The sequence below is a fragment of the Cyanistes caeruleus genome, chromosome 14 (genome assembly GCF_971803275.1).
Source record: "Cyanistes caeruleus chromosome 14, bCyaCae1.hap1.1, whole genome shotgun sequence".
Lineage (NCBI taxonomy): Eukaryota > Metazoa > Chordata > Aves > Passeriformes > Paridae > Cyanistes > Cyanistes caeruleus.
This window is the reverse complement of record NC_141714.1, coordinates 303,542-445,823: the sequence shown is the minus strand read 5'-3', so window position 1 is coordinate 445,823 and position 142,282 is coordinate 303,542. Positions and strand designations below refer to the sequence as shown.

General features: G+C 50.4%; 4 long non-coding RNA genes across 4 annotated transcripts; all 4 read left to right on the top strand.

Annotated features, from left to right (window-relative positions):
• The first annotated feature begins 35,507 nt into the window (after nt 1-35,507).
• Nucleotides 35,508-42,055, top strand: LOC147650474 (uncharacterized). The gene is made up of 5 exons (XR_015276231.1): nt 35,508-38,038; nt 38,133-38,366; nt 38,658-41,177; nt 41,272-41,505; nt 41,797-42,055. It is a non-coding gene; the product is annotated as an uncharacterized LOC147650474 (long non-coding RNA).
• Nucleotides 42,056-70,231: 28,176 nt separating this feature from the next.
• LOC147650473 (uncharacterized) lies at nt 70,232-76,612 on the top strand. Its single transcript, XR_015276236.1, has 5 exons — nt 70,232-72,597; nt 72,687-72,920; nt 73,212-75,737; nt 75,832-76,065; nt 76,357-76,612. It is a non-coding gene; the product is annotated as an uncharacterized LOC147650473 (long non-coding RNA).
• Nucleotides 76,613-96,916: 20,304 nt separating this feature from the next.
• LOC147650472 (uncharacterized) lies at nt 96,917-101,702 on the top strand. Its single transcript, XR_015276235.1, has 5 exons — nt 96,917-97,689; nt 97,784-98,017; nt 98,309-100,825; nt 100,920-101,153; nt 101,445-101,702. It is a non-coding gene; the product is annotated as an uncharacterized LOC147650472 (long non-coding RNA).
• Nucleotides 101,703-113,988: 12,286 nt separating this feature from the next.
• On the top strand, nt 113,989-129,044 carry LOC147650471 (uncharacterized). The gene is made up of 7 exons (XR_015276232.1): nt 113,989-116,510; nt 116,600-116,833; nt 117,125-119,641; nt 119,736-119,969; nt 120,261-122,777; nt 122,872-123,105; nt 123,397-129,044. It is a non-coding gene; the product is annotated as an uncharacterized LOC147650471 (long non-coding RNA).
• Nucleotides 129,045-142,282: the final 13,238 nt, after the last annotated feature.

The following is a 142,282-nucleotide window of genomic DNA, read 5'->3' as shown; positions in this document are numbered from 1 at the left end:
CGGGGCTCTGAGCAACCTATTCTGGGCGAAGATTGCTCCGCTTGGAACAAGATGGTCTTTAGGGTCCCTTCCAAGCCCAAGCACCCAGGGATTCCGTCATTCATTCTACGGTCTCCGTTGTCCACTTCAGCCTGGGCCTGAACTCCTGGCGGTGATGTCACAGTGCACGCTCCAGCTAGAACTTCCAGCATCCAGCAACGGCCACAACACAACCCTTGGCTCCTTGTGCCAGCACGCTCTTCATTCACCCTGCTCCAAGCCTACCCCTGTCACCTTGTTGCCACCTGCTCCCTGATTCCCCCAGCAGTCCCCAAAGCTCCCCATCGCTTGGATTTTGCTCTCCATCCCTGCAGGATGTCTGCATTTGTTCCAAAAGAGCTATGGTACTATTCCACGGAGGCGGACACCCCGCAGCTGCCTGGCTGGGCTGGAGCTCTGTGGGACAGGGTGGGAAATTTTGCTACCTCTGCAGGCTGGCACAGACCGAGAGGAGGAGACGGACGTCGATACACAGACTGATAGAGAAGAAGCCATGGAAGTGGACGGAGAGGATACCGGAGAGGAAGAGATGGATGTGGATATGTACGAGACAGAGGAAGAGATGGAGGTGGAAACGAAAGATTATATTGAAGAGATGGATATTGATCTAAAAGACAAGGAGGAAGACATGGTCTTGGGATGAAGACCGATGCCAGCAGCAGAACAGGCAGGTGCTCCCCACAGGCAGAGTGGGGCCCCTGCTGCCAGCCTGGGGCCGGGCTGGGCACTTCCTGCTCAGGGACACGCTAGCCCATGCACTGGATTCTGCTGGCCATCCCTGGCCTGGCCTGGGCTTGCTGTGGGCCACACAAGCCCTGTTCCAGTGCCTGGGCCACAGCCCCCAGCCAGGCTCCCTTCTGGCAGCAGAGTCCCACTGGGCCAGTGTCCCAGCCCGGCAGCACATGGAACACCCTTCCGTGCCTGACTGCACTGACCGTGCTACTTGTTTTTCTTCCAGGACTTAGGGACATCACAGACACAGATGCCACCCTGCTGTACATACGTTTTACAGTTGTTGTGTTCAGGATAGAAGTTTTAGAGTTTGTTTAAGTTGCCTGTAAATACGTTTCATAGAGCTTTGTTAGAGCTGTTCTCAGGTAAATAGGTTCTATAGTTTGTTGTTGTTGTTGTTACCAATATTCTTACAGTGTAAATATGTGGTGTAGTTCATTCTTGTTCCTTTTCTTCTACAGATAAACAGTCTTTGATTTTCACACCCCAGTTCTCTTTGCATTTTCTTCGGGCACATTTGCAAAGCTGTGGGTTGTTTCTGGAACAACGTTTGCAGGACTCTAAAAAGAGTATCAATACCGCTCTGCCACACTCTCAGCTGCTGCTGCTGCCCCAAAAAGCACTGGCTGGCTTTGCTCACACAATCACAGTTGTGGTGGCATTTCTACCACACCACAGGACAGCGATGTTTTCCCTCTTCTCCTGGAAATACCTACAGCACTTGTGGGTAGCAAGGCAAACATGAGCCTCTTTTAGTGGCCCTTGAAATTGGACATGTGAAATGAGGCACACAAAGCCACAGGCCAGCTGAACCTGGCATCTCTGAATGGGTCTTTACATTCTTCCCAGGAAGATGAATGGCAATCACTATTTTGGCAGGGAGGAAAGTGCATCAGCTAGCAATTTGCTGTAGAAAATGTGCTTTCTGCTCCTCTCACAGCCAAAACTCCTACCCATTTCTTGGAAGTCCTTCTTAGATAAGGACCGTGTTCAACTGAGTGACAGTGAAGCCAAATGGCAATGCCACAATCAATTGTCCTGTACACAATCTCCTTCATCCACGTGGAAGGTTACTCACGGGCACACAAGAGGACGGAAGAAACCCAAATGCATCGTTGGACATAATAAAGTCAGACGTGTTGAGGGATGAAGAAATCTTGCAGAGATATGGAAAGCTGCCCTGAAAACCCAGTTCGGGGAGAGCCTGAGCTCTTTTGTGCTTCTAGGCCTGAAGATGCTCAGCACCTTTCCCAGATGCTCAGCAGGCAGTAGGATTGTGCCTGAATCTGGCTCTGGAAATGCCAGTGCCTCAACTGAGAGCTGTGGCAATGATTTCCATTGCATGGAGAGGGGCCACAGTCCTGCAAGAGTCTTTCAGCAGAGCAAACAGCAGCCTGGAGGGTGGGCAATGCTGCATCTGGACCACTGCATGCTCATCCTTCACCACAATGCAGAGCTGCCATGGATCACTTTTTCCATTTCTCCTGTTGGATATGTTTTGGAGAAGTTGTTCTAGGTGGCTTTGGATGGTGATCCAAGTAGGAAGCAGCCATTCGCCTGCTGTGATATCCTTACAACTAGTCCTAACTTCTCATTGCCTTTGGTTTGATTGGGGGTGTTTTATCTGTTTGTTTGATTGGTTTCTTTGGGTTGGTTTCTTTGTGTTTTTCTCTCTTTTGCTTGGAGTTTCTTTTCCTTTTTTAGAAATGACTGGTGAAGTTGGCACAACCAAACTCCAGAAAACGTAAAGCAGGCTTGACTTTCCAGAAATTGCTTTTGGCTGGCTTTAGCTGCATTCCCCAGGATCACGATCAGCAGTAGATATTTGCAGGTTTTGCTCTGCATCCTCAGCCTGCCCAGGTGTTGTTCAGTATTTCAGCAGTGGAGAAGACGATGGATATTTTGCTAAACCTCCTTTCAAACAACAAAACTTGGGTTAGCATGACAGAAAAGAAGAAAAGAAAATCTTCGCCAGTTAGAACAGAGCCAGAGTCCCACCATTTCCCCCTCCACTTCTCTTTCTTTTCTACATTTAGAGGTAAAGCTTCCATCTCCAAAAGCTTCCATCTCTCACTTCCTGATGTAGCCATTTGCTACCCTTTAGCCTTGACTGCCACGCATCGGACTGCTGTCCGTGTGGGGCTGGGGATGCTCAGCCTGGAAAGAGAAGGGGGCTGTCGAGGCCTCCCTGCAGCTCTAGGAAAGATGGGCACAGAGAGGAGAAGCCTTTCAACTGCAGGAGTGAGCTTGAAGTTGGATCTAATGAAGCTGCTCTTTTCCACTCCGGCTGCTGGGGCACTGGCCCGGGCTGTGCACAGAGGCTGGGGATGCTCCATCCTTGGCAACATCCAAGGCCAGCTGGGAGCGGGGCTCTGAGCAACCTATTCTGGGCGAAGATCGCTCCGCTTGGAACAAGATGGTCTTTAGGGTCCCTTCCAAGCCCAAGCACCCAGGGATTCCGTCATTCATTCTACGGTCTCCGTTGTCCACTTCAGCCTGGGCCTGAACTCCTGGCGGTGATGTCACAGTGCACGCTCCAGCTAGAACTTCCAGCATCCAGCAACGGCCACAACACAACCCTTGGCTCCTTGTGCCAGCACGCTCTTCATTCACCCTGCTCCAAGCCTACCCCTGTCACCTTGTTGCCACCTGCTCCCTGATTCCCCCAGCAGTCCCCAAAGCTCCCCATCGCTTGGATTTTGCTCTCCATCCCTGCAGGATGTCTGCATTTGTTCCAAAAGAGGTATGGGACTATTCCACGGAGGCGGACACCCCGCAGCTGCCTGGCTGGGCTGGAGCTCTGTGGGACAGGCTGGGAAATTTTGCTACCTCTGCAGGCTGGCACAGACCGAGAGGAGGAGACGGACGTCGATACACAGACTGATAGAGAAGAAGCCATGGAAGTGGACGGAGAGGATACCGGAGAGGAAGAGATGGATGTGGATATGTACGAGACAGAGGAAGAGATGGAGGTGGAAACGAAAGATTATATTGAAGAGATGGATATTGATCTAAAAGACAAGGAGGAAGACATGGTCTTGGGATGAAGACCGATGCCAGCAGCAGAACAGGCAGGTGCTCCCCACAGGCAGAGTGGGGCCCCTGCTGCCAGCCTGGGGCCGGGCTGGGCACTTCCTGCTCAGGGACACGCTAGCCCATGCACTGGATTCTGCTGGCCATCCCTGGCCTGGCCTGGGCTTGCTGTGGGCCACACAAGCCCTGTTCCAGTGCCTGGGCCACAGCCCCCAGCCAGGCTCCCTTCTGGCAGCAGAGTCCCACTGGGCCAGTGTCCCAGCCCGGCAGCACATGGAACACCCTTCCGTGCCTGACTGCACTGACCGTGCTACTTGTTTTTCTTCCAGGACTTAGGGACATCACAGACACAGATGCCACCCTGCTGTACATACGTTTTACAGTTGTTGTGTTCAGGATAGAAGTTTTAGAGTTTGTTTAAGTTGCCTGTAAATACGTTTCATAGAGCTTTGTTAGAGCTGTTCTCAGGTAAATAGGTTCTATAGTTTGTTGTTGTTGTTGTTACCAATATTCTTACAGTGTAAATATGTGGTGTAGTTCATTCTTGTTCCTTTTCTTCTACAGATAAACAGTCTTTGATTTTCACACCCCAGTTCTCTTTGCATTTTCTTCGGGCACATTTGCAAAGCTGTGGGTTGTTTCTGGAACAACGTTTGCAGGACTCTAAAAAGAGTATCAATACCGCTCTGCCACACTCTCAGCTGCTGCTGCTGCCCCAAAAAGCACTGGCTGGCTTTGCTCACACAATCACAGTTGTGGTGGCATTTCTACCACACCACAGGACAGCGATGTTTTCCCTCTTCTCCTGGAAATACCTACAGCACTTGTGGGTAGCAAGGCAAACATGAGCCTCTTTTAGTGGCCCTTGAAATTGGACATGTGAAATGAGGCACACAAAGCCACAGGCCAGCTGAACCTGGCATCTCTGAATGGGTCTTTACATTCTTCCCAGGAAGATGAATGGCAATCACTATTTTGGCAGGGAGGAAAGTGCATCAGCTAGCAATTTGCTGTAGAAAATGTGCTTTCTGCTCCTCTCACAGCCAAAACTCCTACCCATTTCTTGGAAGTCCTTCTTAGATAAGGACCGTGTTCAACTGAGTGACAGTGAAGCCAAATGGCAATGCCACAATCAATTGTCCTGTACACAATCTCCTTCATCCACGTGGAAGGTTACTCACGGGCACACAAGAGGACGGAAGAAACCCAAATGCATCGTTGGACATAATAAAGTCAGACGTGTTGAGGGATGAAGAAATCTTGCAGAGATATGGAAAGCTGCCCTGAAAACCCAGTTCGGGGAGAGCCTGAGCTCTTTTGTGCTTCTAGGCCTGAAGATGCTCAGCACCTTTCCCAGATGCTCAGCAGGCAGTAGGATTGTGCCTGAATCTGGCTCTGGAAATGCCAGTGCCTCAACTGAGAGCTGTGGCAATGATTTCCATTGCATGGAGAGGGGCCACAGTCCTGCAAGAGTCTTTCAGCAGAGCAAACAGCAGCCTGGAGGGTGGGCAATCTGGACCACTGCATGCTCATCCTTCACCACAATGCAGAGCTGCCATGGATCACTTTTTCCATTTCTGCTGTTGGATATGTTTTGGAGAAGTTGTTCTAGGTGGCTTTGGATGGTGATCCAAGTAGGAAGCAGCCATTCGCCTGCTGTGATATCCTTACAACTAGTCCTAACTTCTCATTGCCTTTGGTTTGATTGGGGGTGTTTTATCTGTTTGTTTGATTGGTTTCTTTGGGTTGGTTTCTTTGTGTTTTTCTCTCTTTTGCTTGGAGTTTCTTTTCCTTTTTTAGAAATGACTGGTGAAGTTGGCACAACCAAACTCCAGAAAACGTAAAGCAGGCTTGACTTTCCAGAAATTGCTTTTGGCTGGCTTTAGCTGCATTCCCCAGGATCACGATCAGCAGTAGATATTTGCAGGTTTTGCTCTGCATCCTCAGCCTGCCCAGGTGTTGTTCAGTGTTTCAGCAGTGGAGAAGACGATGGATATTTTGCTAAACCTCCTTTCAAACAACAAAACTTGGGTTAGCACGACAGAAAAGAAGAAAAGAAAATCCTCGCCAGTTAGAACAGATCCAGAGTCCCACCATTTCCCCCTCCACTTTTCTTTCTTTTCTACATTTAGAGGTAAAGCTTCCATCTCCAAAAGCTTCCATCTCTCACTTCCTGATGTAGCCATTTGCTACCCTTTAGCCTTGACTGCCACGCATCGGACTGCTGTCCGTGTGGGGCTGGGGATGCTCAGCCTGGAAAGAGAAGGGGGCTGGCGAGGCCTCCCTGCAGCTCTAGGAAAGATGGGCACAGAGAGGAGAAGCCTTTCAACTGCATGAGTGAGCTTGAAGTTGGATCTAATGAAGCTGCTCTTTTCCACTCCGGCTGCTGGGGCACTGGCCCGGGCTGTGCACAGAGGCTGGGGATGCTCCATCCTTGGCAACATCCAAGGCCAGCTGGGAGCGGGGCTCTGAGCAACCTATTCTAGGGGAAGATCGCTCCGCTTGGAACAAGATGGTCTTTAGGGTCCCTTCCAAGCCCAAGCACCCAGGGATTCCATCATTCATTCTACGGTCTCCGTTGTCCACTTCAGCCTGGGCCTTAACTCCTGGCGGTGATGTCACAGTGCACGCTCCAGCTAGAACTTCCAGCATCCAGCAACGGCCACAACACAACCCTTGGCTCCTTGTGCCAGCACGCTCTTCATTCACCCTGCTCCAAGCCTACCCCTGTCACCTTCTTGCCACCTGCTCCCTGATTCCCCCAGCAGTCCCCAAAGCTCCCCATCGCTTGGATTTTGCTCTCCATCCCTGCAGGATGTCTGCATTTGTTCCAAAAGAGGTATGGTACTATTCCACGGAGGCGGACACCCCGCAGCTGCCTGGCTGGGCTGGAGCTCTGTGGGACAGGCTGGGAAATTTTGCTACCTCTGCAGGCTGGCACAGACCGAGAGGAGGAGACGGACGTCGATACACAGACTGATAGAGAAGAAGCCATGGAAGTGGACGGAGAGGATACCGGAGAGGAAGAGATGGATGTGGATATGTACGAGACAGAGGAAGAGATGGAGGTGGAAACGAAAGATTATATTGAAGAGATGGATATTGATCTAAAAGACAAGGAGGAAGACATGGTCTTGGGATGAAGACCGATGCCAGCAGCAGAACAGGCAGGTGCTCCCCACAGGCAGAGTGGGGCCCCTGCTGCCAGCCTGGGGCCGGGCTGGGCACTTCCTGCTCAGGGACACGCTAGCCCATGCACTGGATTCTGCTGGCCATCCCTGGCCTGGCCTGGGCTTGCTGTGGGCCACACAAGCCCTGTTCCAGTGCCTGGGCCACAGCCCCCAGCCAGGCTCCCTTCTGGCAGCAGAGTCCCACTGGGCCAGTGTCCCAGCCCGGCAGCACATGGAACACCCTTCCGTGCCTGACTGCACTGACCGTGCTACTTGTTTTTCTTCCAGGACTTAGGGACATCACAGACACAGATGCCACCCTGCTGTACATACGTTTTACAGTTGTTGTGTTCAGGATAGAAGTTTTAGAGTTTGTTTAAGTTGCCTGTAAATACGTTTCATAGAGCTTTGTTAGAGCTGTTCTCAGGTAAATAGGTTCTATAGTTTGTTGTTGTTGTTGTTACCAATATTCTTACAGTGTAAATATGTGGTGTAGTTCATTCTTGTTCCTTTTCTTCTACAGATAAACAGTCTTTGATTTTCACACCCCAGTTCTCTTTGCATTTTCTTCGGGCACATTTGCAAAGCTGTGGGTTGTTTCTGGAACAACGTTTGCAGGACTCTAAAAAGAGTATCAATACCGCTCTGCCACACTCTCAGCTGCTGCTGCTGCCCCAAAAAGCACTGGCTGGCTTTGCTCACACAATCACAGTTGTGGTGGCATTTCTACCGCACCACAGGACAGCGATGTTTTCCCTCTTCTCCTGGAAATACCTACAGCACTTGTGGGTAGCAAGGCAAACATGAGCCTCTTTTAGTGGCCCTTGAAATTGGACATGTGAAATGAGGCACACAAAGCCACAGGCCAGCTGAACCTGGCATCTCTGAATGGGTCTTTACATTCTTCCCAGAAAGATGAATGGCAATCACTATTTTGGCAGGGAGGAAAGTGCATCAGCTAGCAATTTGCTGTAGAAAATGTGCTTTCTGCTCCTCTCACAGCCAAAACTCCTACCCATTTCTTGGAAGTCCTTCTTAGATAAGGACCGTGTTCAACTGAGTGACAGTGAAGCCAAATGGCAATGCCGCAATCAATTGTCCTGTACACAATCTCCTTCATCCACGTGGAAGGTTACTCACGGGCACACAAGAGGAAGGAAGAAACCCAAATGCATCGTTGGACATAATAAAGTCAGACGTGTTGAGGGATGAAGAAATCTTGCAGAGATATGGAAAGCTGCCCTGAAAACCCAGTTCGGGGAGAGCCTGAGCTCTTTTGTGCTTCTAGGCCTGAAGATGCTCAGCAGCTTTCCCAGATGCTCAGCAGGCAGTAGGATTGTGCCTGAATCTGGCTCTGGAAATGCCAGTGCCTCAACTGAGAGCTGTGGCAATGATTTCCATTGCATGGAGAGGGGCCACAGTCCTGCAAGAGTCTTTCAGCAGAGCAAACAGCAGCCTGGAGGGTGGGCAATGCTGCATCTGGACCACTGCATGCTCATCCTTCACCACAATGCAGAGCTGCCATGGATCACTTTTTCCATTTCTCCTGTTGGATATGTTTTGGAGAAGTTGTTCTAGGTGGCTTTGGATGGTGATCCAAGTAGGAAGCAGCCATTCGCCTGCTGTGATATCCTTACAACTAGTCCTAACTTCTCATTGCCTTTGGTTTGATTGGGGGTGTTTTATCTGTTTGTTTGATTGGTTTCTTTGGGTTGGTTTCTTTGTGTTTTTCTCTCTTTTGCTTGGAGTTTCTTTTCCTTTTTTAGAAATGACTGGTGAAGTTGGCACAACCAAACTCCAGAAAACGTAAAGCAGGCTTGACTTTCCAGAAATTGCTTTTGGCTGGCTTTAGCTGCATTCCCCAGGATCACGATCAGCAGTAGATATTTGCAGGTTTTGCTCTGCATCCTCAGCCTGCCCAGGTGTTGTTCAGTATTTCAGCAGTGGAGAAGACGATGGATATTTTGCTAAACCTCCTTTCAAACAACAAAACTTGGGTTAGCATGACAGAAAAGAAGAAAAGAAAATCTTCGCCAGTTAGAACAGAGCCAGAGTCCCACCATTTCCCCCTCCACTTCTCTTTCTTTTCTACATTTAGAGGTAAAGCTTCCATCTCCAAAAGCTTCCATCTCTCACTTCCTGATGTAGCCATTTGCTACCCTTTAGCCTTGACTGCCACGCATCGGACTGCTGTCCGTGTGGGGCTGGGGATGCTCAGCCTGGAAAGAGAAGGGGGCTGTCGAGGCCTCCCTGCAGCTCTAGGAAAGATGGGCACAGAGAGGAGAAGCCTTTCAGCTGCAGGAGTGAGCTTGAAGTTGGATCTAATGAAGCTGCTCTTTTCCACTCCGGCTGCTGGGGCACTGGCCCGGGCTGTGCACAGAGGCTGGGGATGCTCCATCCTTGGCAACATCCAAGGCCAGCTGGGAGCGGGGCTCTGAGCAACCTATTCTGGGCGAAGATTGCTCCGCTTGGAACAAGATGGTCTTTAGGGTCCCTTCCAAGCCCAAGCACCCAGGGATTCCGTCATTCATTCTACGGTCTCCGTTGTCCACTTCAGCCTGGGCCTGAACTCCTGGCGGTGATGTCACAGTGCACGCTCCAGCTAGAACTTCCAGCATCCAGCAACGGCCACAACACAACCCTTGGCTCCTTGTGCCAGCACGCTCTTCATTCACCCTGCTCCAAGCCTACCCCTGTCACCTTGTTGCCACCTGCTCCCTGATTCCCCCAGCAGTCCCCAAAGCTCCCCATCGCTTGGATTTTGCTCTCCATCCCTGCAGGATGTCTGCATTTGTTCCAAAAGAGGTATGGTACTATTCCACGGAGGCGGACACCCCGCAGCTGCCTGGCTGGGCTGGAGCTCTGTGGGACAGGCTGGGAAATTTTGCTACCTCTGCAGGCTGGCACAGACCGAGAGGAGGAGACGGACGTCGATACACAGACTGATAGAGAAGAAGCCATGGAAGTGGACGGAGAGGATACCGGAGAGGAAGAGATGGATGTGGATATGTACGAGACAGAGGAAGAGATGGAGGTGGAAACGAAAGATTATATTGAAGAGATGGATATTGATCTAAAAGACAAGGAGGAAGACATGGTCTTGGGATGAAGACCGATGCCAGCAGCAGAACAGGCAGGTGCTCCCCACAGGCAGAGTGGGGCCCCTGCTGCCAGCCTGGGGCCGGGCTGGGCACTTCCTGCTCAGGGACACGCTAGCCCATGCACTGGATTCTGCTGGCCATCCCTGGCCTGGCCTGGGCTTGCTGTGGGCCACACAAGTCCTGTTCCAGTGCCTGGGCCACAGCCCCCAGCCAGGCTCCCTTCTGGCAGCAGAGTCCCACTGGGCCAGTGTCCCAGCCCGGCAGCACATGGAACAACCCTTCCGTGCCTGACTGCACTGACCGTGCTACTTGTTTTTCTTCCAGGACTTAGGGACATCACAGACACAGATGCCACCCTGCTGTACATACGTTTTACAGTTGTTGTGTTCAGGATAGAGGTTTTAGAGTTTGTTTAAGTTGTCTGTAAATACGTTTCATAGAGTTTTGTTAGAGCTGTTCTCAGGTAAATAGGTTCTATAGTTTGTTGTTGTTGTTGTTACCAATATTCTTACAGTGTAAATATGTGGTGTAGTTCATTCTTGTTCCTTTTCTTCTACAGATAAACAGTCTTTGATTTTCACACCCCAGTTCTCTTTGCATTTTCTTCGGGCACATTTGCAAAGCTGTAGGTTGTTTCGGGAACAATGTTTGCAGGACTCTAAAAAGAGTATCAAAACCGCTCTGCCACACTCTCAGCTGCTGCTGCTGCCCCAAAAAGCACTGGCTGGCTTTGCTCACACAATCACAGTTGTGGTGGCATTTCTACCACACCACAGGACAGCGATGTTTTCCCTCTTCTCCTGGAAATACCTACAGCACTTGTGGGTAGCAAGGCAAACATGAGCCTCTTTTAGTGGCCCTTGAAATTGGACATGTGAAATGAGGTACACAAAGCCACAGGCCAGCTGAACCTGGCATCTCTGAATGGGTCTTTACATTCTTCCCAGGAAGATGAATGGCAATCACTATTTTGGCAGGGAGGAAAGTGCATCAGCTAGCAATTTGCTGTAGAAAATGTGCTTTCTGCTCCTCTCACAGCCAAAACTCCTACCCATTTCTTGGAAGTCCTTCTTAGATAAGGACCGTGTTCAACTGAGTGACAGTGAAGCCAAATGGCAATGCCGCAATCAATTGTCCTGTACACAATCTCCTTCATCCACGTGGAAGGTTACCCATGGGCACACAAGAGGACGGAAGAAACCCAAATGCATCGTTGGACATAATAAAGTCAGACGTGTTGAGGGATGAAGAAATCTTGCAGAGATATGGAAAGCTGCCCTGAAAACCCAGTTCGGGGAGAGCCTGAGCTCTTTTGTGCTTCTAGGCCTGAAGATGCTCAGCAGCTTTCCCAGATGCTCAGCAGGCAGTAGGATTGTGCCTGAATCTGGCTCTGGAAATGCCAGTGCCTCAACTGAGAGCTGTGGCAATGATTTCCATTGCATGGAGAGGGGCCACAGTCCTGCAAGAGTCTTTCAGCAGAGCAAACAGCAGCCTGGAGGGTGGGCAATCTGTACCACTGCATGCTCATCCTTCACCACAATGCAGAGCTGCCATGGATCACTTTTTCCATTTCTGCTGTTGGATATGTTTTGGAGAAGTTGTTCTAGGTGGCTTTGGATGGTGATCCAAGTAGGAAGCAGCCATTCGCCTGCTGTGATATCCTTACAACTAGTCCTAACTTCTCATTGCCTTTGGTTTGATTGGGGGTGTTTTATCTGTTTGTTTGATTGGTTTCTTTGGGTTGGTTTCTTTGTGTTTTTCTCTCTTTTGCTTGGAGTTTCTTTTCCTTTTTTAGAAATGACTGGTGAAGTTGGCACAACCAAACTCCAGAAAACGTAAAGCAGGCTTGACTTTCCAGAAATTGCTTTTGGCTGGCTTTAGCTGCATTCCCCAGGATCACGATCAGCAGTAGATATTTGCAGGTTTTGCTCTGCATCCTCAGCCTGCCCAGGTGTTGTTCAGTGTTTCAGCAGTGGAGAAGACGATGGATATTTTGCTAAACCTCCTTTCAAACAACAAAACTTGGGTTAGCACGACAGAAAAGAAGAAAAGAAAATCTTCGCCAGTTAGAACAGAGCCAGAGTCCCACCATTTCCCCCTCCACTTTTCTTTCTTTTCTACATTTAGAGGTAAAGCTTCCATCTCCAAAAGCTTCCATCTCTCACTTCCTGATGTAGCCATTTGCTACCCTTTAGCCTTGACTGCCACGCATCGGACTGCTGTCCGTGTGGGGCTGGGGATGCTCAGCCTGGAAAGAGAAGGGGGCTGGCGAGGCCTCCCTGCAGCTCTAGGAAAGATGGGCACAGAGAGGAGAAGCCTTTCAACTGCAGGAGTGAGCTTGAAGTTGGATCTAATGAAGCTGCTCTTTTCCACTCCGGCTGCTGGGCCACTGGCCCAGGCTGTGCACAGAGGCTGGGGATGCTCCATCCTTGGCAACATCCAAGGCCAGCTGGGAGCGGGGCTCTGACCAACCTATTCTAGGGGAAGATCGCTCCGCTTGGAACAAGATGGTCTTTAGGGTCCCTTCCAAGCCCAAGCACCCAGGGATTCCATCATTCATTCTACGGTCTCCGTTGTCCACTTCAGCCTGGGCCTGAACTCCTGGCGGTGATGTCACAGTGCACGCTCCAGCTAGAACTTCCAGCATCCAGCAACGGCCACAGCACAACCCTTGGCTCCTTGTGCCAGCACGCTCTTCATTCACCCTGCTCCAAGCCTACCCCTGTCACCTTGTTGCCACCTGCTCCCTGATTCCCCCAGCAGTCCCCAAAGCTCCCCATCACTTGGATTTTGCTCTCCATCCCTGCAGGATGTCTGCATTTGTTCCAAAAGAGGTATGGGACTATTCCACGGAGGCGGACACCCCGCAGCTGCCTGGCTGGGCTGGAGCTCTGTGGGACAGGGTGGGAAATTTTGCTACCTCTGCAGGCTGGCACAGACGGAGAGGAGGAGACGGACGTCGATACACAGACTGATAGAGAAGAAGCCATGGAAGTGGACGGAGAGGATACTGGAGAGGAAGAGATTGATGTGGATATGTACGAGACAGAGGAAGAGATGGAGGTGGAAACGAAAGATTATATTGAAGAGATGGATATTGATCTAAAAGACAAGGAGGAAGACATGGTCTTGGGATGAAGACCGATGCCAGCAGCAGAACAGGCAGGTGCTCCCCACAGGCAGAGTGGGGCCCCTGCTGCCAGCCTGGGGCCGGGCTGGGCACTTCTTGCTCAGGGACACGCTAGCCCATGCACTGGATTCTGCTGGCCATCCCTGGCCTGGCCTGGGCTTGCTGTGGGCCACACAAGTCCTGTTCCAGTGCCTGGGCCACAGCCCCCAGCCAGGCTCCCTTCTGGCAGCAGAGTCCCACTGGGCCAGTGTCCCAGCCCGGCAGCACATGGAACAACCCTTCCGTGCCTGACTGCACTGACCGTGCTACTTGTTTTTCTTCCAGGACTTAGGGACATCACAGACACAGATGCCACCCTGCTGTACATACGTTTTACAGTTGTTGTGTTCAGGATAGAGGTTTTAGAGTTTGTTTAAGTTGTCTGTAAATACGTTTCATAGAGTTTTGTTAGAGCTGTTCTCAGGTAAATAGGTTCTATAGTTTGTTGTTGTTGTTGTTGTTGTTGTTGTTGTTACCAATATTCTTACAGTGTAAATATGTGGTGTAGTTCATTCTTGTTCCTTTTCTTCTACAGATAAACAGTCTTTGATTTTCACACCCCAGTTCTCTTTGCATTTTCTTCGGGCACATTTGCAAAGCTGTAGGTTGTTTCGGGAACAATGTTTGCAGGACTCTAAAAAGAGTATCAAAACCGCTCTGCCACACTCTCAGCTGCTGCTGCTGCCCCAAAAAGCACTGGCTGGCTTTGCTCACACAATCACAGTTGTGGTGGCATTTCTACCACACCACAGGACAGCGATGTTTTCCCTCTTCTCCTGGAAATACCTACAGCACTTGTGGGTAGCAAGGCAAACATGAGCCTCTTTTAGTGGCCCTTGAAACTGGACATGTGAAATGAGGTACACAAAGCCACAGGCCAGCTGAACCTGGCATCTCTGAATGGGTCTTTACATTCTTCCCAGGAAGATGAATGGCAATCACTATTTTGGCAGGGAGGAAAGTGCATCAGCTAGCAATTTGCTGTAGAAAATGTGCTTTCTGCTCCTCTCACAGCCAAAACTCCTACCCATTTCTTGGAAGTCCTTCTTAGATAAGGACCGTGTTCAACTGAGTGACAGTGAAGCCAAATGGCAATGCCGCAATCAATTGTCCTGTACACAATCTCCTTCATCCACGTGGAAGGTTACCCACGGGCACACAAGAGGATGGAAGAAACCCAAATGCATCGTTGGACATAATAAAGTCAGACGTGTTGAGGGATGAAGAAATCTTGCAGAGATATGGAAAGCTGCCCTGAAAACCCAGTTTGGGGAGAGCCTGAGCTCTTTTGTGCTTCTAGGCCTGAAGATGCTCAGCAGCTTTCCCAGATGCTCAGCAGGCAGTAGGATTGTGCCTGAATCTGGCTCTGGAAATGCCAGTGCCTCAACTGAGAGCTGTGGCAATGATTTCCATTGCATGGAGAGGGGCCACAGTCCTGCAAGAGTCTTTCAGCAGAGCAAACAGCAGCCTGGAGGGTGGGCAGTGCTGCATCTGGACCACTGCATGCTCATCCTTCACCACAATGCAGAGCTGCCATGGATCACTTTTTCCATTTCTCCTGTTGGATATGTTTTGGAGAAGTTGTTCTAGGTGGCTTTGGATGGTGATCCAAGTAGGAAGCAGCCATTCGCCTGCTGTGATATCCTTACAACTAGTCCTAACTTCTCATTGCCTTTGGTTTGATTGGGGGTGTTTTATCTGTTTGTTTGATTGGTTTCTTTGGGTTGGTTTCTTTGTGTTTTTCTCTGTTTTGCTTGGAGTTTCTTTTCCTTTTTTAGAAATGACTGGTGAAGTTGGCACAACCAAACTCCAGAAAACGTAGAGCAGGCTTGACTTTCCAGAAATTGCTTTTGGCTGGCTTTAGCTGCATTCCCCAGGATCACGATCAGCAGTAGATATTTGCAGGTTTTGCTCTGCATCCTCAGCCTGCCCAGGTGTTGTTCAGTGTTTCAGCAATGGAGAAGACGATGGATATTTTGCTAAACCTCCTTTCAAACAACAAAACTTGGGTTAGCACGACAGAAAAGAAGAAAAGAAAATCCTCGCCAGTTAGAACAGATCCAGAGTCCCACATTTCCCCCTCCACTTTTCTTTCTTTTCTACATTTAGAGGTAAAGCTTCCATCTCCAAAAGCTTCCATCTCTCACTTCCTGATGTAGCCATTTGCTACCCTTTAGCCTTGACTGCCACGCATCGGACTGCTGTCCGTGTGGGGCTGGGGATGCTCAGCCTGGAAAGAGAAGGGGGCTGGCGAGGCCTCCCTGCAGCTCTAGGAAAGATGGGCACAGAGAGGAGAAGCCTTTCAACTGCAGGAGTGAGCTTGAAGTTGGATCTAATGAAGCTGCTCTTTTCCACTCCGGCTGCTGGGCCACTGGCCCAGGCTGTGCACAGAGGCTGGGGATGCTCCATCCTTGGCAACATCCAAGGCCAGCTGGGAGCGGGGCTCTGAGCAACCTATTCTAGGGGAAGATCGCTCCGCTTGGAACAAGATGGTCTTTAGGGTCCCTTCCAAGCCCAAGCACCCAGGGATTCCATCATTCATTCTACGGTCTCCGTTGTCCACTTCAGCCTGGGCCTGAACTCCTGGCGGTGATGTCACAGTGCACGCTCCAGCTAGAACTTCCAGCATCCAGCAACGGCCACAACACAACCCTTGGCTCCTTGTGCCAGCACGCTCTTCATTCACCCTGCTCCAAGCCTACCCCTGTCACCTTGTTGCCACCTGCTCCCTGATTCCCCCAGCAGTCCCCAAAGCTCCCCATCGCTTGGATTTTGCTCTCCATCCCTGCAGGATGTCTGCATTTGTTCCAAAAGAGGTATGCTACTATTCCACGGAGGCGGACACCCCGCAGCTGCCTGGCTGGGCTGGAGCTCTGTGGGACAGGCTGGGAAATTTTGCTACCTCTGCAGGCTGGCACAGACGGAGAGGAGGAGACGGACGTCGATACACAGACTGATAGAGAAGAAGCCATGGAAGTGGACGGAGAGGATACTGGAGAGGAAGAGATGGATGTGGATATGTACGAGACAGAGGAAGAGATGGAGGTGGAAACGAAAGATTATATTGAAGAGATGGATATTGATCTAAAAGACAAGGAGGAAGACATGGTCTTGGGATGAAGACCGATGCCAGCAGCAGAACAGGCAGGTGCTCCCCACAGGCAGAGTGGGGCCCCTGCTGCCAGCCTGGGGCCGGGCTGGGCACTTCTTGCTCAGGGACACGCTAGCCCATGCACTGGATTCTGCTGGCCATCCCTGGCCTGGCCTGGGCTTGCTGTGGGCCACACAAGTCCTGTTCCAGTGCCTGGGCCACAGCCCCCAGCCAGGCTCCCTTCTGGCAGCAGAGTCCCACTGGGCCAGTGTCCCAGCCCGGCAGCACATGGAACACCCTTCCGTGCCTGACTGCACTGACCGTGCTACTTGTTTTTCTTCCAGGACTTAGGGACATCACAGACACAGATGCCACCCTGCTGTACATACGTCTTACAGTTGTTGTGTTCATGATAGAGGTTTTAGAGTTTGTTTAAGTTGCCTGTAAATACGTTTCATAGAGTTTTGTTAGAGCTGTTCTCAGGTAAATAGGTTCTATAGTTTGTTGTTGTTGTTGTTGTTGTTGTTACCAATATTCTTACAGTGTAAATATGTGGTGTAGTTCATTCTTGTTCCTTTTCTTCTACAGATAAACAGTCTTTGATTTTCACACCCCAGTTCTCTTTGCATTTTCTTCGGGCACATTTGCAAAGCTGTAGGTTGTTTCGGGAACAATGTTTGCAGGACTCTAAAAAGAGTATCAAAACCGCTCTGCCACACTCTCAGCTGCTGCTGCTGCCCCAAAAAGCACTGTCTGGCTTTGCTCACACAATCACAGTTGTGGTGGCATTTCTACCACACCACAGGACAGCGATGTTTTCCCTCTTCTCCTGGAAATACCTACAGCACTTGTGGGTAGCAAGGCAAACATGAGCCTCTTTTAGTGGCCCTTGAAACTGGACATGTGAAATGAGGTACACAAAGCCACAGGCCAGCTGAACCTGGCATCTCTGAATGGGTCTTTACATTCTTCCCAGGAAGATGAATGGCAATCACTATTTTGGCAGGGAGGAAAGTGCATCAGCTAGCAATTTGCTGTAGAAAATGTGCTTTCTGCTCCTCTCACAGCCAAAACTCCTACCCATTTCTTGGAAGTCCTTCTTAGATAAGGACCGTGTTCAACTGAGTGACAGTGAAGCCAAATGGCAATGCCGCAATCAATTGTCCTGTACACAATCTCCTTCATCCACGTGGAAGGTTACCCACGGGCACACAAGAGGATGGAAGAAACCCAAATGCATCGTTGGACATAATAAAGTCAGACGTGTTGAGGGATGAAGAAATCTTGCAGAGATATGGAAAGCTGCCCTGAAAACCCAGTTTGGGGAGAGCCTGAGCTCTTTTGTGCTTCTAGGCCTGAAGATGCTCAGCAGCTTTCCCAGATGCTCAGCAGGCAGTAGGATTGTGCCTGAATCTGGCTCTGGAAATGCCAGTGCCTCAACTGAGAGCTGTGGCAATGATTTCCATTGCATGGAGAGGGGCCACAGTCCTGCAAGAGTCTTTCAGCAGAGCAAACAGCAGCCTGGAGGGTGGGCAGTGCTGCATCTGGACCACTGCATGCTCATCCTTCACCACAATGCAGAGCTGCCATGGATCACTTTTTCCATTTCTCCTGTTGGATATGTTTTGGAGAAGTTGTTCTAGGTGGCTTTGGATGGTGATCCAAGTAGGAAGCAGCCATTCGCCTGCTGTGATATCCTTACAACTAGTCCTAACTTCTCATTGCCTTTGGTTTGATTGGGGGTGTTTTATCTGTTTGTTTGATTGGTTTCTTTGGGTTGGTTTCTTTGTGTTTTTCTCTGTTTTGCTTGGAGTTTCTTTTCCTTTTTTAGAAATGACTGGTGAAGTTGGCACAACCAAACTCCAGAAAACGTAGAGCAGGCTTGACTTTCCAGAAATTGCTTTTGGCTGGCTTTAGCTGCATTCCCCAGGATCACGATCAGCAGTAGATATTTGCAGGTTTTGCTCTGCATCCTCAGCCTGCCCAGGTGTTGTTCAGTGTTTCAGCAATGGAGAAGACGATGGATATTTTGCTAAACCTCCTTTCAAACAACAAAACTTGGGTTAGCACGACAGAAAAGAAGAAAAGAAAATCCTCGCCAGTTAGAACAGATCCAGAGTCCCACATTTCCCCCTCCACTTTTCTTTCTTTTCTACATTTAGAGGTAAAGCTTCCATCTCCAAAAGCTTCCATCTCTCACTTCCTGATGTAGCCATTTGCTACCCTTTAGCCTTGACTGCCACGCATCGGACTGCTGTCCGTGTGGGGCTGGGGATGCTCAGCCTGGAAAGAGAAGGGGGCTGGCGAGGCCTCCCTGCAGCTCTAGGAAAGATGGGCACAGAGAGGAGAAGCCTTTCAACTGCAGGAGTGAGCTTGAAGTTGGATCTAATGAAGCTGCTCTTTTCCACTCCGGCTGCTGGGCCACTGGCCCAGGCTGTGCACAGAGGCTGGGGATGCTCCATCCTTGGCAACATCCAAGGCCAGCTGGGAGCGGGGCTCTGAGCAACCTATTCTAGGGGAAGATCGCTCCGCTTGGAACAAGATGGTCTTTAGGGTCCCTTCCAAGCCCAAGCACCCAGGGATTCCATCATTCATTCTACGGTCTCCGTTGTCCACTTCAGCCTGGGCCTGAACTCCTGGCGGTGATGTCACAGTGCACGCTCCAGCTAGAACTTCCAGCATCCAGCAACGGCCACAACACAACCCTTGGCTCCTTGTGCCAGCACGCTCTTCATTCACCCTGCTCCAAGCCTACCCCTGTCACCTTGTTGCCACCTGCTCCCTGATTCCCCCAGCAGTCCCCAAAGCTCCCCATCGCTTGGATTTTGCTCTCCATCCCTGCAGGATGTCTGCATTTGTTCCAAAAGAGGTATGGTACTATTCCACGGAGGCGGACACCCCGCAGCTGCCTGGCTGGGCTGGAGCTCTGTGGGACAGGCTGGGAAATTTTGCTACCTCTGCAGGCTGGCACAGACCGAGAGGAGGAGACGGACGTCGATACACAGACTGATAGAGAAGAAGCCATGGAAGTGGACGGAGAGGATACTGGAGAGGAAGAGATGGATGTGGATATGTACGAGACAGAGGAAGAGATGGAGGTGGAAACGAAAGATTATATTGAAGAGATGGATATTGATCTAAAAGACAAGGAGGAAGACATGGTCTTGGGATGAAGACCGATGCCAGCAGCAGAACAGGCAGGTGCTCCCCACAGGCAGAGTGGGGCCCCTGCTGCCAGCCTGGGGCCGGGCTGGGCACTTCTTGCTCAGGGACACGCTAGCCCATGCACTGGATTCTGCTGGCCATCCCTGGCCTGGCCTGGGCTTGCTGTGGGCCACACAAGTCCTGTTCCAGTGCCTGGGCCACAGCCCCCAGCCAGGCTCCCTTCTGGCAGCAGAGTCCCACTGGGCCAGTGTCCCAGCCCGGCAGCACATGGAACACCCTTCCGTGCCTGACTGCACTGACCGTGCTACTTGTTTTTCTTCCAGGACTTAGGGACATCACAGACACAGATGCCACCCTGCTGTACATACGTCTTACAGTTGTTGTGTTCATGATAGAGGTTTTAGAGTTTGTTTAAGTTGCCTGTAAATACGTTTCATAGAGTTTTGTTAGAGCTGTTCTCAGGTAAATAGGTTCTATAGTTTGTTGTTGTTGTTGTTGTTGTTGTTACCAATATTCTTACAGTGTAAATATGTGGTGTAGTTCATTCTTGTTCCTTTTCTTCTACAGATAAACAGTCTTTGATTTTCACACCCCAGTTCTCTTTGCATTTTCTTCGGGCACATTTGCAAAGCTGTAGGTTGTTTCGGGAACAATGTTTGCAGGACTCTAAAAAGAGTATCAAAACCGCTCTGCCACACTCTCAGCTGCTGCTGCTGCCCCAAAAAGCACTGTCTGGCTTTGCTCACACAATCACAGTTGTGGTGGCATTTCTACCACACCACAGGACAGCGATGTTTTCCCTCTTCTCCTGGAAATACCTACAGCACTTGTGGGTAGCAAGGCAAACATGAGCCTCTTTTAGTGGCCCTTGAAACTGGACATGTGAAATGAGGTACACAAAGCCACAGGCCAGCTGAACCTGGCATCTCTGAATGGGTCTTTACATTCTTCCCAGGAAGATGAATGGCAATCACTATTTTGGCAGGGAGGAAAGTGCATCAGCTAGCAATTTGCTGTAGAAAATGTGCTTTCTGCTCCTCTCACAGCCAAAACTCCTACCCATTTCTTGGAAGTCCTTCTTAGATAAGGACCGTGTTCAACTGAGTGACAGTGAAGCCAAATGGCAATGCCGCAATCAATTGTCCTGTACACAATCTCCTTCATCCACGTGGAAGGTTACCCACGGGCACACAAGAGGATGGAAGAAACCCAAATGCATCGTTGGACATAATAAAGTCAGACGTGTTGAGGGATGAAGAAATCTTGCAGAGATATGGAAAGCTGCCCTGAAAACCCAGTTCGGGGAGAGCCTGAGCTCTTTTGTGCTTCTAGGCCTGAAGATGCTCAGCAGCTTTCCCAGATGCTCAGCAGGCAGTAGGATTGTGCCTGAATCTGGCTCTGGAAATGCCAGTGCCTCAACTGAGAGCTGTGGCAATGATTTCCATTGCATGGAGAGGGGCCACAGTCCTGCAAGAGTCTTTCAGCAGAGCAAACAGCAGCCTGGAGGGTGGGCAGTGCTGCATCTGGACCACTGCATGCTCATCCTTCACCACAATGCAGAGCTGCCATGGATCACTTTTTCCATTTCTCCTGTTGGATATGTTTTGGAGAAGTTGTTCTAGGTGGCTTTGGATGGTGATCCAAGTAGGAAGCAGCCATTCGCCTGCTGTGATATCCTTACAACTAGTCCTAACTTCTCATTGCCTTTGGTTTGATTGGGGGTGTTTTATCTGTTTGTTTGATTGGTTTCTTTGGGTTGGTTTCTTTGTGTTTTTCTCTGTTTTGCTTGGAGTTTCTTTTCCTTTTTTAGAAATGACTGGTGAAGTTGGCACAACCAAACTCCAGAAAACGTAGAGCAGGCTTGACTTTCCAGAAATTGCTTTTGGCTGGCTTTAGCTGCATTCCCCAGGATCACGATCAGCAGTAGATATTTGCAGGTTTTGCTCTGCATCCTCAGCCTGCCCAGGTGTTGTTCAGTGTTTCAGCAATGGAGAAGACGATGGATATTTTGCTAAACCTCCTTTCAAACAACAAAACTTGGGTTAGCACGACAGAAAAGAAGAAAAGAAAATCCTCGCCAGTTAGAACAGATCCAGAGTCCCACATTTCCCCCTCCACTTTTCTTTCTTTTCTACATTTAGAGGTAAAGCTTCCATCTCCAAAAGCTTCCATCTCTCACTTCCTGATGTAGCCATTTGCTACCCTTTAGCCTTGACTGCCACGCATCGGACTGCTGTCCGTGTGGGGCTGGGGATGCTCAGCCTGGAAAGAGAAGGGGGCTGGCGAGGCCTCCCTGCAGCTCTAGGAAAGATGGGCACAGAGAGGAGAAGCCTTTCAACTGCAGGAGTGAGCTTGAAGTTGGATCTAATGAAGCTGCTCTTTTCCACTCCGGCTGCTGGGGCACTGGCCCAGGCTGTGCACAGAGGCTGGGGATGCTCCATCCTTGGCAACATCCAAGGCCAGCTGGGAGCGGGGCTCTGAGCAACCTATTCTAGGGGAAGATCGCTCCGCTTGGAACAAGATGGTCTTTAGGGTCCCTTCCAAGCCCAAGCACCCAGGGATTCCATCATTCATTCTACGGTCTCCGTTGTCCACTTCAGCCTGGGCCTGAACTCCTGGCGGTGATGTCACAGTGCACGCTCCAGCTAGAACTTCCAGCATCCAGCAACGGCCACAACACAACCCTTGGCTCCTTGTGCCAGCACGCTCTTCATTCACCCTGCTCCAAGCCTACCCCTGTCACCTTGTTGCCACCTGCTCCCTGATTCCCCCAGCAGTCCCCAAAGCTCCCCATCGCTTGGATTTTGCTCTCCATCCCTGCAGGATGTCTGCATTTGTTCCAAAAGAGGTATGCTACTATTCCACGGAGGCGGACACCCCGCAGCTGCCTGGCTGGGCTGGAGCTCTGTGGGACAGGCTGGGAAATTTTGCTACCTCTGCAGGCTGGCACAGACGGAGAGGAGGAGACGGACGTCGATACACAGACTGATAGAGAAGAAGCCATGGAAGTGGACGGAGAGGATACTGGAGAGGAAGAGATGGATGTGGATATGTACGAGACAGAGGAAGAGATGGAGGTGGAAACGAAAGATTATATTGAAGAGATGGATATTGATCTAAAAGACAAGGAGGAAGACATGGTCTTGGGATGAAGACCGATGCCAGCAGCAGAACAGGCAGGTGCTCCCCACAGGCAGAGTGGGGCCCCTGCTGCCAGCCTGGGGCCGGGCTGGGCACTTCTTGCTCAGGGACACGCTAGCCCATGCACTGGATTCTGCTGGCCATCCCTGGCCTGGCCTGGGCTTGCTGTGGGCCACACAAGTCCTGTTCCAGTGCCTGGGCCACAGCCCCCAGCCAGGCTCCCTTCTGGCAGCAGAGTCCCACTGGGCCAGTGTCCCAGCCCGGCAGCACATGGAACACCCTTCCGTGCCTGACTGCACTGACCGTGCTACTTGTTTTTCTTCCAGGACTTAGGGACATCACAGACACAGATGCCACCCTGCTGTACATACGTCTTACAGTTGTTGTGTTCATGATAGAGGTTTTAGAGTTTGTTAAAGTTGCCTGTAAATACGTTTCATAGAGTTTTGTTAGAGCTGTTCTCAGGTAAATAGGTTCTATAGTTTGTTGTTGTTGTTGTTGTTGTTGTTACCAATATTCTTACAGTGTAAATATGTGGTGTAGTTCATTCTTGTTCCTTTTCTTCTACAGATAAACAGTCTTTGATTTTCACACCCCAGTTCTCTTTGCATTTTCTTCGGGCACATTTGCAAAGCTGTAGGTTGTTTCGGGAACAATGTTTGCAGGACTCTAAAAAGAGTATCAAAACCGCTCTGCCACACTCTCAGCTGCTGCTGCTGCCCCAAAAAGCACTGGCTGGCTTTGCTCACACAATCACAGTTGTGGTGGCATTTCTACCACACCACAGGACAGCGATGTTTTCCCTCTTCTCCTGGAAATACCTACAGCACTTGTGGGTAGCAAGGCAAACATGAGCCTCTTTTAGTGGCCCTTGAAACTGGACATGTGAAATGAGGTACACAAAGCCACAGGCCAGCTGAACCTGGCATCTCTGAATGGGTCTTTACATTCTTCCCAGGAAGATGAATGGCAATCACTATTTTGGCAGGGAGGAAAGTGCATCAGCTAGCAATTTGCTGTAGAAAATGTACTTTCTGCTCCTCTCACAGCCAAAACTCCTACCCATTTCTTGGAAGTCCTTCTTAGATAAGGACCGTGTTCAACTGAGTGACAGTGAAGCCAAATGGCAATGCCGCAATCAATTGTCCTGTACACAATCTCCTTCATCCACGTGGAAGGTTACCCACGGGCACACAAGAGGATGGAAGAAACCCAAATGCATCGTTGGACATAATAAAGTCAGACGTGTTGAGGGATGAAGAAATCTTGCAGAGATATGGAAAGCTGCCCTGAAAACCCAGTTCGGGGAGAGCCTGAGCTCTTTTGTGCTTCTAGGCCTGAAGATGCTCAGCAGCTTTCCCAGATGCTCAGCAGGCAGTAGGATTGTGCCTGAATCTGGCTCTGGAAATGCCAGTGCCTCAACTGAGAGCTGTGGCAATGATTTCCATTGCATGGAGAGGGGCCACAGTCCTGCAAGAGTCTTTCAGCAGAGCAAACAGCAGCCTGGAGGGTGGGCAGTGCTGCATCTGGACCACTGCATGCTCATCCTTCACCACAATGCAGAGCTGCCATGGATCACTTTTTCCATTTCTGCTGTTGGATATGTTTTGGAGAAGTTGTTCTAGGTGGCTTTGGATGGTGATCCAAGTAGGAAGCAGCCATTCGCCTGCTGTGATATCCTTACAACTAGTCCTAACTTCTCATTGCCTTTGGTTTGATTGGGGGTGTTTTATCTGTTTGTTTGATTGGTTTCTTTGGGTTGGTTTCTTTGTGTTTTTCTCTCTTTTGCTTGGAGTTTCTTTTCCTTTTTTAGAAATGACTGGTGAAGTTGGCACAACCAAACTCCAGAAAACGTAAAGCAGGCTTGACTTTCCAGAAATTGCTTTTGGCTGGCTTTAGCTGCATTCCCCAGGATCACGATCAGCAGTAGATATTTGCAGGTTTTGCTCTGCATCCTCAGCCTGCCCAGGTGTTGTTCAGTGTTTCAGCAGTGGAGAAGACGATGGATATTTTGCTAAACCTCCTTTCAAACAACAAAACTTGGGTTAGCACGACAGAAAAGAAGAAAAGAAAATCTTCGCCAGTTAGAACAGAGCCAGAGTCCCACCATTTCCCCCTCCACTTTTCTTTCTTTTCTACATTTAGAGGTAAAGCTTCCATCTCCAAAAGCTTCCATCTCTCACTTCCTGATGTAGCCATTTGCTACCCTTTAGCCTTGACTGCCACGCATCGGACTGCTGTCCGTGTGGGGCTGGGGATGCTCAGCCTGGAAAGAGAAGGGGGCTGGCGAGGCCTCCCTGCAGCTCTAGGAAAGATGGGCACAGAGAGGAGAAGCCTTTCAACTGCAGGAGTGAGCTTGAAGTTGGATCTAATGAAGCTGCTCTTTTCCACTCCGGCTGCTGGGGCACTGGCCCGGGCTGTGCACAGAGGCTGGGGATGCTCCATCCTTGGCAACATCCAAGGCCAGCTGGGAGCGGGGCTCTGAGCAACCTATTCTGGGTGAAGATCGCTCCGCTTGGAACAAGATGGTCTTTAGGGTCCCTTCCAAGCCCAAGCACCCAGGGATTCCGTCATTCATTCTACGGTCTCCGTTGTCCACTTCAGCCTGGGCCTGAACTCCTGGCGGTGATGTCACAGTGCACGCTCCAGCTAGAACTTCCAGCATCCAGCAACGGCCACAACACAACCCTTGGCTCCTTGTGCCAGCACGCTCTTCATTCACCCTGCTCCAAGCCTACCCCTGTCACCTTGTTGCCACCTGCTCCCTGATTCCCCCAGCAGTCCCCAAAGCTCCCCATCGCTTGGATTTTGCTCTCCATCCCTGCAGGATGTCTGCATTTGTTCCAAAAGAGCTATGGTACTATTCCACGGAGGCGGACACCCCGCAGCTGCCTGGCTGGGCTGGAGCTCTGTGGGACAGGCTGGGAAATTTTGCTACCTCTGCAGGCTGGCACAGACCGAGAGGAGGAGACGGACGTCGATACACAGACTGATAGAGAAGAAGCCATGGAAGTGGACGGAGAGGATACCGGAGAGGAAGAGATGGATGTGGATATGTACGAGACAGAGGAAGAGATGGAGGTGGAAACGAAAGATTATATTGAAGAGATGGATATTGATCTAAAAGACAAGGAGGAAGACATGGTCTTGGGATGAAGACCGATGCCAGCAGCAGAACAGGCAGGTGCTCCCCACAGGCAGAGTGGGGCCCCTGCTGCCAGCCTGGGGCCGGGCTGGGCACTCCCTGCTCAGGGACACGCTAGCCCATGCACTGGATTCTGCTGGCCATCCCTGGCCTGGCCTGGGCTTGCTGTGGGCCACACAAGCCCTGTTCCAGTGCCTGGGCCACAGCCCCCAGCCAGGCTCCCTTCTGGCAGCAGAGTCCCACTGGGCCAGTGTCCCAGCCCGGCAGCACATGGAACACCCTTCCGTGCCTGACTGCACTGACCGTGCTACTTGTTTTTCTTCCAGGACTTAGGGACATCACAGACACAGATGCCACCCTGCTGTACATACGTTTTACAGTTGTTGTGTTCAGGATAGAAGTTTTAGAGTTTGTTTAAGTTGCCTGTAAATACGTTTCATAGAGCTTTGTTAGAGCTGTTCTCAGGTAAATAGGTTCTATAGTTTGTTGTTGTTGTTGTTACCAATATTCTTACAGTGTAAATATGTGGTGTAGTTCATTCTTGTTCCTTTTCTTCTACAGATAAACAGTCTTTGATTTTCACACCCCAGTTCTCTTTGCATTTTCTTCGGGCACATTTGCAAAGCTGTGGGTTGTTTCGGGAACAATGTTTGCAGGACTCTAAAAAGAGTATCAAAACCGCTCTGCCACACTCTCAGCTGCTGCTGCTGCCCCAAAAAGCACTGGCTGGCTTTGCTCACACAATCACAGTTGTGGTGGCATTTCTACCGCACCACAGGACAGCGATGTTTTCCCTCTTCTCCTGGAAATACCTACAGCACTTGTGGGTAGCAAGGCAAACATGAGCCTCTTTTAGTGGCCCTTGAAATTGGACATGTGAAATGAGGCACACAAAGCCACAGGCCAGCTGAACCTGGCATCTCTGAATGGGTCTTTACATTCTTCCCAGGAAGATGAATGGCAATCACTATTTTGGCAGGGAGGAAAGTGCATCAGCTAGCAATTTGCTGTAGAAAATGTGCTTTCTGCTCCTCTCACAGCCAAAACTCCTACCCATTTCTTGGAAGTCCTTCTTAGATAAGGACCGTGTTCAACTGAGTGACAGTGAAGCCAAATGGCAATGCCGCAATCAATTGTCCTGTACACAATCTCCTTCATCCACGTGGAAGGTTACTCACGGGCACACAAGAGGAAGGAAGAAACCCAAATGCATCGTTGGACATAATAAAGTCAGACGTGTTAAGGGATGAAGAAATCTTGCAGAGATATGGAAAGCTGCCCTGAAAACCCAGTTCGGGGAGAGCCTGAGCTCTTTTGTGCTTCTAGGCCTGAAGATGCTCAGCAGCTTTCCCAGATGCTCAGCAGGCAGTAGGATTGTGCCTGAATCTGGCTCTGGAAATGCCAGTGCCTCAACTGAGAGCTGTGGCAATGATTTCCATTGCATGGAGAGGGGCCACAGTCCTGCAAGAGTCTTTCAGCAGAGCAAACAGCAGCCTGGAGGGTGGGCAATCTGTACCACTGCATGCTCATCCTTCACCACAATGCAGAGCTGCCATGGATCACTTTTTCCATTTCTGCTGTTGGATATGTTTTGGAGAAGTTGTTCTAGGTGGCTTTGGATGGTGATCCAAGTAGGAAGCAGCCATTCGCCTGCTGTGATATCCTTACAACTAGTCCTAACTTCTCATTGCCTTTGGTTTGATTGGGGGTGTTTTATCTGTTTGTTTGATTGGTTTCTTTGGGTTGGTTTCTTTGTGTTTTTCTCTCTTTTGCTTGGAGTTTCTTTTCCTTTTTTAGAAATGACTGGTGAAGTTGGCACAACCAAACTCCAGAAAACGTAAAGCAGGCTTGACTTTCCAGAAATTGCTTTTGGCTGGCTTTAGCTGCATTCCCCAGGATCACGATCAGCAGTAGATATTTGCAGGTTTTGCTCTGCATCCTCAGCCTGCCCAGGTGTTGTTCAGTGTTTCAGCAGTGGAGAAGACGATGGATATTTTGCTAAACCTCCTTTCAAACAACAAAACTTGGGTTAGCACGACAGAAAAGAAGAAAAGAAAATCTTCGCCAGTTAGAACAGAGCCAGAGTCCCACCATTTCCCCCTCCACTTTTCTTTCTTTTCTACATTTAGAGGTAAAGCTTCCATCTCCAAAAGCTTCCATCTCTCACTTCCTGATGTAGCCATTTGCTACCCTTTAGCCTTGACTGCCACGCATCGGACTGCTGTCCGTGTGGGGCTGGGGATGCTCAGCCTGGAAAGAGAAGGGGGCTGGCGAGGCCTCCCTGCAGCTCTAGGAAAGATGGGCACAGAGAGGAGAAGCCTTTCAACTGCAGGAGTGAGCTTGAAGTTGGATCTAATGAAGCTGCTCTTTTCCACTCCGGCTGCTGGGGCACTGGCCCGGGCTGTGCACAGAGGCTGGGGATGCTCCATCCTTGGCAACATCCAAGGCCAGCTGGGAGCGGGGCTCTGAGCAACCTATTCTAGGGGAAGATCGCTCCGCTTGGAACAAGATGGTCTTTAGGGTCCCTTCCAAGCCCAAGCACCCAGGGATTCCATCATTCATTCTACGGTCTCCGTTGTCCACTTCAGCCTGGGCCTTAACTCCTGGCGGTGATGTCACAGTGCACGCTCCAGCTAGAACTTCCAGCATCCAGCAACGGCCACAACACAACCCTTGGCTCCTTGTGCCAGCACGCTCTTCATTCACCCTGCTCCAAGCCTACCCCTGTCACCTTGTTGCCACCTGCTCCCTGATTCCCCCAGCAGTCCCCAAAGCTCCCCATCGCTTGGATTTTGCTCTCCATCCCTGCAGGATGTCTGCATTTGTTCCAAAAGAGGTATGGTACTATTCCACGGAGGCGGACACCCCGCAGCTGCCTGGCTGGGCTGGAGCTCTGTGGGACAGGCTGGGAAATTTTGCTACCTCTGCAGGCTGGCACAGACCGAGAGGAGGAGACGGACGTCGATACACAGACTGATAGAGAAGAAGCCATGGAAGTGGACGGAGAGGATACCGGAGAGGAAGAGATGGATGTGGATATGTACGAGACAGAGGAAGAGATGGAGGTGGAAACGAAAGATTATATTGAAGAGATGGATATTGATCTAAAAGACAAGGAGGAAGACATGGTCTTGGGATGAAGACCGATGCCAGCAGCAGAACAGGCAGGTGCTCCCCACAGGCAGAGTGGGGCCCCTGCTGCCAGCCTGGGGCCGGGCTGGGCACTCCCTGCTCAGGGACACGCTAGCCCATGCACTGGATTCTGCTGGCCATCCCTGGCCTGGCCTGGGCTTGCTGTGGGCCACAAAAGCCCTGTTCCAGTGCCTGGGCCACAGCCCCCAGCCAGGCTCCCTTCTGGCAGCAGAGTCCCACTGGGCCAGTGTCCCAGCCCGGCAGCACATGGAACACCCTTCCGTGCCTGACTGCACTGACCGTGCTACTTGTTTTTCTTCCAGGACTTAGGGACATCACAGACACAGATGCCACCCTGCTGTACATACGTTTTACAGTTGTTGTGTTCAGGATAGAAGTTTTAGAGTTTGTTTAAGTTGCCTGTAAATACGTTTCATAGAGTTTTGTTAGAGCTGTTCTCAGGTAAATAGGTTCTATAGTTTGTTGTTGTTGTTGTTACCAATATTCTTACAGTGTAAATATGTGGTGTAGTTCATTCTTGTTCCTTTTCTTCTACAGATAAACAGTCTTTGATTTTCACACCCCAGTTCTCTTTGCATTTTCTTCGGGCACATTTGCAAAGCTGTGGGTTGTTTCTGGAACAACGTTTGCAGGACTCTAAAAAGAGTATCAATACCGCTCTGCCACACTCTCAGCTGCTGCTGCTGCCCCAAAAAGCACTGGCTGGCTTTGCTCACACAATCACAGTTGTGGTGGCATTTCTACCGCACCACAGGACAGCGATGTTTTCCCTCTTCTCCTGGAAATACCTACAGCACTTGTGGGTAGCAAGGCAAACATGAGCCTCTTTTAGTGGCCCTTGAAATTGGACATGTGAAATGAGGCACACAAAGCCACAGGCCAGCTGAACCTGGCATCTCTGAATGGGTCTTTACATTCTTCCCAGAAAGATGAATGGCAATCACTATTTTGGCAGGGAGGAAAGTGCATCAGCTAGCAATTTGCTGTAGAAAATGTGCTTTCTGCTCCTCTCACAGCCAAAACTCCTACCCATTTCTTGGAAGTCCTTCTTAGATAAGGACCGTGTTCAACTGAGTGACAGTGAAGCCAAATGGCAATGCCGCAATCAGTTGTCCTGTACACAATCTCCTTCATCCACGTGGAAGGTTACTCACGGGCACACAAGAGGAAGGAAGAAACCCAAATGCATCGTTGGACATAATAAAGTCAGACGTGTTGAGGGATGAAGAAATCTTGCAGAGATATGGAAAGCTGCCCTGAAAACCCAGTTCGGGGAGAGCCTGAGCTCTTTTGTGCTTCTAGGCCTGAAGATGCTCAGCAGCTTTCCCAGATGCTCAGCAGGCAGTAGGATTGTGCCTGAATCTGGCTCTGGAAATGCCAGTGCCTCAACTGAGAGCTGTGGCAATGATTTCCATTGCATGGAGAGGGGCCACAGTCCTGCAAGAGTCTTTCAGCAGAGCAAACAGCAGCCTGGAGGGTGGGCAGTGCTGCATCTGGACCACTGCATGCTCATCCTTCACCACAATGCAGAGCTGCCATGGATCACTTTTTCCATTTCTCCTGTTGGATATGTTTTGGAGAAGTTGTTCTAGGTGGCTTTGGATGGTGATCCAAGTAGGAAGCAGCCATTCGCCTGCTGTGATATCCTTACAACTAGTCCTAACTTCTCATTGCCTTTGGTTTGATTGGGGGTGTTTTATCTGTTTGTTTGATTGGTTTCTTTGGGTTGGTTTCTTTGTGTTTTTCTCTCTTTTGCTTGGAGTTTCTTTTCCTTTTTTAGAAATGACTGGTGAAGTTGGCACAACCAAACTCCAGAAAACGTAAAGCAGGCTTGACTTTCCAGAAATTGCTTTTGGCTGGCTTTAGCTGCATTCCCCAGGATCACGATCAGCAGTAGATATTTGCAGGTTTTGCTCTGCATCCTCAGCCTGCCCAGGTGTTGTTCAGTATTTCAGCAGTGGAGAAGACGATGGATATTTTGCTAAACCTCCTTTCAAACAACAAAACTTGGGTTAGCATGACAGAAAAGAAGAAAAGAAAATCTTCGCCAGTTAGAACAGAGCCAGAGTCCCACCATTTCCCCCTCCACTTCTCTTTCTTTTCTACATTTAGAGGTAAAGCTTCCATCTCCAAAAGCTTCCATCTCTCACTTCCTGATGTAGCCATTTGCTACCCTTTAGCCTTGACTGCCACGCATCGGACTGCTGTCCGTGTGGGGCTGGGGATGCTCAGCCTGGAAAGAGAAGGGGGCTGTCGAGGCCTCCCTGCAGCTCTAGGAAAGATGGGCACAGAGAGGAGAAGCCTTTCAGCTGCAGGAGTGAGCTTGAAGTTGGATCTAATGAAGCTGCTCTTTTCCACTCCGGCTGCTGGGGCACTGGCCCGGGCTGTGCACAGAGGCTGGGGATGCTCCATCCTTGGCAACATCCAAGGCCAGCTGGGAGCGGGGCTCTGAGCAACCTATTCTGGGCGAAGATTGCTCCGCTTGGAACAAGATGGTCTTTAGGGTCCCTTCCAAGCCCAAGCACCCAGGGATTCCGTCATTCATTCTACGGTCTCCGTTGTCCACTTCAGCCTGGGCCTGAACTCCTGGCGGTGATGTCACAGTGCACGCTCCAGCTAGAACTTCCAGCATCCAGCAACGGCCACAACACAACCCTTGGCTCCTTGTGCCAGCACGCTCTTCATTCACCCTGCTCCAAGCCTACCCCTGTCACCTTGTTGCCACCTGCTCCCTGATTCCCCCAGCAGTCCCCAAAGCTCCCCATCGCTTGGATTTTGCTCTCCATCCCTGCAGGATGTCTGCATTTGTTCCAAAAGAGGTATGGTACTATTCCACGGAGGCGGACACCCCGCAGCTGCCTGGCTGGGCTGGAGCTCTGTGGGACAGGGTGGGAAATTTTGCTACCTCTGCAGGCTGGCACAGACCGAGAGGAGGAGACGGACGTCGATACACAGACTGATAGAGAAGAAGCCATGGAAGTGGACGGAGAGGATACCGGAGAGGAAGAGATGGATGTGGATATGTACGAGACAGAGGAAGAGATGGAGGTGGAAACGAAAGATTATATTGAAGAGATGGATATTGATCTAAAAGACAAGGAGGAAGACATGGTCTTGGGATGAAGACCGATGCCAGCAGCAGAACAGGCAGGTGCTCCCCACAGGCAGAGTGGGGCCCCTGCTGCCAGCCTGGGGCCGGGCTGGGCACTTCCTGCTCAGGGACACGCTAGCCCATGCACTGGATTCTGCTGGCCATCCCTGGCCTGGCCTGGGCTTGCTGTGGGCCACACAAGTCCTGTTCCAGTGCCTGGGCCACAGCCCCCAGCCAGGCTCCCTTCTGGCAGCAGAGTCCCACTGGGCCAGTGTCCCAGCCCGGCAGCACATGGAACAACCCTTCCGTGCCTGACTGCACTGACCGTGCTACTTGTTTTTCTTCCAGGACTTAGGGACATCACAGACACAGATGCCACCCTGCTGTACATACGTTTTACAGTTGTTGTGTTCAGGATAGAGGTTTTAGAGTTTGTTTAAGTTGTCTGTAAATACGTTTCATAGAGTTTTGTTAGAGCTGTTCTCAGGTAAATAGGTTCTATAGTTTGTTGTTGTTGTTGTTACCAATATTCTTACAGTGTAAATATGTGGTGTAGTTCATTCTTGTTCCTTTTCTTCTACAGATAAACAGTCTTTGATTTTCACACCCCAGTTCTCTTTGCATTTTCTTCGGGCACATTTGCAAAGCTGTAGGTTGTTTCGGGAACAATGTTTGCAGGACTCTAAAAAGAGTATCAAAACCGCTCTGCCACACTCTCAGCTGCTGCTGCTGCCCCAAAAAGCACTGGCTGGCTTTGCTCACACAATCACAGTTGTGGTGGCATTTCTACCACACCACAGGACAGCGATGTTTTCCCTCTTCTCCTGGAAATACCTACAGCACTTGTGGGTAGCAAGGCAAACATGAGCCTCTTTTAGTGGCCCTTGAAATTGGACATGTGAAATGAGGTACACAAAGCCACAGGCCAGCTGAACCTGGCATCTCTGAATGGGTCTTTACATTCTTCCCAGGAAGATGAATGGCAATCACTATTTTGGCAGGGAGGAAAGTGCATCAGCTAGCAATTTGCTGTAGAAAATGTGCTTTCTGCTCCTCTCACAGCCAAAACTCCTACCCATTTCTTGGAAGTCCTTCTTAGATAAGGACCGTGTTCAACTGAGTGACAGTGAAGCCAAATGGCAATGCCGCAATCAATTGTCCTGTACACAATCTCCTTCATCCACGTGGAAGGTTACCCATGGGCACACAAGAGGACGGAAGAAACCCAAATGCATCGTTGGACATAATAAAGTCAGACGTGTTGAGGGATGAAGAAATCTTGCAGAGATATGGAAAGCTGCCCTGAAAACCCAGTTCGGGGAGAGCCTGAGCTCTTTTGTGCTTCTAGGCCTGAAGATGCTCAGCAGCTTTCCCAGATGCTCAGCAGGCAGTAGGATTGTGCCTGAATCTGGCTCTGGAAATGCCAGTGCCTCAACTGAGAGCTGTGGCAATGATTTCCATTGCATGGAGAGGGGCCACAGTCCTGCAAGAGTCTTTCAGCAGAGCAAACAGCAGCCTGGAGGGTGGGCAATCTGTACCACTGCATGCTCATCCTTCACCACAATGCAGAGCTGCCATGGATCACTTTTTCCATTTCTGCTGTTGGATATGTTTTGGAGAAGTTGTTCTAGGTGGCTTTGGATGGTGATCCAAGTAGGAAGCAGCCATTCGCCTGCTGTGATATCCTTACAACTAGTCCTAACTTCTCATTGCCTTTGGTTTGATTGGGGGTGTTTTATCTGTTTGTTTGATTGGTTTCTTTGGGTTGGTTTCTTTGTGTTTTTCTCTCTTTTGCTTGGAGTTTCTTTTCCTTTTTTAGAAATGACTGGTGAAGTTGGCACAACCAAACTCCAGAAAACGTAAAGCAGGCTTGACTTTCCAGAAATTGCTTTTGGCTGGCTTTAGCTGCATTCCCCAGGATCACGATCAGCAGTAGATATTTGCAGGTTTTGCTCTGCATCCTCAGCCTGCCCAGGTGTTGTTCAGTGTTTCAGCAGTGGAGAAGACGATGGATATTTTGCTAAACCTCCTTTCAAACAACAAAACTTGGGTTAGCACGACAGAAAAGAAGAAAAGAAAATCTTCGCCAGTTAGAACAGAGCCAGAGTCCCACCATTTCCCCCTCCACTTTTCTTTCTTTTCTACATTTAGAGGTAAAGCTTCCATCTCCAAAAGCTTCCATCTCTCACTTCCTGATGTAGCCATTTGCTACCCTTTAGCCTTGACTGCCACGCATCGGACTGCTGTCCGTGTGGGGCTGGGGATGCTCAGCCTGGAAAGAGAAGGGGGCTGGCGAGGCCTCCCTGCAGCTCTAGGAAAGATGGGCACAGAGAGGAGAAGCCTTTCAACTGCAGGAGTGAGCTTGAAGTTGGATCTAATGAAGCTGCTCTTTTCCACTCCGGCTGCTGGGCCACTGGCCCAGGCTGTGCACAGAGGCTGGGGATGCTCCATCCTTGGCAACATCCAAGGCCAGCTGGGAGCGGGGCTCTGACCAACCTATTCTAGGGGAAGATCGCTCCGCTTGGAACAAGATGGTCTTTAGGGTCCCTTCCAAGCCCAAGCACCCAGGGATTCCATCATTCATTCTACGGTCTCCGTTGTCCACTTCAGCCTGGGCCTGAACTCCTGGCGGTGATGTCACAGTGCACGCTCCAGCTAGAACTTCCAGCATCCAGCAATGGCCACAGCACAACCCTTGGCTCCTTGTGCCAGCACGCTCTTCATTCACCCTGCTCCAAGCCTACCCCTGTCACCTTGTTGCCACCTGCTCCCTGATTCCCCCAGCAGTCCCCAAAGCTCCCCATCACTTGGATTTTGCTCTCCATCCCTGCAGGATGTCTGCATTTGTTCCAAAAGAGGTATGGGACTATTCCACGGAGGCGGACACCCCGCAGCTGCCTGGCTGGGCTGGAGCTCTGTGGGACAGGGTGGGAAATTTTGCTACCTCTGCAGGCTGGCACAGACGGAGAGGAGGAGACGGACGTCGATACACAGACTGATAGAGAAGAAGCCATGGAAGTGGACGGAGAGGATACTGGAGAGGAAGAGATTGATGTGGATATGTACGAGACAGAGGAAGAGATGGAGGTGGAAACGAAAGATTATATTGAAGAGATGGATATTGATCTAAAAGACAAGGAGGAAGACATGGTCTTGGGATGAAGACCGATGCCAGCAGCAGAACAGGCAGGTGCTCCCCACAGGCAGAGTGGGGCCCCTGCTGCCAGCCTGGGGCCGGGCTGGGCACTTCTTGCTCAGGGACACGCTAGCCCATGCACTGGATTCTGCTGGCCATCCCTGGCCTGGCCTGGGCTTGCTGTGGGCCACACAAGTCCTGTTCCAGTGCCTGGGCCACAGCCCCCAGCCAGGCTCCCTTCTGGCAGCAGAGTCCCACTGGGCCAGTGTCCCAGCCCGGCAGCACATGGAACACCCTTCCGTGCCTGACTGCACTGACCGTGCTACTTGTTTTTCTTCCAGGACTTAGGGACATCACAGACACAGATGCCACCCTGCTGTACATACGTTTTACAGTTGTTGTGTTCAGGATAGAGGTTTTAGAGTTTGTTTAAGTTGTCTGTAAATACGTTTCATAGAGTTTTGTTAGAGCTGTTCTCAGGTAAATAGGTTCTATAGTTTGTTGTTGTTGTTGTTGTTGTTGTTGTTGTTACCAATATTCTTACAGTGTAAATATGTGGTGTAGTTCATTCTTGTTCCTTTTCTTCTACAGATAAACAGTCTTTGATTTTCACACCCCAGTTCTCTTTGCATTTTCTTCGGGCACATTTGCAAAGCTGTAGGTTGTTTCGGGAACAATGTTTGCAGGACTCTAAAAAGAGTATCAAAACCGCTCTGCCACACTCTCAGCTGCTGCTGCTGCCCCAAAAAGCACTGGCTGGCTTTGCTCACACAATCACAGTTGTGGTGGCATTTCTACCACACCACAGGACAGCGATGTTTTCCCTCTTCTCCTGGAAATACCTACAGCACTTGTGGGTAGCAAGGCAAACATGAGCCTCTTTTAGTGGCCCTTGAAACTGGACATGTGAAATGAGGTACACAAAGCCACAGGCCAGCTGAACCTGGCATCTCTGAATGGGTCTTTACATTCTTCCCAGGAAGATGAATGGCAATCACTATTTTGGCAGGGAGGAAAGTGCATCAGCTAGCAATTTGCTGTAGAAAATGTGCTTTCTGCTCCTCTCACAGCCAAAACTCCTACCCATTTCTTGGAAGTCCTTCTTAGATAAGGACCGTGTTCAACTGAGTGACAGTGAAGCCAAATGGCAATGCCGCAATCAATTGTCCTGTACACAATCTCCTTCATCCACGTGGAAGGTTACCCACGGGCACACAAGAGGACGGAAGAAACCCAAATGCATCGTTGGACATAATAAAGTCAGACGTGTTGAGGGATGAAGAAATCTTGCAGAGATATGGAAAGCTGCCCTGAAAACCCAGTTCGGGGAGAGCCTGAGCTCTTTTGTGCTTCTAGGCCTGAAGATGCTCAGCAGCTTTCCCAGATGCTCAGCAGGCAGTAGGATTGTGCCTGAATCTGGCTCTGGAAATGCCAGTGCCTCAACTGAGAGCTGTGGCAATGATTTCCATTGCATGGAGAGGGGCCACAGTCCTGCAAGAGTCTTTCAGCAGAGCAAACAGCAGCCTGGAGGGTGGGCAGTGCTGCATCTGGACCACTGCATGCTCATCCTTCACCACAATGCAGAGCTGCCATGGATCACTTTTTCCATTTCTCCTGTTGGATATGTTTTGGAGAAGTTGTTCTAGGTGGCTTTGGATGGTGATCCAAGTAGGAAGCAGCCATTCGCCTGCTGTGATATCCTTACAACTAGTCCTAACTTCTCATTGCCTTTGGTTTGATTGGGGGTGTTTTATCTGTTTGTTTGATTGGTTTCTTTGGGTTGGTTTCTTTGTGTTTTTCTCTGTTTTGCTTGGAGTTTCTTTTCCTTTTTTAGAAATGACTGGTGAAGTTGGCACAACCAAACTCCAGAAAACGTAGAGCAGGCTTGACTTTCCAGAAATTGCTTTTGGCTGGCTTTAGCTGCATTCCCCAGGATCACGATCAGCAGTAGATATTTGCAGGTTTTGCTCTGCATCCTCAGCCTGCCCAGGTGTTGTTCAGTGTTTCAGCAATGGAGAAGACGATGGATATTTTGCTAAACCTCCTTTCAAACAACAAAACTTGGGTTAGCACGACAGAAAAGAAGAAAAGAAAATCCTCGCCAGTTAGAACAGATCCAGAGTCCCACATTTCCCCCTCCACTTTTCTTTCTTTTCTACATTTAGAGGTAAAGCTTCCATCTCCAAAAGCTTCCATCTCTCACTTCCTGATGTAGCCATTTGCTACCCTTTAGCCTTGACTGCCACGCATCGGACTGCTGTCCGTGTGGGGCTGGGGATGCTCAGCCTGGAAAGAGAAGGGGGCTGGCGAGGCCTCCCTGCAGCTCTAGGAAAGATGGGCACAGAGAGGAGAAGCCTTTCAACTGCAGGAGTGAGCTTGAAGTTGGATCTAATGAAGCTGCTCTTTTCCACTCCGGCTGCTGGGGCACTGGCCCAGGCTGTGCACAGAGGCTGGGGATGCTCCATCCTTGGCAACATCCAAGGCCAGCTGGGAGCGGGGCTCTGAGCAACCTATTCTAGGGGAAGATCGCTCCGCTTGGAACAAGATGGTCTTTAGGGTCCCTTCCAAGCCCAAGCACCCAGGGATTCCATCATTCATTCTACGGTCTCCGTTGTCCACTTCAGCCTGGGCCTGAACTCCTGGCGGTGATGTCACAGTGCACGCTCCAGCTAGAACTTCCAGCATCCAGCAACGGCCACAACACAACCCTTGGCTCCTTGTGCCAGCACGCTCTTCATTCACCCTGCTCCAAGCCTACCCCTGTCACCTTGTTGCCACCTGCTCCCTGATTCCCCCAGCAGTCCCCAAAGCTCCCCATCGCTTGGATTTTGCTCTCCATCCCTGCAGGATGTCTGCATTTGTTCCAAAAGAGGTATGGTACTATTCCACGGAGGCGGACACCCCGCAGCTGCCTGGCTGGGCTGGAGCTCTGTGGGACAGGCTGGGAAATTTTGCTACCTCTGCAGGCTGGCACAGACGGAGAGGAGGAGACGGACGTCGATACACAGACTGATAGAGAAGAAGCCATGGAAGTGGACGGAGAGGATACTGGAGAGGAAGAGATGGATGTGGATATGTACGAGACAGAGGAAGAGATGGAGGTGGAAACGAAAGATTATATTGAAGAGATGGATATTGATCTAAAAGACAAGGAGGAAGACATGGTCTTGGGATGAAGACCGATGCCAGCAGCAGAACAGGCAGGTGCTCCCCACAGGCAGAGTGGGGCCCCTGCTGCCAGCCTGGGGCCGGGCTGGGCACTTCTTGCTCAGGGACACGCTAGCCCATGCACTGGATTCTGCTGGCCATCCCTGGCCTGGCCTGGGCTTGCTGTGGGCCACACAAGTCCTGTTCCAGTGCCTCGGCCACAGCCCCCAGCCAGGCTCCCTTCTGGCAGCAGAGTCCCACTGGGCCAGTGTCCCAGCCCGGCAGCACATGGAACACCCTTCCGTGCCTGACTGCACTGACCGTGCTACTTGTTTTTCTTCCAGGACTTAGGGACATCACAGACACAGATGCCACCCTGCTGTACATACGTTTTACAGTTGTTGTGTTCAGGATAGAGGTTTTAGAGTTTGTTTAAGTTGCCTGTAAATACGTTTCATAGAGTTTTGTTAGAGCTGTTCTCAGGTAAATAGGTTCTATAGTTTGTTGTTGTTGTTGTTGTTACCAATATTCTTACAGTGTAAATATGTGGTGTAGTTCATTCTTGTTCCTTTTCTTCTACAGATAAACAGTCTTTGATTTTCACACCCCAGTTCTCTTTGCATTTTCTTCAGGCACATTTGCAAAGCTGTGGGTTGTTTCGGGAACAACGTTTGCAGGATTCTAAAAAGAGTATCAAAACCGCTCTGCCACACTCTCAGCTGCTGCTGCTGCCCCAAAAAGCACTGGCTGGCTTTGCTCACACAATCACAGTTGTGGTGGCATTTCTACCACACCACAGGACAGCGATGTTTTCCCTCTTCTCCTGGAAATACCTACAGCACTTGTGGGTTGCAAGGCAAACATGAGCCTCTTTTAGTGGCCCTTGAAATTGGACATGTGAAATGAGGCACACAAAGCCACAGGCCAGCTGAACCTGGCATCTCTGAATGGGTCTTTACATTCTTCCCAGGAAGATGAATGGCAATCACTATTTTGGCAGGGAGGAAAGTGCATCAGCTAGCAATTTGCTGTAGAAAATGTGCTTTCTGCTCCTCTCACAGCCAAAACTCCTACCCATTTCTTGGAAGTCCTTCTTAGATAAGGACCGTGTTCAACTGAGTGACAGTGAAGCCAAATGGCAATGCCGCAATCAATTGTCCTGTACACAATCTCCTTCATCCACGTGGAAGGTTACTCACGGGCACACAAGAGGACGGAAGAAACCCAAATGCATCGTTGGACATAATAAAGTCAGACGTGTTGAGGGATGAAGAAATCTTGCAGAGATATGGAAAGCTGCCCTGAAAACCCAGTTCGGGGAGAGCCTGAGCTCTTTTGTGCTTCTAGGCCTGAAGATGCTCAGCACCTTTCCCAGAGGCTCAGCAGGCAGTAGGATTGTGCCTGAATCTGGCTCTGGAAATGCCAGTGCCTCAACTGAGAGCTGTGGCAATGATTTCCATTGCATGGAGAGGGGCCACAGTCCTGCAAGAGTCTTTCAGCAGAGCAAACAGCAGCCTGGAGGGTGGGCAGTGCTGCATCTGGACCACTGCATGCTCATCCTTCACCACAATGCAGAGCTGCCATGGATCACTTTTTCCATTTCTCCTGTTGGATACGTTTTGGAGAAGTTGTTCTAGGTGGCTTTGGATGGTGATCCAAGTAGGAAGCAGCCATTCGCCTGCTGTGATATCCTTACAACTAGTCCTAACTTCTCATTGCCTTTGGTTTGATTGGGGGTGTTTTATCTGTTTGTTTGATTGGTTTCTTTGGGTTGGTTTCTTTGTGTTTTTCTCTGTTTTGCTTGGAGTTTCTTTTCCTTTTTTAGAAATGACTGGTGAAGTTTGCACAACCAATCTCCAGAAAACGTAAAGCAGGCTTGACTTTCCAGAAATTGCTTTTGGCTGGCTTTAGCTGCATTCCCCAGGATCACGATCAGCAGTAGATATTTGCAGGTTTTGCTCTGCATCCTCAGCCTGCCCAGGTGTTGTTCAGTGTTTCAGCAGTGGAGAAGACGATGGATATTTTGCTAAACCTCCTTTCAAACAACAAAACTTGGGTTAGCACGACAGAAAAGAAGAAAAGAAAATCTTCGCCAGTTAGAACAGAGCCAGAGTCCCACCATTTCCCCCTCCACTTTTCTTTCTTTTCTACATTTAGAGGTAAAGCTTCCATCTCCAAAAGCTTCCATCTCTCACTTCCTGATGTAGCCATTTGCTACCCTTTAGCCTTGACTGCCACGCATCGGACTGCTGTCCGTGTGGGGCTGGGGATGCTCAGCCTGGAAAGAGAAGGGGGCTGGCGAGGCCTCCCTGCAGCTCTAGGAAAGATGGGCACAGAGAGGAGAAGCCTTTCAACTGCAGGAGTGAGCTTGAAGTTGGATCTAATGAAGCTGCTCTTTTCCACTCCGGCTGCTGGGCCACTGGCCCGGGCTGTGCACAGAGGCTGGGGATGCTCCATCCTTGGCAACATCCAAGGCCAGCTGGGAGCGGGGCTCTGAGCAACCTATTCTGGGCGAAGATCGCTCCGCTTGGAACAAGATGGTCTTTAGGGTCCCTTCCAAGCCCAAGCACCCAGGGATTCCGTCATTCATTCTACGGTCTCCGTTGTCCACTTCAGCCTGGGCCTGAACTCCTGGCGGTGATGTCACAGTGCACGCTCCAGCTAGAACTTCCAGCATCCAGCAACGGCCACAACACAACCCTTGGCTCCTTGTGCCAGCACGCTCTTCATTCACCCTGCTCCAAGCCTACCCCTGTCACCTTGTTGCCACCTGCTCCCTGATTCCCCCAGCAGTCCCCAAAGCTCCCCATCGCTTGGATTTTGCTCTCCATCCCTGCAGGATGTCTGCATTTGTTCCAAAAGAGGTATGGTACTATTCCACGGAGGCGGACACCCCGCAGCTGCCTGGCTGGGCTGGAGCTCTGTGGGACAGGCTGGGAAATTTTGCTACCTCTGCAGGCTGGCACAGACGGAGAGGAGGAGACGGACGTCGATACACAGACTGATAGAGAAGAAGCCATGGAAGTGGACGGAGAGGATACTGGAGAGGAAGAGATGGATGTGGATATGTACGAGACAGAGGAAGAGATGGAGGTGGAAACGAAAGATTATATTGAAGAGATGGATATTGATCTAAAAGACAAGGAGGAAGACATGGTCTTGGGATGAAGACCGATGCCAGCAGCAGAACAGGCAGGTGCTCCCCACAGGCAGAGTGGGGCCCCTGCTGCCAGCCTGGGGCCGGGCTGGGCACTTCCTGCTCAGGGACACGCTAGCCCATGCACTGCATTCTGCTGGCCATCCCTGGCCTGGCCTGGGCTTGCTGTGGGCCACACAAGCCCTGTTCCAGTGCCTGGGCCACAGCCCCCAGCCAGGCTCCCTTCTGGCAGCAGAGTCCCACTGGGCCAGTGTCCCAGCCCGGCAGCACATGGAACACCCTTCCGTGCCTGACTGCACTGACCGTGCAACTTGTTTTTCTTCCAGGACTTAGGGACATCACAGACACAGATGCCACCCTGCTGTACATACGTTTTACAGTTGTTGTGTTCAGGATAGAAGTTTTAGAGTTTGTTTAAGTTGCCTGTAAATACGTTTCATAGAGCTTTGTTAGAGCTGTTCTCAGGTAAATAGGTTCTATAGTTTGTTGTTGTTGTTGTTGTTACCAATATTCTTACAGTGTAAATATGTGGTGTAGTTCATTCTTGTTCCTTTTCTTCTACAGATAAAGAGTCTTTGATTTTCACACCCCAGTTCTCTTTGCATTTTCTTCGGGCACATTTGCAACGCTGTGGGTTGTTTCGGGAACAACGTTTGCAGGATTCTAAAAAGAGTATCAAACCCGCTCTGCCACACTCTCAGCTGCTGCTGCTGCCCCAAAAAGCACTGGCTGGCTTTGCTCACACAATCACAGTTGTGGTGGCATTTCTACCACACCACAGGACAGCGATGTTTTCCCTCTTCTCCTGGAAATACCTACAGCACTTGTGGGTTGCAAGGCAAACATGAGCCTCTTTTAGTGGCCCTTGAAACTGGACATGTGAAATGAGGCACACTAAGCCACAGGCCAGCTGAACCTGGCATCTCTGAATGGGTCTTTACATTCTTCCCAGGAAGATGAATGGCAATCACTATTTTGGCAGGGAGGAAAGTGCATCAGCTAGCAATTTGCTGTAGAAAATGTGCTTTCTGCTCCTCTCACAGCCAAAACTCCTACCCATTTCTTGGAAGTCCTTCTTAGATAAGGACCGTGTTCAACTGAGTGACAGTGAAGCCAAATGGCAATGCCGCAATCAATTGTCCTGTACACAATCTCCTTCATCCACGTGGAAGGTTACCCACGGGCACACAAGAGGATGGAAGAAACCCAAATGCATCGTTGGACATAATAAAGTCAGACGTGTTGAGGGATGAAGAAATCTTGCAGAGATATGGAAAGCTGCCCTGAAAACCCAGTTCGGGGAGAGCCTGAGCTCTTTTGTGCTTCTAGGCCTGAAGATGCTCAGCACCTTTCCCAGAGGCTCAGCAGGCAGTAGGATTGTGCCTGAATCTGGCTCTGGAAATGCCAGTGCCTCAACTGAGAGCTGTGGCAATGATTTCCATTGCATGGAGAGGGGCCACAGTCCTGCAAGAGTCTTTCAGCAGAGCAAACAGCAGCCTGGAGGGTGGGCAGTGCTGCATCTGGACCACTGCATGCTCATCCTTCACCACAATGCAGAGCTGCCATGGATCACTTTTTCCATTTGTCCTGTTGGATATGTTTTGGAGAAGTTGTTCTAGGTGGCTTTGGATGGTGATCCAAGTAGGAAGCAGCCATTCGCCTGCTGTGATATCCTTACAACTAGTCCTAACTTCTCATTGCCTTTGGTTTGATTGGGGGTGTTTTATCTGTTTGTTTGATTGGTTTCTTTGGGTTGGTTTCTTTGTGGTTTTCTCTGTTTTGCTTGGAGTTTCTTTTCCTTTTTTAGAAATGACTGGTGAAGTTGGCACAAGCAAACTCCAGAAAACGTAAAGCAGGCTTGACTTTCCAGAAATTGCTTTTGGCTGGCTTTAGCTGCATTCCCCAGGATCACGATCAGCAGTAGATATTTGCAGGTTTTGCTCTGCATCCTCAGCCTGCCCAGATGTTGTTCAGTGTTTCAGCAGTGGAGAAGACGATGGATATTTTGCTAAACCTCCTTTCAAACAACAAAACTTGGGTTAGCACGACAGAAAAGAAGAAAAGAAAATCCTCGCCAGTTAGAACAGATCCAGAGTCCCACCATTTCCCCCTCCACTTCTCTTTCTTTTCTACATTTAGAGGTAAAGCTTCCATCTCCAAAAGCTTCCATCTCTCACTTCCTGATGTAGCCATTTGCTACCCTTTAGCCTTGACTGCCACGCATCGGACTGCTGTCCGTGTGGGGCTGGGGATGCTCAGCCTGGAAAGAGAAGGGGGCTGGCGAGGCCTCCCTGCAGCTCTAGGAAAGATGGGCACAGAGAGGAGAAGCCTTTCAACTGCAGGAGTGAGCTTGAAGTTGGATCTAATGAAGCTGCTCTTTTCCACTCCGGCTGCTGGGGCACTGGCCCAGGCTGTGCACAGAGGCTGGGGATGCTCCATCCTTGGCAACATCCAAGGCCAGCTGGGAGCGGGGCTCTGAGCAACCTATTCTAGGGGAAGATCGCTCCGCTTGGAACAAGATGGTCTTTAGGGTCCCTTCCAAGCCCAAGCACCCAGGGATTCCATCATTCATTCTACGGTCTCCGTTGTCCACTTCAGCCTGGGCCTGAACTCCTGGCGGTGATGTCACAGTGCACGCTCCAGCTAGAACTTCCAGCATCCAGCAACGGCCACAACACAACCCTTGGCTCCTTGTGCCAGCACGCTCTTCATTCACCCTGCTCCAAGCCTACCCCTGTCACCTTGTTGCCACCTGCTCCCTGATTCCCCCAGCAGTCCCCAAAGCTCCCCATCGCTTGGATTTTGCTCTCCATCCCTGCAGGATGTCTGCATTTGTTCCAAAAGAGGTATGCTACTATTCCACGGAGGCGGACACCCCGCAGCTGCCTGGCTGGGCTGGAGCTCTGTGGGACAGGGTGGGAAATTTTGCTACCTCTGCAGGCTGGCACAGACGGAGAGGAGGAGACGGACGTCGATACACAGACTGATAGAGAAGAAGCCATGGAAGTGGACGGAGAGGATACTGGAGAGGAAGAGATGGATGTGGATATGTACGAGACAGAGGAAGAGATGGAGGTGGAAACGAAAGATTATATTGAAGAGATGGATATTGATCTAAAAGACAAGGAGGAAGACATGGTCTTGGGATGAAGACCGATGCCAGCAGCAGAACAGGCAGGTGCTCCCCACAGGCAGAGTGGGGCCCCTGCTGCCAGCCTGGGGCCGGGCTGGGCACTTCTTGCTCAGGGACACGCTAGCCCATGCACTGGATTCTGCTGGCCATCCCTGGCCTGGCCTGGGCTTGCTGTGGGCCACACAAGTCCTGTTCCAGTGCCTGGGCCACAGCCCCCAGCCAGGCTCCCTTCTGGCAGCAGAGTCCCACTGGGCCAGTGTCCCAGCCCGGCAGCACATGGAACACCCTTCCGTGCCTGACTGCACTGACCGTGCTACTTGTTTTTCTTCCAGGACTTAGGGACATCACAGACACAGATGCCACCCTGCTGTACATACGTCTTACAGTTGTTGTGTTCATGATAGAGGTTTTAGAGTTTGTTTAAGTTGCCTGTAAATACGTTTCATAGAGTTTTGTTAGAGCTGTTCTCAGGTAAATAGGTTCTATAGTTTGTTGTTGTTGTTGTTGTTGTTGTTACCAATATTCTTACAGTGTAAATATGTGGTGTAGTTCATTCTTGTTCCTTTTCTTCTACAGATAAACAGTCTTTGATTTTCACACCCCAGTTCTCTTTGCATTTTCTTCGGGCACATTTGCAAAGCTGTAGGTTGTTTCGGGAACAATGTTTGCAGGACTCTAAAAAGAGTATCAAAACCGCTCTGCCACACTCTCAGCTGCTGCTGCTGCCCCAAAAAGCACTGGCTGGCTTTGCTCACACAATCACAGTTGTGGTGGCATTTCTACCACACCACAGGACAGCGATGTTTTCCCTCTTCTCCTGGAAATACCTACAGCACTTGTGGGTAGCAAGGCAAACATGAGCCTCTTTTAGTGGCCCTTGAAACTGGACATGTGAAATGAGGTACACAAAGCCACAGGCCAGCTGAACCTGGCATCTCTGAATGGGTCTTTACATTCTTCCCAGGAAGATGAATGGCAATCACTATTTTGGCAGGGAGGAAAGTGCATCAGCTAGCAATTTGCTGTAGAAAATGTGCTTTCTGCTCCTCTCACAGCCAAAACTCCTACCCATTTCTTGGAAGTCCTTCTTAGATAAGGACCGTGTTCAACTGAGTGACAGTGAAGCCAAATGGCAATGCCGCAATCAATTGTCCTGTACACAATCTCCTTCATCCACGTGGAAGGTTACCCACGGGCACACAAGAGGATGGAAGAAACCCAAATGCATCGTTGGACATAATAAAGTCAGACGTGTTGAGGGATGAAGAAATCTTGCAGAGATATGGAAAGCTGCCCTGAAAACCCAGTTTGGGGAGAGCCTGAGCTCTTTTGTGCTTCTAGGCCTGAAGATGCTCAGCAGCTTTCCCAGATGCTCAGCAGGCAGTAGGATTGTGCCTGAATCTGGCTCTGGAAATGCCAGTGCCTCAACTGAGAGCTGTGGCAATGATTTCCATTGCATGGAGAGGGGCCACAGTCCTGCAAGAGTCTTTCAGCAGAGCAAACAGCAGCCTGGAGGGTGGGCAGTGCTGCATCTGGACCACTGCATGCTCATCCTTCACCACAATGCAGAGCTGCCATGGATCACTTTTTCCATTTCTGCTGTTGGATATGTTTTGGAGAAGTTGTTCTAGGTGGCTTTGGATGGTGATCCAAGTAGGAAGCAGCCATTCGCCTGCTGTGATATCCTTACAACTAGTCCTAACTTCTCATTGCCTTTGGTTTGATTGGGGGTGTTTTATCTGTTTGTTTGATTGGTTTCTTTGGGTTGGTTTCTTTGTGTTTTTCTCTCTTTTGCTTGGAGTTTCTTTTCCTTTTTTAGAAATGACTGGTGAAGTTGGCACAACCAAACTCCAGAAAACGTAGAGCAGGCTTGACTTTCCAGAAATTGCTTTTGGCTGGCTTTAGCTGCATTCCCCAGGATCACGATCAGCAGTAGATATTTGCAGGTTTTGCTCTGCATCCTCAGCCTGCCCAGGTGTTGTTCAGTGTTTCAGCAATGGAGAAGACGATGGATATTTTGCTAAACCTCCTTTCAAACAACAAAACTTGGGTTAGCACGACAGAAAAGAAGAAAAGAAAATCCTCGCCAGTTAGAACAGATCCAGAGTCCCACATTTCCCCCTCCACTTCTCTTTCTTTTCTACATTTAGAGGTAAAGCTTCCATCTCCAAAAGCTTCCATCTCTCACTTCCTGATGTAGCCATTTGCTACCCTTTAGCCTTGACTGCCACGCATCGGACTGCTGTCCGTGTGGGGCTGGGGATGCTCAGCCTGGAAAGAGAAGGGGGCTGGCGAGGCCTCCCTGCAGCTCTAGGAAAGATGGGCACAGAGAGGAGAAGCCTTTCAACTGCAGGAGTGAGCTTGAAGTTGGATCTAATGAAGCTGCTCTTTTCCACTCCGGCTGCTGGGCCACTGGCCCAGGCTGTGCACAGAGGCTGGGGATGCTCCATCCTTGGCAACATCCAAGGCCAGCTGGGAGCGGGGCTCTGAGCAACCTATTCTAGGGGAAGATCGCTCCGCTTGGAACAAGATGGTCTTTAGGGTCCCTTCCAAGCCCAAGCACCCAGGGATTCCATCATTCATTCTACGGTCTCCGTTGTCCACTTCAGCCTGGGCCTGAACTCCTGGCGGTGATGTCACAGTGCACGCTCCAGCTAGAACTTCCAGCATCCAGCAACGGCCACAACACAACCCTTGGCTCCTTGTGCCAGCACGCTCTTCATTCACCCTGCTCCAAGCCTACCCCTGTCACCTTGTTGCCACCTGCTCCCTGATTCCCCCAGCAGTCCCCAAAGCTCCCCATCGCTTGGATTTTGCTCTCCATCCCTGCAGGATGTCTGCATTTGTTCCAAAAGAGGTATGCTACTATTCCACGGAGGCGGACACCCCGCAGCTGCCTGGCTGGGCTGGAGCTCTGTGGGACAGGCTGGGAAATTTTGCTACCTCTGCAGGCTGGCACAGACGGAGAGGAGGAGACGGACGTCGATACACAGACTGATAGAGAAGAAGCCATGGAAGTGGACGGAGAGGATACTGGAGAGGAAGAGATGGATGTGGATATGTACGAGACAGAGGAAGAGATGGAGGTGGAAACGAAAGATTATATTGAAGAGATGGATATTGATCTAAAAGACAAGGAGGAAGACATGGTCTTGGGATGAAGACCGATGCCAGCAGCAGAACAGGCAGGTGCTCCCCACAGGCAGAGTGGGGCCCCTGCTGCCAGCCTGGGGCCGGGCTGGGCACTTCTTGCTCAGGGACACGCTAGCCCATGCACTGGATTCTGCTGGCCATCCCTGGCCTGGCCTGGGCTTGCTGTGGGCCACACAAGTCCTGTTCCAGTGCCTGGGCCACAGCCCCCAGCCAGGCTCCCTTCTGGCAGCAGAGTCCCACTGGGCCAGTGTCCCAGCCCGGCAGCACATGGAACACCCTTCCGTGCCTGACTGCACTGACCGTGCTACTTGTTTTTCTTCCAGGACTTAGGGACATCACAGACACAGATGCCACCCTGCTGTACATACGTCTTACAGTTGTTGTGTTCATGATAGAGGTTTTAGAGTTTGTTTAAGTTGCCTGTAAATACGTTTCATAGAGTTTTGTTAGAGCTGTTCTCAGGTAAATAGGTTCTATAGTTTGTTGTTGTTGTTGTTGTTGTTGTTACCAATATTCTTACAGTGTAAATATGTGGTGTAGTTCATTCTTGTTCCTTTTCTTCTACAGATAAACAGTCTTTGATTTTCACACCCCAGTTCTCTTTGCATTTTCTTCGGGCACATTTGCAAAGCTGTAGGTTGTTTCGGGAACAATGTTTGCAGGACTCTAAAAAGAGTATCAAAACCGCTCTGCCACACTCTCAGCTGCTGCTGCTGCCCCAAAAAGCACTGTCTGGCTTTGCTCACACAATCACAGTTGTGGTGGCATTTCTACCACACCACAGGACAGCGATGTTTTCCCTCTTCTCCTGGAAATACCTACAGCACTTGTGGGTAGCAAGGCAAACATGAGCCTCTTTTAGTGGCCCTTGAAACTGGACATGTGAAATGAGGTACACAAAGCCACAGGCCAGCTGAACCTGGCATCTCTGAATGGGTCTTTACATTCTTCCCAGGAAGATGAATGGCAATCACTATTTTGGCAGGGAGGAAAGTGCATCAGCTAGCAATTTGCTGTAGAAAATGTGCTTTCTGCTCCTCTCACAGCCAAAACTCCTACCCATTTCTTGGAAGTCCTTCTTAGATAAGGACCGTGTTCAACTGAGTGACAGTGAAGCCAAATGGCAATGCCGCAATCAATTGTCCTGTACACAATCTCCTTCATCCACGTGGAAGGTTACCCACGGGCACACAAGAGGACGGAAGAAACCCAAATGCATCGTTGGACATAATAAAGTCAGACGTGTTGAGGGATGAAGAAATCTTGCAGAGATATGGAAAGCTGCCCTGAAAACCCAGTTCGGGGAGAGCCTGAGCTCTTTTGTGCTTCTAGGCCTGAAGATGCTCAGCAGCTTTCCCAGATGCTCAGCAGGCAGTAGGATTGTGCCTGAATCTGGCTCTGGAAATGCCAGTGCCTCAACTGAGAGCTGTGGCAATGATTTCCATTGCATGGAGAGGGGCCACAGTCCTGCAAGAGTCTTTCAGCAGAGCAAACAGCAGCCTGGAGGGTGGGCAGTGCTGCATCTGGACCACTGCATGCTCATCCTTCACCACAATGCAGAGCTGCCATGGATCACTTTTTCCATTTCTCCTGTTGGATATGTTTTGGAGAAGTTGTTCTAGGTGGCTTTGGATGGTGATCCAAGTAGGAAGCAGCCATTCGCCTGCTGTGATATCCTTACAACTAGTCCTAACTTCTCATTGCCTTTGGTTTGATTGGGGGTGTTTTATCTGTTTGTTTGATTGGTTTCTTTGGGTTGGTTTCTTTGTGTTTTTCTCTGTTTTGCTTGGAGTTTCTTTTCCTTTTTTAGAAATGACTGGTGAAGTTGGCACAACCAAACTCCAGAAAACGTAGAGCAGGCTTGACTTTCCAGAAATTGCTTTTGGCTGGCTTTAGCTGCATTCCCCAGGATCACGATCAGCAGTAGATATTTGCAGGTTTTGCTCTGCATCCTCAGCCTGCCCAGGTGTTGTTCAGTGTTTCAGCAATGGAGAAGACGATGGATATTTTGCTAAACCTCCTTTCAAACAACAAAACTTGGGTTAGCACGACAGAAAAGAAGAAAAGAAAATCCTCGCCAGTTAGAACAGATCCAGAGTCCCACATTTCCCCCTCCACTTTTCTTTCTTTTCTACATTTAGAGGTAAAGCTTCCATCTCCAAAAGCTTCCATCTCTCACTTCCTGATGTAGCCATTTGCTACCCTTTAGCCTTGACTGCCACGCATCGGACTGCTGTCCGTGTGGGGCTGGGGATGCTCAGCCTGGAAAGAGAAGGGGGCTGGCGAGGCCTCCCTGCAGCTCTAGGAAAGATGGGCACAGAGAGGAGAAGCCTTTCAACTGCAGGAGTGAGCTTGAAGTTGGATCTAATGAAGCTGCTCTTTTCCACTCCGGCTGCTGGGGCACTGGCCCAGGCTGTGCACAGAGGCTGGGGATGCTCCATCCTTGGCAACATCCAAGGCCAGCTGGGAGCGGGGCTCTGAGCAACCTATTCTAGGGGAAGATCGCTCCGCTTGGAACAAGATGGTCTTTAGGGTCCCTTCCAAGCCCAAGCACCCAGGGATTCCATCATTCATTCTACGGTCTCCGTTGTCCACTTCAGCCTGGGCCTGAACTCCTGGCGGTGATGTCACAGTGCACGCTCCAGCTAGAACTTCCAGCATCCAGCAACGGCCACAACACAACCCTTGGCTCCTTGTGCCAGCACGCTCTTCATTCACCCTGCTCCAAGCCTACCCCTGTCACCTTGTTGCCACCTGCTCCCTGATTCCCCCAGCAGTCCCCAAAGCTCCCCATCGCTTGGATTTTGCTCTCCATCCCTGCAGGATGTCTGCATTTGTTCCAAAAGAGGTATGCTACTATTCCACGGAGGCGGACACCCCGCAGCTGCCTGGCTGGGCTGGAGCTCTGTGGGACAGGCTGGGAAATTTTGCTACCTCTGCAGGCTGGCACAGACGGAGAGGAGGAGACGGACGTCGATACACAGACTGATAGAGAAGAAGCCATGGAAGTGGACGGAGAGGATACTGGAGAGGAAGAGATGGATGTGGATATGTACGAGACAGAGGAAGAGATGGAGGTGGAAACGAAAGATTATATTGAAGAGATGGATATTGATCTAAAAGACAAGGAGGAAGACATGGTCTTGGGATGAAGACCGATGCCAGCAGCAGAACAGGCAGGTGCTCCCCACAGGCAGAGTGGGGCCCCTGCTGCCAGCCTGGGGCCGGGCTGGGCACTTCTTGCTCAGGGACACGCTAGCCCATGCACTGGATTCTGCTGGCCATCCCTGGCCTGGCCTGGGCTTGCTGTGGGCCACACAAGTCCTGTTCCAGTGCCTGGGCCACAGCCCCCAGCCAGGCTCCCTTCTGGCAGCAGAGTCCCACTGGGCCAGTGTCCCAGCCCGGCAGCACATGGAACACCCTTCCGTGCCTGACTGCACTGACCGTGCTACTTGTTTTTCTTCCAGGACTTAGGGACATCACAGACACAGATGCCACCCTGCTGTACATACGTCTTACAGTTGTTGTGTTCATGATAGAGGTTTTAGAGTTTGTTTAAGTTGCCTGTAAATACGTTTCATAGAGTTTTGTTAGAGCTGTTCTCAGGTAAATAGGTTCTATAGTTTGTTGTTGTTGTTGTTGTTGTTGTTACCAATATTCTTACAGTGTAAATATGTGGTGTAGTTCATTCTTGTTCCTTTTCTTCTACAGATAAACAGTCTTTGATTTTCACACCCCAGTTCTCTTTGCATTTTCTTCGGGCACATTTGCAAAGCTGTAGGTTGTTTCGGGAACAATGTTTGCAGGACTCTAAAAAGAGTATCAAAACCGCTCTGCCACACTCTCAGCTGCTGCTGCTGCCCCAAAAAGCACTGGCTGGCTTTGCTCACACAATCACAGTTGTGGTGGCATTTCTACCACACCACAGGACAGCGATGTTTTCCCTCTTCTCCTGGAAATACCTACAGCACTTGTGGGTAGCAAGGCAAACATGAGCCTCTTTTAGTGGCCCTTGAAACTGGACATGTGAAATGAGGTACACAAAGCCACAGGCCAGCTGAACCTGGCATCTCTGAATGGGTCTTTACATTCTTCCCAGGAAGATGAATGGCAATCACTATTTTGGCAGGGAGGAAAGTGCATCAGCTAGCAATTTGCTGTAGAAAATGTGCTTTCTGCTCCTCTCACAGCCAAAACTCCTACCCATTTCTTGGAAGTCCTTCTTAGATAAGGACCGTGTTCAACTGAGTGACAGTGAAGCCAAATGGCAATGCCGCAATCAATTGTCCTGTACACAATCTCCTTCATCCACGTGGAAGGTTACCCACGGGCACACAAGAGGATGGAAGAAACCCAAATGCATCGTTGGACATAATAAAGTCAGACGTGTTGAGGGATGAAGAAATCTTGCAGAGATATGGAAAGCTGCCCTGAAAACCCAGTTCGGGGAGAGCCTGAGCTCTTTTGTGCTTCTAGGCCTGAAGATGCTCAGCAGCTTTCCCAGATGCTCAGCAGGCAGTAGGATTGTGCCTGAATCTGGCTCTGGAAATGCCAGTGCCTCAACTGAGAGCTGTGGCAATGATTTCCATTGCATGGAGAGGGGCCACAGTCCTGCAAGAGTCTTTCAGCAGAGCAAACAGCAGCCTGGAGGGTGGGCAGTGCTGCATCTGGACCACTGCATGCTCATCCTTCACCACAATGCAGAGCTGCCATGGATCACTTTTTCCATTTCTGCTGTTGGATATGTTTTGGAGAAGTTGTTCTAGGTGGCTTTGGATGGTGATCCAAGTAGGAAGCAGCCATTCGCCTGCTGTGATATCCTTACAACTAGTCCTAACTTCTCATTGCCTTTGGTTTGATTGGGGGTGTTTTATCTGTTTGTTTGATTGGTTTCTTTGGGTTGGTTTCTTTGTGTTTTTCTCTCTTTTGCTTGGAGTTTCTTTTCCTTTTTTAGAAATGACTGGTGAAGTTGGCACAACCAAACTCCAGAAAACGTAAAGCAGGCTTGACTTTCCAGAAATTGCTTTTGGCTGGCTTTAGCTGCATTCCCCAGGATCACGATCAGCAGTAGATATTTGCAGGTTTTGCTCTGCATCCTCAGCCTGCCCAGGTGTTGTTCAGTGTTTCAGCAGTGGAGAAGACGATGGATATTTTGCTAAACCTCCTTTCAAACAACAAAACTTGGGTTAGCACGACAGAAAAGAAGAAAAGAAAATCTTCGCCAGTTAGAACAGAGCCAGAGTCCCACCATTTCCCCCTCCACTTTTCTTTCTTTTCTACATTTAGAGGTAAAGCTTCCATCTCCAAAAGCTTCCATCTCTCACTTCCTGATGTAGCCATTTGCTACCCTTTAGCCTTGACTGCCACGCATCGGACTGCTGTCCGTGTGGGGCTGGGGATGCTCAGCCTGGAAAGAGAAGGGGGCTGGCGAGGCCTCCCTGCAGCTCTAGGAAAGATGGGCACAGAGAGGAGAAGCCTTTCAACTGCAGGAGTGAGCTTGAAGTTGGATCTAATGAAGCTGCTCTTTTCCACTCCGGCTGCTGGGGCACTGGCCCGGGCTGTGCACAGAGGCTGGGGATGCTCCATCCTTGGCAACATCCAAGGCCAGCTGGGAGCGGGGCTCTGAGCAACCTATTCTGGGTGAAGATCGCTCCGCTTGGAACAAGATGGTCTTTAGGGTCCCTTCCAAGCCCAAGCACCCAGGGATTCCGTCATTCATTCTACGGTCTCCGTTGTCCACTTCAGCCTGGGCCTGAACTCCTGGCGGTGATGTCACAGTGCACGCTCCAGCTAGAACTTCCAGCATCCAGCAACGGCCACAACACAACCCTTGGCTCCTTGTGCCAGCACGCTCTTCATTCACCCTGCTCCAAGCCTACCCCTGTCACCTTGTTGCCACCTGCTCCCTGATTCCCCCAGCAGTCCCCAAAGCTCCCCATCGCTTGGATTTTGCTCTCCATCCCTGCAGGATGTCTGCATTTGTTCCAAAAGAGCTATGGTACTATTCCACGGAGGCGGACACCCCGCAGCTGCCTGGCTGGGCTGGAGCTCTGTGGGACAGGGTGGGAAATTTTGCTACCTCTGCAGGCTGGCACAGACCGAGAGGAGGAGACGGACGTCGATACACAGACTGATAGAGAAGAAGCCATGGAAGTGGACGGAGAGGATACCGGAGAGGAAGAGATGGATGTGGATATGTACGAGACAGAGGAAGAGATGGAGGTGGAAACGAAAGATTATATTGAAGAGATGGATATTGATCTAAAAGACAAGGAGGAAGACATGGTCTTGGGATGAAGACCGATGCCAGCAGCAGAACAGGCAGGTGCTCCCCACAGGCAGAGTGGGGCCCCTGCTGCCAGCCTGGGGCCGGGCTGGGCACTCCCTGCTCAGGGACACGCTAGCCCATGCACTGGATTCTGCTGGCCATCCCTGGCCTGGCCTGGGCTTGCTGTGGGCCACACAAGCCCTGTTCCAGTGCCTGGGCCACAGCCCCCAGCCAGGCTCCCTTCTGGCAGCAGAGTCCCACTGGGCCAGTGTCCCAGCCCGGCAGCACATGGAACACCCTTCCGTGCCTGACTGCACTGACCGTGCTACTTGTTTTTCTTCCAGGACTTAGGGACATCACAGACACAGATGCCACCCTGCTGTACATACGTTTTACAGTTGTTGTGTTCAGGATAGAAGTTTTAGAGTTTGTTTAAGTTGCCTGTAAATACGTTTCATAGAGCTTTGTTAGAGCTGTTCTCAGGTAAATAGGTTCTATAGTTTGTTGTTGTTGTTGTTACCAATATTCTTACAGTGTAAATATGTGGTGTAGTTCATTCTTGTTCCTTTTCTTCTACAGATAAACAGTCTTTGATTTTCACACCCCAGTTCTCTTTGCATTTTCTTCGGGCACATTTGCAAAGCTGTGGGTTGTTTCGGGAACAATGTTTGCAGGACTCTAAAAAGAGTATCAAAACCGCTCTGCCACACTCTCAGCTGCTGCTGCTGCCCCAAAAAGCACTGGCTGGCTTTGCTCACACAATCACAGTTGTGGTGGCATTTCTACCGCACCACAGGACAGCGATGTTTTCCCTCTTCTCCTGGAAATACCTACAGCACTTGTGGGTAGCAAGGCAAACATGAGCCTCTTTTAGTGGCCCTTGAAATTGGACATGTGAAATGAGGCACACAAAGCCACAGGCCAGCTGAACCTGGCATCTCTGAATGGGTCTTTACATTCTTCCCAGGAAGATGAATGGCAATCACTATTTTGGCAGGGAGGAAAGTGCATCAGCTAGCAATTTGCTGTAGAAAATGTGCTTTCTGCTCCTCTCACAGCCAAAACTCCTACCCATTTCTTGGAAGTCCTTCTTAGATAAGGACCGTGTTCAACTGAGTGACAGTGAAGCCAAATGGCAATGCCGCAATCAATTGTCCTGTACACAATCTCCTTCATCCACGTGGAAGGTTACTCACGGGCACACAAGAGGAAGGAAGAAACCCAAATGCATCGTTGGACATAATAAAGTCAGACGTGTTAAGGGATGAAGAAATCTTGCAGAGATATGGAAAGCTGCCCTGAAAACCCAGTTCGGGGAGAGCCTGAGCTCTTTTGTGCTTCTAGGCCTGAAGATGCTCAGCAGCTTTCCCAGATGCTCAGCAGGCAGTAGGATTGTGCCTGAATCTGGCTCTGGAAATGCCAGTGCCTCAACTGAGAGCTGTGGCAATGATTTCCATTGCATGGAGAGGGGCCACAGTCCTGCAAGAGTCTTTCAGCAGAGCAAACAGCAGCCTGGAGGGTGGGCAGTGCTGCATCTGGACCACTGCATGCTCATCCTTCACCACAATGCAGAGCTGCCATGGATCACTTTTTCCATTTCTGCTGTTGGATATGTTTTGGAGAAGTTGTTCTAGGTGGCTTTGGATGGTGATCCAAGTAGGAAGCAGCCATTCGCCTGCTGTGATATCCTTACAACTAGTCCTAACTTCTCATTGCCTTTGGTTTGATTGGGGGTGTTTTATCTGTTTGTTTGATTGGTTTCTTTGGGTTGGTTTCTTTGTGTTTTTCTCTCTTTTGCTTGGAGTTTCTTTTCCTTTTTTAGAAATGACTGGTGAAGTTGGCACAACCAAACTCCAGAAAACGTAAAGCAGGCTTGACTTTCCAGAAATTGCTTTTGGCTGGCTTTAGCTGCATTCCCCAGGATCACGATCAGCAGTAGATATTTGCAGGTTTTGCTCTGCATCCTCAGCCTGCCCAGGTGTTGTTCAGTGTTTCAGCAGTGGAGAAGACGATGGATATTTTGCTAAACCTCCTTTCAAACAACAAAACTTGGGTTAGCACGACAGAAAAGAAGAAAAGAAAATCTTCGCCAGTTAGAACAGAGCCAGAGTCCCACCATTTCCCCCTCCACTTTTCTTTCTTTTCTACATTTAGAGGTAAAGCTTCCATCTCCAAAAGCTTCCATCTCTCACTTCCTGATGTAGCCATTTGCTACCCTTTAGCCTTGACTGCCACGCATCGGACTGCTGTCCGTGTGGGGCTGGGGATGCTCAGCCTGGAAAGAGAAGGGGGCTGGCGAGGCCTCCCTGCAGCTCTAGGAAAGATGGGCACAGAGAGGAGAAGCCTTTCAACTGCAGGAGTGAGCTTGAAGTTGGATCTAATGAAGCTGCTCTTTTCCACTCCGGCTGCTGGGGCACTGGCCCGGGCTGTGCACAGAGGCTGGGGATGCTCCATCCTTGGCAACATCCAAGGCCAGCTGGGAGCGGGGCTCTGAGCAACCTATTCTGGGCGAAGATTGCTCCGCTTGGAACAAGATGGTCTTTAGGGTCCCTTCTAAGCCCAAGCACCCAGGGATTCCGTCATTCATTCTACGGTCTCCGTTGTCCACTTCAGCCTGGGCCTGAACTCCTGGCGGTGATGTCACAGTGCACGCTCCAGCTAGAACTTCCAGCATCCAGCAACGGCCACAACACAACCCTTGGCTCCTTGTGCCAGCACGCTCTTCATTCACCCTGCTCCAAGCCTACCCCTGTCACCTTGTTGCCACCTGCTCCCTGATTCCCCCAGCAGTCCCCAAAGCTCCCCATCGCTTGGATTTTGCTCTCCATCCCTGCAGGATGTCTGCATTTGTTCCAAAAGAGCTATGGTACTATTCCACGGAGGCGGACACCCCGCAGCTGCCTGGCTGGGCTGGAGCTCTGTGGGACAGGCTGGGAAATTTTGCTACCTCTGCAGGCTGGCACAGACCGAGAGGAGGAGACGGACGTCGATACACAGACTGATAGAGAAGAAGCCATGGAAGTGGACGGAGAGGATACCGGAGAGGAAGAGATGGATGTGGATATGTACGAGACAGAGGAAGAGATGGAGGTGGAAACGAAAGATTATATTGAAGAGATGGATATTGATCTAAAAGACAAGGAGGAAGACATGGTCTTGGGATGAAGACCGATGCCAGCAGCAGAACAGGCAGGTGCTCCCCACAGGCAGAGTGGGGCCCCTGCTGCCAGCCTGGGGCCGGGCTGGGCACTCCCTGCTCAGGGACACGCTAGCCCATGCACTGGATTCTGCTGGCCATCCCTGGCCTGGCCTGGGCTTGCTGTGGGCCACACAAGCCCTGTTCCAGTGCCTGGGCCACAGCCCCCAGCCAGGCTCCCTTCTGGCAGCAGAGTCCCACTGGGCCAGTGTCCCAGCCCGGCAGCACATGGAACACCCTTCCGTGCCTGACTGCACTGACCGTGCTACTTGTTTTTCTTCCAGGACTTAGGGACATCACAGACACAGATGCCACCCTGCTGTACATACGTTTTACAGTTGTTGTGTTCAGGATAGAAGTTTTAGAGTTTGTTTAAGTTGCCTGTAAATACGTTTCATAGAGCTTTGTTAGAGCTGTTCTCAGGTAAATAGGTTCTATAGTTTGTTGTTGTTGTTGTTGTTGTTGTTACCAATATTCTTACAGTGTAAATATGTGGTGTAGTTCATTCTTGTTCCTTTTCTTCTACAGATAAACAGTCTTTGATTTTCACACCCCAGTTCTCTTTGCATTTTCTTCGGGCACATTTGCAAAGCTGTGGCTTGTTTCGGGAACAATGTTTGCAGGACTCTAAAAAGAGTATCAAAACCGCTCTGCCACACTCTCAGCTGCTGCTGCTGCCCCAAAAAGCACTGGCTGGCTTTGCTCACACAATCACAGTTGTGGTGGCATTTCTACCGCACCACAGGACAGCGATGTTTTCCCTCTTCTCCTGGAAATACCTACAGCACTTGTGGGTAGCAAGGCAAACATGAGCCTCTTTTAGTGGCCCTTGAAATTGGACATGTGAAATGAGGCACACAAAGCCACAGGCCAGCTGAACCTGGCATCTCTGAATGGGTCTTTACATTCTTCCCAGGAAGATGAATGGCAATCACTATTTTGGCAGGGAGGAAAGTGCATCAGCTAGCAATTTGCTGTAGAAAATGTGCTTTCTGCTCCTCTCACAGCCAAAACTCCTACCCATTTCTTGGAAGTCCTTCTTAGATAAGGACCGTGTTCAACTGAGTGACAGTGAAGCCAAATGGCAATGCCGCAATCAATTGTCCTGTACACAATCTCCTTCATCCACGTGGAAGGTTACTCACGGGCACACAAGAGGAAGGAAGAAACCCAAATGCATCGTTGGACATAATAAAGTCAGACGTGTTAAGGGATGAAGAAATCTTGCAGAGATATGGAAAGCTGCCCTGAAAACCCAGTTCGGGGAGAGCCTGAGCTCTTTTGTGCTTCTAGGCCTGAAGATGCTCAGCAGCTTTCCCAGATGCTCAGCAGGCAGTAGGATTGTGCCTGAATCTGGCTCTGGAAATGCCAGTGCCTCAACTGAGAGCTGTGGCAATGATTTCCATTGCATGGAGAGGGGCCACAGTCCTGCAAGAGTCTTTCAGCAGAGCAAACAGCAGCCTGGAGGGTGGGCAGTGCTGCATCTGGACCACTGCATGCTCATCCTTCACCACAATGCAGAGCTGCCATGGATCACTTTTTCCATTTCTGCTGTTGGATATGTTTTGGAGAAGTTGTTCTAGGTGGCTTTGGATGGTGATCCAAGTAGGAAGTAGCCATTCGCCTGCTGTGATATCCTTACAACTAGTCCTAACTTCTCATTGCCTTTGGTTTGATTGGGGGTGTTTTATCTGTTTGTTTGATTGGTTTCTTTGGGTTGGTTTCTTTGTGTTTTTCTCTCTTTTGCTTGGAGTTTCTTTTCCTTTTTTAGAAATGACTGGTGAAGTTGGCACAACCAAACTCCAGAAAACGTAAAGCAGGCTTGACTTTCCAGAAATTGCTTTTGGCTGGCTTTAGCTGCATTCCCCAGGATCACGATCAGCAGTAGATATTTGCAGGTTTTGCTCTGCATCCTCAGCCTGCCCAGGTGTTGTTCAGTGTTTCAGCAATGGAGAAGACGATGGATATTTTGCTAAACCTCCTTTCAAACAACAAAACTTGGGTTAGCACGACAGAAAAGAAGAAAAGAAAATCTTCGCCAGTTAGAACAGAGCCAGAGTCCCACCATTTCCCCCTCCACTTTTCTTTCTTTTCTACATTTTGAGGTAAAGCTTCCATCTCCAAAAGCTTCCATCTCTCACTTCCTGATGTAGCCATTTGCTACCCTTTAGCCTTGACTGCCACGCATCGGACTGCTGTCCGTGTGGGGCTGGGGATGCTCAGCCTGGAAAGAGAAGGGGGCTGGCGAGGCCTCCCTGCAGCTCTAGGAAAGATGGGCACAGAGAGGAGAAGCCTTTCAACTGCAGGAGTGAGCTTGAAGTTGGATCTAATGAAGCTGCTCTTTTCCACTCCGGCTGCTGGGGCACTGGCCCGGGCTGTGCACAGAGGCTGGGGATGCTCCATCCTTGGCAACATCCAAGGCCAGCTGGGAGCGGGGCTCTGAGCAACCTATTCTGGGCGAAGATTGCTCCGCTTGGAACAAGATGGTCTTTAGGGTCCCTTCCAAGCCCAAGCACCCAGGGATTCCGTCATTCATTCTACGGTCTCCGTTGTCCACTTCAGCCTGGGCCTGAACTCCTGGCGGTGATGTCACAGTGCACGCTCCAGCTAGAACTTCCAGCATCCAGCAACGGCCACAACACAACCCTTGGCTCCTTGTGCCAGCACGCTCTTCATTCACCCTGCTCCAAGCCTACCCCTGTCACCTTGTTGCCACCTGCTCCCTGATTCCCCCAGCAGTCCCCAAAGCTCCCCATCGCTTGGATTTTGCTCTCCATCCCTGCAGGATGTCTGCATTTGTTCCAAAAGAGGTATGGTACTATTCCACGGAGGCGGACACCCCGCAGCTGCCTGGCTGGGCTGGAGCTCTGTGGGACAGGCTGGGAAATTTTGCTACCTCTGCAGGCTGGCACAGACCGAGAGGAGGAGACGGACGTCGATACACAGACTGATAGAGAAGAAGCCATGGAAGTGGACGGAGAGGATACCGGAGAGGAAGAGATGGATGTGGATATGTACGAGACAGAGGAAGAGATGGAGGTGGAAACGAAAGATTATATTGAAGAGATGGATATTGATCTAAAAGACAAGGAGGAAGACATGGTCTTGGGATGAAGACCGATGCCAGCAGCAGAACAGGCAGGTGCTCCCCACAGGCAGAGTGGGGCCCCTGCTGCCAGCCTGGGGCCGGGCTGGGCACTCCCTGCTCAGGGACACGCTAGCCCATGCACTGGATTCTGCTGGCCATCCCTGGCCTGGCCTGGGCTTGCTGTGGGCCACACAAGTCCTGTTCCAGTGCCTGGGCCACAGCCCCCAGCCAGGCTCCCTTCTGGCAGCAGAGTCCCACTGGGCCAGTGTCCCAGCCCGGCAGCACATGGAACACCCTTCCGTGCCTGACTGCACTGACCGTGCTACTTGTTTTTCTTCCAGGACTTAGGGACATCACAGACACAGATGCCACCCTGCTGTACATACGTCTTACAGTTGTTGTGTTCAGGATAGAGGTTTTAGAGTTTGTTTAAGTTGCCTGTAAATACGTTTCATAGAGTTTTGTTAGAGCTGTTCTCAGGTAAATAGGTTCTATAGTTTGTTGTTGTTGTTGTTGTTGTTGTTACCAATATTCTTACAGTGTAAATATGTGGTGTAGTTCATTCTTGTTCCTTTTCTTCTACAGATAAACAGTCTTTGATTTTCACACCCCAGTTCTCTTTGCATTTTCTTCGGGCACATTTGCAAAGCTGTAGGTTGTTTCGGGAACAATGTTTGCAGGACTCTAAAAAGAGTATCAAAACCGCTCTGCCACACTCTCAGCTGCTGCTGCTGCCCCAAAAAGCACTGGCTGGCTTTGCTCACACAATCACAGTTGTGGTGGCATTTCTACCACACCACAGGACAGCGATGTTTTCCCTCTTCTCCTGGAAATACCTACAGCACTTGTGGGTTGCAAGGCAAACATGAGCCTCTTTTAGTGGCCCTTGAAATTGGACATGTGAAATGAGGCACACAAAGCCACAGGCCAGCTGAACCTGGCATCTCTGAATGGGTCTTTACATTCTTCCCAGGAAGATGAATGGCAATCACTATTTTGGCAGGGAGGAAAGTGCATCAGCTAGCAATTTGCTGTAGAAAATGTGCTTTCTGCTCCTCTCACAGCCAAAACTCCTACCCATTTCTTGGAAGTCCTTCTTAGATAAGGACCGTGTTCAACTGAGTGACAGTGAAGCCAAATGGCAATGCCGCAATCAATTGTCCTGTACACAATCTCCTTCATCCACGTGGAAGGTTACTCACGGGCACACAAGAGGAAGGAAGAAACCCAAATGCATCGTTGGACATAATAAAGTCAGACGTGTTGAGGGATGAAGAAATCTTGCAGAGATATGGAAAGCTGCCCTGAAAACCCAGTTCGGGGAGAGCCTGAGCTCTTTTGTGCTTCTAGGCCTGAAGATGCTCAGCAGCTTTCCCAGATGCTCAGCAGGCAGTAGGATTGTGCCTGAATCTGGCTCTGGAAATGCCAGTGCCTCAACTGAGAGCTGTGGCAATGATTTCCATTGCATGGAGAGGGGCCACAGTCCCGCAAGAGTCTTTCAGCAGAGCAAACAGCAGCCTGGAGGGTGGGCAATGCTGCATCTGGACCACTGCATGCTCATCCTTCACCACAATGCAGAGCTGCCATGGATCACTTTTTCCATTTCTGCTGTTGGATATGTTTTGGAGAAGTTGTTCTAGGTGGCTTTGGATGGTGATCCAAGTAGGAAGCAGCCATTCGCCTGCTGTGATATCCTTACAACTAGTCCTAACTTCTCATTGCCTTTGGTTTGATTGGGGGTGTTTTATCTGTTTGTTTGATTGGTTTCTTTGGGTTGGTTTCTTTGTGTTTTTCTCTCTTTTGCTTGGAGTTTCTTTTCCTTTTTTAGAAATGACTGGTGAAGTTGGCACAAGCAAACTCCAGAAAACGTAAAGCAGGCTTGACTTTCCAGAAATTGCTTTTGGCTGGCTTTAGCTGCATTCCCCAGGATCACGATCAGCAGTAGATATTTGCAGGTTTTGCTCTGCATCCTCAGCCTGCCCAGGTGTTGTTCAGTGTTTCAGCAGTGGAGAAGACGATGGATATTTTGCTAAACCTCCTTTCAAACAACAAAACTTGGGTTAGCACGACAGAAAAGAAGAAAAGAAAATCTTCGCCAGTTAGAACAGAGCCAGAGTCCCACCATTTCCCCCTCCACTTTTCTTTCTTTTCTACATTTAGAGGTAAAGCTTCCATCTCCAAAAGCTTCCATCTCTCACTTCCTGATGTAGCCATTTGCTACCCTTTAGCCTTGACTGCCACGCATCGGACTGCTGTCCGTGTGGGGCTGGGGATGCTCAGCCTGGAAAGAGAAGGGGGCTGGCGAGGCCTCCCTGCAGCTCTAGGAAAGATGGGCACAGAGAGGAGAAGCCTTTCAACTGCAGGAGTGAGCTTGAAGTTGGATCTAATGAAGCTGCTCTTTTCCACTCCGGCTGCTGGGGCACTGGCCCGGGCTGTGCACAGAGGCTGGGGATGCTCCATCCTTGGCAACATCCAAGGCCAGCTGGGAGCGGGGCTCTGAGCAACCTATTCTGGGCGAAGATTGCTCCGCTTGGAACAAGATGGTCTTTAGGGTCCCTTCCAAGCCCAAGCACCCAGGGATTCCGTCATTCATTCTACGGTCTCCGTTGTCCACTTCAGCCTGGGCCTGAACTCCTGGCGGTGATGTCACAGTGCACGCTCCAGCTAGAACTTCCAGCATCCAGCAACGGCCACAACACAACCCTTGGCTCCTTGTGCCAGCACGCTCTTCATTCACCCTGCTCCAAGCCTACCCCTGTCACCTTGTTGCCACCTGCTCCCTGATTCCCCCAGCAGTCCCCAAAGCTCCCCATCGCTTGGATTTTGCTCTCCATCCCTGCAGGATGTCTGCATTTGTTCCAAAAGAGCTATGGTACTATTCCACGGAGGCGGACACCCCGCAGCTGCCTGGCTGGGCTGGAGCTCTGTGGGACAGGGTGGGAAATTTTGCTACCTCTGCAGGCTGGCACAGACCGAGAGGAGGAGACGGACGTCGATACACAGACTGATAGAGAAGAAGCCATGGAAGTGGACGGAGAGGATACCGGAGAGGAAGAGATGGATGTGGATATGTACGAGACAGAGGAAGAGATGGAGGTGGAAACGAAAGATTATATTGAAGAGATGGATATTGATCTAAAAGACAAGGAGGAAGACATGGTCTTGGGATGAAGACCGATGCCAGCAGCAGAACAGGCAGGTGCTCCCCACAGGCAGAGTGGGGCCCCTGCTGCCAGCCTGGGGCCGGGCTGGGCACTCCCTGCTCAGGGACACGCTAGCCCATGCACTGGATTCTGCTGGCCATCCCTGGCCTGGCCTGGGCTTGCTGTGGGCCACACAAGTCCTGTTCCAGTGCCTGGGCCACAGCCCCCAGCCAGGCTCCCTTCTGGCAGCAGAGTCCCACTGGGCCAGTGTCCCAGCCCGGCAGCACATGGAACACCCTTCCGTGCCTGACTGCACTGACCGTGCTACTTGTTTTTCTTCCAGGACTTAGGGACATCACAGACACAGATGCCACCCTGCTGTACATACGTCTTACAGTTGTTGTGTTCAGGATAGAGGTTTTAGAGTTTGTTTAAGTTGCCTGTAAATACGTTTCATAGAGTTTTGTTAGAGCTGTTCTCAGGTAAATAGGTTCTATAGTTTGTTGTTGTTGTTGTTGTTGTTGTTACCAATATTCTTACAGTGTAAATATGTGGTGTAGTTCATTCTTGTTCCTTTTCTTCTACAGATAAACAGTCTTTGATTTTCACACCCCAGTTCTCTTTGCATTTTCTTCGGGCACATTTGCAAAGCTGTAGGTTGTTTCGGGAACAATGTTTGCAGGACTCTAAAAAGAGTATCAAAACCGCTCTGCCACACTCTCAGCTGCTGCTGCTGCCCCAAAAAGCACTGTCTGGCTTTGCTCACACAATCACAGTTGTGGTGGCATTTCTACCACACCACAGGACAGCGATGTTTTCCCTCTTCTCCTGGAAATACCTACAGCACTTGTGGGTTGCAAGGCAAACATGAGCCTCTTTTAGTGGCCCTTGAAATTGGACATGTGAAATGAGGCACACAAAGCCACAGGCCAGCTGAACCTGGCATCTCTGAATGGGTCTTTACATTCTTCCCAGGAAGATGAATGGCAATCACTATTTTGGCAGGGAGGAAAGTGCATCAGCTAGCAATTTGCTGTAGAAAATGTGCTTTCTGCTCCTCTCACAGCCAAAACTCCTACCCATTTCTTGGAAGTCCTTCTTAGATAAGGACCGTGTCCAACTGAGTGACAGTGAAGCCAAATGGCAATGCCGCAATCAATTGTCCTGTACACAATCTCCTTCATCCACGTGGAAGGTTACTCACGGGCACACAAGAGGAAGGAAGAAACCCAAATGCATCGTTGGACATAATAAAGTCAGACGTGTTGAGGGATGAAGAAATCTTGCAGAGATATGGAAAGCTGCCCTGAAAACCCAGTTCGGGGAGAGCCTGAGCTCTTTTGTGCTTCTAGGCCTGAAGATGCTCAGCAGCTTTCCCAGATGCTCAGCAGGCAGTAGGATTGTGCCTGAATCTGGCTCTGGAAATGCCAGTGCCTCAACTGAGAGCTGTGGCAATGATTTCCATTGCATGGAGAGGGGCCACAGTCCTGCAAGAGTCTTTCAGCAGAGCAAACAGCAGCCTGGAGGGTGGGCAATGCTGCATCTGGACCACTGCATGCTCATCCTTCACCACAATGCAGAGCTGCCATGGATCACTTTTTCCATTTCTGCTGTTGGATATGTTTTGGAGAAGTTGTTCTAGGTGGCTTTGGATGGTGATCCAAGTAGGAAGCAGCCATTCGCCTGCTGTGATATCCTTACAACTAGTCCTAACTTCTCATTGCCTTTGGTTTGATTGGGGGTGTTTTATCTGTTTGTTTGATTGGTTTCTTTGGGTTGGTTTCTTTGTGTTTTTCTCTCTTTTGCTTGGAGTTTCTTTTCCTTTTTTAGAAATGACTGGTGAAGTTGGCACAAGCAAACTCCAGAAAACGTAAAGCAGGCTTGACTTTCCAGAAATTGCTTTTGGCTGGCTTTAGCTGCATTCCCCAGGATCACGATCAGCAGTAGATATTTGCAGGTTTTGCTCTGCATCCTCAGCCTGCCCAGGTGTTGTTCAGTGTTTCAGCAGTGGAGAAGACGATGGATATTTTGCTAAACCTCCTTTCAAACAACAAAACTTGGGTTAGCACGACAGAAAAGAAGAAAAGAAAATCTTCGCCAGTTAGAACAGAGCCAGAGTCCCACCATTTCCCCCTCCACTTTTCTTTCTTTTCTACATTTAGAGGTAAAGCTTCCATCTCCAAAAGCTTCCATCTCTCACTTCCTGATGTAGCCATTTGCTACCCTTTAGCCTTGACTGCCACGCATCGGACTGCTGTCCGTGTGGGGCTGGGGATGCTCAGCCTGGAAAGAGAAGGGGGCTGGCGAGGCCTCCCTGCAGCTCTAGGAAAGATGGGCACAGAGAGGAGAAGCCTTTCAACTGCAGGAGTGAGCTTGAAGTTGGATCTAATGAAGCTGCTCTTTTCCACTCCGGCTGCTGGGGCACTGGCCCGGGCTGTGCACAGAGGCTGGGGATGCTCCATCCTTGGCAACATCCAAGGCCAGCTGGGAGCGGGGCTCTGAGCAACCTATTCTGGGCGAAGATTGCTCCGCTTGGAACAAGATGGTCTTTAGGGTCCCTTCCAAGCCCAAGCACCCAGGGATTCCGTCATTCATTCTACGGTCTCCGTTGTCCACTTCAGCCTGGGCCTGAACTCCTGGCGGTGATGTCACAGTGCACGCTCCAGCTAGAACTTCCAGCATCCAGCAACGGCCACAACACAACCCTTGGCTCCTTGTGCCAGCACGCTCTTCATTCACCCTGCTCCAAGCCTACCCCTGTCACCTTGTTGCCACCTGCTCCCTGATTCCCCCAGCAGTCCCCAAAGCTCCCCATCGCTTGGATTTTGCTCTCCATCCCTGCAGGATGTCTGCATTTGTTCCAAAAGAGGTATGGTACTATTCCACGGAGGCGGACACCCCGCAGCTGCCTGGCTGGGCTGGAGCTCTGTGGGACAGGGTGGGAAATTTTGCTACCTCTGCAGGCTGGCACAGACCGAGAGGAGGAGACGGACGTCGATACACAGACTGATAGAGAAGAAGCCATGGAAGTGGACGGAGAGGATACCGGAGAGGAAGAGATGGATGTGGATATGTACGAGACAGAGGAAGAGATGGAGGTGGAAACGAAAGATTATATTGAAGAGATGGATATTGATCTAAAAGACAAGGAGGAAGACATGGTCTTGGGATGAAGACCGATGCCAGCAGCAGAACAGGCAGGTGCTCCCCACAGGCAGAGTGGGGCCCCTGCTGCCAGCCTGGGGCCGGGCTGGGCACTTCTTGCTCAGGGACACGCTAGCCCATGCACTGGATTCTGCTGGCCATCCCTGGCCTGGCCTGGGCTTGCTGTGGGCCACACAAGCCCTGTTCCAGTGCCTGGGCCACAGCCCCCAGCCAGGCTCCCTTCTGGCAGCAGAGTCCCACTGGGCCAGTGTCCCAGCCCGGCAGCACATGGAACACCCTTCCGTGCCTGACTGCACTGACCGTGCTACTTGTTTTTCTTCCAGGACTTAGGGACATCACAGACACAGATGCCACCCTGCTGTACATACGTTTTACAGTTGTTGTGTTCAGGATAGAAGTTTTAGAGTTTGTTTAAGTTGCCTGTAAATACGTTTCATAGAGCTTTGTTAGAGCTGTTCTCAGGTAAATAGGTTCTATAGTTTGTTGTTGTTGTTGTTACCAATATTCTTACAGTGTAAATATGTGGTGTTGTTCATTCTTGTTCCTTTTCTTCTACAGATAAACAGTCTTTGATTTTCACACCCCAGTTCTCTTTGCATTTTCTTCGGGCACATTTGCAAAGCTGTGGGTTGTTTCGGGAACAATGTTTGCAGGACTCTAAAAAGAGTATCAAAACCGCTCTGCCACACTCTCAGCTGCTGCTGCTGCCCCAAAAAGCACTGGCTGGCTTTGCTCACACAATCACAGTTGTGGTGGCATTTCTACCACACCACAGGACAGCGATGTTTTCCCTCTTCTCCTGGAAATACCTACAGCACTTGTGGGTTGCAAGGCAAACATGAGCCTCTTTTAGTGGCCCTTGAAATTGGACATGTGAAATGAGGCACACAAAGCCACAGGCCAGCTGAACCTGGCATCTCTGAATGGGTCTTTACATTCTTCCCAGGAAGATGAATGGCAATCACTATTTTGGCAGGGAGGAAAGTGCATCAGCTAGCAATTTGCTGTAGAAAATGTGCTTTCTGCTCCTCTCACAGCCAAAACTCCTACCCATTTCTTGGAAGTCCTTCTTAGATAAGGACCGTGTTCAACTGAGTGACAGTGAAGCCAAATGGCAATGCCGCAATCAATTGTCCTGTACACAATCTCCTTCATCCACGTGGAAGGTTACTCACGGGCACACAAGAGGAAGGAAGAAACCCAAATGCATCGTTGGACATAATAAAGTCAGACGTGTTGAGGGATGAAGAAATCTTGCAGAGATATGGAAAGCTGCCCTGAAAACCCAGTTCGGGGAGAGCCTGAGCTCTTTTGTGCTTCTAGGCCTGAAGATGCTCAGCAGCTTTCCCAGATGCTCAGCAGGCAGTAGGATTGTGCCTGAATCTGGCTCTGGAAATGCCAGTGCCTCAACTGAGAGCTGTGGCAATGATTTCCATTGCATGGAGAGGGGCCACAGTCCTGCAAGAGTCTTTCAGCAGAGCAAACAGCAGCCTGGAGGGTGGGCAATGCTGCATCTGGACCACTGCATGCTCATCCTTCACCACAATGCAGAGCTGCCATGGATCACTTTTTCCATTTCTGCTGTTGGATATGTTTTGGAGAAGTTGTTCTAGGTGGCTTTGGATGGTGATCCAAGTAGGAAGCAGCCATTCGCCTGCTGTGATATCCTTACAACTAGTCCTAACTTCTCATTGCCTTTGGTTTGATTGGGGGTGTTTTATCTGTTTGTTTGATTGGTTTCTTTGGGTTGGTTTCTTTGTGTTTTTCTCTCTTTTGCTTGGAGTTTCTTTTCCTTTTTTAGAAATGACTGGTGAAGTTGGCACAAGCAAACTCCAGAAAACGTAAAGCAGGCTTGACTTTCCAGAAATTGCTTTTGGCTGGCTTTAGCTGCATTCCCCAGGATCACGATCAGCAGTAGATATTTGCAGGTTTTGCTCTGCATCCTCAGCCTGCCCAGGTGTTGTTCAGTGTTTCAGCAGTGGAGAAGACGATGGATATTTTGCTAAACCTCCTTTCAAACAACAAAACTTGGGTTAGCACGACAGAAAAGAAGAAAAGAAAATCTTCACCAGTTAGAACAGAGCCAGAGTCCCACCATTTCCCCCTCCACTTTTCTTTCTTTTCTACATTTAGAGGTAAAGCTTCCATCTCCAAAAGCTTCCATCTCTCACTTCCTGATGTAGCCATTTGCTACCCTTTAGCCTTGACTGCCACGCATCGGACTGCTGTCCGTGTGGGGCTGGGGATGCTCAGCCTGGAAAGAGAAGGGGGCTGGCGAGGCCTCCCTGCAGCTCTAGGAAAGATGGGCACAGAGAGGAGAAGCCTTTCAACTGCAGGAGTGAGCTTGAAGTTGGATCTAATGAAGCTGCTCTTTTCCACTCCGGCTGCTGGGCCACTGGCCCGGGCTGTGCACAGAGGCTGGGGATGCTCCATCCTTGGCAACATCCAAGGCCAGCTGGGAGCGGGGCTCTGAGCAACCTATTCTGGGCGAAGATTGCTCCGCTTGGAACAAGATGGTCTTTAGGGTCCCTTCCAAGCCCAAGCACCCAGGGATTCCGTCATTCATTCTACGGTCTCCGTTGTCCACTTCAGCCTGGGCCTGAACTCCTGGCGGTGATGTCACAGTGCACGCTCCAGCTAGAACTTCCAGCATCCAGCAACGGCCACAACACAACCCTTGGCTCCTTGTGCCAGCACGCTCTTCATTCACCCTGCTCCAAGCCTACCCCTGTCACCTTGTTGCCACCTGCTCCCTGATTCCCCCAGCAGTCCCCAAAGCTCCCCATCGCTTGGATTTTGCTCTCCATCCCTGCAGGATGTCTGCATTTGTTCCAAAAGAGGTATGGTACTATTCCACGGAGGCGGACACCCCGCAGCTGCCTGGCTGGGCTGGAGCTCTGTGGGACAGGCTGGGAAATTTTGCTACCTCTGCAGGCTGGCACAGACCGAGAGGAGGAGACGGACGTCGATACACAGACTGATAGAGAAGAAGCCATGGAAGTGGACGGAGAGGATACCGGAGAGGAAGAGATGGATGTGGATATGTACGAGACAGAGGAAGAGATGGAGGTGGAAAGGAAAGATTATATTGAAGAGATGGATATTGATCTAAAAGACAAGGAGGAAGACATGGTCTTGGGATGAAGACCGATGCCAGCAGCAGAACAGGCAGGTGCTCCCCACAGGCAGAGTGGGGCCCCTGCTGCCAGCCTGGGGCCGGGCTGGGCACTTCTTGCTCAGGGACACGCTAGCCCATGCACTGGATTCTGCTGGCCATCCCTGGCCTGGCCTGGGCTTGCTGTGGGCCACACAAGCCCTGTTCCAGTGCCTGGGCCACAGCCCCCAGCCAGGCTCCCTTCTGGCAGCAGAGTCCCACTGGGCCAGTGTCCCAGCCCGGCAGCACATGGAACACCCTTCCGTGCCTGACTGCACTGACCGTGCTACTTGTTTTTCTTCCAGGACTTAGGGACATCACAGACACAGATGCCACCCTGCTGTACATACGTTTTACAGTTGTTGTGTTCAGGATAGAAGTTTTAGAGTTTGTTTAAGTTGCCTGTAAATACGTTTCATAGAGCTTTGTTAGAGCTGTTCTCAGGTAAATAGGTTCTATAGTTTGTTGTTGTTGTTGTTACCAATATTCTTACAGTGTAAATATGTGGTGTTGTTCATTCTTGTTCCTTTTCTTCTACAGATAAACAGTCTTTGATTTTCACACCCCAGTTCTCTTTGCATTTTCTTCGGGCACATTTGCAAAGCTGTGGGTTGTTTCGGGAACAATGTTTGCAGGACTCTAAAAAGAGTATCAAAACCGCTCTGCCACACTCTCAGCTGCTGCTGCTGCCCCAAAAAGCACTGTCTGGCTTTGCTCACACAATCACAGTTGTGGTGGCATTTCTACCGCACCACAGGACAGCGATGTTTTCCCTCTTCTCCTGGAAATACCTACAGCACTTGTGGGTTGCAAGGCAAACATGAGCCTCTTTTAGTGGCCCTTGAAATTGGACATGTGAAATGAGGCACACAAAGCCACAGGCCAGCTGAACCTGGCATCTCTGAATGGGTCTTTACATTCTTCCCAGGAAGATGAATGGCAATCACTATTTTGGCAGGGAGGAAAGTGCATCAGCTAGCAATTTGCTGTAGAAAATGTGCTTTCTGCTCCTCTCACAGCCAAAACTCCTACCCATTTCTTGGAAGTCCTTCTTAGATAAGGACCGTGTCCAACTGAGTGACAGTGAAGCCAAATGGCAATGCCGCAATCAATTGTCCTGTACACAATCTCCTTCATCCACGTGGAAGGTTACTCACGGGCACACAAGAGGAAGGAAGAAACCCAAATGCATCGTTGGACATAATAAAGTCAGACGTGTTGAGGGATGAAGAAATCTTGCAGAGATATGGAAAGCTGCCCTGAAAACCCAGTTCGGGGAGAGCCTGAGCTCTTTTGTGCTTCTAGGCCTGAAGATGCTCAGCAGCTTTCCCAGATGCTCAGCAGGCAGTAGGATTGTGCCTGAATCTGGCTCTGGAAATGCCAGTGCCTCAACTGAGAGCTGTGGCAATGATTTCCATTGCATGGAGAGGGGCCACAGTCCTGCAAGAGTCTTTCAGCAGAGCAAACAGCAGCCTGGAGGGTGGGCAATGCTGCATCTGGACCACTGCATGCTCATCCTTCACCACAATGCAGAGCTGCCATGGATCACTTTTTCCATTTCTCCTGTTGGATATGTTTTGGACAAGTTGTTCTAGGTGGCTTTGGATGGTGATCCAAGTAGGAAGCAGCCATTCGCCTGCTGTGATATCCTTACAACTAGTCCTAACTTCTCATTGCCTTTGGTTTGATTGGGGGTGTTTTATCTGTTTGTTTGATTGGTTTCTTTGGGTTGGTTTCTTTGTGTTTTTCTCTCTTTTGCTTGGAGTTTCTTTTCCTTTTTTAGAAATGACTGGTGAAGTTGGCACAACCAAACTCCAGAAAACGTAAAGCAGGCTTGACTTTCCAGAAATTGCTTTTGGCTGGCTTTAGCTGCATTCCCCAGGATCACGATCAGCAGTAGATATTTGCAGGTTTTGCTCTGCATCCTCAGCCTGCCCAGGTGTTGTTCAGTGTTTCAGCAGTGGAGAAGACGATGGATATTTTGCTAAACCTCCTTTCAAACAACAAAACTTGGGTTAGCACGACAGAAAAGAAGAAAAGAAAATCTTCACCAGTTAGAACAGAGCCAGAGTCCCACCATTTCCCCCTCCACTTTTCTTTCTTTTCTACATTTAGAGGTAAAGCTTCCATCTCCAAAAGCTTCCATCTCTCACTTCCTGATGTAGCCATTTGCTACCCTTTAGCCTTGACTGCCACGCATCGGACTGCTGTCCGTGTGGGGCTGGGGATGCTCAGCCTGGAAAGAGAAGGGGGCTGGCGAGGCCTCCCTGCAGCTCTAGGAAAGATGGGCACAGAGAGGAGAAGCCTTTCAACTGCAGGAGTGAGCTTGAAGTTGGATCTAATGAAGCTGCTCTTTTCCACTCCGGCTGCTGGGGCACTGGCCCGGGCTGTGCACAGAGGCTGGGGATGCTCCATCCTTGGCAACATCCAAGGCCAGCTGGGAGCGGGGCTCTGAGCAACCTATTCTGGGCGAAGATTGCTCCGCTTGGAACAAGATGGTCTTTAGGGTCCCTTCCAAGCCCAAGCACCCAGGGATTCCGTCATTCATTCTACGGTCTCCGTTGTCCACTTCAGCCTGGGCCTGAACTCCTGGCGGTGATGTCACAGTGCACGCTCCAGCTAGAACTTCCAGCATCCAGCAACGGCCACAACACAACCCTTGGCTCCTTGTGCCAGCACGCTCTTCATTCACCCTGCTCCAAGCCTACCCCTGTCACCTTGTTGCCACCTGCTCCCTGATTCCCCCAGCAGTCCCCAAAGCTCCCCATCGCTTGGATTTTGCTCTCCATCCCTGCAGGATGTCTGCATTTGTTCCAAAAGAGCTATGGTACTATTCCACGGAGGCGGACACCCCGCAGCTGCCTGGCTGGGCTGGAGCTCTGTGGGACAGGCTGGGAAATTTTGCTACCTCTGCAGGCTGGCACAGACCGAGAGGAGGAGACGGACGTCGATACACAGACTGATAGAGAAGAAGCCATGGAAGTGGACGGAGAGGATACCGGAGAGGAAGAGATGGATGTGGATATGTACGAGACAGAGGAAGAGATGGAGGTGGAAACGAAAGATTATATTGAAGAGATGGATATTGATCTAAAAGACAAGGAGGAAGACATGGTCTTGGGATGAAGACCGATGCCAGCAGCAGAACAGGCAGGTGCTCCCCACAGGCAGAGTGGGGCCCCTGTTGCCAGCCTGGGGCCGGGCTGGGCACTCCCTGCTCAGGGACACGCTAGCCCATGCACTGGATTCTGCTGGCCATCCCTGGCCTGGCCTGGGCTTGCTGTGGGCCACACAAGCCCTGTTCCAGTGCCTGGGCCACAGCCCCCAGCCAGGCTCCCTTCTGGCAGCAGAGTCCCACTGGGCCAGTGTCCCAGCCCGGCAGCACATGGAACACCCTTCCGTGCCTGACTGCACTGACCGTGCTACTTGTTTTTCTTCCAGGACTTAGGGACATCACAGACACAGATGCCACCCTGCTGTACATACGTTTTACAGTTGTTGTGTTCAGGATAGAAGTTTTAGAGTTTGTTTAAGTTGCCTGTAAATACGTTTCATAGAGCTTTGTTAGAGCTGTTCTCAGGTAAATAGGTTCTATAGTTTGTTGTTGTTGTTGTTGTTGTTGTTACCAATATTCTTACAGTGTAAATATGTGGTGTAGTTCATTCTTGTTCCTTTTCTTCTACAGATAAACAGTCTTTGATTTTCACACCCCAGTTCTCTTTGCATTTTCTTCGGGCACATTTGCAAAGCTGTAGGTTGTTTCGGGAACAATGTTTGCAGGACTCTAAAAAGAGTATCAAAACCGCTCTGCCACACTCTCAGCTGCTGCTGCTGCCCCAAAAAGCACTGTCTGGCTTTGCTCACACAATCACAGTTGTGGTGGCATTTCTACCACACCACAGGACAGCGATGTTTTCCCTCTTCTCCTGGAAATACCTACAGCACTTGTGGGTTGCAAGGCAAACATGAGCCTCTTTTAGTGGCCCTTGAAATTGGACATGTGAAATGAGGCACACAAAGCCACAGGCCAGCTGAACCTGGCATCTCTGAATGGGTCTTTACATTCTTCCCAGGAAGATGAATGGCAATCACTATTTTGGCAGGGAGGAAAGTGCATCAGCTAGCAATTTGCTGTAGAAAATGTGCTTTCTGCTCCTCTCACAGCCAAAACTCCTACCCATTTCTTGGAAGTCCTTCTTAGATAAGGACCGTGTTCAACTGAGTGACAGTGAAGCCAAATGGCAATGCCGCAATCAATTGTCCTGTACACAATCTCCTTCATCCACGTGGAAGGTTACTCACGGGCACACAAGAGGAAGGAAGAAACCCAAATGCATCGTTGGACATAATAAAGTCAGACGTGTTGAGGGATGAAGAAATCTTGCAGAGATATGGAAAGCTGCCCTGAAAACCCAGTTCGGGGAGAGCCTGAGCTCTTTTGTGCTTCTAGGCCTGAAGATGCTCAGCAGCTTTCCCAGATGCTCAGCAGGCAGTAGGATTGTGCCTGAATCTGGCTCTGGAAATGCCAGTGCCTCAACTGAGAGCTGTGGCAATGATTTCCATTGCATGGAGAGGGGCCACAGTCCTGCAAGAGTCTTTCAGCAGAGCAAACAGCAGCCTGGAGGGTGGGCAATGCTGCATCTGGACCACTGCATGCTCATCCTTCACCACAATGCAGAGCTGCCATGGATCACTTTTTCCATTTCTCCTGTTGGATATGTTTTGGAGAAGTTGTTCTAGGTGGCTTTGGATGGTGATCCAAGTAGGAAGCAGCCATTCGCCTGCTGTGATATCCTTACAACTAGTCCTAACTTCTCATTGCCTTTGGTTTGATTGGGGGTGTTTTATCTGTTTGTTTGATTGGTTTCTTTGGGTTGGTTTCTTTGTGTTTTTCTCTCTTTTGCTTGGAGTTTCTTTTCCTTTTTTAGAAATGACTGGTGAAGTTGGCACAAGCAAACTCCAGAAAACGTAAAGCAGGCTTGACTTTCCAGAAATTGCTTTTGGCTGGCTTTAGCTGCATTCCCCAGGATCACGATCAGCAGTAGATATTTGCAGGTTTTGCTCTGCATCCTCAGCCTGCCCAGGTGTTGTTCAGTGTTTCAGCAGTGGAGAAGACGATGGATATTTTGCTAAACCTCCTTTCAAACAACAAAACTTGGGTTAGCACGACAGAAAAGAAGAAAAGAAAATCTTCACCAGTTAGAACAGAGCCAGAGTCCCACCATTTCCCCCTCCACTTTTCTTTCTTTTCTACATTTAGAGGTAAAGCTTCCATCTCCAAAAGCTTCCATCTCTCACTTCCTGATGTAGCCATTTGCTACCCTTTAGCCTTGACTGCCACGCATCGGACTGCTGTCCGTGTGGGGCTGGGGATGCTCAGCCTGGAAAGAGAAGGGGGCTGGCGAGGCCTCCCTGCAGCTCTAGGAAAGATGGGCACAGAGAGGAGAAGCCTTTCAACTGCAGGAGTGAGCTTGAAGTTGGATCTAATGAAGCTGCTCTTTTCCACTCCGGCTGCTGGGCCACTGGCCCGGGCTGTGCACAGAGGCTGGGGATGCTCCATCCTTGGCAACATCCAAGGCCAGCTGGGAGCGGGGCTCTGAGCAACCTATTCTGGGCGAAGATTGCTCCGCTTGGAACAAGATGGTCTTTAGGGTCCCTTCCAAGCCCAAGCACCCAGGGATTCCGTCATTCATTCTACGGTCTCCGTTGTCCACTTCAGCCTGGGCCTGAACTCCTGGCGGTGATGTCACAGTGCACGCTCCAGCTAGAACTTCCAGCATCCAGCAACGGCCACAACACAACCCTTGGCTCCTTGTGCCAGCACGCTCTTCATTCACCCTGCTCCAAGCCTACCCCTGTCACCTTGTTGCCACCTGCTCCCTGATTCCCCCAGCAGTCCCCAAAGCTCCCCATCGCTTGGATTTTGCTCTCCATCCCTGCAGGATGTCTGCATTTGTTCCAAAAGAGGTATGGTACTATTCCACGGAGGCGGACACCCCGCAGCTGCCTGGCTGGGCTGGAGCTCTGTGGGACAGGGTGGGAAATTTTGCTACCTCTGCAGGCTGGCACAGACCGAGAGGAGGAGACGGACGTCGATACACAGACTGATAGAGAAGAAGCCATGGAAGTGGACGGAGAGGATACCGGAGAGGAAGAGATGGATGTGGATATGTACGAGACAGAGGAAGAGATGGAGGTGGAAACGAAAGATTATATTGAAGAGATGGATATTGATCTAAAAGACAAGGAGGAAGACATGGTCTTGGGATGAAGACCGATGCCAGCAGCAGAACAGGCAGGTGCTCCCCACAGGCAGAGTGGGGCCCCTGCTGCCAGCCTGGGGCCGGGCTGGGCACTTCTTGCTCAGGGACACGCTAGCCCATGCACTGGATTCTGCTGGCCATCCCTGGCCTGGCCTGGGCTTGCTGTGGGCCACACAAGCCCTGTTCCAGTGCCTGGGCCACAGCCCCCAGCCAGGCTCCCTTCTGGCAGCAGAGTCCCACTGGGCCAGTGTCCCAGCCCGGCAGCACATGGAACACCCTTCCGTGCCTGACTGCACTGACCGTGCTACTTGTTTTTCTTCCAGGACTTAGGGACATCACAGACACAGATGCCACCCTGCTGTACATACGTTTTACAGTTGTTGTGTTCAGGATAGAAGTTTTAGAGTTTGTTTAAGTTGCCTGTAAATACGTTTCATAGAGCTTTGTTAGAGCTGTTCTCAGGTAAATAGGTTCTATAGTTTGTTGTTGTTGTTGTTACCAATATTCTTACAGTGTAAATATGTGGTGTTGTTCATTCTTGTTCCTTTTCTTCTACAGATAAACAGTCTTTGATTTTCACACCCCAGTTCTCTTTGCATTTTCTTCGGGCACATTTGCAAAGCTGTGGGTTGTTTCGGGAACAATGTTTGCAGGACTCTAAAAAGAGTATCAAAACCGCTCTGCCACACTCTCAGCTGCTGCTGCTGCCCCAAAAAGCACTGGCTGGCTTTGCTCACACAATCACAGTTGTGGTGGCATTTCTACCACACCACAGGACAGCGATGTTTTCCCTCTTCTCCTGGAAATACCTACAGCACTTGTGGGTTGCAAGGCAAACATGAGCCTCTTTTAGTGGCCCTTGAAATTGGACATGTGAAATGAGGCACACAAAGCCACAGGCCAGCTGAACCTGGCATCTCTGAATGGGTCTTTACATTCTTCCCAGGAAGATGAATGGCAATCACTATTTTGGCAGGGAGGAAAGTGCATCAGCTAGCAATTTGCTGTAGAAAATGTGCTTTCTGCTCCTCTCACAGCCAAAACTCCTACCCATTTCTTGGAAGTCCTTCTTAGATAAGGACCGTGTTCAACTGAGTGACAGTGAAGCCAAATGGCAATGCCGCAATCAATTGTCCTGTACACAATCTCCTTCATCCACGTGGAAGGTTACTCACGGGCACACAAGAGGAAGGAAGAAACCCAAATGCATCGTTGGACATAATAAAGTCAGACGTGTTGAGGGATGAAGAAATCTTGCAGAGATATGGAAAGCTGCCCTGAAAACCCAGTTCGGGGAGAGCCTGAGCTCTTTTGTGCTTCTAGGCCTGAAGATGCTCAGCAGCTTTCCCAGATGCTCAGCAGGCAGTAGGATTGTGCCTGAATCTGGCTCTGGAAATGCCAGTGCCTCAACTGAGAGCTGTGGCAATGATTTCCATTGCATGGAGAGGGGCCACAGTCCTGCAAGAGTCTTTCAGCAGAGCAAACAGCAGCCTGGAGGGTGGGCAATGCTGCATCTGGACCACTGCATGCTCATCCTTCACCACAATGCAGAGCTGCCATGGATCACTTTTTCCATTTCTGCTGTTGGATATGTTTTGGAGAAGTTGTTCTAGGTGGCTTTGGATGGTGATCCAAGTAGGAAGCAGCCATTCGCCTGCTGTGATATCCTTACAACTAGTCCTAACTTCTCATTGCCTTTGGTTTGATTGGGGGTGTTTTATCTGTTTGTTTGATTGGTTTCTTTGGGTTGGTTTCTTTGTGTTTTTCTCTCTTTTGCTTGGAGTTTCTTTTCCTTTTTTAGAAATGACTGGTGAAGTTGGCACAAGCAAACTCCAGAAAACGTAAAGCAGGCTTGACTTTCCAGAAATTGCTTTTGGCTGGCTTTAGCTGCATTCCCCAGGATCACGATCAGCAGTAGATATTTGCAGGTTTTGCTCTGCATCCTCAGCCTGCCCAGGTGTTGTTCAGTGTTTCAGCAGTGGAGAAGACGATGGATATTTTGCTAAACCTCCTTTCAAACAACAAAACTTGGGTTAGCACGACAGAAAAGAAGAAAAGAAAATCTTCACCAGTTAGAACAGAGCCAGAGTCCCACCATTTCCCCCTCCACTTTTCTTTCTTTTCTACATTTAGAGGTAAAGCTTCCATCTCCAAAAGCTTCCATCTCTCACTTCCTGATGTAGCCATTTGCTACCCTTTAGCCTTGACTGCCACGCATCGGACTGCTGTCCGTGTGGGGCTGGGGATGCTCAGCCTGGAAAGAGAAGGGGGCTGGCGAGGCCTCCCTGCAGCTCTAGGAAAGATGGGCACAGAGAGGAGAAGCCTTTCAACTGCAGGAGTGAGCTTGAAGTTGGATCTAATGAAGCTGCTCTTTTCCACTCCGGCTGCTGGGCCACTGGCCCGGGCTGTGCACAGAGGCTGGGGATGCTCCATCCTTGGCAACATCCAAGGCCAGCTGGGAGCGGGGCTCTGAGCAACCTATTCTGGGCGAAGATTGCTCCGCTTGGAACAAGATGGTCTTTAGGGTCCCTTCCAAGCCCAAGCACCCAGGGATTCCGTCATTCATTCTACGGTCTCCGTTGTCCACTTCAGCCTGGGCCTGAACTCCTGGCGGTGATGTCACAGTGCACGCTCCAGCTAGAACTTCCAGCATCCAGCAACGGCCACAACACAACCCTTGGCTCCTTGTGCCAGCACGCTCTTCATTCACCCTGCTCCAAGCCTACCCCTGTCACCTTGTTGCCACCTGCTCCCTGATTCCCCCAGCAGTCCCCAAAGCTCCCCATCGCTTGGATTTTGCTCTCCATCCCTGCAGGATGTCTGCATTTGTTCCAAAAGAGGTATGGTACTATTCCACGGAGGCGGACACCCCGCAGCTGCCTGGCTGGGCTGGAGCTCTGTGGGACAGGCTGGGAAATTTTGCTACCTCTGCAGGCTGGCACAGACCGAGAGGAGGAGACGGACGTCGATACACAGACTGATAGAGAAGAAGCCATGGAAGTGGACGGAGAGGATACCGGAGAGGAAGAGATGGATGTGGATATGTACGAGACAGAGGAAGAGATGGAGGTGGAAACGAAAGATTATATTGAAGAGATGGATATTGATCTAAAAGACAAGGAGGAAGACATGGTCTTGGGATGAAGACCGATGCCAGCAGCAGAACAGGCAGGTGCTCCCCACAGGCAGAGTGGGGCCCCTGCTGCCAGCCTGGGGCCGGGCTGGGCACTCCCTGCTCAGGGACACGCTAGCCCATGCACTGGATTCTGCTGGCCATCCCTGGCCTGGCCTGGGCTTGCTGTGGGCCACACAAGCCCTGTTCCAGTGCCTGGGCCACAGCCCCCAGCCAGGCTCCCTTCTGGCAGCAGAGTCCCACTGGGCCAGTGTCCCAGCCCGGCAGCACATGGAACACCCTTCCGTGCCTGACTGCACTGACCGTGCTACTTGTTTTTCTTCCAGGACTTAGGGACATCACAGACACAGATGCCACCCTGCTGTACATACGTTTTACAGTTGTTGTGTTCAGGATAGAGGTTTTAGAGTTTGTTTAAGTTGCCTGTAAATACGTTTCATAGAGCTTTGTTAGAGCTGTTCTCAGGTAAATAGGTTCTATAGTTTGTTGTTGTTGTTGTTACCAATATTCTTACAGTGTAAATATGTGGTGTAGTTCATTCTTGTTCCTTTTCTTCTACAGATAAACAGTCTTTGATTTTCACACCCCAGTTCTCTTTGCATTTTCTTCGGGCACATTTGCAAAGCTGTGGGTTGTTTCGGGAACAATGTTTGCAGGACTCTAAAAAGAGTATCAAAACCGCTCTGCCACACTCTCAGCTGCTGCTGCTGCCCCAAAAAGCACTGGCTGGCTTTGCTCACACAATCACAGTTGTGGTGGCATTTCTACCGCACCACAGGACAGCGATGTTTTCCCTCTTCTCCTGGAAATACCTACAGCACTTGTGGGTAGCAAGGCAAACATGAGCCTCTTTTAGTGGCCCTTGAAATTGGACATGTGAAATGAGGCACACAAAGCCACAGGCCAGCTGAACCTGGCATCTCTGAATGGGTCTTTACATTCTTCCCAGGAAGATGAATGGCAATCACTATTTTGGCAGGGAGGAAAGTGCATCAGCTAGCAATTTGCTGTAGAAAATGTGCTTTCTGCTCCTCTCACAGCCAAAACTCCTACCCATTTCTTGGAAGTCCTTCTTAGATAAGGACCGTGTTCAACTGAGTGACAGTGAAGCCAAATGGCAATGCCGCAATCAATTGTCCTGTACACAATCTCCTTCATCCACGTGGAAGGTTACTCACGGGCACACAAGAGGAAGGAAGAAACCCAAATGCATCGTTGGACATAATAAAGTCAGACGTGTTGAGGGATGAAGAAATCTTGCAGAGATATGGAAAGCTGCCCTGAAAACCCAGTTCGGGGAGAGCCTGAGCTCTTTTGTGCTTCTAGGCCTGAAGATGCTCAGCAGCTTTCCCAGATGCTCAGCAGGCAGTAGGATTGTGCCTGAATCTGGCTCTGGAAATGCCAGTGCCTCAACTGAGAGCTGTGGCAATGATTTCCATTGCATGGAGAGGGGCCACAGTCCTGCAAGAGTCTTTCAGCAGAGCAAACAGCAGCCTGGAGGGTGGGCAATGCTGCATCTGGACCACTGCATGCTCATCCTTCACCACAATGCAGAGCTGCCATGGATCACTTTTTCCATTTCTCCTGTTGGATATGTTTTGGACAAGTTGTTCTAGGTGGCTTTGGATGGTGATCCAAGTAGGAAGCAGCCATTCGCCTGCTGTGATATCCTTACAACTAGTCCTAACTTCTCATTGCCTTTGGTTTGATTGGGGGTGTTTTATCTGTTTGTTTGATTGGTTTCTTTGGGTTGGTTTCTTTGTGTTTTTCTCTCTTTTGCTTGGAGTTTCTTTTCCTTTTTTAGAAATGACTGGTGAAGTTGGCACAAGCAAACTCCAGAAAACGTAAAGCAGGCTTGACTTTCCAGAAATTGCTTTTGGCTGGCTTTAGCTGCATTCCCCAGGATCACGATCAGCAGTAGATATTTGCAGGTTTTGCTCTGCATCCTCAGCCTGCCCAGGTGTTGTTCAGTGTTTCAGCAGTGGAGAAGACGATGGATATTTTGCTAAACCTCCTTTCAAACAACAAAACTTGGGTTAGCACGACAGAAAAGAAGAAAAGAAAATCTTCACCAGTTAGAACAGAGCCAGAGTCCCACCATTTCCCCCTCCACTTTTCTTTCTTTTCTACATTTAGAGGTAAAGCTTCCATCTCCAAAAGCTTCCATCTCTCACTTCCTGATGTAGCCATTTGCTACCCTTTAGCCTTGACTGCCACGCATCGGACTGCTGTCCGTGTGGGGCTGGGGATGCTCAGCCTGGAAAGAGAAGGGGGCTGGCGAGGCCTCCCTGCAGCTCTAGGAAAGATGGGCACAGAGAGGAGAAGCCTTTCAACTGCAGGAGTGAGCTTGAAGTTGGATCTAATGAAGCTGCTCTTTTCCACTCCGGCTGCTGGGGCACTGGCCCGGGCTGTGCACAGAGGCTGGGGATGCTCCATCCTTGGCAACATCCAAGGCCAGCTGGGAGCGGGGCTCTGAGCAACCTATTCTGGGCGAAGATTGCTCCGCTTGGAACAAGATGGTCTTTAGGGTCCCTTCCAAGCCCAAGCACCCAGGGATTCCGTCATTCATTCTACGGTCTCCGTTGTCCACTTCAGCCTGGGCCTGAACTCCTGGCGGTGATGTCACAGTGCACGCTCCAGCTAGAACTTCCAGCATCCAGCAACGGCCACAACACAACCCTTGGCTCCTTGTGCCAGCACGCTCTTCATTCACCCTGCTCCAAGCCTACCCCTGTCACCTTGTTGCCACCTGCTCCCTGATTCCCCCAGCAGTCCCCAAAGCTCCCCATCGCTTGGATTTTGCTCTCCATCCCTGCAGGATGTCTGCATTTGTTCCAAAAGAGGTATGGTACTATTCCACGGAGGCGGACACCCCGCAGCTGCCTGGCTGGGCTGGAGCTCTGTGGGACAGGGTGGGAAATTTTGCTACCTCTGCAGGCTGGCACAGACCGAGAGGAGGAGACGGACGTCGATACACAGACTGATAGAGAAGAAGCCATGGAAGTGGACGGAGAGGATACCGGAGAGGAAGAGATGGATGTGGATATGTACGAGACAGAGGAAGAGATGGAGGTGGAAACGAAAGATTATATTGAAGAGATGGATATTGATCTAAAAGACAAGGAGGAAGACATGGTCTTGGGATGAAGACCGATGCCAGCAGCAGAACAGGCAGGTGCTCCCCACAGGCAGAGTGGGGCCCCTGCTGCCAGCCTGGGGCCGGGCTGGGCACTTCTTGCTCAGGGACACGCTAGCCCATGCACTGGATTCTGCTGGCCATCCCTGGCCTGGCCTGGGCTTGCTGTGGGCCACACAAGTCCTGTTCCAGTGCCTGGGCCACAGCCCCCAGCCAGGCTCCCTTCTGGCAGCAGAGTCCCACTGGGCCAGTGTCCCAGCCCGGCAGCACATGGAACACCCTTCCGTGCCTGACTGCACTGACCGTGCTACTTGTTTTTCTTCCAGGACTTAGGGACATCACAGACACAGATGCCACCCTGCTGTACATACGTTTTACAGTTGTTGTGTTCAGGATAGAAGTTTTAGAGTTTGTTTAAGTTGCCTGTAAATACGTTTCATAGAGCTTTGTTAGAGCTGTTCTCAGGTAAATAGGTTCTATAGTTTGTTGTTGTTGTTGTTACCAATATTCTTACAGTGTAAATATGTGGTGTTGTTCATTCTTGTTCCTTTTCTTCTACAGATAAACAGTCTTTGATTTTCACACCCCAGTTCTCTTTGCATTTTCTTCGGGCACATTTGCAAAGCTGTGGGTTGTTTCGGGAACAATGTTTGCAGGACTCTAAAAAGAGTATCAAAACCGCTCTGCCACACTCTCAGCTGCTGCTGCTGCCCCAAAAAGCACTGGCTGGCTTTGCTCACACAATCACAGTTGTGGTGGCATTTCTACCGCACCACAGGACAGCGATGTTTTCCCTCTTCTCCTGGAAATACCTACAGCACTTGTGGGTAGCAAGGCAAACATGAGCCTCTTTTAGTGGCCCTTGAAATTGGACATGTGAAATGAGGCACACAAAGCCACAGGCCAGCTGAACCTGGCATCTCTGAATGGGTCTTTACATTCTTCCCAGGAAGATGAATGGCAATCACTATTTTGGCAGGGAGGAAAGTGCATCAGCTAGCAATTTGCTGTAGAAAATGTGCTTTCTGCTCCTCTCACAGCCAAAACTCCTACCCATTTCTTGGAAGTCCTTCTTAGATAAGGACCGTGTTCAACTGAGTGACAGTGAAGCCAAATGGCAATGCCGCAATCAATTGTCCTGTACACAATCTCCTTCATCCACGTGGAAGGTTACTCACGGGCACACAAGAGGACGGAAGAAACCCAAATGCATCGTTGGACATAATAAAGTCAGACGTGTTGAGGGATGAAGAAATCTTGCAGAGATATGGAAAGCTGCCCTGAAAACCCAGTTCGGGGAGAGCCTGAGCTCTTTTGTGCTTCTAGGCCTGAAGATGCTCAGCAGCTTTCCCAGATGCTCAGCAGGCAGTAGGATTGTGCCTGAATCTGGCTCTGGAAATGCCAGTGCCTCAACTGAGAGCTGTGGCAATGATTTCCATTGCATGGAGAGGGGCCACAGTCCTGCAAGAGTCTTTCAGCAGAGCAAACAGCAGCCTGGAGGGTGGGCAATGCTGCATCTGGACCACTGCATGCTCATCCTTCACCACAATGCAGAGCTGCCATGGATCACTTTTTCCATTTCTCCTGTTGGATATGTTTTGGAGAAGTTGTTCTAGGTGGCTTTGGATGGTGATCCAAGTAGGAAGCAGCCATTCGCCTGCTGTGATATCCTTACAACTAGTCCTAACTTCTCATTGCCTTTGGTTTGATTGGGGGTGTTTTATCTGTTTGTTTGATTGGTTTCTTTGGGTTGGTTTCTTTGTGTTTTTCTCTCTTTTGCTTGGAGTTTCTTTTCCTTTTTTAGAAATGACTGGTGAAGTTGGCACAACCAAACTCCAGAAAACGTAAAGCAGGCTTGACTTTCCAGAAATTGCTTTTGGCTGGCTTTAGCTGCATTCCCCAGGATCACGATCAGCAGTAGATATTTGCAGGTTTTGCTCTGCATCCTCAGCCTGCCCAGGTGTTGTTCAGTGTTTCAGCAGTGGAGAAGACGATGGATATTTTGCTAAACCTCCTTTCAAACAACAAAACTTGGGTTAGCACGACAGAAAAGAAGAAAAGAAAATCTTCACCAGTTAGAACAGAGCCAGAGTCCCACCATTTCCCCCTCCACTTTTCTTTCTTTTCTACATTTAGAGGTAAAGCTTCCATCTCCAAAAGCTTCCATCTCTCACTTCCTGATGTAGCCATTTGCTACCCTTTAGCCTTGACTGCCACGCATCGGACTGCTGTCCGTGTGGGGCTGGGGATGCTCAGCCTGGAAAGAGAAGGGGGCTGGCGAGGCCTCCCTGCAGCTCTAGGAAAGATGGGCACAGAGAGGAGAAGCCTTTCAACTGCAGGAGTGAGCTTGAAGTTGGATCTAATGAAGCTGCTCTTTTCCACTCCGGCTGCTGGGGCACTGGCCCGGGCTGTGCACAGAGGCTGGGGATGCTCCATCCTTGGCAACATCCAAGGCCAGCTGGGAGCGGGGCTCTGAGCAACCTATTCTGGGCGAAGATTGCTCCGCTTGGAACAAGATGGTCTTTAGGGTCCCTTCCAAGCCCAAGCACCCAGGGATTCCGTCATTCATTCTACGGTCTCCGTTGTCCACTTCAGCCTGGGCCTGAACTCCTGGCGGTGATGTCACAGTGCACGCTCCAGCTAGAACTTCCAGCATCCAGCAACGGCCACAACACAACCCTTGGCTCCTTGTGCCAGCACGCTCTTCATTCACCCTGCTCCAAGCCTACCCCTGTCACCTTGTTGCCACCTGCTCCCTGATTCCCCCAGCAGTCCCCAAAGCTCCCCATCGCTTGGATTTTGCTCTCCATCCCTGCAGGATGTCTGCATTTGTTCCAAAAGAGGTATGGTACTATTCCACGGAGGCGGACACCCCGCAGCTGCCTGGCTGGGCTGGAGCTCTGTGGGACAGGCTGGGAAATTTTGCTACCTCTGCAGGCTGGCACAGACCGAGAGGAGGAGACGGACGTCGATACACAGACTGATAGAGAAGAAGCCATGGAAGTGGACGGAGAGGATACCGGAGAGGAAGAGATGGATGTGGATATGTACGAGACAGAGGAAGAGATGGAGGTGGAAACGAAAGATTATATTGAAGAGATGGATATTGATCTAAAAGACAAGGAGGAAGACATGGTCTTGGGATGAAGACCGATGCCAGCAGCAGAACAGGCAGGTGCTCCCCACAGGCAGAGTGGGGCCCCTGCTGCCAGCCTGGGGCCGGGCTGGGCACTCCCTGCTCAGGGACACGCTAGCCCATGCACTGGATTCTGCTGGCCATCCCTGGCCTGGCCTGGGCTTGCTGTGGGCCACACAAGCCCTGTTCCAGTGCCTGGGCCACAGCCCCCAGCCAGGCTCCCTTCTGGCAGCAGAGTCCCACTGGGCCAGTGTCCCAGCCCGGCAGCACATGGAACACCCTTCCGTGCCTGACTGCACTGACCGTGCTACTTGTTTTTCTTCCAGGACTTAGGGACATCACAGACACAGATGCCACCCTGCTGTACATACGTTTTACAGTTGTTGTGTTCAGGATAGAGGTTTTAGAGTTTGTTTAAGTTGCCTGTAAATACGTTTCATAGAGCTTTGTTAGAGCTGTTCTCAGGTAAATAGGTTCTATAGTTTGTTGTTGTTGTTGTTACCAATATTCTTACAGTGTAAATATGTGGTGTAGTTCATTCTTGTTCCTTTTCTTCTACAGATAAACAGTCTTTGATTTTCACACCCCAGTTCTCTTTGCATTTTCTTCGGGCACATTTGCAAAGCTGTGGGTTGTTTCGGGAACAATGTTTGCAGGACTCTAAAAAGAGTATCAAAACCGCTCTGCCACACTCTCAGCTGCTGCTGCTGCCCCAAAAAGCACTGGCTGGCTTTGCTCACACAATCACAGTTGTGGTGGCATTTCTACCGCACCACAGGACAGCGATGTTTTCCCTCTTCTCCTGGAAATACCTACAGCACTTGTGGGTAGCAAGGCAAACATGAGCCTCTTTTAGTGGCCCTTGAAATTGGACATGTGAAATGAGGCACACAAAGCCACAGGCCAGCTGAACCTGGCATCTCTGAATGGGTCTTTACATTCTTCCCAGGAAGATGAATGGCAATCACTATTTTGGCAGGGAGGAAAGTGCATCAGCTAGCAATTTGCTGTAGAAAATGTGCTTTCTGCTCCTCTCACAGCCAAAACTCCTACCCATTTCTTGGAAGTCCTTCTTAGATAAGGACCGTGTTCAACTGAGTGACAGTGAAGCCAAATGGCAATGCCGCAATCAATTGTCCTGTACACAATCTCCTTCATCCACGTGGAAGGTTACTCACGGGCACACAAGAGGAAGGAAGAAACCCAAATGCATCGTTGGACATAATAAAGTCAGACGTGTTGAGGGATGAAGAAATCTTGCAGAGATATGGAAAGCTGCCCTGAAAACCCAGTTCGGGGAGAGCCTGAGCTCTTTTGTGCTTGTAGGCCTGAAGATGCTCAGCAGCTTTCCCAGATGCTCAGCAGGCAGTAGGATTGTGCCTGAATCTGGCTCTGGAAATGCCAGTGCCTCAACTGAGAGCTGTGGCAATGATTTCCATTGCATGGAGAGGGGCCACAGTCCTGCAAGAGTCTTTCAGCAGAGCAAACAGCAGCCTGGAGGGTGGGCAATGCTGCATCTGGACCACTGCATGCTCATCCTTCACCACAATGCAGAGCTGCCATGGATCACTTTTTCCATTTCTCCTGTTGGATATGTTTTGGACAAGTTGTTCTAGGTGGCTTTGGATGGTGATCCAAGTAGGAAGCAGCCATTCGCCTGCTGTGATATCCTTACAACTAGTCCTAACTTCTCATTGCCTTTGGTTTGATTGGGGGTGTTTTATCTGTTTGTTTGATTGGTTTCTTTGGGTTGGTTTCTTTGTGTTTTTCTCTCTTTTGCTTGGAGTTTCTTTTCCTTTTTTAGAAATGACTGGTGAAGTTGGCACAAGCAAACTCCAGAAAACGTAAAGCAGGCTTGACTTTCCAGAAATTGCTTTTGGCTGGCTTTAGCTGCATTCCCCAGGATCACGATCAGCAGTAGATATTTGCAGGTTTTGCTCTGCATCCTCAGCCTGCCCAGGTGTTGTTCAGTGTTTCAGCAGTGGAGAAGACGATGGATATTTTGCTAAACCTCCTTTCAAACAACAAAACTTGGGTTAGCACGACAGAAAAGAAGAAAAGAAAATCTTCACCAGTTAGAACAGAGCCAGAGTCCCACCATTTCCCCCTCCACTTTTCTTTCTTTTCTACATTTAGAGGTAAAGCTTCCATCTCCAAAAGCTTCCATCTCTCACTTCCTGATGTAGCCATTTGCTACCCTTTAGCCTTGACTGCCACGCATCGGACTGCTGTCCGTGTGGGGCTGGGGATGCTCAGCCTGGAAAGAGAAGGGGGCTGGCGAGGCCTCCCTGCAGCTCTAGGAAAGATGGGCACAGAGAGGAGAAGCCTTTCAACTGCAGGAGTGAGCTTGAAGTTGGATCTAATGAAGCTGCTCTTTTCCACTCCGGCTGCTGGGGCACTGGCCCGGGCTGTGCACAGAGGCTGGGGATGCTCCATCCTTGGCAACATCCAAGGCCAGCTGGGAGCGGGGCTCTGAGCAACCTATTCTGGGCGAAGATTGCTCCGCTTGGAACAAGATGGTCTTTAGGGTCCCTTCCAAGCCCAAGCACCCAGGGATTCCGTCATTCATTCTACGGTCTCCGTTGTCCACTTCAGCCTGGGCCTGAACTCCTGGCGGTGATGTCACAGTGCACGCTCCAGCTAGAACTTCCAGCATCCAGCAACGGCCACAACACAACCCTTGGCTCCTTGTGCCAGCACGCTCTTCATTCACCCTGCTCCAAGCCTACCCCTGTCACCTTGTTGCCACCTGCTCCCTGATTCCCCCAGCAGTCCCCAAAGCTCCCCATCGCTTGGATTTTGCTCTCCATCCCTGCAGGATGTCTGCATTTGTTCCAAAAGAGGTATGGTACTATTCCACGGAGGCGGACACCCCGCAGCTGCCTGGCTGGGCTGGAGCTCTGTGGGACAGGGTGGGAAATTTTGCTACCTCTGCAGGCTGGCACAGACCGAGAGGAGGAGACGGACGTCGATACACAGACTGATAGAGAAGAAGCCATGGAAGTGGACGGAGAGGATACCGGAGAGGAAGAGATGGATGTGGATATGTACGAGACAGAGGAAGAGATGGAGGTGGAAACGAAAGATTATATTGAAGAGATGGATATTGATCTAAAAGACAAGGAGGAAGACATGGTCTTGGGATGAAGACCGATGCCAGCAGCAGAACAGGCAGGTGCTCCCCACAGGCAGAGTGGGGCCCCTGCTGCCAGCCTGGGGCCGGGCTGGGCACTTCTTGCTCAGGGACACGCTAGCCCATGCACTGGATTCTGCTGGCCATCCCTGGCCTGGCCTGGGCTTGCTGTGGGCCACACAAGCCCTGTTCCAGTGCCTGGGCCACAGCCCCCAGCCACGCTCCCTTCTGGCAGCAGAGTCCCACTGGGCCAGTGTCCCAGCCCGGCAGCACATGGAACACCCTTCCGTGCCTGACTGCACTGACCGTGCTACTTGTTTTTCTTCCAGGACTTAGGGACATCACAGACACAGATGCCACCCTGCTGTACATACGTTTTACAGTTGTTGTGTTCAGGATAGAAGTTTTAGAGTTTGTTTAAGTTGCCTGTAAATACGTTTCATAGAGCTTTGTTAGAGCTGTTCTCAGGTAAATAGGTTCTATAGTTTGTTGTTGTTGTTGTTACCAATATTCTTACAGTGTAAATATGTGGTGTTGTTCATTCTTGTTCCTTTTCTTCTACAGATAAACAGTCTTTGATTTTCACACCCCAGTTCTCTTTGCATTTTCTTCGGGCACATTTGCAAAGCTGTGGGTTGTTTCGGGAACAATGTTTGCAGGACTCTAAAAAGAGTATCAAAACCGCTCTGCCACACTCTCAGCTGCTGCTGCTGCCCCAAAAAGCACTGGCTGGCTTTGCTCACACAATCACAGTTGTGGTGGCATTTCTACCGCACCACAGGACAGCGATGTTTTCCCTCTTCTCCTGGAAATACCTACAGCACTTGTGGGTAGCAAGGCAAACATGAGCCTCTTTTAGTGGCCCTTGAAATTGGACATGTGAAATGAGGCACACAAAGCCACAGGCCAGCTGAACCTGGCATCTCTGAATGGGTCTTTACATTCTTCCCAGGAAGATGAATGGCAATCACTATTTTGGCAGGGAGGAAAGTGCATCAGCTAGCAATTTGCTGTAGAAAATGTGCTTTCTGCTCCTCTCACAGCCAAAACTCCTACCCATTTCTTGGAAGTCCTTCTTAGATAAGGACCGTGTTCAACTGAGTGACAGTGAAGCCAAATGGCAATGCCGCAATCAATTGTCCTGTACACAATCTCCTTCATCCACGTGGAAGGTTACTCACGGGCACACAAGAGGACGGAAGAAACCCAAATGCATCGTTGGACATAATAAAGTCAGACGTGTTGAGGGATGAAGAAATCTTGCAGAGATATGGAAAGCTGCCCTGAAAACCCAGTTCGGGGAGAGCCTGAGCTCTTTTGTGCTTCTAGGCCTGAAGATGCTCAGCAGCTTTCCCAGATGCTCAGCAGGCAGTAGGATTGTGCCTGAATCTGGCTCTGGAAATGCCAGTGCCTCAACTGAGAGCTGTGGCAATGATTTCCATTGCATGGAGAGGGGCCACAGTCCTGCAAGAGTCTTTCAGCAGAGCAAACAGCAGCCTGGAGGGTGGGCAATGCTGCATCTGGACCACTGCATGCTCATCCTTCACCACAATGCAGAGCTGCCATGGATCACTTTTTCCATTTCTCCTGTTGGATATGTTTTGGACAAGTTGTTCTAGGTGGCTTTGGATGGTGATCCAAGTAGGAAGCAGCCATTCGCCTGCTGTGATATCCTTACAACTAGTCCTAACTTCTCATTGCCTTTGGTTTGATTGGGGGTGTTTTATCTGTTTGTTTGATTGGTTTCTTTGGGTTGGTTTCTTTGTGTTTTTCTCTCTTTTGCTTGGAGTTTCTTTTCCTTTTTTAGAAATGACTGGTGAAGTTGGCACAACCAAACTCCAGAAAACGTAAAGCAGGCTTGACTTTCCAGAAATTGCTTTTGGCTGGCTTTAGCTGCATTCCCCAGGATCACGATCAGCAGTAGATATTTGCAGGTTTTGCTCTGCATCCTCAGCCTGCCCAGGTGTTGTTCAGTGTTTCAGCAGTGGAGAAGACGATGGATATTTTGCTAAACCTCCTTTCAAACAACAAAACTTGGGTTAGCACGACAGAAAAGAAGAAAAGAAAATCTTCACCAGTTAGAACAGAGCCAGAGTCCCACCATTTCCCCCTCCACTTTTCTTTCTTTTCTACATTTAGAGGTAAAGCTTCCATCTCCAAAAGCTTCCATCTCTCACTTCCTGATGTAGCCATTTGCTACCCTTTAGCCTTGACTGCCACGCATCGGACTGCTGTCCGTGTGGGGCTGGGGATGCTCAGCCTGGAAAGAGAAGGGGGCTGGCGAGGCCTCCCTGCAGCTCTAGGAAAGATGGGCACAGAGAGGAGAAGCCTTTCAACTGCAGGAGTGAGCTTGAAGTTGGATCTAATGAAGCTGCTCTTTTCCACTCCGGCTGCTGGGGCACTGGCCCGGGCTGTGCACAGAGGCTGGGGATGCTCCATCCTTGGCAACATCCAAGGCCAGCTGGGAGCGGGGCTCTGAGCAACCTATTCTGGGCGAAGATTGCTCCGCTTGGAACAAGATGGTCTTTAGGGTCCCTTCCAAGCCCAAGCACCCAGGGATTCCGTCATTCATTCTACGGTCTCCGTTGTCCACTTCAGCCTGGGCCTGAACTCCTGGCGGTGATGTCACAGTGCACGCTCCAGCTAGAACTTCCAGCATCCAGCAACGGCCACAACACAACCCTTGGCTCCTTGTGCCAGCACGCTCTTCATTCACCCTGCTCCAAGCCTACCCCTGTCACCTTGTTGCCACCTGCTCCCTGATTCCCCCAGCAGTCCCCAAAGCTCCCCATCGCTTGGATTTTGCTCTCCATCCCTGCAGGATGTCTGCATTTGTTCCAAAAGAGGTATGGTACTATTCCACGGAGGCGGACACCCCGCAGCTGCCTGGCTGGGCTGGAGCTCTGTGGGACAGGCTGGGAAATTTTGCTACCTCTGCAGGCTGGCACAGACCGAGAGGAGGAGACGGACGTCGATACACAGACTGATAGAGAAGAAGCCATGGAAGTGGACGGAGAGGATACCGGAGAGGAAGAGATGGATGTGGATATGTACGAGACAGAGGAAGAGATGGAGGTGGAAACGAAAGATTATATTGAAGAGATGGATATTGATCTAAAAGACAAGGAGGAAGACATGGTCTTGGGATGAAGACCGATGCCAGCAGCAGAACAGGCAGGTGCTCCCCACAGGCAGAGTGGGGCCCCTGCTGCCAGCCTGGGGCCGGGCTGGGCACTCCCTGCTCAGGGACACGCTAGCCCATGCACTGGATTCTGCTGGCCATCCCTGGCCTGGCCTGGGCTTGCTGTGGGCCACACAAGCCCTGTTCCAGTGCCTGGGCCACAGCCCCCAGCCAGGCTCCCTTCTGGCAGCAGAGTCCCACTGGGCCAGTGTCCCAGCCCGGCAGCACATGGAACACCCTTCCGTGCCTGACTGCACTGACCGTGCTACTTGTTTTTCTTCCAGGACTTAGGGACATCACAGACACAGATGCCACCCTGCTGTACATACGTTTTACAGTTGTTGTGTTCAGGATAGAGGTTTTAGAGTTTGTTTAAGTTGCCTGTAAATACGTTTCATAGAGCTTTGTTAGAGCTGTTCTCAGGTAAATAGGTTCTATAGTTTGTTGTTGTTGTTGTTACCAATATTCTTACAGTGTAAATATGTGGTGTAGTTCATTCTTGTTCCTTTTCTTCTACAGATAAACAGTCTTTGATTTTCACACCCCAGTTCTCTTTGCATTTTCTTCGGGCACATTTGCAAAGCTGTGGGTTGTTTCGGGAACAATGTTTGCAGGACTCTAAAAAGAGTATCAAAACCGCTCTGCCACACTCTCAGCTGCTGCTGCTGCCCCAAAAAGCACTGGCTGGCTTTGCTCACACAATCACAGTTGTGGTGGCATTTCTACCGCACCACAGGACAGCGATGTTTTCCCTCTTCTCCTGGAAATACCTACAGCACTTGTGGGTAGCAAGGCAAACATGAGCCTCTTTTAGTGGCCCTTGAAATTGGACATGTGAAATGAGGCACACAAAGCCACAGGCCAGCTGAACCTGGCATCTCTGAATGGGTCTTTACATTCTTCCCAGGAAGATGAATGGCAATCACTATTTTGGCAGGGAGGAAAGTGCATCAGCTAGCAATTTGCTGTAGAAAATGTGCTTTCTGCTCCTCTCACAGCCAAAACTCCTACCCATTTCTTGGAAGTCCTTCTTAGATAAGGACCGTGTTCAACTGAGTGACAGTGAAGCCAAATGGCAATGCCGCAATCAATTGTCCTGTACACAATCTCCTTCATCCACGTGGAAGGTTACTCACGGGCACACAAGAGGAAGGAAGAAACCCAAATGCATCGTTGGACATAATAAAGTCAGACGTGTTGAGGGATGAAGAAATCTTGCAGAGATATGGAAAGCTGCCCTGAAAACCCAGTTCGGGGAGAGCCTGAGCTCTTTTGTGCTTGTAGGCCTGAAGATGCTCAGCAGCTTTCCCAGATGCTCAGCAGGCAGTAGGATTGTGCCTGAATCTGGCTCTGGAAATGCCAGTGCCTCAACTGAGAGCTGTGGCAATGATTTCCATTGCATGGAGAGGGGCCACAGTCCTGCAAGAGTCTTTCAGCAGAGCAAACAGCAGCCTGGAGGGTGGGCAATGCTGCATCTGGACCACTGCATGCTCATCCTTCACCACAATGCAGAGCTGCCATGGATCACTTTTTCCATTTCTCCTGTTGGATATGTTTTGGACAAGTTGTTCTAGGTGGCTTTGGATGGTGATCCAAGTAGGAAGCAGCCATTCGCCTGCTGTGATATCCTTACAACTAGTCCTAACTTCTCATTGCCTTTGGTTTGATTGGGGGTGTTTTATCTGTTTGTTTGATTGGTTTCTTTGGGTTGGTTTCTTTGTGTTTTTCTCTCTTTTGCTTGGAGTTTCTTTTCCTTTTTTAGAAATGACTGGTGAAGTTGGCACAAGCAAACTCCAGAAAACGTAAAGCAGGCTTGACTTTCCAGAAATTGCTTTTGGCTGGCTTTAGCTGCATTCCCCAGGATCACGATCAGCAGTAGATATTTGCAGGTTTTGCTCTGCATCCTCAGCCTGCCCAGGTGTTGTTCAGTGTTTCAGCAGTGGAGAAGACGATGGATATTTTGCTAAACCTCCTTTCAAACAACAAAACTTGGGTTAGCACGACAGAAAAGAAGAAAAGAAAATCTTCACCAGTTAGAACAGAGCCAGAGTCCCACCATTTCCCCCTCCACTTTTCTTTCTTTTCTACATTTAGAGGTAAAGCTTCCATCTCCAAAAGCTTCCATCTCTCACTTCCTGATGTAGCCATTTGCTACCCTTTAGCCTTGACTGCCACGCATCGGACTGCTGTCCGTGTGGGGCTGGGGATGCTCAGCCTGGAAAGAGAAGGGGGCTGGCGAGGCCTCCCTGCAGCTCTAGGAAAGATGGGCACAGAGAGGAGAAGCCTTTCAACTGCAGGAGTGAGCTTGAAGTTGGATCTAATGAAGCTGCTCTTTTCCACTCCGGCTGCTGGGGCACTGGCCCGGGCTGTGCACAGAGGCTGGGGATGCTCCATCCTTGGCAACATCCAAGGCCAGCTGGGAGCGGGGCTCTGAGCAACCTATTCTGGGCGAAGATTGCTCCGCTTGGAACAAGATGGTCTTTAGGGTCCCTTCCAAGCCCAAGCACCCAGGGATTCCGTCATTCATTCTACGGTCTCCGTTGTCCACTTCAGCCTGGGCCTGAACTCCTGGCGGTGATGTCACAGTGCACGCTCCAGCTAGAACTTCCAGCATCCAGCAACGGCCACAACACAACCCTTGGCTCCTTGTGCCAGCACGCTCTTCATTCACCCTGCTCCAAGCCTACCCCTGTCACCTTGTTGCCACCTGCTCCCTGATTCCCCCAGCAGTCCCCAAAGCTCCCCATCGCTTGGATTTTGCTCTCCATCCCTGCAGGATGTCTGCATTTGTTCCAAAAGAGGTATGGTACTATTCCACGGAGGCGGACACCCCGCAGCTGCCTGGCTGGGCTGGAGCTCTGTGGGACAGGGTGGGAAATTTTGCTACCTCTGCAGGCTGGCACAGACCGAGAGGAGGAGACGGACGTCGATACACAGACTGATAGAGAAGAAGCCATGGAAGTGGACGGAGAGGATACCGGAGAGGAAGAGATGGATGTGGATATGTACGAGACAGAGGAAGAGATGGAGGTGGAAACGAAAGATTATATTGAAGAGATGGATATTGATCTAAAAGACAAGGAGGAAGACATGGTCTTGGGATGAAGACCGATGCCAGCAGCAGAACAGGCAGGTGCTCCCCACAGGCAGAGTGGGGCCCCTGCTGCCAGCCTGGGGCCGGGCTGGGCACTTCTTGCTCAGGGACACGCTAGCCCATGCACTGGATTCTGCTGGCCATCCCTGGCCTGGCCTGGGCTTGCTGTGGGCCACACAAGCCCTGTTCCAGTGCCTGGGCCACAGCCCCCAGCCACGCTCCCTTCTGGCAGCAGAGTCCCACTGGGCCAGTGTCCCAGCCCGGCAGCACATGGAACACCCTTCCGTGCCTGACTGCACTGACCGTGCTACTTGTTTTTCTTCCAGGACTTAGGGACATCACAGACACAGATGCCACCCTGCTGTACATACGTTTTACAGTTGTTGTGTTCAGGATAGAAGTTTTAGAGTTTGTTTAAGTTGCCTGTAAATACGTTTCATAGAGCTTTGTTAGAGCTGTTCTCAGGTAAATAGGTTCTATAGTTTGTTGTTGTTGTTGTTACCAATATTCTTACAGTGTAAATATGTGGTGTTGTTCATTCTTGTTCCTTTTCTTCTACAGATAAACAGTCTTTGATTTTCACACCCCAGTTCTCTTTGCATTTTCTTCGGGCACATTTGCAAAGCTGTGGGTTGTTTCGGGAACAATGTTTGCAGGACTCTAAAAAGAGTATCAAAACCGCTCTGCCACACTCTCAGCTGCTGCTGCTGCCCCAAAAAGCACTGGCTGGCTTTGCTCACACAATCACAGTTGTGGTGGCATTTCTACCGCACCACAGGACAGCGATGTTTTCCCTCTTCTCCTGGAAATACCTACAGCACTTGTGGGTAGCAAGGCAAACATGAGCCTCTTTTAGTGGCCCTTGAAATTGGACATGTGAAATGAGGCACACAAAGCCACAGGCCAGCTGAACCTGGCATCTCTGAATGGGTCTTTACATTCTTCCCAGGAAGATGAATGGCAATCACTATTTTGGCAGGGAGGAAAGTGCATCAGCTAGCAATTTGCTGTAGAAAATGTGCTTTCTGCTCCTCTCACAGCCAAAACTCCTACCCATTTCTTGGAAGTCCTTCTTAGATAAGGACCGTGTTCAACTGAGTGACAGTGAAGCCAAATGGCAATGCCGCAATCAATTGTCCTGTACACAATCTCCTTCATCCACGTGGAAGGTTACTCACGGGCACACAAGAGGACGGAAGAAACCCAAATGCATCGTTGGACATAATAAAGTCAGACGTGTTGAGGGATGAAGAAATCTTGCAGAGATATGGAAAGCTGCCCTGAAAACCCAGTTCGGGGAGAGCCTGAGCTCTTTTGTGCTTCTAGGCCTGAAGATGCTCAGCAGCTTTCCCAGATGCTCAGCAGGCAGTAGGATTGTGCCTGAATCTGGCTCTGGAAATGCCAGTGCCTCAACTGAGAGCTGTGGCAATGATTTCCATTGCATGGAGAGGGGCCACAGTCCTGCAAGAGTCTTTCAGCAGAGCAAACAGCAGCCTGGAGGGTGGGCAATGCTGCATCTGGACCACTGCATGCTCATCCTTCACCACAATGCAGAGCTGCCATGGATCACTTTTTCCATTTCTCCTGTTGGATATGTTTTGGACAAGTTGTTCTAGGTGGCTTTGGATGGTGATCCAAGTAGGAAGCAGCCATTCGCCTGCTGTGATATCCTTACAACTAGTCCTAACTTCTCATTGCCTTTGGTTTGATTGGGGGTGTTTTATCTGTTTGTTTGATTGGTTTCTTTGGGTTGGTTTCTTTGTGTTTTTCTCTCTTTTGCTTGGAGTTTCTTTTCCTTTTTTAGAAATGACTGGTGAAGTTGGCACAACCAAACTCCAGAAAACGTAAAGCAGGCTTGACTTTCCAGAAATTGCTTTTGGCTGGCTTTAGCTGCATTCCCCAGGATCACGATCAGCAGTAGATATTTGCAGGTTTTGCTCTGCATCCTCAGCCTGCCCAGGTGTTGTTCAGTGTTTCAGCAGTGGAGAAGACGATGGATATTTTGCTAAACCTCCTTTCAAACAACAAAACTTGGGTTAGCACGACAGAAAAGAAGAAAAGAAAATCTTCACCAGTTAGAACAGAGCCAGAGTCCCACCATTTCCCCCTCCACTTTTCTTTCTTTTCTACATTTAGAGGTAAAGCTTCCATCTCCAAAAGCTTCCATCTCTCACTTCCTGATGTAGCCATTTGCTACCCTTTAGCCTTGACTGCCACGCATCGGACTGCTGTCCGTGTGGGGCTGGGGATGCTCAGCCTGGAAAGAGAAGGGGGCTGGCGAGGCCTCCCTGCAGCTCTAGGAAAGATGGGCACAGAGAGGAGAAGCCTTTCAACTGCAGGAGTGAGCTTGAAGTTGGATCTAATGAAGCTGCTCTTTTCCACTCCGGCTGCTGGGGCACTGGCCCGGGCTGTGCACAGAGGCTGGGGATGCTCCATCCTTGGCAACATCCAAGGCCAGCTGGGAGCGGGGCTCTGAGCAACCTATTCTGGGCGAAGATTGCTCCGCTTGGAACAAGATGGTCTTTAGGGTCCCTTCCAAGCCCAAGCACCCAGGGATTCCATCATTCATTCTACGGTCTCCGTTGTCCACTTCAGCCTGGGCCTGAACTCCTGGCGGTGATGTCACAGTGCACGCTCCAGCTAGAACTTCCAGCATCCAGCAACGGCCACAACACAACCCTTGGCTCCTTGTGCCAGCACGCTCTTCATTCACCCTGCTCCAAGCCTACCCCTGTCACCTTGTTGCCACCTGCTCCCTGATTCCCCCAGCAGTCCCCAAAGCTCCCCATCGCTTGGATTTTGCTCTCCATCCCTGCAGGATGTCTGCATTTGTTCCAAAAGAGGTATGGTACTATTCCACGGAGGCGGACACCCCGCAGCTGCCTGGCTGGGCTGGAGCTCTGTGGGACAGGCTGGGAAATTTTGCTACCTCTGCAGGCTGGCACAGACCGAGAGGAGGAGACGGACGTCGATACACAGACTGATAGAGAAGAAGCCATGGAAGTGGACGGAGAGGATACCGGAGAGGAAGAGATGGATGTGGATATGTACGAGACAGAGGAAGAGATGGAGGTGGAAACGAAAGATTATATTGAAGAGATGGATATTGATCTAAAAGACAAGGAGGAAGACATGGTCTTGGGATGAAGACCGATGCCAGCAGCAGAACAGGCAGGTGCTCCCCACAGGCAGAGTGGGGCCCCTGCTGCCAGCCTGGGGCCGGGCTGGGCACTCCCTGCTCAGGGACACGCTAGCCCATGCACTGGATTCTGCTGGCCATCCCTGGCCTGGCCTGGGCTTGCTGTGGGCCACACAAGCCCTGTTCCAGTGCCTGGGCCACAGCCCCCAGCCAGGCTCCCTTCTGGCAGCAGAGTCCCACTGGGCCAGTGTCCCAGCCCGGCAGCACATGGAACACCCTTCCGTGCCTGACTGCACTGACCGTGCTACTTGTTTTTCTTCCAGGACTTAGGGACATCACAGACACAGATGCCACCCTGCTGTACATACGTTTTACAGTTGTTGTGTTCAGGATAGAGGTTTTAGAGTTTGTTTAAGTTGCCTGTAAATACGTTTCATAGAGCTTTGTTAGAGCTGTTCTCAGGTAAATAGGTTCTATAGTTTGTTGTTGTTGTTGTTACCAATATTCTTACAGTGTAAATATGTGGTGTAGTTCATTCTTGTTCCTTTTCTTCTACAGATAAACAGTCTTTGATTTTCACACCCCAGTTCTCTTTGCATTTTCTTCGGGCACATTTGCAAAGCTGTGGGTTGTTTCGGGAACAATGTTTGCAGGACTCTAAAAAGAGTATCAAAACCGCTCTGCCACACTCTCAGCTGCTGCTGCTGCCCCAAAAAGCACTGGCTGGCTTTGCTCACACAATCACAGTTGTGGTGGCATTTCTACCGCACCACAGGACAGCGATGTTTTCCCTCTTCTCCTGGAAATACCTACAGCACTTGTGGGTAGCAAGGCAAACATGAGCCTCTTTTAGTGGCCCTTGAAATTGGACATGTGAAATGAGGCACACAAAGCCACAGGCCAGCTGAACCTGGCATCTCTGAATGGGTCTTTACATTCTTCCCAGGAAGATGAATGGCAATCACTATTTTGGCAGGGAGGAAAGTGCATCAGCTAGCAATTTGCTGTAGAAAATGTGCTTTCTGCTCCTCTCACAGCCAAAACTCCTACCCATTTCTTGGAAGTCCTTCTTAGATAAGGACCGTGTTCAACTGAGTGACAGTGAAGCCAAATGGCAATGCCGCAATCAATTGTCCTGTACACAATCTCCTTCATCCACGTGGAAGGTTACTCACGGGCACACAAGAGGAAGGAAGAAACCCAAATGCATCGTTGGACATAATAAAGTCAGACGTGTTGAGGGATGAAGAAATCTTGCAGAGATATGGAAAGCTGCCCTGAAAACCCAGTTCGGGGAGAGCCTGAGCTCTTTTGTGCTTGTAGGCCTGAAGATGCTCAGCAGCTTTCCCAGATGCTCAGCAGGCAGTAGGATTGTGCCTGAATCTGGCTCTGGAAATGCCAGTGCCTCAACTGAGAGCTGTGGCAATGATTTCCATTGCATGGAGAGGGGCCACAGTCCTGCAAGAGTCTTTCAGCAGAGCAAACAGCAGCCTGGAGGGTGGGCAATGCTGCATCTGGACCACTGCATGCTCATCCTTCACCACAATGCAGAGCTGCCATGGATCACTTTTTCCATTTCTGCTGTTGGATACGTTTTGGAGAAGTTGTTCTAGGTGGCTTTGGATGGTGATCCAAGTAGGAAGCAGCCATTCGCCTGCTGTGATATCCTTACAACTAGTCCTAACTTCTCATTGCCTTTGGTTTGATTGGGGGTGTTTTATCTGTTTGTTTGATTGGTTTCTTTGGGTTGGTTTCTTTGTGTTTTTCTCTCTTTTGCTTGGAGTTTCTTTTCCTTTTTTAGAAATGACTGGTGAAGTTGGCACAAGCAAACTCCAGAAAACGTAAAGCAGGCTTGACTTTCCAGAAATTGCTTTTGGCTGGCTTTAGCTGCATTCCCCAGGATCACGATCAGCAGTAGATATTTGCAGGTTTTGCTCTGCATCCTCAGCCTGCCCAGGTGTTGTTCAGTGTTTCAGCAGTGGAGAAGACGATGGATATTTTGCTAAACCTCCTTTCAAACAACAAAACTTGGGTTAGCACGACAGAAAAGAAGAAAAGAAAATCTTCACCAGTTAGAACAGAGCCAGAGTCCCACCATTTCCCCCTCCACTTTTCTTTCTTTTCTACATTTAGAGGTAAAGCTTCCATCTCCAAAAGCTTCCATCTCTCACTTCCTGATGTAGCCATTTGCTACCCTTTAGCCTTGACTGCCACGCATCGGACTGCTGTCCGTGTGGGGCTGGGGATGCTCAGCCTGGAAAGAGAAGGGGGCTGGCGAGGCCTCCCTGCAGCTCTAGGAAAGATGGGCACAGAGAGGAGAAGCCTTTCAACTGCAGGAGTGAGCTTGAAGTTGGATCTAATGAAGCTGCTCTTTTCCACTCCGGCTGCTGGGCCACTGGCCCGGGCTGTGCACAGAGGCTGGGGATGCTCCATCCTTGGCAACATCCAAGGCCAGCTGGGAGCGGGGCTCTGAGCAACCTATTCTGGGCGAAGATTGCTCCGCTTGGAACAAGATGGTCTTTAGGGTCCCTTCCAAGCCCAAGCACCCAGGGATTCCGTCATTCATTCTACGGTCTCCGTTGTCCACTTCAGCCTGGGCCTGAACTCCTGGCGGTGATGTCACAGTGCACGCTCCAGCTAGAACTTCCAGCATCCAGCAACGGCCACAACACAACCCTTGGCTCCTTGTGCCAGCACGCTCTTCATTCACCCTGCTCCAAGCCTACCCCTGTCACCTTGTTGCCACCTGCTCCCTGATTCCCCCAGCAGTCCCCAAAGCTCCCCATCGCTTGGATTTTGCTCTCCATCCCTGCAGGATGTCTGCATTTGTTCCAAAAGAGGTATGGTACTATTCCACGGAGGCGGACACCCCGCAGCTGCCTGGCTGGGCTGGAGCTCTGTGGGACAGGCTGGGAAATTTTGCTACCTCTGCAGGCTGGCACAGACCGAGAGGAGGAGACGGACGTCGATACACAGACTGATAGAGAAGAAGCCATGGAAGTGGACGGAGAGGATACCGGAGAGGAAGAGATGGATGTGGATATGTACGAGACAGAGGAAGAGATGGAGGTGGAAACGAAAGATTATATTGAAGAGATGGATATTGATCTAAAAGACAAGGAGGAAGACATGGTCTTGGGATGAAGACCGATGCCAGCAGCAGAACAGGCGGGTGCTCCCCACAGGCAGAGTGGGGCCCCTGCTGCCAGCCTGGGGCCGGGCTGGGCACTCCCTGCTCAGGGACACGCTAGCCCATGCACTGGATTCTGCTGGCCATCCCTGGCCTGGCCTGGGCTTGCTGTGGGCCACACAAGCCCTGTTCCAGTGCCTGGGCCACAGCCCCCAGCCAGGCTCCCTTCTGGCAGCAGAGTCCCACTGGGCCAGTGTCCCAGCCCGGCAGCACATGGAACACCCTTCCGTGCCTGACTGCACTGACCGTGCTACTTGTTTTTCTTCCAGGACTTAGGGACATCACAGACACAGATGCCACCCTGCTGTACATACGTTTTACAGTTGTTGTGTTCAGGATAGAGGTTTTAGAGTTTGTTTAAGTTGCCTGTAAATACGTTTCATAGAGCTTTGTTAGAGCTGTTCTCAGGTAAATAGGTTCTATAGTTTGTTGTTGTTGTTGTTACCAATATTCTTACAGTGTAAATATGTGGTGTAGTTCATTCTTGTTCCTTTTCTTCTACAGATAAACAGTCTTTGATTTTCACACCCCAGTTCTCTTTGCATTTTCTTCGGGCACATTTGCAAAGCTGTGGGTTGTTTCGGGAACAATGTTTGCAGGACTCTAAAAAGAGTATCAAAACCGCTCTGCCACACTCTCAGCTGCTGCTGCTGCCCCAAAAAGCACTGGCTGGCTTTGCTCACACAATCACAGTTGTGGTGGCATTTCTACCACACCACAGGACAGCGATGGTTTCCCTCTTCTCCTGGAAATACCTACAGCACTTGTGGGTAGCAAGGCAAACATGAGCCTCTTTTAGTGGCCCTTGAAATTGGACATGTGAAATGAGGCACACAAAGCCACAGGCCAGCTGAACCTGGCATCTCTGAATGGGTCTTTACATTCTTCCCAGGAAGATGAATGGCAATCACTATTTTGGCAGGGAGGAAAGTGCATCAGCTAGCAATTTGCTGTAGAAAATGTGCTTTCTGCTCCTCTCACAGCCAAAACTCCTACCCATTTCTTGGAAGTCCTTCTTAGATAAGGACCATGTTCAACTGAGTGACAGTGAAGCCAAATGGCAATGCCACAATCAATTGTCCTGTACACAATCTCCTTCATCCACGTGGAAGGTTACTCACGGGCACACAAGAGGACGGAAGAAACCCAAATGCATCGTTGGACATAATAAAGTCAGACGTGTTGAGGGATGAAGAAATCTTGCAGAGATATGGAAAGCTGCCCTGAAAACCCAGTTCGGGGAGAGCCTGAGCTCTTCTGTGCTTCTAGGCCTGAAGATGCTCAGCAGCTTTCCCAGATGCTCAGCAGGCAGTAGGATTGTGCCTGAATCTGGCTCTGGAAATGCCAGTGCCTCAACTGAGAGCTGTGGCAATGATTTCCATTGCATGGAGAGGGGCCACAGTCCTGCAAGAGTCTTTCAGCAGAGCAAACAGCAGCCTGGAGGGTGGGCAATGCTGCATCTGGACCACTGCATGCTCATCCTTCACCACAATGCAGAGCTGCCATGGATCACTTTTTCCATTTCTGCTGTTGGATATGTTTTGGAGAAGTTGTTCTAGGTGGCTTTGGATGGTGATCCAAGTAGGAAGCAGCCATTCGCCTGCTGTGATATCCTTACAACTAGTCCTAACTTCTCATTGCCTTTGGTTTGATTGGGGGTGTTTTATCTGTTTGTTTGATTGGTTTCTTTGGGTTGGTTTCTTTGTGTTTTTCTCTGTTTTGCTTGGAGTTTCTTTTCCTTTTTTAGAAATGACTGGTGAAGTTGGCACAAGCAAACTCCAGAAAACGTAAAGCAGGCTTGACTTTCCAGAAATTGCTTTTGGCTGGCTTTAGCTGCATTCCCCAGGATCACGATCAGCAGTAGATATTTGCAGGTTTTGCTCTGCATCCTCAGCCTGCCCAGGTGTTGTTCAGTGTTTCAGCAGTGGAGAAGACGATGGATATTTTGCTAAACCTCCTTTCAAATAACAAAACTTGGGTTAGCACGACAGAAAAGAAGAAAAGAAAATCTTCGCCAGTTAGAACAGAGCCAGAGTCCCACCATTTCCCCCTCCACTTTTCTTTCTTTTCTACATTTAGAGGTAAAGCTTCCATCTCCAAAAGCTTCCATCTCTCACTTCCTGATGTAGCCATTTGCTACCCTTTAGCCTTGACTGCCACGCATCGGACTGCTGTCCGTGTGGGGCGGGGGTTGCTCAGCCTGGAAAGAGAAGGGGGCTGACGAGGCCTCCCTGCAGCTCTAGGAAAGATGGGCACAGGGAGGAGAAGCCTTTCAACTGCAGGAGTGAGCTTGAAGTTGGATCTAATGAAGCTGCTCTTTTCCACTCCGGCTGCTGGGGCACTGGCCCGGGCTGTGCACAGAGGCTGGGGATGCTCCATCCTTGGCAACATCCAAGGCCAGCTGGGAGCGGGGCTCTGAGCAACCTATTCTGGGCGAAGATTGCTCCGCTTGGAACAAGATGGTCTTTAGGGTCCCTTCCAAGCCCAAGCACCCAGGGATTCCGTCATTCATTCTACGGTCTCCGTTGTCCACTTCAGCCTGGGCCTGAACTCCTGGCGGTGATGTCACAGTGCACGCTCCAGCTAGAACTTCCAGCATCCAGCAACGGCCACAACACAACCCTTGGCTCCTTGTGCCAGCACGCTCTTCATTCACCCTGCTCCAAGCCTACCCCTGTCACCTTGTTGCCACCTGCTCCCTGATTCCCCCAGCAGTCCCCAAAGCTCCCCATCGCTTGGATTTTGCTCTCCATCCCTGCAGGATGTCTGCATTTGTTCCAAAAGAGGTATGGTACTATTCCACGGAGGCGGACACCCCGCAGCTGCCTGGCTGGGCTGGAGCTCTGTGGGACAGGGTGGGAAATTTTGCTACCTCTGCAGGCTGGCACAGACCGAGAGGAGGAGACGGACGTCGATACACAGACTGATAGAGAAGAAGCCATGGAAGTGGACGGAGAGGATACCGGAGAGGAAGAGATGGATGTGGATATGTACGAGACAGAGGAAGAGATGGAGGTGGAAACGAAAGATTATATTGAAGAGATGGATATTGATCTAAAAGACAAGGAGGAAGACATGGTCTTGGGATGAAGACCGATGCCAGCAGCAGAACAGGCAGGTGCTCCCCACAGGCAGAGTGGGGCCCCTGCTGCCAGCCTGGGGCCGGGCTGGGCACTTCCTGCTCAGGGACACGCTAGCCCATGCACTGGATTCTGCTGGCCATCCCTGGCCTGGCCTGGGCTTGCTGTGGGCCACACAAGCCCTGTTCCAGTGCCTGGGCCACAGCCCCCAGCCAGGCTCCCTTCTGGCAGCAGAGTCCCACTGGGCCAGTGTCCCAGCCCGGCAGCACATGGAACACCCTTCCGTGCCTGACTGCACTGACCGTGCTACTTGTTTTTCTTCCAGGACTTAGGGACATCACAGACACAGATGCCACCCTGCTGTACATACGTTTTACAGTTGTTGTGTTCAGGATAGAAGTTTTAGAGTTTGTTTAAGTTGCCTGTAAATACGTTTCATAGAGCTTTGTTAGAGCTGTTCTCAGGTAAATAGGTTCTATAGTTTGTTGTTGTTGTTGTTACCAATATTCTTACAGTGTAAATATGTGGTGTAGTTCATTCTTGTTCCTTTTCTTCTACAGATAAACAGTCTTTGATTTTCACACCCCAGTTCTCTTTGCATTTTCTTCGGGCACATTTGCAAAGCTGTGGGTTGTTTCTGGAACAACGTTTGCAGGACTCTAAAAAGAGTATCAAAACCGCTCTGCCACACTCTCAGCTGCTGCTGCTGCCCCAAAAAGCACTGGCTGGCTTTGCTCACACAATCACAGTTGTGGTGGCATTTCTACCACACCACAGGACAGCGATGTTTTCCCTCTTCTCCTGGAAATACCTACAGCACTTGTGGGTAGCAAGGCAAACATGAGCCTCTTTTAGTGGCCCTTGAAATTGGACATGTGAAATGAGGCACACAAAGCCACAGGCCAGCTGAACCTGGCATCTCTGAATGGGTCTTTACATTCTTCCCAGGAAGATGAATGGCAATCACTATTTTGGCAGGGAGGAAAGTGCATCAGCTAGCAATTTGCTGTAGAAAATGTGCTTTCTGCTCCTCTCACAGCCAAAACTCCTACCCATTTCTTGGAAGTCCTTCTTAGATAAGGACCGTGTTCAACTGAGTGACAGTGAAGCCAAATGGCAATGCCACAATCAATTGTCCTGTACACAATCTCCTTCATCCACGTGGAAGGTTACTCACGGGCACACAAGAGGACGGAAGAAACCCAAATGCATCGTTGGACATAATAAAGTCAGACGTGTTGAGGGATGAAGAAATCTTGCAGAGATATGGAAAGCTGCCCTGAAAACCCAGTTCGGGGAGAGCCTGAGCTCTTTTGTGCTTCTAGGCCTGAAGATGCTCAGCAGCTTTCCCAGATGCTCAGCAGGCAGTAGGATTGTGCCTGAATCTGGCTCTGGAAATGCCAGTGCCTCAACTGAGAGCTGTGGCAATGATTTCCATTGCATGGAGAGGGGCCACAGTCCTGCAAGAGTCTTTCAGCAGAGCAAACAGCAGCCTGGAGGGTGGGCAATGCTGCATCTGGACCACTGCATGCTCATCCTTCACCACAATGCAGAGCTGCCATGGATCACTTTTTCCATTTCTGCTGTTGGATATGTTTTGGAGAAGTTGTTCTAGGTGGCTTTGGATGGTGATCCAAGTAGGAAGCAGCCATTCGCCTGCTGTGATATCCTTACAACTAGTCCTAACTTCTCATTGCCTTTGGTTTGATTGGGGGTGTTTTATCTGTTTGTTTGATTGGTTTCTTTGGGTTGGTTTCTTTGTGTTTTTCTCTCTTTTGCTTGGAGTTTCTTTTCCTTTTTTAGAAATGACTGGTGAAGTTGGCACAACCAAACTCCAGAAAACGTAAAGCAGGCTTGACTTTCCAGAAATTGCTTTTGGCTGGCTTTAGCTGCATTCCCCAGGATCACGATCAGCAGTAGATATTTGCAGGTTTTGCTCTGCATCCTCAGCCTGCCCAGGTGTTGTTCAGTGTTTCAGCAGTGGAGAAGACGATGGATATTTTGCTAAACCTCCTTTCAAACAACAAAACTTGGGTTAGCACGACAGAAAAGAAGAAAAGAAAATCTTCGCCAGTTAGAACAGAGCCAGAGTCCCACCATTTCCCCCTCCACTTTTCTTTCTTTTCTACTTTTAGAGGTAAAGCTTCCATCTCCAAAAGCTTCCATCTCTCACTTCCTGATGTAGCCATTTGCTACCCTTTAGCCTTGACTGCCACGCATCGGACTGCTGTCCGTGTGGGGCTGGGGATGCTCAGCCTGGAAAGAGAAGGGGGCTGGCAAGGCCTCCCTGCAGCTCTAGGAAAGATGGGCACAGAGAGGAGAAGCCTTTCAACTGCAGGAGTGAGCTTGAAGTTGGATCTAATGAAGCTGCTCTTTTCCACTCCGGCTGCTGGGCCACTGGCCCGGGCTGTGCACAGAGGCTGGGGATGCTCCATCCTTGGCAACATCCAAGGCCAGCTGGGAGCGGGGCTCTGAGCAACCTATTCTGGGCGAAGATTGCTCCGCTTGGAACAAGATGGTCTTTAGGGTCCCTTCCAAGCCCAAGCACCCAGGGATTCCGTCATTCATTCTACGGTCTCCGTTGTCCACTTCAGCCTGGGCCTGAACTCCTGGCGGTGATGTCACAGTGCACGCTCCAGCTAGAACTTCCAGCATCCAGCAACGGCCACAACACAACCCTTGGCTCCTTGTGCCAGCACGCTCTTCATTCACCCTGCTCCAAGCCTACCCCTGTCACCTTGTTGCCACCTGCTCCCTGATTCCCCCAGCAGTCCCCAAAGCTCCCCATCGCTTGGATTTTGCTCTCCATCCCTGCAGGATGTCTGCATTTGTTCCAAAAGAGCTATGGTACTATTCCACGGAGGCGGACACCCCGCAGCTGCCTGGCTGGGCTGGAGCTCTGTGGGACAGGCTGGGAAATTTTGCTACCTCTGCAGGCTGGCACAGACCGAGAGGAGGAGACGGACGTCGATACACAGACTGATAGAGAAGAAGCCATGGAAGTGGACGGAGAGGATACCGGAGAGGAAGAGATAGATGTGGATATGTACGAGACAGAGGAAGAGATGGAGGTGGAAACGAAAGATTATATTGAAGAGATGGATATTGATCTAAAAGACAAGGAGGAAGACATGGTCTTGGGATGAAGACCGATGCCAGCAGCAGAACAGGCAGGTGCTCCCCACAGGCAGAGTGGGGCCCCTGCTGCCAGCCTGGGGCCGGGCTGGGCACTCCCTGCTCAGGGACACGCTAGCCCATGCACTGGATTCTGCTGGCCATCCCTGGCCTGGCCTGGGCTTGCTGTGGGCCACACAAGCCCTGTTCCAGTGCCTGGGCCACAGCCCCCAGCCAGGCTCCCTTCTGGCAGCAGAGTCCCACTGGGCCAGTGTCCCAGCCCGGCAGCACATGGAACACCCTTCCGTGCCTGACTGCACTGACCGTGCTACTTGTTTTTCTTCCAGGACTTAGGGACATCACAGACACAGATGCCACCCTGCTGTACATACGTTTTACAGTTGTTGTGTTCAGGATAGAAGTTTTAGAGTTTGTTTAAGTTGCCTGTAAATACGTTTCATAGAGTTTTGTTAGAGCTGTTCTCAGGTAAATAGGTTCTATAGTTTGTTGTTGTTGTTGTTACCAATATTCTTACAGTGTAAATATGTGGTGTAGTTCATTCTTGTTCCTTTTCTTCTACAGATAAACAGTCTTTGATTTTCACACCCCAGTTCTCTTTGCATTTTCTTCGGGCACATTTGCAAAGCTGTAGGTTGTTTCGGGAACAATGTTTGCAGGACTCTAAAAAGAGTATCAAAACCGCTCTGCCACACTCTCAGCTGCTGCTGCTGCCCCAAAAAGCACTGGCTGGCTTTGCTCACACAATCACAGTTGTGGTGGCATTTCTACCACACCACAGGACAGCGATGTTTTCCCTCTTCTCCTGGAAATACCTACAGCACTTGTGGGTAGCAAGGCAAACATGAGCCTCTTTTAGTGGCCCTTGAAATTGGACATGTGAAATGAGGCACACAAAGCCACAGGCCAGCTGAACCTGGCATCTCTGAATGGGTCTTTACATTCTTCCCAGGAAGATGAATGGCAATCACTATTTTGGCAGGGAGGAAAGTGCATCAGCTAGCAATTTGCTGTAGAAAATGTGCTTTCTGCTCCTCTCACAGCCAAAACTCCTACCCATTTCTTGGAAGTCCTTCTTAGATAAGGACCGTGTTCAACTGAGTGACAGTGAAGCCAAATGGCAATGCCACAATCAATTGTCCTGTACACAATCTCCTTCATCCACGTGGAAGGTTACTCACGGGTACACAAGAGGACGGAAGAAACCCAAATGCATCGTTGGACATAATAAAGTCAGACGTGTTGAGGGATGAAGAAATCTTGCAGAGATATGGAAAGCTGCCCTGAAAACCCAGTTCGGGGAGAGCCTGAGCTCTTTTGTGCTTCTAGGCCTGAAGATGCTCAGCAGCTTTCCCAGATGCTCAGCAGGCAGTAGGATTGTGCCTGAATCTGGCTCTGGAAATGCCAGTGCCTCAACTGAGAGCTGTGGCAATGATTTCCATTGCATGGAGAGGGGCCACAGTCCTGCAAGAGTCTTTCAGCAGAGCAAACAGCAGCCTGGAGGGTGGGCAGTGCTGCATCTGGACCACTGTATGCTCATCCTTCACCACAATGCAGAGCTGCCATGGATCACTTTTTCCATTTCTCCTGTTGGATATGTTTTGGAGAAGTTGTTCTAGGTGGCTTTGGATGGTGATCCAAGTAGGAAGCAGCCATTCGCCTGCTGTGATATCCTTACAACTAGTCCTAACTTCTCATTGCCTTTGGTTTGATTGGGGGTGTTTTATCTGTTTGTTTGATTGGTTTCTTTGGGTTGGTTTCTTTGTGTTTTTCTCTCTTTTGCTTGGAGTTTCTTTTCCTTTTTTAGAAATGACTGGTGAAGTTGGCACAACCAAACTCCAGAAAACGTAAAGCAGGCTTGACTTTCCAGAAATTGCTTTTGGCTGGCTTTAGCTGCATTCCCCAGGATCACGATCAGCAGTAGATATTTGCAGGTTTTGCTCTGCATCCTCAGCCTGCCCAGGTGTTGTTCAGTGTTTCAGCAATGGAGAAGACGATGGATATTTTGCTAAACCTCCTTTCAAACAACAAAACTTGGGTTAGCACGACAGAAAAGAAGAGAAGAAAATCTTCGCCAGTTAGAACAGAGCCAGAGTCCCACCATTTCCCCCTCCACTTCTCTTTCTTTTCTACATTTAGAGGTAAAGCTTCCATCTCCAAAAGCTTCCATCTCTCACTTTCTGATGTAGCCATTTGCTACCCTTTAGCCTTGACTGCCACGCATCGGACTGCTGTCCGTGTGGGGCTGGGGATGCTCAGCCTGGAAAGAGAAGGGGGCTGGCGAGGCCTCCCTGCAGCTCTAGGAAAGATGGGCACAGAGAGGAGAAGCCTTTCAACTGCAGGAGTGAGCTTGAAGTTGGATCTAATGAAGCTGCTCTTTTCCACTCCGGCTGCTGGGGCACTGGCCCGGGCTGTGCACAGAGGCTGGGGATGCTCCATCCTTGGCAACATCCAAGGCCAGCTGGGAGCGGGGCTCTGAGCAACCTATTCTGGGCGAAGATTGCTCCGCTTGGAACAAGATGGTCTTTAGGGTCCCTTCCAAGCCCAAGCACCCAGGGATTCCGTCATTCATTCTACGGTCTCCGTTGTCCACTTCAGCCTGGGCCTGAACTCCTGGCGGTGATGTCACAGTGCACGCTCCAGCTAGAACTTCCAGCATCCAGCAACGGCCACAACACAACCCTTGGCTCCTTGTGCCAGCACGCTCTTCATTCACCCTGCTCCAAGCCTACCCCTGTCACCTTGTTGCCACCTGCTCCCTGATTCCCCCAGCAGTCCCCAAAGCTCCCCATCGCTTGGATTTTGCTCTCCATCCCTGCAGGATGTCTGCATTTGTTCCAAAAGAGGTATGGTACTATTCCACGGAGGCGGACACCCCGCAGCTGCCTGGCTGGGCTGGAGCTCTGTGGGACAGGCTGGGAAATTTTGCTACCTCTGCAGGCTGGCACAGACGGAGAGGAGGAGACGGACGTCGATACACAGACTGATAGAGAAGAAGCCATGGAAGTGGACGGAGAGGATACCGGAGAGGAAGAGATGGATGTGGGTATGTACGAGACAGAGGAAGAGATGGAGGTGGAAACGAAAGATTATATTGAAGAGATGGATATTGATCTAAAAGACAAGGAGGAAGACATGGTCTTGGGATGAAGACCGATGCCAGCAGCAGAACAGGCAGGTGCTCCCCACAGGCAGAGTGGGGCCCCTGCTGCCAGCCTGGGGCCGGGCTGGGCACTTCCTGCTCAGGGACACGCTAGCCCATGCACTGGATTCTGCTGGCCATCCCTGGCCTGGCCTGGGCTTGCTGTGGGCCACACAAGCCCTGTTCCAGTGCCTGGGCCACAGCCCCCAGCCAGGCTCCCTTCTGGCAGCAGAGTCCCACTGGGCCAGTGTCCCAGCCCGGCAGCACATGGAACACCCTTCCGTGCCTGACTGCACTGACCGTGCTACTTGTTTTTCTTCCAGGACTTAGGGACATCACAGACACAGATGCCACCCTGCTGTACATACGTTTTACAGTTGTTGTGTTCAGGATAGAAGTTTTAGAGTTTGTTTAAGTTGCCTGTAAATACGTTTCATAGAGCTTTGTTAGAGCTGTTCTCAGGTAAATAGGTTCTATAGTTTGTTGTTGTTGTTGTTACCAATATTCTTACAGTGTAAATATGTGGTGTAGTTCATTCTTGTTCCTTTTCTTCTACAGATAAACAGTCTTTGATTTTCACACCCCAGTTCTCTTTGCATTTTCTTCGGGCACATTTGCAAAGCTGTAGGTTGTTTCGGGAACAATGTTTGCAGGACTCTAAAAAGAGTATCAAAACCGCTCTGCCACACTCTCAGCTGCTGCTGCTGCCCCAAAAAGCACTGGCTGGCTTTGCTCACACAATCACAGTTGTGGTGGCATTTCTACCACACCACAGGACAGCGATGTTTTCCCTCTTCTCCTGGAAATACCTACAGCACTTGTGGGTAGCAAGGCAAACATGAGCCTCTTTTAGTGGCCCTTGAAATTGGACATGTGAAATGAGGCACACAAAGCCACAGGCCAGCTGAACCTGGCATCTCTGAATGGGTCTTTACATTCTTCCCAGGAAGATGAATGGCAATCACTATTTTGGCAGGGAGGAAAGTGCATCAGCTAGCAATTTGCTGTAGAAAATGTGCTTTCTGCTCCTCTCACAGCCAAAACTCCTACCCATTTCTTGGAAGTCCTTCTTAGATAAGGACCGTGTTCAACTGAGTGACAGTGAAGCCAAATGGCAATGCCGCAATCAATTGTCCTGTACACAATCTCCTTCATCCACGTGGAAGGTTACTCACGGGTACACAAGAGGACGGAAGAAACCCAAATGCATCGTTGGACATAATAAAGTCAGACGTGTTGAGGGATGAAGAAATCTTGCAGAGATATGGAAAGCTGCCCTGAAAACCCAGTTCGGGGAGAGCCTGAGCTCTTTTGTGCTTCTAGGCCTGAAGATGCTCAGCAGCTTTCCCAGATGCTCAGCAGGCAGTAGGATTGTGCCTGAATCTGGCTCTGGAAATGCCAGTGCCTCAACTGAGAGCTGTGGCAATGATTTCCATTGCATGGAGAGGGGCCACAGTCCTGCAAGAGTCTTTCAGCAGAGCAAACAGCAGCCTGGAGGGTGGGCAGTGCTGCATCTGGACCACTGTATGCTCATCCTTCACCACAATGCAGAGCTGCCATGGATCACTTTTTCCATTTCTCCTGTTGGATATGTTTTGGAGAAGTTGTTCTAGGTGGCTTTGGATGGTGATCCAAGTAGGAAGCAGCCATTCGCCTGCTGTGATATCCTTACAACTAGTCCTAACTTCTCATTGCCTTTGGTTTGATTGGGGGTGTTTTATCTGTTTGTTTGATTGGTTTCTTTGGGTTGGTTTCTTTGTGTTTTTCTCTCTTTTGCTTGGAGTTTCTTTTCCTTTTTTAGAAATGACTGGTGAAGTTGGCACAACCAAACTCCAGAAAACGTAAAGCAGGCTTGACTTTCCAGAAATTGCTTTTGGCTGGCTTTAGCTGCATTCCCCAGGATCACGATCAGCAGTAGATATTTGCAGGTTTTGCTCTGCATCCTCAGCCTGCCCAGGTGTTGTTCAGTGTTTCAGCAATGGAGAAGACGATGGATATTTTGCTAAACCTCCTTTCAAACAACAAAACTTGGGTTAGCACGACAGAAAAGAAGAGAAGAAAATCTTCGCCAGTTAGAACAGAGCCAGAGTCCCACCATTTCCCCCTCCACTTCTCTTTCTTTTCTACATTTAGAGGTAAAGCTTCCATCTCCAAAAGCTTCCATCTCTCACTTCCTGATGTAGCCATTTGCTACCCTTTAGCCTTGACTGCCACGCATCGGACTGCTGTCCGTGTGGGGCTGGGGATGCTCAGCCTGGAAAGAGAAGGGGGCTGGCGAGGCCTCCCTGCAGCTCTAGGAAAGATGGGCACAGAGAGGAGAAGCCTTTCAACTGCAGGAGTGAGCTTGAAGTTGGATCTAATGAAGCTGCTCTTTTCCACTCCGGCTGCTGGGGCACTGGCCCGGGCTGTGCACAGAGGCTGGGGATGCTCCATCCTTGGCAACATCCAAGGCCAGCTGGGAGCGGGGCTCTGAGCAACCTATTCTGGGCGAAGATTGCTCCGCTTGGAACAAGATGGTCTTTAGGGTCCCTTCCAAGCCCAAGCACCCAGGGATTCCGTCATTCATTCTACGGTCTCCGTTGTCCACTTCAGCCTGGGCCTGAACTCCTGGCGGTGATGTCACAGTGCACGCTCCAGCTAGAACTTCCAGCATCCAGCAACGGCCACAACACAACCCTTGGCTCCTTGTGCCAGCACGCTCTTCATTCACCCTGCTCCAAGCCTACCCCTGTCACCTTGTTGCCACCTGCTCCCTGATTCCCCCAGCAGTCCCCAAAGCTCCCCATCGCTTGGATTTTGCTCTCCATCCCTGCAGGATGTCTGCATTTGTTCCAAAAGAGCTATGGTACTATTCCACGGAGGCGGACACCCCGCAGCTGCCTGGCTGGGCTGGAGCTCTGTGGGACAGGCTGGGAAATTTTGCTACCTCTGCAGGCTGGCACAGACGGAGAGGAGGAGACGGACGTCGATACACAGACTGATAGAGAAGAAGCCATGGAAGTGGACGGAGAGGATACCGGAGAGGAAGAGATGGATGTGGATATGTACGAGACAGAGGAAGAGATGGAGGTGGAAACGAAAGATTATATTGAAGAGATGGATATTGATCTAAAAGACAAGGAGGAAGACATGGTCTTGGGATGAAGACCGATGCCAGCAGCAGAACAGGCAGGTGCTCCCCACAGGCAGAGTGGGGCCCCTGCTGCCAGCCTGGGGCCGGGCTGGGCACTTCCTGCTCAGGGACACGCTAGCCCATGCACTGGATTCTGCTGGCCATCCCTGGCCTGGCCTGGGCTTGCTGTGGGCCACACAAGCCCTGTTCCAGTGCCTCGGCCACAGCCCCCAGCCAGGCTCCCTTCTGGCAGCAGAGTCCCACTGGGCCAGTGTCCCAGCCCGGCAGCACATGGAACACCCTTCCGTGCCTGACTGCACTGACCGTGCTACTTGTTTTTCTTGCAGGACTTAGGGACATCACAGACACAGATGCCACCCTGCTGTACATACGTTTTACAGTTGTTGTGTTCAGGATAGAGGTTTTACAGTTTGTTTAAGTTGCCTGTAAATACGTTTCATAGAGCTTTGTTAGAGCTGTTCTCAGGTAAATAGGTTCTATAGTTTGTTGTTGTTGTTGTTACCAATATTCTTACAGTGTAAATATGTGGTGTAGTTCATTCTTGTTCCTTTTCTTCTACAGATAAACAGTCTTTGATTTTCACACCCCAGTTCTCTTTGCATTTTCTTCGGGCACATTTGCAAAGCTGTAGGTTGTTTCGGGAACAATGTTTGCAGGACTCTAAAAAGAGTATCAAAACCGTTCTGCCACACTCTCAGCTGCTGCTGCTGCCCCAAAAAGCACTGGCTGGCTTTGCTCACACAATCACAGTTGTGGTGGCATTTCTACCACACCACAGGACAGCGATGTTTTCCCTCTTCTCCTGGAAATACCTACAGCACTTGTGGGTAGCAAGGCAAACATGAGCCTCTTTTAGTGGCCCTTGAAATTGGACATGTGAAATGAGGCACACAAAGCCACAGGCCAGCTGAACCTGGCATCTCTGAATGGGTCTTTACATTCTTCCCAGGAAGATGAATGGCAATCACTATTTTGGCAGGGAGGAAAGTGCATCAGCTAGCAATTTGCTGTAGAAAATGTGCTTTCTGCTCCTCTCACAGCCAAAACTCCTACCCATTTCTTGGAAGTCCTTCTTAGATAAGGACCGTGTTCAACTGAGTGACAGTGAAGCCAAATGGCAATGCCACAATCAATTGTCCTGTACACAATCTCCTTCATCCACGTGGAAGGTTACTCACGGGCACACAAGAGGACGGAAGAAACCCAAATGCATCGTTGGACATAATAAAGTCAGACGTGTTGAGGGATGAAGAAATCTTGCAGAGATATGGAAAGCTGCCCTGAAAACCCAGTTCGGGGAGAGCCTGAGCTCTTTTGTGCTTCTAGGCCTGAAGATGCTCAGCACCTTTCCCAGATGCTCAGCAGGCAGTAGGATTGTGCCTGAATCTGGCTCTGGAAATGCCAGTGCCTCAACTGAGAGCTGTGGCAATGATTTCCATTGCATGGAGAGGGGCCACAGTCCTGCAAGAGTCTTTCAGCAGAGCAAACAGCAGCCTGGAGGGTGGGCAGTGCTGCATCTGGACCACTGCATGCTCATCCTTCACCACAATGCAGAGCTGCCATGGATCACTTTTTCCATTTCTCCTGTTGGATATGTTTTGGAGAAGTTGTTCTAGGTGGCTTTGGATGGTGATCCAAGTAGGAAGCAGCCATTCGCCTGCTGTGATATCCTTACAACTAGTCCTAACTTCTCATTGCCTTTGGTTTGATTGGGGGTGTTTTATCTGTTTGTTTGATTGGTTTCTTTGGGTTGGTTTCTTTGTGTTTTTCTCTCTTTTGCTTGGAGTTTCTTTTCCTTTTTTAGAAATGACTGGTGAAGTTGGCACAACCAAACTCCAGAAAACGTAAAGCAGGCTTGACTTTCCAGAAATTGCTTTTGGCTGGCTTTAGCTGCATTCCCCAGGATCACGATCAGCAGTAGATATTTGCAGGTTTTGCTCTGCATCCTCAGCCTGCCCAGGTGTTGTTCAGTGTTTCAGCAATGGAGAAGACGATGGATATTTTGCTAAACCTCCTTTCAAACAACAAAACTTGGGTTAGCACGACAGAAAAGAAGAGAAGAAAATCTTCGCCAGTTAGAACAGAGCCAGAGTCCCACCATTTCCCCCTCCACTTCTCTTTCTTTTCTACATTTAGAGGTAAAGCTTCCATCTCCAAAAGCTTCCATCTCTCACTTCCTGATGTAGCCATTTGCTACCCTTTAGCCTTGACTGCCACGCATCGGACTGCTGTCCGTGTGGGGCTGGGGATGCTCAGCCTGGAAAGAGAAGGGGGCTGGCGAGGCCTCCCTGCAGCTCTAGGAAAGATGGGCACAGAGAGGAGAAGCCTTTCAACTGCAGGAGTGAGCTTGAAGTTGGATCTAATGAAGCTGCTCTTTTCCACTCCGGCTGCTGGGGCACTGGCCCGGGCTGTGCACAGAGGCTGGGGATGCTCCATCCTTGGCAACATCCAAGGCCAGCTGGGAGCGGGGCTCTGAGCAACCTATTCTGGGCGAAGATTGCTCCGCTTGGAACAAGATGGTCTTTAGGGTCCCTTCCAAGCCCAAGCACCCAGGGATTCCGTCATTCATTCTACGGTCTCCGTTGTCCACTTCAGCCTGGGCCTGAACTCCTGGCGGTGATGTCACAGTGCACGCTCCAGCTAGAACTTCCAGCATCCAGCAACGGCCACAACACAACCCTTGGCTCCTTGTGCCAGCACGCTCTTCATTCACCCTGCTCCAAGCCTACCCCTGTCACCTTGTTGCCACCTGCTCCCTGATTCCCCCAGCAGTCCCCAAAGCTCCCCATCGCTTGGATTTTGCTCTCCATCCCTGCAGGATGTCTGCATTTGTTCCAAAAGAGCTATGGTACTATTCCACGGAGGCGGACACCCCGCAGCTGCCTGGCTGGGCTGGAGCTCTGTGGGACAGGCTGGGAAATTTTGCTACCTCTGCAGGCTGGCACAGACCGAGAGGAGGAGACGGACGTCGATACACAGACTGATAGAGAAGAAGCCATGGAAGTGGACGGAGAGGATACCGGAGAGGAAGAGATGGATGTGGATATGTACGAGACAGAGGAAGAGATGGAGGTGGAAACGAAAGATTATATTGAAGAGATGGATATTGATCTAAAAGACAAGGAGGAAGACATGGTCTTGGGATGAAGACCGATGCCAGCAGCAGAACAGGCAGGTGCTCCCCACAGGCAGAGTGGGGCCCCTGCTGCCAGCCTGGGGCCGGGCTGGGCACTTCCTGCTCAGGGACACGCTAGCCCATGCACTGGATTCTGCTGGCCATCCCTGGCCTGGCCTGGGCTTGCTGTGGGCCACACAAGCCCTGTTCCAGTGCCTCGGCCACAGCCCCCAGCCAGGCTCCCTTCTGGCAGCAGAGTCCCACTGGGCCAGTGTCCCAGCCCGGCAGCACATGGAACACCCTTCCGTGCCTGACTGCACTGACCGTGCTACTTGTTTTTCTTGCAGGACTTAGGGACATCACAGACACAGATGCCACCCTGCTGTACATACGTTTTACAGTTGTTGTGTTCAGGATAGAGGTTTTACAGTTTGTTTAAGTTGCCTGTAAATACGTTTCATAGAGCTTTGTTAGAGCTGTTCTCAGGTAAATAGGTTCTATAGTTTGTTGTTGTTGTTGTTACCAATATTCTTACAGTGTAAATATGTGGTGTAGTTCATTCTTGTTCCTTTTCTTCTACAGATAAACAGTCTTTGATTTTCACACCCCAGTTCTCTTTGCATTTTCTTCGGGCACATTTGCAAAGCTGTAGGTTGTTTCGGGAACAATGTTTGCAGGACTCTAAAAAGAGTATCAAAACCGTTCTGCCACACTCTCAGCTGCTGCTGCTGCCCCAAAAAGCACTGGCTGGCTTTGCTCACACAATCACAGTTGTGGTGGCATTTCTACCACACCACAGGACAGCGATGTTTTCCCTCTTCTCCTGGAAATACCTACAGCACTTGTGGGTAGCAAGGCAAACATGAGCCTCTTTTAGTGGCCCTTGAAATTGGACATGTGAAATGAGGCACACAAAGCCACAGGCCAGCTGAACCTGGCATCTCTGAATGGGTCTTTACATTCTTCCCAGGAAGATGAATGGCAATCACTATTTTGGCAGGGAGGAAAGTGCATCAGCTAGCAATTTGCTGTAGAAAATGTGCTTTCTGCTCCTCTCACAGCCAAAACTCCTACCCATTTCTTGGAAGTCCTTCTTAGATAAGGACCGTGTTCAACTGAGTGACAGTGAAGCCAAATGGCAATGCCACAATCAATTGTCCTGTACACAATCTCCTTCATCCACGTGGAAGGTTACTCACGGGCACACAAGAGGACGGAAGAAACCCAAATGCATCGTTGGACATAATAAAGTCAGACGTGTTGAGGGATGAAGAAATCTTGCAGAGATATGGAAAGCTGCCCTGAAAACCCAGTTCGGGGAGAGCCTGAGCTCTTTTGTGCTTCTAGGCCTGAAGATGCTCAGCACCTTTCCCAGATGCTCAGCAGGCAGTAGGATTGTGCCTGAATCTGGCTCTGGAAATGCCAGTGCCTCAACTGAGAGCTGTGGCAATGATTTCCATTGCATGGAGAGGGGCCACAGTCCTGCAAGAGTCTTTCAGCAGAGCAAACAGCAGCCTGGAGGGTGGGCAGTGCTGCATCTGGACCACTGCATGCTCATCCTTCACCACAATGCAGAGCTGCCATGGATCACTTTTTCCATTTCTCCTGTTGGATATGTTTTGGAGAAGTTGTTCTAGGTGGCTTTGGATGGTGATCCAAGTAGGAAGCAGCCATTCGCCTGCTGTGATATCCTTACAACTAGTCCTAACTTCTCATTGCCTTTGGTTTGATTGGGGGTGTTTTATCTGTTTGTTTGATTGGTTTCTTTGGGTTGGTTTCTTTGTGTTTTTCTCTCTTTTGCTTGGAGTTTCTTTTCCTTTTTTAGAAATGACTGGTGAAGTTGGCACAACCAAACTCCAGAAAACGTAAAGCAGGCTTGACTTTCCAGAAATTGCTTTTGGCTGGCTTTAGCTGCATTCCCCAGGATCACGATCAGCAGTAGATATTTGCAGGTTTTGCTCTGCATCCTCAGCCTGCCCAGGTGTTGTTCAGTGTTTCAGCAGTGGAGAAGACGATGGATATTTTGCTAAACCTCCTTTCAAACAACAAAACTTGGGTTAGCACGACAGAAAAGAAGAAAAGAAAATCTTCGCCAGTTAGAACAGAGCCAGAGTCCCACCATTTCCCCCTCCACTTTTCTTTCTTTTCTACATTTAGAGGTAAAGCTTCCATCTCCAAAAGCTTCCATCTCTCACTTCCTGATGTAGCCATTTGCTACCCTTTAGCCTTGACTGCCACGCATCGGACTGCTGTCCGTGTGGGGCTGGGGATGCTCAGCCTGGAAAGAGAAGGGGGCTGGCGAGGCCTCCCTGCAGCTCTAGGAAAGATGGGCACAGAGAGGAGAAGCCTTTCAACTGCAGGAGTGAGCTTGAAGTTGGATCTAATGAAGCTGCTCTTTTCCACTCCGGCTGCTGGGCCACTGGCCCGGGCTGTGCACAGAGGCTGGGGATGCTCCATCCTTGGCAACATCCAAGGCCAGCTGGGAGCGGGGCTCTGAGCAACCTATTCTGGGCAAAGATTGCTCCGCTTGGAACAAGATGGTCTTTAGGGTCCCTTCCAAGCCCAAGCACCCAGGGATTCCGTCATTCATTCTACGGTCTCCGTTGTCCACTTCAGCCTGGGCCTGAACTCCTGGCGGTGATGTCACAGTGCACGCTCCAGCTAGAACTTCCAGCATCCAGCAACGGCCACAACACAACCCTTGGCTCCTTGTGCCAGCACGCTCTTCATTCACCCTGCTCCAAGCCTACCCCTGTCACCTTGTTGCCACCTGCTCCCTGATTCCCCCAGCAGTCCCCAAAGCTCCCCATCGCTTGGATTTTGCTCTCCATCCCTGCAGGATGTCTGCATTTGTTCCAAAAGAGGTATGGTACTATTCCACGGAGGCGGACACCCCGCAGCTGCCTGGCTGGGCTGGAGCTCTGTGGGACAGGCTGGGAAATTTTGCTACCTCTGCAGGCTGGCACAGACCGAGAGGAGGAGACGGACGTCGATACACAGACTGATAGAGAAGAAGCCATGGAAGTGGACGGAGAGGATACCGGAGAGGAAGAGATGGATGTGGATATGTACGAGACAGAGGAAGAGATGGAGGTGGAAACGAAAGATTATATTGAAGAGATGGATATTGATCTAAAAGACAAGGAGGAAGACATGGTCTTGGGATGAAGACCGATGCCAGCAGCAGAACAGGCAGGTGCTCCCCACAGGCAGAGTGGGGCCCCTGCTGCCAGCCTGGGGCCGGGCTGGGCACTTCCTGCTCAGGGACACGCTAGCCCATGCACTGGATTCTGCTGGCCATCCCTGGCCTGGCCTGGGCTTGCTGTGGGCCACACAAGCCCTGTTCCAGTGCCTGGGCCACAGCCCCCAGCCAGGCTCCCTTCTGGCAGCAGAGTCCCACTGGGCCAGTGTCCCAGCCCGGCAGCACATGGAACACCCTTCCGTGCCTGACTGCACTGACCGTGCTACTTGTTTTTCTTCCAGGACTTAGGGACATCACAGACACAGATGCCACCCTGCTGTACATACGTTTTACAGTTGTTGTGTTCAGGATAGAAGTTTTAGAGTTTGTTTAAGTTGCCTGTAAATACGTTTCATAGAGCTTTGTTAGAGCTGTTCTCAGGTAAATAGGTTCTATAGTTTGTTGTTGTTGTTGTTACCAATATTCTTACAGTGTAAATATGTGGTGTAGTTCATTCTTGTTCCTTTTCTTCTACAGATAAACAGTCTTTGATTTTCACACCCCAGTTCTCTTTGCATTTTCTTCGGGCACATTTGCAAAGCTGTAGGTTGTTTCGGGAACAATGTTTGCAGGACTCTAAAAAGAGTATCAAAACCGCTCTGCCACACTCTCAGCTGCTGCTGCTGCCCCAAAAAGCACTGGCTGGCTTTGCTCACACAATCACAGTTGTGGTGGCATTTCTACCACACCACAGGACAGCGATGTTTTCCCCCTTCTCCTGGAAATACCTACAGCACTTGTGGGTTGCAAGGCAAACATGAGCCTCTTTTAGTGGCCCTTGAAATTGGACATGTGAAATGAGGCACACAAAGCCACAGGCCAGATGAACCTGGCATCTCTGAATGGGTCTTTACATTCTTCCCAGGAAGATGAATGGCAATCACTATTTTGGCAGGGAGGAAAGTGCATCAGCTAGCAATTTGCTGTAGAAAATGTGCTTTCTGCTCCTCTCACAGCCAAAACTCCTACCCATTTCTTGGAAGTCCTTCTTAGATAAGGACCGTGTTCAACTGAGTGACAGTGAAGCCAAATGGCAATGCCGCAATCAATTGTCCTGTACACAATCTCCTTCATCCACGTGGAAGGTTACTCACGGGCACACAAGAGGACGGAAGAAACCCAAATGCATCGTTGGACATAATAAAGTCAGACGTGTTGAGGGATGAAGAAATCTTGCAGAGATATGGAAAGCTGCCCTGAAAACCCAGTTCGGGGAGAGCCTGAGCTCTTTTGTGCTTGTAGGCCTGAAGATGCTCAGCAGCTTTCCCAGATGCTCAGCAGGCAGTAGGATTGTGCCTGAATCTGGCTCTGGAAATGCCAGTGCCTCAACTGAGAGCTGTGGCAATGATTTTCATTGCATGGAGAGGGGCCACAGTCCTGCAAGAGTCTTTCAGCAGAGCAAACAGCAGCCTGGAGGGTGGGCAGTGCTGCATCTGGACCACTGCATGCTCATCCTTCACCACAATGCAGAGCTGCCATGGATCACTTTTTCCATTTCTCCTGTTGGATATGTTTTGGACAAGTTGTTCTAGGTGGCTTTGGATGGTGATCCAAGTAGGAAGCAGCCATTCGCCTGCTGTGATATCCTTACAACTAGTCCTAACTTCTCATTGCCTTTGGTTTGATTGGGGGTGTTTTATCTGTCTGTTTGATTGGTTTCTTTGGGTTGGTTTCTTTGTGTTTTTCTCTCTTTTGCTTGGAGTTTCTTTTCCTTTTTTAGAAATGACTGGTGAAGTTGGCACAACCAAACTCCAGAAAACGTAAAGCAGGCTTGACTTTCCAGAAATTGCTTTTGGCTGGCTTTAGCTGCATTCCCCAGGATCACGATCAGCAGTAGATATTTGCAGGTTTTGCTCTGCATCCTCAGCCTGCCCAGGTGTTGTTCAGTGTTTCAGCAGTGGAGAAGACGATGGATATTTTGCTAAACCTCCTTTCAAACAACAAAACTTGGGTTAGCACGACAGAAAAGAAGAAAAGAAAATCTTCGCCAGTTAGAACAGAGCCAGAGTCCCACCATTTCCCCCTCCACTTTTCTTTCTTTTCTACATTTAGAGGTAAAGCTTCCATCTCCAAAAGCTTCCATCTCTCACTTCCTGATGTAGCCATTTGCTACCCTTTAGCCTTGACTGCCACGCATCGGACTGCTGTCCGTGTGGGGCTGGGGATGCTCAGCCTGGAAAGAGAAGGGGGCTGGCGAGGCCTCCCTGCAGCTCTAGGAAAGATGGGCACAGAGAGGAGAAGCCTTTCAACTGCAGGAGTGAGCTTGAAGTTGGATCTAATGAAGCTGCTCTTTTCCACTCCGGCTGCTGGGCCACTGGCCCGGGCTGTGCACAGAGGCTGGGGATGCTCCATCCTTGGCAACATCCAAGGCCAGCTGGGAGCGGGGCTCTGAGCAACCTATTCTGGGCGAAGATTGCTCCGCTTGGAACAAGATGGTCTTTAGGGTCCCTTCCAAGCCCAAGCACCCAGGGATTCCGTCATTCATTCTACGGTCTCCGTTGTCCACTTCAGCCTGGGCCTGAACTCCTGGCGGTGATGTCACAGTGCACGCTCCAGCTAGAACTTCCAGCATCCAGCAACGGCCACAACACAACCCTTGGCTCCTTGTGCCAGCACGCTCTTCATTCACCCTGCTCCAAGCCTACCCCTGTCACCTTGTTGCCACCTGCTCCCTGATTCCCCCAGCAGTCCCCAAAGCTCCCCATCGCTTGGATTTTGCTCTCCATCCCTGCAGGATGTCTGCATTTGTTCCAAAAGAGGTATGGTACTATTCCACGGAGGCGGACACCCCGCAGCTGCCTGGCTGGGCTGGAGCTCTGTGGGACAGGCTGGGAAATTTTGCTACCTCTGCAGGCTGGCACAGACGGAGAGGAGGAGACGGACGTCGATACACAGACTGATAGAGAAGAAGCCATGGAAGTGGACGGAGAGGATACCGGAGAGGAAGAGATGGATGTGGATATGTACGAGACAGAGGAAGAGATGGAGGTGGAAACGAAAGATTATATTGAAGAGATGGATATTGATCTAAAAGACAAGGAGGAAGACATGGTCTTGGGATGAAGACCGATGCCAGCAGCAGAACAGGCAGGTGCTCCCCACAGGCAGAGTGGGGCCCCTGCTGCCAGCCTGGGGCCGGGCTGGGCACTTCCTGCTCAGGGACACGCTAGCCCATGCACTGCATTCTGCTGGCCATCCCTGGCCTGGCCTGGGCTTGCTGTGGGCCACACAAGCCCTGTTCCAGTGCCTGGGCCACAGCCCCCAGCCAGGCTCCCTTCTGGCAGCAGAGTCCCACTGGGCCAGTGTCCCAGCCCGGCAGCACATGGAACACCCTTCCGTGCCTGACTGCACTGACCGTGCTACTTGTTTTTCTTCCAGGACTTAGGGACATCACAGACACAGATGCCACCCTGCTGTACATACGTTTTACAGTTGTTGTGTTCAGGATAGAGGTTTTAGAGTTTGTTTAAGTTGCCTGTAAATACGTTTCATAGAGCTTTGTTAGAGCTGTTCTCAGGTAAATAGGTTCTATAGTTTGTTGTTGTAGTTGTTACCAATATCCTTACATTGTAAATATGTGGTGTAGTTCATTCTTGTTCCTTTTCTTCTACAGATAAACAGTCTTTGATTTTCACACCCCAGTTCTCTTTGCATTTTCTTCGGACACATTTGCAAAGCTGTAGGTTGTTTCGGGAACAATGTTTGCAGGACTCTAAAAAGAGTATCAAAACCGTTCTGCCACACTCTCAGCTGCTGCTGCTGCCCCAAAAAGCACTGGCTGGCTTTGCTCACACAATCACAGTTGTGGTGGCATTTCTACCACACCACAGGACAGCGATGTTTTCCCTCTTCTCCTGGAAATGCCTACAGCACTTGTGGGTAGCAAGGCAAACATGAGCCTCTTTCAGTGGCCCTTGAAATTGGACATGTGAAATGAGGCACACAAAGCCACAGGCCAGCTGAACCTGGCATCTCTGAATGGGTCTTTACATTCTTCCCAGGAAGATGAATGGCAATCACTATTTTGGCAGGGAGGAAAGTGCATCAGCTAGCAATTTGCTGTAGAAAATGTGCTTTCTGCTCCTCTCACAGCCAAAACTCCTACCCATTTCTTGGAAGTCCTTCTTAGATAAGGACCGTGTTCAACTGAGTGACAGTGAAGCCAAATGGCAATGCCGCAATCAATTGTCCTGTACACAATCTCCTTCATCCACGTGGAAGGTTACTCACGGGCACACAAGAGGACGGAAGAAACCCAAATGCATCGTTGGACATAATAAAGTCAGACGTGTTGAGGGATGAAGAAATCTTGCAGAGATATGGAAAGCTGCCCTGAAAACCCAGTTCCGGGAGAGCCTGAGCTCTTTTGTGCTTCTAGGCCTGAAGATGCTCAGCAGCTTTCCCAGATGCTCAGCAGGCAGTAGGATTGTGCCTGAATCTGGCTCTGGAAATGCCAGTGCCTCAACTGAGAGCTGTGGCAATGATTTCCATTGCATGGAGAGGGGCCACAGTCCTGCAAGAGTCTTTCAGCAGAGCAAACAGCAGCCTGGAGGGTGGGCAGTGCTGCATCTGGACCACTGCATGCTCATCCTTCACCACAATGCAGAGCTGCCATGGATCACTTTTTCCATTTCTCCTGTTGGATATGTTTTGGACAAGTTGTTCTAGGTGGCTTTGGATGGTGATCCAAGTAGGAAGCAGCCATTCGCCTGCTGTGATATCCTTACAACTTGTCCTAACTTCTCATTGCCTTTGGTTTGATTGGGGGTGTTTTATCTGTTTGTTTGATTGGTTTCTTTGGGTTGGTTTCTTTGTGTTTTTCTCTGTTTTGCTTGGAGTTTCTTTTCCTTTTTTAGAAATGACTGGTGAAGTTGGCACAACCAAACTCCAGAAAACGTAAAGCAGGCTTGACTTTCCAGAAATTGCTTTTGGCTGGCTTTAGCTGCATTCCCCAGGATCACGATCAGCAGTAGATATTTGCAGGTTTTGCTCTGCATCCTCAGCCTGCCCAGGTGTTGTTCAGTGTTTCAGCAGTGGAGAAGACGATGGATATTTTGCTAAACCTCCTTTCAAACAACAAAACTTGGGTTAGCACGACAGAAAAGAAGAAAAGAAAATCTTCGCCAGTTAGAACAGAGCCAGAGTCCCACCATTTCCCCCTCCACTTCTCTTTCTTTTCTACATTTAGAGGTAAAGCTTCCATCTCCAAAAGCTTCCATCTCTCACTTCCTGATGTAGCCATTTGCTACCCTTTAGCCTTGACTGCCACGCATCGGACTGCTGTCCGTGTGGGGCTGGGGATGCTCAGCCTGGAAAGAGAAGGGGGCTGGCGAGGCCTCCCTGCAGCTCTAGGAAAGATGGGCACAGAGAGGAGAAGCCTTTCAACTGCAGGAGTGAGCTTGAAGTTGGATCTAATGAAGCTGCTCTTTTCCACTCCGGCTGCTGGGCCACTGGCCCGGGCTGTGCACAGAGGCTGGGGATGCTCCATCCTTGGCAACATCCAAGGCCAGCTGGGAGCGGGGCTCTGAGCAACCTATTCTGGGCGAAGATTGCTCCGCTTGGAACAAGATGGTCTTTAGGGTCCCTTCCAAGCCCAAGCACCCAGGGATTCCATCATTCATTCTACCGTCTCCGTTGTCCACTTCAGCCTGGGCCTGAACTCCTGGCGGTGATGTCACAGTGCACGCTCCAGCTAGAACTTCCAGCATCCAGCAATGGCCACAACACAACCCTTGGCTCCTTGTGCCAGCACGCTCTTCATTCACCCTGCTCCAAGCCTACCCCTGTCACCTTGTTGCCACCTGCTCCCTGATTCCCCCAGCAGTCCCCAAAGCTCCCCATCGCTTGGATTTTGCTCTCCATCCCTGCAGGATGTCTGCATTTGTTCCAAAAGAGCTATGGTACTATTCCACGGAGGCGGACACCCCGCAGCTGCCTGGCTGGGCTGGAGCTCTGTGGGACAGGCTGGGAAATTTTGCTACCTCTGCAGGCTGGCACAGACCGAGAGGAGGAGACGGACGTCGATACACAGACTGATAGAGAAGAAGCCATGGAAGTGGACGGAGAGGATACAGGAGAGGAAGAGATGGATGTGGGTATGTACGAGACAGAGGAAGAGATGGAGGTGGAAACGAAAGATTATATTGAAGAGATGGATATTGATCTAAAAGACAAGGAGGAAGACATGGTCTTGGGATGAAGACCGATGCCAGCAGCAGAACAGGCAGGTGCTCCCCACAGGCAGAGTGGGGCCCCTGCTGCCAGCCTGGGGCCGGGCTGGGCACTTCCTGCTCAGGGACACATGCACTGGATTCTGCTGGCCATCCCTGGCCTGGCCTGGGCTTGCTGTGGGCCACACAAGCCCTGTTCCAGTGCCTGGGCCACAGCCCCCAGCCAGGCTCCCTTCTGGCAGCAGAGTCCCACTGGGCCAGTGTCCCAGCCCGGCAGCACATGGAACACCCTTCCGTGCCTGACTGCACTGACCGTGCTACTTGTTTTTCTTCCAGGACTTAGGGACATCACAGACACAGATGCCACCCTGCTGTACATACGTTTTACAGTTGTTGTGCTCAGGATAGAAGTTTTAGAGTTTGTTTAAGTTGCCTGTAAATACGTTTCATAGAGCTTTGTTAGAGCTGTTCTCAGGTAAATAGGTTCTATAGTTTGTTGTTGTTGTTGTTGTTGTTGTTGTTACCAATATTCTTACAGTGTAAATATGTGGTGTAGTTCATTCTTGTTCCTTTTCTTCTACAGATAAACAGTCTTTGATTTTCACACCCCAGTTCTCTTTGCATTTTCTTCGGGCACGTTTGCAAAGTTGTGGGTTGTTTCGGGAACAATGTTTGCAGGACTCTAAAAAGAGTATCAAAACCGCTCTGCCACACTCTCAGCTGCTGCTGCTGCCCCAAAAAGCACTGGCTGGCTTTGCTCACACAATCACAGTTGTGGTGGCATTTCTACCACACCACAGGACAGCGATGTTTTCCCTCTTCTCCTGGAAATACCTACAGCACTTGTGGGTTGCAAGGCAAACATGAGCCTCTTAGTGGCCCTTGAAATTGGACATGTGAAATGAGGCACACAAAGCCACAGGCCAGCTGAACCTGGCATCTCTGAATGGGTCTTTACATTCTTCCCAGGAAGATGAATGGCAATCACTATTTTGGCAGGGAGGAAAGTGCATCAGCTAGCAATTTGCTGTAGAAAATGTGCTTTCTGCTCCTCTCACAGCCAAAACTCCTACCCATTTCTTGGAAGTCCTTCTTAGATAAGGACCGTGTTCAACTGAGTGACAGTGAAGCCAAATGGCAATGCCGCAATCAATTGTCCTGTACACAATCTCCTTCATCCACGTGGAAGGTTACTCACGGGCACACAAGAGGACGGAAGAAACCCAAATGCATCGTTGGACATAATAAAGTCAGACGTGTTGAGGGATGAAGAAATCTTGCAGAGATATGGAAAGCTGCCCTGAAAACCCAGTTCGGGGAGAGCCTGAGCTCTTTTGTGCTTCTAGGCCTGAAGATGCTCAGCAGCTTTCCCAGATGCTCAGCAGGCAGTAGGATTGTGCCTGAATCTGGCTCTGGAAATGCCAGTGCCTCAACTGAGAGCTGTGGCAATGATTTCCATTGCATGGAGAGGGGCCACAGTCCTGCAAGAGTCTTTCAGCAGAGCAAACAGCAGCCTGGAGGGTGGGCAATCTGTACCACTGCATGCTCATCATTCACCACAATGCAGAGCTGCCATGGATCACTTTTTCCATTTCTCCTGTTGGATATGTTTTGGAGAAGTTGTTCTAGGTGGCTTTGGATGGTGATCCAAGTAGGAAGTAGCCATTCGCCTGCTGTGATATCCTAACAACTAGTCCTAACTTCTCATTGCCTTTGGTTTGATTGGGGATGTTTTATCTGTTTGTTTGATTGATTTCTTTGGGTTGGTTTCTTTGTGTTTTTCTCTCTTTTGCTTGGAGTTTCTTTTCCTTTTTTAGAAATGACTGGTGAAGTTGGCACAACCAAACTCCAGAAAACGTAAAGCAGGCTTGACTTTCCAGAAATTGCTTTTGGCTGGCTTTAGCTGCATTCCCCAGGATCACGATCAGCAGTAGATATTTGCAGGTTTTGCTCTGCATCCTCAGCCTGCCCAGATGTTGTTCAGTGTTTCAGCAGTGGAGAAGACGATGGATATTTTGCTAAACCTCCTTTCAAACAACAAAACTTGGGTTAGCACGACAGAAAAGAAGAAAAGAAAATCCTCGCCAGTTAGAACAGAGCCAGAGTCCCACCATTTCCCCCTCCACTTTTCTTTCTTTTCTACATTTAGAGGTAAAGCTTCCATCTCCAAAAGCTTCCATCTCTCACTTCCTGATGTAGCCATTTGCTACCCTTTAGCCTTGACTGCCACGCATCGGACTGCTGTCCGTGTGGGGCTGGGGATGCTCAGCCTGGAAAGAGAAGGGGGCTGGCGAGGCCTCCCTGCAGCTCTAGGAAAGATGGGCACAGAGAGGAGAAGCCTTTCAACTGCAGGAGTGAGCTTGAAGTTGGATCTAATGAAGCTGCTCTTTTCCACTCCGGCTGCTGGGCCACTGGCCCGGGCTGTGCACAGAGGCTGGGGATGCTCCATCCTTGGCAACATCCAAGGCCAGCTGGGAGCGGGGCTCTGAGCAACCTATTCTAGGGGAAGATCGCTCCGCTTGGAACAAGATGGTCTTTAGGGTCCCTTCCAAGCCCAAGCACCCAGGGATTCCATCATTCATTCTACGGTCTCCGTTGTCCACTTCAGCCTGGGCCTGAACTCCTGGCGGTGATGTCACAGTGCACGCTCCAGCTAGAACTTCCAGCATCCAGCAACGGCCACAACACAACCCTTGGCTCCTTGTGCCAGCACGCTCTTCATTCACCCTGCTCCAAGCCTACCCTTGTCACCTTGTTGCCACCTGCTCCCTGATTCCCCCAGCAGTCCCCAAAGCTCCCCATCGCTTGGATTTTGCTCTCCATCCCTGCAGGATATCTGCATTTGTTCCAAAAGAGGTATGGTACTATTCCACGGAGGCGGACACCCCGCAGCTGCCTGGCTGGGCTGGAGCTCTGTGGGACAGGCTGGGAAATTTTGCTACCTCTGCAGGCTGGCACAGACGGAGAGGAGGAGACGGACGTCGATACACAGACTGATAGAGAAGAAGCCATGGAAGTGGACGGAGAGGATACTGGAGAGGAAGAGATGGATGTGGATATGTACGAGACAGAGGAAGAGATGGAGGTGGAAACGAAAGATTATATTGAAGAGATGGATATTGATCTAAAAGACAAGGAGGAAGACATGGTCTTGGGATGAAGACCGATGCCAGCAGCAGAACAGGCAGGTGCTCCCCACAGGCAGAGTGGGGTCCCTGCTGCCAGCCTGGGGCCGGGCTGGGCACTCCCTGCTCAGGGACACGCTAGCCCATGCACTGGATTCTGCTGGCCATCCCTGGCCTGGCCTGGGCTTGCTGTGGGCCACACAAGTCCTGTTCCAGTGCCTGGGCCACAGCCCCCAGCCAGGCTCCCTTCTGGCAGCAGAGTCCCACTGGGCCAGTGTCCCAGCCCGGCAGCACATGGAACACCTTTCCGTGCCTGACTGCACTGACCGTGCTACTTGTTTTTCTTGCAGGACTTAGGGACATCACAGACACAGATGCCACCCTGCTGTACATACGTTTTACAGTTGTTGTGCTCAGGATAGAAGTTTTAGAGTTTGTTTAAGTTGCCTGTAAATACGTTTCATAGAGCTTTGTTAGAGCTGTTCTCAGGTAAATAGGTTCTATAGTTTGTTGTTGTTGTTGTTGTTGTTGTTGTTACCAATATTCTTACAGTGTAAATATGTGGTGTAGTTCATTCTTGTTCCTTTTCTTCTACAGATAAACAGTCTTTGATTTTCACACCCCAGTTCTCTTTGCATTTTCTTCGGGCACGTTTGCAAAGTTGTGGGTTGTTTCGGGAACAATGTTTGCAGGACTCTAAAAAGAGTATCAAAACCGCTCTGCCACACTCTCAGCTGCTGCTGCTGCCCCAAAAAGCACTGGTTGGCTTTGCTCACACAATCACAGTTGTGGTGGCATTTCTACCACACCACAGGACAGCGATGTTTTCCCTCTTCTCCTGGAAATACCTACAGCACTTGTGGGTTGCAAGGCAAACATGAGCCTCTTAGTGGCCCTTGAAATTGGACATGTGAAATGAGGCACACAAAGCCACAGGCCAGCTGAACCTGGCATCTCTGAATGGGTCTTTACATTCTTCCCAGGAAGATGAATGGCAATCACTATTTTGGCAGGGAGGAAAGTGCATCAGCTAGCAATTTGCTGTAGAAAATGTGCTTTCTGCTCCTCTCACAGCCAAAACTCCTACCCATTTCTTGGAAGTCCTTCTTAGATAAGGACCGTGTTCAACTGAGTGACAGTGAAGCCAAATGGCAATGCCGCAATCAATTGTCCTGTACACAATCTCCTTCATCCACGTGGAAGGTTACTCACGGGCACACAAGAGGACGGAAGAAACCCAAATGCATCGTTGGACATAATAAAGTCAGACGTGTTGAGGGATGAAGAAATCTTGCAGAGATATGGAAAGCTGCCCTGAAAACCCAGTTCGGGGAGAGCCTGAGCTCTTTTGTGCTTCTAGGCCTGAAGATGCTCAGCAGCTTTCCCAGATGCTCAGCAGGCAGTAGGATTGTGCCTGAATCTGGCTCTGGAAATGCCAGTGCCTCAACTGAGAGCTGTGGCAATGATTTCCATTGCATGGAGAGGGGCCACAGTCCTGCAAGAGTCTTTCAGCAGAGCAAACAGCAGCCTGGAGGGTGGGCAATCTGTACCACTGCATGCTCATCATTCACCACAATGCAGAGCTGCCATGGATCACTTTTTCCATTTCTCCTGTTGGATATGTTTTGGAGAAGTTGTTCTAGGTGGCTTTGGATGGTGATCCAAGTAGGAAGTAGCCATTCGCCTGCTGTGATATCCTAACAACTAGTCCTAACTTCTCATTGCCTTTGGTTTGATTGGGGATGTTTTATCTGTTTGTTTGATTGATTTCTTTGGGTTGGTTTCTTTGTGTTTTTCTCTCTTTTGCTTGGAGTTTCTTTTCCTTTTTTAGAAATGACTGGTGAAGTTGGCACAACCAAACTCCAGAAAACGTAAAGCAGGCTTGACTTTCCAGAAATTGCTTTTGGCTGGCTTTAGCTGCATTCCCCAGGATCACGATCAGCAGTAGATATTTGCAGGTTTTGCTCTGCATCCTCAGCCTGCCCAGATGTTGTTCAGTGTTTCAGCAGTGGAGAAGACGATGGATATTTTGCTAAACCTCCTTTCAAACAACAAAACTTGGGTTAGCACGACAGAAAAGAAGAAAAGAAAATCCTCGCCAGTTAGAACAGAGCCAGAGTCCCACCATTTCCCCCTCCACTTTTCTTTCTTTTCTACATTTAGAGGTAAAGCTTCCATCTCCAAAAGCTTCCATCTCTCACTTCCTGATGTAGCCATTTGCTACCCTTTAGCCTTGACTGCCACGCATCGGACTGCTGTCCGTGTGGGGCTGGGGATGCTCAGCCTGGAAAGAGAAGGGGGCTGGCGAGGCCTCCCTGCAGCTCTAGGAAAGATGGGCACAGAGAGGAGAAGCCTTTCAACTGCAGGAGTGAGCTTGAAGTTGGATCTAATGAAGCTGCTCTTTTCCACTCCGGCTGCTGGGCCACTGGCCCGGGCTGTGCACAGAGGCTGGGGATGCTCCATCCTTGGCAACATCCAAGGCCAGCTGGGAGCGGGGCTCTGAGCAACCTATTCTAGGGGAAGATCGCTCCGCTTGGAACAAGATGGTCTTTAGGGTCCCTTCCAAGCCCAAGCACCCAGGGATTCCATCATTCATTCTACGGTCTCCATTGTCCACTTCAGCCTGGGCCTGAACTCCTGGCGGTGATGTCACAGTGCACGCTCCAGCTAGAACTTCCAGCATCCAGCAACGGCCACAACACAACCCTTGGCTCCTTGTGCCAGCACGCTCTTCATTCACCCTGCTCCAAGCCTACCCTTGTCACCTTGTTGCCACCTGCTCCCTGATTCCCCCAGCAGTCCCCAAAGCTCCCCATCGCTTGGATTTTGCTCTCCATCCCTGCAGGATATCTGCATTTGTTCCAAAAGAGGTATGGTACTATTCCACGGAGGCGGACACCCCGCAGCTGCCTGGCTGGGCTGGAGCTCTGTGGGACAGGCTGGGAAATTTTGCTACCTCTGCAGGCTGGCACAGACGGAGAGGAGGAGACGGACGTCGATACACAGACTGATAGAGAAGAAGCCATGGAAGTGGACGGAGAGGATACTGGAGAGGAAGAGATGGATGTGGATATGTACGAGACAGAGGAAGAGATGGAGGTGGAAACGAAAGATTATATTGAAGAGATGGATATTGATCTAAAAGACAAGGAGGAAGACATGGTCTTGGGATGAAGACCGATGCCAGCAGCAGAACAGGCAGGTGCTCCCCACAGGCAGAGTGGGGTCCCTGCTGCCAGCCTGGGGCCGGGCTGGGCACTCCCTGCTCAGGGACACGCTAGCCCATGCACTGGATTCTGCTGGCCATCCCTGGCCTGGCCTGGGCTTGCTGTGGGCCACACAAGTCCTGTTCCAGTGCCTGGGCCACAGCCCCCAGCCAGGCTCCCTTCTGGCAGCAGAGTCCCACTGGGCCAGTGTCCCAGCCCGGCAGCACATGGAACACCTTTCCGTGCCTGACTGCACTGACCGTGCTACTTGTTTTTCTTGCAGGACTTAGGGACATCACAGACACAGATGCCACCCTGCTGTACATACGTTTTACAGTTGTTGTGTTCAGGATAGAGGTTTTAGAGTTTGTTTAAGTTGTCTGTAAATACGTTTCATAGAGTTTTGTTAGAGCTGTTCTCAGGTAAATAGGTTCTATAGTTTGTTGTTGTTGTTGTTACCAATATTCTTACAGTGTAAATATGTGGTGTAGTTCATTCTTGTTCCTTTTCTTCTACAGATAAACAGTCTTTGATTTTCACACCCCAGTTCTCTTTGCATTTTCTTCGGGCACATTTGCAAAGTTGTGGGTTGTTTCGGGAACAATGTTTGCAGGACTCTAAAAAGAGTATCAAAACCGCTCTGCCACACTCTCAGCTGCTGCTGCTGCCCCAAAAAGCACTGGCTGGCTTTGCTCACACAATCACAGTTGTGGTGGCATTTCTACCACACCACAGGACAGCGATGTTTTCCCTCTTCTCCTGGAAATACCTACAGCACTTGTGGGTAGCAAGGCAAACATGAGCCTCTTTTAGTGGCCCTTGAAATTGGACATGTGAAATGAGGCACACAAAGCCACAGGCCAGCTGAACCTGGCATCTCTGAATGGGTCTTTACATTCTTCCCAGGAAGATGAATGGCAATCACTATTTTGGCAGGGAGGAAAGTGCATCAGCTAGCAATTTGCTGTAGAAAATGTGCTTTCTGCTCCTCTCACAGCCAAAACTCCTACCCATTTCTTGGAAGTCCTTCTTAGATAAGGACTGTGTTCAACTGAGTGACAGTGAAGCCAAATGGCAATGCCGCAATCAATTGTCCTGTACACAATCTCCTTCATCCACGTGGAAGGTTACTCACGGGCACACAAGAGGACGGAAGAAACCCAAATGCATCGTTGGACATAATAAAGTCAGACGTGTTGAGGGATGAAGAAATCTTGCAGAGATATGGAAAGCTGCCCTGAAAACCCAGTTCGGGGAGAGCCTGAGCTCTTTTGTGCTTCTAGGCCTGAAGATGCTCAGCAGCTTTCCCAGATGCTCAGCAGGCAGTAGGATTGTGCCTGAATCTGGCTCTGGAAATGCCAGTGCCTCAACTGAGAGCTGTGGCAATGATTTCCATTGCATGGAGAGGGGCCACAGTCCTGCAAGAGTCTTTCAGCAGAGCAAACAGCAGCCTGGAGGGTGGGCAATCTGTACCACTGCATGCTCATCCTTCACCAAAATGCAGAGCTGCCATGGATCACTTTTTCCATTTCTCCTGTTGGATATGTTTTGGAGAAGTTGTTCTAGGTGGCTTTGGATGGTGATCCAAGTAGGAAGCAGCCATTCGCCTGCTGTGATATCCTTACAACTAGTCCTAACTTCTCATTGCCTTTGGTTTGATTGGGGGTGTTTTATCTGTTTGTTTGATTGGTTTCTTTGGGTTGGTTTCTTTGTGTTTTTCTCTCTTTTGCTTGGAGTTTCTTTTCCTTTTTTAGAAATGACTGGTGAAGTTGGCACAACCAATCTCCAGAAAACGTAAAGCAGGCTTGACTTTCCAGAAATTGCTTTTGGCTGGCTTTAGCTGCATTCCCCAGGATCACGATCAGCAGTAGATATTTGCAGGTTTTGCTCTGCATCCTCAGCCTGCCCAGGTGTTGTTCAGTGTTTCAGCAGTGGAGAAGACGATGGATATTTTGCTAAACCTCCTTTCAAACAACAAAACTTGGGTTGGCACGACAGAAAAGAAGAAAAGAAAATCTTCGCCAGTTAGAACAGAGCCAGAGTCCCACCATTTCCCCCTCCACTTTTCTTTCTTTTCTACATTTAGAGGTAAAGCTTCCATCTCCAAAAGCTTCCATCTCTCACTTCCTGATGTAGCCATTTGCTACCCTTTAGCCTTGACTGCCACGCATCGGACTGCTGTCCGTGTGGGGCTGGGGATGCTCAGCCTGGAAAGAGAAGGGGGCTGGCGAGGCCTCCCTGCAGCTCTAGGAAAGATGGGCACAGAGAGGAGAAGCCTTTCAACTGCAGGAGTGAGCTTGAAGTTGGATCTAATGAAGCTGCTCTTTTCCACTCCGGCTGCTGGGGCACTGGCCCAGGCTGTGCACAGAGGCTGGGGATGCTCCATCCTTGGCAAAATCCAAGGCCAGCTGGGAGCGGGGCTCTGAGCAACCTATTCTGGGCGAAGATTGCTCCGCTTGGAACAAGATGGTCTTTAGGGTCCCTTCCAAGCCCAAGCACCCAGGGATTCCGTCATTCATTCTACGGTCTCCGTTGTCCACTTCAGCCTGGGCCTGAACTCCTGGCGGTGATGTCACAGTGCACGCTCCAGCTAGAACTTCCAGCATCCAGCAACGGCCACAACACAACCCTTGGCTCCTTGTGCCAGCACGCTCTTCATTCACCCTGCTCCAAGCCTACCCCTGTCACCTTGTTGCCACCTGCTCCCTGATTCCCCCAGCAGTCCCCAAAGCTCCCCATCGCTTGGATTTTGCTCTCCATCCCTGCAGGATGTCTGCATTTGTTCCAAAAGAGCTATGGTACTATTCCACGGAGGCGGACACCCCGCAGCTGCCTGGCTGGGCTGGAGCTCTGTGGGACAGGCTGGGAAATTTTGCTACCTCTGCAGGCTGGCACAGACGGAGAGGAGGAGACGGACGTCGATACACAGACTGATAGAGAAGAAGCCATGGAAGTGGACGGAGAGGATACCGGAGAGGAAGAGATGGATGTGGATATGTACGAGACAGAGGAAGAGATGGAGGTGGAAACGAAAGATTATATTGAAGAGATGGATATTGATCTAAAAGACAAGGAGGAAGACATGGTCTTGGGATGAAGACCGATGCCAGCAGCAGAACAGGCAGGTGCTCCCCACAGGCAGAGTGGGGCCCCTGCTGCCAGCCTGGGGCCGGGCTGGGCACTTCCTGCTCAGGGACACGCTAGCCCATGCACTGGATTCTGCTGGCCATCCCTGGCCTGGCCTGGGCTTGCTGTGGGCCACACAAGCCCTGTTCCAGTGCCTGGGCCACAGCCCCCAGCCAGGCTCCCTTCTGGCAGCAGAGTCCCACTGGGCCAGTGTCCCAGCCCGGCAGCACATGGAACACCCTTCCGTGCCTGACTGCACTGACCGTGCTACTTGTTTTTCTTCCAGGACTTAGGGACATCACAGACACAGATGCCACCCTGCTGTACATACGTTTTACAGTTGTTGTGTTCAGGATAGAAGTTTTAGAGTTTGTTTAAGTTGCCTGTAAATACGTTTCATAGAGCTTTGTTAGAGCTGTTCTCAGGTAAATAGGTTCTATAGTTTGTTGTTGTTGTTGTTGTTACCAATATTCTTACAGTGTAAATATGTGGTGTAGTTCATTCTTGTTCCTTTTCTTCTACAGATAAACAGTCTTTGATTTTCACACCCCAGTTCTCTTTGCATTTTCTTCGGGCACATTTGCAAAGTTGTGGGTTGTTTCGGGAACAATGTTTGCAGGACTCTAAAAAGAGTATCAAAACCGCTCTGCCACACTCTCAGCTGCTGCTGCTGCCCCAAAAAGCACTGGCTGGCTTTGCTCACACAATCACAGTTGTGGTGGCATTTCTACCACACCACAGGACAGCGATGTTTTCCCTCTTCTCCTGGAAATACCTACAGCACTTGTGGGTTGCAAGGCAAACATGAGCCTCTTTTAGTGGCCCTTGAAACTGGACATGTGAAATGAGGCACACAAAGCCACAGGCCAGCTGAACCTGGCATCTCTGAATGGGTCTTTACATTCTTCCCAGGAAGATGAATGGCAATCACTATTTTGGCAGGGAGGAAAGTGCATCAGCTAGCAATTTGCTGTAGAAAATGTGCTTTCTGCTCCTCTCACAGCCAAAACTCCTACCCATTTCTTGGAAGTCCTTCTTAGATAAGGACCGTGTTCAACTGAGTGACAGTGAAGCCAAATGGCAATGCCGCAATCAATTGTCCTGTACACAATCTCCTTCATCCTCGTGGAAGGTTACCCACGGGCACACAAGAGGACGGAAGAAACCCAAATGCATCGTTGGACATAATAAAGTCAGACGTGTTGAGGGATGAAGAAATCTTGCAGAGATATGGAAAGCTGCCCTGAAAACCCAGTTCGGGGAGAGCCTGAGCTCTTTTGTGCTTCTAGGCCTGAAGATGCTCAGCACCTTTCCCAGATGCTCAGCAGGCAGTAGGATTGTGCCTGAATCTGGCTCTGGAAATGCCAGTGCCTCAACTGAGAGCTGTGGCAATGATTTCCATTGCATGGAGAGGGGCCACAGTCCTGCAAGAGTCTTTCAGCAGAGCAAACAGCAGCCTGGAGGGTGGGCAATCTGTACCACTGCATGCTCATCCTTCACCACAATGCAGAGCTGCCATGGATCACTTTTTCCATTTCTGCTGTTGGATATGTTTTGGAGAAGTTGTTCTAGGTGGCTTTGGATGGTGATCCAAGTAGGAAGCAGCCATTCGCCTGCTGTGATATCCTTACAACTAGTCCTAACTTCTCATTGCCTTTGGTTTGATTGGGGGTGTTTTATCTGTTTGTTTGATTGGTTTCTTTGGGTTGGTTTCTTTGTGTTTTTCTCTCTTTTGCTTGGAGTTTCTTTTCCTTTTTTAGAAATGACTGGTGAAGTTGGCACAACCAAACTCCAGAAAACGTAAAGCAGGCTTGACTTTCCAGAAATTGCTTTTGGCTGGCTTTAGCTGCATTCCCCAGGATCACGATCAGCAGTAGATATTTGCAGGTTTTGCTCTGCATCCTCAGCCTGCCCAGGTGTTGTTCAGTGTTTCAGCAGTGGAGAAGACGATGGATATTTTGCTAAACCTCCTTTCAAACAACAAAACTTGGGTTAGCACGACAGAAAAGAAGAAAAGAAAATCCTCGCCAGTTAGAACAGATCCAGAGTCCCACCATTTCCCCCTCCACTTTTCTTTCTTTTCTACATTTAGAGGTAAAGCTTCCATCTCCAAAAGCTTCCATCTCTCACTTCCTGATGTAGCCATTTGCTACCCTTTAGCCTTGACTGCCACGCATCGGACTGCTGTCCGTGTGGGGCTGGGGATGCTCAGCCTGGAAAGAGAAGGGGGCTGGCGAGGCCTCCCTGCAGCTCTAGGAAAGATGGGCACAGAGAGGAGAAGCCTTTCAACTGCAGGAGTGAGCTTGAAGTTGGATCTAATGAAGCTGCTCTTTTCCACTCCGGCTGCTGGGCCACTGGCCCAGGCTGTGCACAGAGGCTGGGGATGCTCCATCCTTGGCAACATCCAAGGCCAGCTGGGAGCGGGGCTCTGAGCAACCTATTCTAGGGGAAGATCGCTCCGCTTGGAACAAGATGGTCTTTAGGGTCCCTTCCAAGCCCAAGCACCCAGGGATTCCATCATTCATTCTACGGTCTCCGTTGTCCACTTCAGCCTGGGCCTGAACTCCTGGCGGTGATGTCACAGTGCACGCTCCAGCTAGAACTTCCAGCATCCAGCAACGGCCACAACACAACCCTTGGCTCCTTGTGCCAGCACGCTCTTCATTCACCCTGCTCCAAGCCTACCCCTGTCACCTTGTTGCCACCTGCTCCCTGATTCCCCCAGCAGTCCCCAAAGCTCCCCATCGCTTGGATTTTGCTCTCCATCCCTGCAGGATGTCTGCATTTGTTCCAAAAGAGCTATGGTACTATTCCACGGAGGCGGACACCCCGCAGCTGCCTGGCTGGGCTGGAGCTCTGTGGGACAGGCTGGGAAATTTTGCTACCTCTGCAGGCTGGCACAGACGGAGAGGAGGAGACGGACGTCGATACACAGACTGATAGAGAAGAAGCCATGGAAGTGGACGGAGAGGATACTGGAGAGGAAGAGATGGATGTGGATATGTACGAGACAGAGGAAGAGATGGAGGTGGAAACGAAAGATTATATTGAAGAGATGGATATTGATCTAAAAGACAAGGAGGAAGACATGGTCTTGGGATGAAGACTGATGCCAGCAGCAGAACAGGCAGGTGCTCCCCACAGGCAGAGTGGGGCCCCTGCTGCCAGCCTGGGGCCAGGCTGGGCACTTCTTGCTCAGGGACACGCTAGCCCATGCACTGGATTCTGCTGGCCATCCCTGGCCTGGCCTGGGCTTGCTGTGGGCCACACAAGTCCTGTTCCAGTGCCTGGGCCACAGCCCCCAGCCAGGCTCCCTTCTGGCAGCAGAGTCCCACTGGGCCAGTGTCCCAGCCCGGCAGCACATGGAACAACACCCTTCCGTGCCTGACTGCACTGACCGTGCTACTTGTTTTTCTTGCAGGACTTAGGGACATCACAGACACAGATGCCACCCTGCTGTACATACGTTTTACAGTTGTTGTGTTCAGGATAGAGGTTTTAGAGTTTGTTTAAGTTGCCTGTAGATACGTTTCATAGAGTTTTGTTAGAGCTGTTCTCAGGTAAATAGGTTCTATAGTTTGTTGTTGTTGTTGTGGTTGTTGTTGTTGTTGTTACCAATATTCTTACAGTGTAAATATGTGGTGTAGTTCATTCTTGTTCCTTTTCTTCTACAGATAAACAGTCTTTGATTTTCACACCCCAGTTCTCTTTGCATTTTCTTCGGGCACATTTGCAAAGCTGTGGGTTGTTTCGGGAACAACGTTTGCAGGACTCTAAAAAGAGTATCAAAACCGCTCTGCCACACTCTCAGCTGCTGCTGCTGCCCCAAAAAGCACTGGCTGGCTTTGCTCACACAATCACAGTTGTGGTGGCATTTCTACCACACCACAGGACAGCGATGTTTTCCCTCTTCTCCTGGAAATACCTACAGCACTTGTGGGTAGCAAGGCAAACATGAGCCTCTTTTAGTGGCCCTTGAAACTGGACATGTGAAATGAGGCACACTAAGCCACAGGCCAGCTGAACCTGGCATCTCTGAATGGGTCTTTACATTCTTCCCAGGAAGATGAATGGCAATCACTATTTTGGCAGGGAGGAAAGTGCATCAGCTAGCAATTTGCTGTAGAAAATGTGCTTTCTGCTCCTCTCACAGCCAAAACTCCTACCCATTTCTTGGAAGTCCTTCTTAGATAAGGACCGTGTTCAACTGAGTGACAGTGAAGCCAAATGGCAATGCCGCAATCAATTGTCCTGTACACAATCTCCTTCATCCACGTGGAAGGTTACTCACGGGCACACAAGAGGACGGAAGAAACCCAAATGCATCGTTGGACATAATAAAGTCAGACGTGTTGAGGGATGAAGAAATCTTGCAGAGATATGGAAAGCTGCCCTGAAAACCCAGTTCGGGGAGAGCCTGAGCTCTTTTGTGCTTCTAGGCCTGAAGATGCTCAGCACCTTTCCCAGAGGCTCAGCAGGCAGTAGGATTGTGCCTGAATCTGGCTCTGGAAATGCCAGTGCCTCAACTGAGAGCTGTGGCAATGATTTCCATTGCATGGAGAGGGGCCACAGTCCTGCAAGAGTCTTTCAGCAGAGCAAACAGCAGCCTGGAGGGTGGGCAATCTGTACCACTGCATGCTCATCCTTCACCACAATGCAGAGCTGCCATGGATCACTTTTTCCATTTCTGCTGTTGGATATGTTTTGGAGAAGTTGTTCTAGGTGGCTTTGGATGGTGATCCAAGTAGGAAGCAGCCATTCGCCTGCTGTGATATCCTTACAACTAGTCCTAACTTCTCATTGCCTTTGGTTTGATTGGGGGTGTTTTATCTGTTTGTTTGATTGGTTTCTTTGGGTTGGTTTCTTTGTGTTTTTCTCTCTTTTGCTTGGAGTTTCTTTTCCTTTTTTAGAAATGACTGGTGAAGTTGGCACAACCAAACTCCAGAAAACGTAAAGCAGGCTTGACTTTCCAGAAATTGCTTTTGGCTGGCTTTAGCTGCATTCCCCAGGATCACGATCAGCAGTAGATATTTGCAGGTTTTGCTCTGCATCCTCAGCCTGCCCAGGTGTTGTTCAGTGTTTCAGCAGTGGAGAAGACGATGGATATTTTGCTAAACCTCCTTTCAAACAACAAAACTTGGGTTAGCACGACAGAAAAGAAGAAAAGAAAATCCTCGCCAGTTAGAACAGATCCAGAGTCCCACCATTTCCCCCTCCACTTTTCTTTCTTTTCTACATTTAGAGGTAAAGCTTCCATCTCCAAAAGCTTCCATCTCTCACTTCCTGATGTAGCCATTTGCTACCCTTTAGCCTTGACTGCCACGCATCGGACTGCTGTCCGTGTGGGGCTGGGGATGCTCAGCCTGGAAAGAGAAGGGGGCTGGCGAGGCCTCCCTGCAGCTCTAGGAAAGATGGGCACAGAGAGGAGAAGCCTTTCAACTGCAGGAGTGAGCTTGAAGTTGGATCTAATGAAGCTGCTCTTTTCCACTCCGGCTGCTGGGCCACTGGCCCAGGCTGTGCACAGAGGCTGGGGATGCTCCATCCTTGGCAACATCCAAGGCCAGCTGGGAGCGGGGCTCTGAGCAACCTATTCTAGGGGAAGATCGCTCCGCTTGGAACAAGATGGTCTTTAGGGTCCCTTCCAAGCCCAAGCACCCAGGGATTCCATCATTCATTCTACGGTCTCCGTTGTCCACTTCAGCCTGGGCCTGAACTCCTGGCGGTGATGTCACAGTGCACGCTCCAGCTAGAACTTCCAGCATCCAGCAACGGCCACAACACAACCCTTGGCTCCTTGTGCCAGCACGCTCTTCATTCACCCTGCTCCAAGCCTACCCCTGTCACCTTGTTGCCACCTGCTCCCTGATTCCCCCAGCAGTCCCCAAAGCTCCCCATCGCTTGGATTTTGCTCTCCATCCCTGCAGGATGTCTGCATTTGTTCCAAAAGAGCTATGGTACTATTCCACGGAGGCGGACACCCCGCAGCTGCCTGGCTGGGCTGGAGCTCTGTGGGACAGGCTGGGAAATTTTGCTACCTCTGCAGGCTGGCACAGACGGAGAGGAGGAGACGGACGTCGATACACAGACTGATAGAGAAGAAGCCATGGAAGTGGACGGAGAGGATACTGGAGAGGAAGAGATGGATGTGGATATGTACGAGACAGAGGAAGAGATGGAGGTGGAAACGAAAGATTATATTGAAGAGATGGATATTGATCTAAAAGACAAGGAGGAAGACATGGTCTTGGGATGAAGACTGATGCCAGCAGCAGAACAGGCAGGTGCTCCCCACAGGCAGAGTGGGGCCCCTGCTGCCAGCCTGGGGCCAGGCTGGGCACTTCTTGCTCAGGGACACGCTAGCCCATGCACTGGATTCTGCTGGCCATCCCTGGCCTGGCCTGGGCTTGCTGTGGGCCACACAAGTCCTGTTCCAGTGCCTGGGCCACAGCCCCCAGCCAGGCTCCCTTCTGGCAGCAGAGTCCCACTGGGCCAGTGTCCCAGCCCGGCAGCACATGGAACAACACCCTTCCGTGCCTGACTGCACTGACCGTGCTACTTGTTTTTCTTGCAGGACTTAGGGACATCACAGACACAGATGCCACCCTGCTGTACATACGTTTTACAGTTGTTGTGTTCA